Source organism: Quercus robur, chromosome 9 (assembly GCF_932294415.1).
Source record: "Quercus robur chromosome 9, dhQueRobu3.1, whole genome shotgun sequence".
Classification (NCBI taxonomy): domain Eukaryota; kingdom Viridiplantae; phylum Streptophyta; class Magnoliopsida; order Fagales; family Fagaceae; genus Quercus; species Quercus robur.
The window spans coordinates 26,056,993-26,166,161 of NC_065542.1; the positions used below are offsets into that span (position 1 = coordinate 26,056,993).

Here is a 109,169-nt window from a genome sequence, read left to right on the forward strand (position 1 = left end):
CGGTAATTAGTCAAGTGCTCTAAGAATCCTAGACACTCACACCAACAAAAAAAAAAGAAAAAAAAAAGCATTATTAAAAACAGGCAAATTGATGTAGAGGAAAATTGGGTGCTTCAAAGTAAAAAGTGAGGAACACCTTGATTAGGCAGAGAAGCATCTCAAATAGGGGTGGTAAACCATGTTGGCCAGTCATGTTCATGTTGGTGGGTCATGATCAGTAAGGAATTTGAACCTTAGTTTTTTTCCTAAATAATACAAAATAATGTCATTAAGTTATAAGATTCTTAGCAATTTTAGAATCATATTTCAATTTAATATCTCAAAACAAAGAACTACAAATCTCATAATATAACACATATTTGCTTAATCCAAATATTTTACCTAAGTTTAGGAATTCATTATAGCATTCACTTCAATTTAATTACTCAACGAAATTATTAAAGCTCAGTTTAGTATAACTTAAAAAAAATATAAAATAAAATAAAATAAAACCAACACTTGACAACATATAGGCTAATTTTAATGGTGCCTAAGTGCACCTAAGTAGAAATTAATAATAGTTTTATCTATTCTTTAATAATAAGGAGTCGACTCACCTTTAACTTAAAATTCAAATTTTTATTAACTTCTATTATTTGTCAATGGTAAAAGGCACCCATTTATAGAAGTCATCTTAAAAGTATTATTAGGTGTGCTAAATACTAAATTTTTAGTGTTTAGTAAACCAAACTTGAGATGCGTCAAATGTCAAATAACTCTTTATCAGGAAAAAAAAAAGGTCAAATAATTGATGCAATGTTCTAACAATAGAATTGTATAGATAGATGTGCTATTTGTTTTTATTATTTTCTATTCAAACTTTCTCTATCGTCCCTACAAAATATCATTATTAATAAAGAAGAATATTTAAATAAAATAGTAAAATAATAAAATATGTAATGTAGAATATATTGTAAAGTGATATATTAAAAAGTTTGACTTACTTCTAATACTTTTTAAAAATATATAATAACAAGTCGTAGTGTATTTTAATCCCTATTTTTTATTGAGTTAATAGATTATGTGTCAATCCCTCATTTAAATAAAAAGAAATTTATTTTTAAAAAGTAATAAACGTAACCAAACCTTATATTAAAATAGATAAAGAAACGGCTTAAAATAATAGTTTTTTTAAAAAGCTAAGTCAATACTTTAAAATAGATAAAATAACGGATTAAAAAAAAAAAGATAAAATAACGTCTTAAAATAATAGTTTTTTAAAAAAGCTAAGTCAGTGCTCTAAATATACTATCATATTAAAAGGGCAGAGGAATAGTAGATATTCTACGGTATGGATGTCACATACAAGCAAAACCAACAGCATATAAAAAAGAGAAAAAAGAAAAAGAAAAAAGATATCGATCGTGTCAGAAAAGTCGAAACACAACTCTAGAAACTGATAAGACAACGTACTTATCACACACCACACTACGCTACACTTTAAAGCCAGCTACCGCGCACTTAGAGAGTCGACAATGACAGAGCTTTGATCGGTGGGCTTTTACTTCATCAATATAAAAAAACCCACTTTTTTTTTTTCTTTTTCTTTTCAATAAAAAAATAATATTATATTCTCTATTTAAAGAAGTAGTGGAATAGTAAATGAGTACGAGGAAGGGTGACGTGGCGAACTGATAATAACTATATTAATGTCTGATTGATGATGAGAATGGGATTGACATATATACCCCTTATTCAATGTTTCCAAAAATTGATTTACTACTTCCAATTTTGGACCCAAATTGACACCCCTCCCCTACCATTATTATTATTATTTAAGTGTAACGCTACATCCAAGTAGGGTGGGTATCATGGCCAGAGGATCTATTAAAGTCAAAGTTGATGTTACACACTAGGCTAGGTGACAAAAAAATATATACAACAGTTTTATGATCATTATTAAGGTCCCAACTCTTTTAGTATGATTGTTTTTTGGTATTTGAAAACAGGAGGGATGTGAGGTCGGTCTACAGACCACAGATTTTGACATTTGTACTCATTTTTTTTTTCTTTCTTTTGTTTTTTTGTTTGAAACTAAGATAGAAAGACTGTACTTTCTCAAATAGAAAAAGATAGAAAGACATGTATACCTAACTGTGAGCTAGATTGGACACAACTCACAATTGCACTTAGTGTGTGTTTGGATAGAACTTATTTTGCTGAAACTGAAAACTGAAAACTGAAAACACTGTAGCAAAATAATTTTTAAATGTGTGAATAGTATCGTGGGACCCATTTTTAATGAAAAAATTGATAAAAAATGAAATTTGTGGGTCCGTGAACAGTGCACGAATGCACTGTTCACGTTAAACTGGTCAAATGTTGCGGCTACTGTTCATGTACCGTACATGAACAGTAGCCGCTTAACAGACACAAAACGCGTGAACCAAAAAAAAAAAAAAAAAAAAAAAGGAGAAAACGTAGAAAGTGAAACGCAACGCAGCAAACGCGAATACAAACAGAGCCTTAATAAAAGTTCAAATTGTCAAATCCGGTGGAGTTGATTATGAACTAATGTTTGTTGTACATGTGGAGGAAAGGAAGCAGACAGGGGAGAAGAAATGAAATGAAAGAGAAAGGAGAAAATTTATTACCTTCTTATCAAGTTTGGTTATAAGAAGAATGATGAATAAATTATTCATATGATTCGTTTATTATTAATAAAAAATTTAAACTTTACATTATTTTTGGTTGAATGAAAGTAGGGAGAAGAAAAAGGAAAAAGAGGAGGGGAGGAGGAGAGGGAAGGAAAACAAGTACATTTTTTTTTATCAATCTTTTTGGTTTGTAACTTGCGAGGAAGGGAAATAGGGACATTTTTCCCTTTATTTGTATACCCCTTTTGAGATAGGTAGATAGATAGCATATTTTTAAAAATCAGACCAGCCTATCGAATTGGTTCAATCAGGAACCAGATGCCAATCCGGTCCAATAAAAACTCCTATAACTAGTTAAAAATCGATAAATCATGGTAGAGAGTGAGTGAGGGGGATGTGGAATCAGGGAGAAAATAGTTTCCTCCCCTTTCCTTCCATCCACCCTAATTCATTCCAATCAAACAATAGAAGTCTCTTACTCTTTTTCTTTATTTCCCTCCTTTTATTTCCGTTCTTTCTTTCTTCCCTCAAACCAAATAGAGTGTTAAACTTTCTATCACTCTCTCTTAGTCTCCTCTTAATTTAGGAGGAAAGAGAACAATGAATTTAAGCATAATTAAAATATTTTTGTTTTGTTAAAGTTGTTGAGCGATTGAGAGATTAAAAGGGTAAGAGAAAAATGAAAGTAAAATTTTAACATGGTTCGACCTACTAAGCTAAATCTATAGGTAAAAGCTCCTGACGACTACATTTTTGATACTAAGCTCCTTTGTTACAATGAACCCAATGTAAATTTATATATCAGAGAATATTAGACTAACCTTAGGCTAACCAAGTTTAATTTTCTTTTTCTATAAGTACATGAGCCCATAATTTGTTTGTGCCTCTTAAGTCATTTCCTATTTATTTCTTTTAATTTCACCAACAAGTACTCTCAAATTAGGGAGAAAAGTGTCTTTCTATCCAAGATAATATATATATATATATATATATATAGTGATTCATAATACATATACTTCATTTGTTTGGCTTCTAAAGTGGAGGGAAAAGAAATTCATAGAGAGATGTCAAGATGTGAGGTGTGATAAATATTCATGACAAGGAATTTGGGGCATATTAATGAAATTTTGATTTTAAGAATTAAATCATTAAGGTGTTTCTCACCCAATTTGAATGGATAAAAACGGGGTCTGGGGAAAAAAGTTTCATTTTGCGTTCTCAATCTATTTCATGACATCTCATGTGTCATGTCAACCAAATACTAGAAAACATTAAATATTTCACCACCTTCTTTTATTGTCTTTCCCTTATCTCTTTTATTTTTTATGATCCAAATAAAGTGTTACTCTTAATTCCATTGAAAAAAGAGAAAAAGAAAAGGAAAGATATTAGAATGTAATACTTTATGAGAGTACTTGTTGGTGAAATTACAATATAAATAATATTTTGGTTATAACAAATTTGGAATTTAATCAGAAAATATCAAATTGAGACACATAAGTCTTGTTCTCTTTTGGTGCAACAAAAATTTTCTTTTGACTTGTTTACTTTAGCATACACAATATTTGCGGTTCAAACTCTATTTTTGTCCCCTTCTTTGATAATCAAGTTATCAAAATCGGGATTCTACGTAGGATTGCAAGAGGTAAGTAGGATTGTAGATTATAGGATCAGATCGTGGATCGTGGATCATGGATCATGAATCGTAAGATCCTATCTATTTTCAGATTTAAAGCAAAAAACACATTGATAGTGACTTTGTATATTAAATAATCATGTAAATTATGAATTCTTCCATAAAAAATAAAGATTTTGATCATATGATGTAATTTGCATGTTCTACATTACTACGTCTATACTAACGAAACAAATATATTTAAATTTTGATACAATATATTTAAAAAGTTCAGTGAATGTTTAATTAGAAACCAACCAAGTACCAAAATACTAGCACACTTATTCCTTCAGCAGCAGCTCTTGAACCCTCATCATCACCTAACATTGATAACCAAATGATACAATAGTGATCACACATTCACACTATACACATGTACCTTTTATTTTTATTTATTTTTAAATCTATAAAGGAAGACTTTAGAATTATTACTACATTATCTTCATCATAATCTATACCATCATCTTTTGGTCAACACCATTTGCTAACCACTCATCATCCAAGGACAAGTTCTTCAAACCAATTTATTCTTTTGCACTTGATGGTTTAGGTATTTTCTCTTTTATCTTCAAGTTTTACGTAACAAATACCAACTCATTCATTTTTTTATTTTTTATTTTTTTTTTGGGTTTAAACAATTTTCTCCTTTTTCAGTGTACTTAAAGTTGTACCAATTTTAATAGAGTCAACTGAGGGATAATATACCAAAGTCATTTGGTCTTATTATTCTAAATGTACTCCAATTACTTTCACAACCTGAAGAGTTATATGTTAAGCTCAATATTCTTATAACAAAAATTTTCAATTCAAGAGAGTCATCTCCATATGAATCCCACCACTTAGTTGATACATTTATGAAGTACAATGTCCTAATCTTGAGATTACAAACTACAACTTATAAAGATGAACTTAAAAAAAAATTATAATTTTTTTTTGTTGATTTGTACATTTTAGTAGAATCGGTGAGATCCCATACGATCCTACAATTTTTACGATCTTTGTGCAATTCTAAATGGTTTGGTGAGGTGAGATCATAAAATCGTGCTATCCCATGAATCAGATTGTGATTTTAACAACCATTATACCTATCCAAAAAAAAAAAAGTAAAAATCTATCAGGGAAAGTGCTTTTCACATAAACAAATGAGTGGGACCATCATATTAGTTCGTAATAACTCTCTTTGCTGAAAGTTTAATGGTTTGTTTGTTAAAAGTCCGTAAAAATATAATTATACATAAAAGAAAAGTTAGAATTTAAAAAATTATGCTAAAAGGTTTTAGCTAAATAAATAAATAAGCTGATCAACAATTACAGTGAGTGATTACGAATGTACAAAAGAGCAATGGTATTAGATTGGACCGATTGCTGAAGCAAGTGGGCTGGACTTCTGGAGCTCCAAGCCAAGTTTCATCATCAATCACAGGTAATGGGGACCGTGTGCTTTAGTACGATATTGAAAGAACTCCATACTAGACAATAGCTTTCTTCAAAATGCAACAAACTGTTATGCCATGATTTCTTTGAATCCCACCAAGAGAAAACACTATACTGTTTTGGAGTAAGCCACATGAGTAAGTATGTCCCAAGTGGCATGGAGTAGAACCCTTTTTTGTCATCAAAATAACAATCAAAGACAATATAGATAACGAAGGTTGTATTTTTGTTATTGGATACAATAGGATATAAATTGATGGTATCCTGTCCATGATAATTATTGTTTATCATTATGCTATGATACCAATTGATTTTGGTATAAGTAGGATTTGAATCCAAGTCTCTTATACGATTTCGAATACTTTATTACTTGATCCAACTGAAACTTATAATAAAAATCACATTTTGATTTATCTTAAAAAATGACTATAATGTGACTAATTCAGTTAGAAATTGGAATATTATGAATGATTTGGACAACAAATATAGTACTAGTACCCCTCCATGATTATCTAGACAAATAGTACCACCCACCTCCCCCAACCCCAACCCCCCCCCCCCCCCCCCCAAAAAAAAGAAGTTATTTACCTCCATTATTATCTATACTAATTGCATCAATATCAATAGGTACCAACTAAAAAGTTAGCTACTTTTAAATAAATAACTAAAAAGTTAGCTTGCATGTACATCAATTACCTATTTATATTATTATTTTTTGCTTGAATCCTAATTATAATTTTACATGATTCAAATAGCTATAAAAGCTAAAATATTTATATCCGTTACTCTACTAACAACACTATCATACAATTGTTTTGTTTTTTTAATGATGAATTCGTGTGTATAAGATATCAGTTCCTTGATACCAGAATTAACTGGTGAGGTGGGATGAATTATATATACTCCATTGTATTTAATAAGAAAATTGCTATGATAGGGAAATTCTTATCACAGGCTCTTGAGAGTTGAGAGTTCTCCTTATTTTCAACCTTTTTACAATCAATTAAGACAAACATGTTTAATAAAAAGAAGTGTGTATGAATCAATGCAACTTGCACAAACTTCATTTTTTAAATCTGTTGTGATTTTTATTTCATGACAAATTTATTTGTATTGTTTGATTTTAATACTATAATGGTAATAGTGGCAACGAAGGCTAAAGGTTGAAGATTTTGTTTACTATGCAAAGAATACACGCTTGGTTGTACGAAATTGAAGTCTCAATCGTACAAGGATCAGACTCGGTTATGTGAGATTAGGCAGAAACACTTGTTGGACTCTTACTCAACAAAACTCTATTACAAAAATCATGATATTTGCTTCTAGAGTCATTTGCTTCCATCTTGAGAGAAGGAAGGCGACTATTGAAAAACCAATTAAGAGCATTCTTTATCTTCCATAACTTTCTTATTGATCATCATTGAGAGGTTAAAAGTTCTAAACACAATATCTCCTCGAGTGTATTGGAATCAAGAGTGAGGAACTCAGATACAATGTTTTTTACATGTGTTGGAGGTATTGTAAGTTAGCTTGTATCGTATTTGACTAGCTGGGTTATGCCCTATAGGGTGTTTTTCCCAATTGAGGTTTTCACTTTGTCAACAATTATTTGTTTATTTTGTGTGATGTGTCTTTGTGTTAGAAGGTATTGTAAGTTAGCTTGTATTGTATTTGACTAGCTGGGTTATGCCCTACAGGGTGTTTTTCCCAATTGAGGTTTTCACTTTGTCAACAATTATTTGTTTCTTTTGTGTGATGTGTCTTTTTGTTAGAATCTTTTTCTCTTTTCCTTGCGTGTGTGTTTGTTTCTTAAATATATATAAATATATATATATATATATATATTTTTTTTATGCTTTATCTACATTGCATGTGTAATTGATTAATTAGCTAGTTGAGCTATTGATTATATGTATAAAAAAGTTCTTGAATTATTAATTAAAAAAATTAATAAAATTGGTAATAATTCGTGCATAAAAGGTCTAAAGTCAAAACATGTTTTTCAGAATCTATTTGTGTGAATGAATCTTGTTAATATTGACTATATCAAAATGTATTTTAAGGCAATTCTAACTAGATATAAAAAGTACAATGATCCAAATAGATATAGAATTGCCTTTATATTTTATTTACGAAAAATTTTCCTTTGTATTTATCAATATTCACAATATCTTGAACAAGTCGAACGAAATATTTTTAATTAATAATTTAAGTCGACATTATTAATTTTTGTAATCATTATATCATTCGTATTTAAAATCACAATTAAAAAGTAAAAGGAATTCATCTAGTATTTATCTTAGATTCTTAGTGTCATAATTGAATAATTAGGAGTTTAATTGACAATCCAACATTAATGACACTAGTGTATAATCCGTGCATATACACGGTACAATTAAAAACAACACAATTACACATATATGAATTCAAATTATACATTGTATAATTCATATATATATATATATATATATGAGTTTTTTACTCTTTCTTTCTTCTTTATTATTTTATTTTTTTTGATATATACATGAGTTTACTCTTTTTTTATTGCTTTTTTTTTAATTGTTTATTTATGTTAGACTTTTCGTCTTTTGCACAATATTAACTCACCTAGAAATTAAATCTAATTGGATTTTCTTTTAACTTTACCTATTAATATATATATATATATATAGAGAGAGAGAGAGAGAGAGAGAGAGAGAGATTATATGTCTACAACATTTTTACAACAAATTCTAAGTGGCAAGTTGTTACTGGTTATTATTGTTAGGGCAAAAAAGTAAGAGGGATGCTACGTTTACAACATTTTTACAACAAATCAAAGATGGTTAGTTGTTATTGATTGGTTCAAATTTGAACCTAACTCTAAGATTACTTTTTTGCCCCAATAATAACAACCAATAACAACCTGCCACTTAAAATTTATTGTAAAAATGTTGTAGACATATAATTTCTCAAAAAGTAATCTTAGTGTTAGTTTCAAAATTGAATTAATAACAACTAACCACCTGTGAATTGTTGTAAAAATGTTGTAAACGTAACATCTCTCATATATATATAAATTAGACTCTTTGTCTTTTGCACAACATTAACTCACCTAGAAATCAAAAAAACATATATATAGATAGGACACGTAATACAAAATTAGATTACAATTATAATCCAATTTGAAATTTAATTGAATTTTCTCTCAGTTTTATTTATAGTATATAGATTATTTGTTGTGTTTATATTTGTAATTTAAACACCAACTATCCTCGTATCTCAAAAAATAAAGAAAGGAGTTTTTGTTCTATTTTAAATACAATAGAATTTAATTTATGGTATTTACCTTATAATAATAATTGTTATTATTATTATCTAGATAAAATACATTCAATTATTCTTATTGATATTAAGTTAAAGGGTAACACTTAGGTACAATATTTAGGTGCTGTTTCTTAAGTTTCTCTCTTAAAATTCTATCATGTGAATTTTTTTTTTTTTATGGGATGGAAATATATTTTTCATTAAATAGTTACATGACTGAATTTAAAAAAAAAAAATTTAATGAATATATAAAATACTATACCTAAATTTGATAAAAAATACTAAATGTTTCTTATTTAATAATAAATAGATTTTAGAGCGCGGAGCCGATAAAAAATTAATGAAGAGTGTTGAAATAAATGAAAAGGGTAAAAGAGGGAGAAGGAATGGACCAGACGAGGACCAAAAACAGCCTGCCGACCTCACATTGGCTCTTTTATCTATAAGGTTTCTGTCTTTCCCGCAGTATAGACACGAGGGGGAGTTAAAGCATCTTCCCCCCTCTGAGCAGTGCTACAATAGAGGTGACCCCTACTGTAGTGTGCTATAGGCCACGTACAAAACTTCATTCCTTACACCAATAATTTATAAAGAGTGTGCATGTACATGGGAATCCTATATTTGCCAGTACTTCCTATGTCTAAATCTCTTCTCCCAAACCCCACCAAACCAAAAACAAAAACAACTATCTTTAGGTCAAACATTTTGGAAAGTGTAATTAATACTTTTACATTATTGTGGTTTTAGTTTCTAGAAAAAGGAAAACTTAACAAATGAAGCAAGCATAATCAAATACGTACACTATTCTCTTTATTTTTGTTAAGAATTTGACATTTATAGTAGTATTTATTAATTGACACAGTTTCTTTTACTATTTAAAGAAAGAGTTCAAATTTCGTTTTACATCACCATATTAGTATTTTACTTAAAATTTAATATACACTATCACACCTAATAACATCTTAATTTGGTTGAATTTATATATGGATATTAGAATTGATTGGGTGTAATCGTTCTTATTCTTAAATATGTGATAAGATAATGTAGCATATTAAGATTAGATAGGTAAAATATGAGTTTTACACCACATACTTACAGAATTTAATCTCTTAAAGAAAATATGGTGTGATAATATTTTAATAAATATTAAAAATATAATAAGTTTATATTAAAATAATGACATGAAAAAATATGGATTTTGAAAAGCATATTTGCCAACATTAGCTTTGGTTTATATATATATATATATGTGTGTGTATTATAAATCATATATTTTAGTTTATAGATTATAAATTATAGATGGAGTTTAAGTAATACCAAATGATAATGACATCTATTGTGGTGTTCCATGTTTGTGGTTTGAATTCAGCTTTTCACTCCCTACTATCTACCCCTCTTTCTTTTAATATGTGGGAATGACCCTAAAATGCTAATTAGGAGCCTTGAACCTAGAACACCTCATAGATCTTATGAGGTGCTAGGAACCGCTAAATCAATCCCTTAGAAATAAACAAATATATGAAAACGTTGTTCGTTTTGGTACCTCAATTTTTGGTTAGTTTATTTATTTGAAATCTACTTTTTGTCACCCTTTTATATAAAAAAAAAAAAAAAACTAACATTTTGAAAATAAGTTAGTTTATTTTATTTTGCCTCACTTTTTTAGCAATAAACTACAAGATGCCAATATTTTAGCATCCTGTAGATTTCGGTAGGTTATTGCCTTATTTTCTAAAAGTGAGATAAAAAAGATGATAAAAGTTGGAGTATGTTATTTTCAAAAAAACCAATTTTGTTTATTGGCTCAACTTTTGTTGCATTAATATCACAAATGCAACTATATTTATAATAACCAAGATAATATATTTTTACTGATTCTTATTTGAACTTATATTAACTTATTACCCATCATAAAAAACTTCATATTTATTTTGACAATTGGAATATATTTTACAGTAATTAATGTGATTTATTAGTTCTCTTTAGTATAATAAAATATTTTTTTTTTCTTTTCAAATACGTAAATAGTGGAAAAGGGGAAGGTGGGACAGAAACCACAAAGAATAGACACAGCAAAGGATGTCTAGCTTTAGAACAATTTGGATTTGGAGCGTAGTGCATTGTTGACCAATAATATAGAAAGAGCTTAAGCAATAGTACAAGGTAAGTGGGGAAAGGGCAGATAGGGATCACATTCACAGGCTCACACAGCATAGCTTTTTCCCCACTCCTAGGTACAGTATTTATTTGAAACGACATCAGCTAGTGTAGTCTTTCTTTTTTTTGTACTGTGTGTTTTTGTAATAGACTCGCGAGTAGAGAATAGAGAATAGAGAGAGACACATAGATAGATAGGAAAAATCAGGTAGAGGGAGAGAGAGAGAGAGAGAAAATAGTAGACTATTAATATGGGAGTAATATCTAATTGTAGAGAGAGAAGACAGCGACAAGGAAAGCTCAAAGCTATAAGAGAGAGAAAAAAAGTTACACAGAAAGAGAGAGAGAGAGATAGAAAAAGAGAGAGCACAACACAAAACAGCACAACCTTTGTCCTTGTCCTGGAGAGAGAAAAAAGTATAAACATATTCAAAGATGGAAAGATAGATAGAGAGAGAGAGAGAGAGAGAAACAAAAGTTGTGTAAAACCATTTCCAGAGCACAGTCCGAGAGAGAAAAAGAGGGTTGTTGCAGAGTTATAGCTGCGAAGCACATAGACACAGAGAGAGAGAGAGAGAGAGAGGAAAGAAAACCCATTTGAAAGAAGAAGAAGAAGAGGTTGCAAAACCCTAAACAAAAAAGTGGTTCTTTTTATCATTCTCTGAAGGACCAGTAAGGCTATATATGTATTTTTATTTTTCCCCTCTCTTGTTGTAGAAAATGAACAAATAAATATTCTTCCATGTACTATGAAATATGTTTTGGATAATCAAGCTTTAGAACTTGTTTCCATTTAGCTTACATATAAATCAAGTTCTTAAAGTGCTGGATCTTTGTGCTAGATGCTGAAAAATTTTAGGGTTTATTTGAGTTTTTGTTTGAGCAAGAGGCTCTTTTGGGTGTTATTTTTTTTGGGTTATTTTTTTTTTAAATTTATTTTAAAAAATTGTGCTTGTTCTGCTATTCTGAAATTAGGGTTTTGTGTTGTTTGGATGAAGGCATTACTTGGTACTGATTTTGGAGGAGTGTTTGTTTATGTTGGGACTTTAGACTGAGGTGAAATTTGGTTCCAAAAGAAAGCTGAAGAAGAAATTGCATCTGGGTATTATATTTTTCATCAAATTAATGATCTTTACTGCTTGAAAGAGGATTCTGCGACAGCCTGTGTTGATTGTGGGTGGAATTAAACTCTTTGGATTTAACATTAGATCTTTGCACTGGAGCGTTTAGGAGTACCGGGCACAATGTCTTCCTTAAGTAGGGAGTTGGTGTTTCTGATACTGCAGTTCCTGGATGAGGAAAAATTCAAGGAAACGGTTCATAAGTAAGTCCTGTATTCATTATGTAAGTTTTTGTTATTTCCTAGCCTCTATGTGGTTGCAGTGAAATTCTGGAAATGAGAAGGGTATACACATTTTAAGCATGGTTTAATATCTCAGCGTCTATTTAGCCAAAATGTGAAAAAAAAAGCCTATGTTTTTATGTTGTTTGTTTTAAAAATGAGCCAAATTTATGTGATTTCCGGACTTGCTTCTTCAGATATTATTAGTTCTTTGACCTTTATGTTAATGCCGAAACTGCATTGCGCTCGGTACAAATTACATAGCTTTTATTGTTATTCCTGCCTCTTCTAGGCAGCAAAATGGAGCATGAGACAATTGGGCTTTTCATTTTTAAGGATATGCTTGTAATGGGTTTCTGGACTTTTAGGTTAGAGCAAGAGTCTGGCTTCTTCTTCAATATGAAACATTTCGAGGATCAGGTCCTGGCGGGTGAGTGGGATGAAGTGGAGCGCTATTTATGTGGCTTCACAAAGGTAGAAGACAACCGATATTCAATGAAAATTTTCTTTGAAATTAGGAAGCAGAAGTACTTGGAAGCTCTTGATAGGTGAGTATTCAAAATGGTTGCTGTCAACATTTCCCCCTTATGAATTTCTTGGAACTCTTTCAAAGCTTGACTGTTTTTCAGTTTACAAAGCATTGCTCAGTTTAATATCTGTTTTTTACTCAGGCAGGATCGAGCAAAGGCTGTTGAGATTCTTGTCAAAGACCTTAAGGTTTTTGCATCCTTTAATGAAGAACTTTTCAAGGAGATTACTCAGTTGCTTACTCTTGATAACTTTAGGTATCTATCCTTTCTTCTTTGTTAATTTGAATGGACTTTAATATGGTTTTTCATAATTTATATCTCCTGTTTCTTTTGCATCTTCAGGCAAAATGAGCAGCTTTCAAAGTATGGAGACACAAAATCGGCTAGAAACATCATGCTTATAGAACTCAAAAAACTAATTGAAGCAAACCCACTGTTTCGTGATAAGCTTGTGTTCCCATCCTTCAAAAGTTCACGGCTAAGGACCTTAATTAATCAGAGGTCATCCCTAAATTTTCCCTAAGTTTTATATAACGTGCAAGTTTGTTGTCATGGATTCATTTTAAATTCTCAATGTTGACTGGAGTTTTCAGGAGTAGACTTAGTTGTCTCTATATTGGGTTTCCTCTTATATTTGTATGTATATACATATGCAAACTACATATTGTATATCTATATGTATATGAAGCTCTTTTTTTGTTATGTTTCCAACTTGGTAGTAATTAATTCAAATTGACTTTCCCTGACGATAGTTGGTTTCTCAGAGACTCATTTATTTATTTGAAAATTTCAGTCTAAATTGGCAGCATCAGCTTTGCAAGAATCCTCGTCCGAACCCTGATATTAAAACACTCTTCACAGATCATTCTTGCTCTCCAAATAGTAATGGAGGTCGTCCTCCCCCCACAAACAGTCCCCTTATGGGACCAATTCCTAAGGCTGGGGCATTTCCCCCTATTGGTGCACATGGTGTAAGTATTTTCCTTCCATTTACTTGCCAAAGGAAATTGGAAAGAAATAGCAGCATTCTAATATTTCTTGCAATGCCGCTTCTTGTGCAGCCATTTCAGCCTGTTGTCTCCCCAGCTCCGGGTGCTATTGCTGGGTGGATGTCAGGCACCAATCCTTCTTTACCTCATGCTGCCGTAGCAGCAGGGTCCCCTGGTCTTGTGCAGCCTTCTAGTGCGGGTCAGAATGTTCTTAATGATTCTTAGCACTTTTAGCTCTCCACTGAGATAATTGATGCAAGAATTACTTACTCTTACTGATTATTTTCGGATGCATACAGCTGCATTCTTAAAACACCCAAGGAACTCCACTGGTGTAACAAGCATGGATTATCAATCTGCTGATTCCGAGAACTTGATGAAGCGGATACGCACTGGCCCGTCTGAAGAGGTGTGGAAGAATTAGTTTCCTTTTCAAGTCCAATTTTCATGCTTTTAAGTGAAACAAGTTATGCTTGGCCTTCTTGTGATTGTCCTATTATTTTTGCTTATGAAAAGTCTGTGCTTACCTATGGTCTCTGTAGGTTTCCTTTTCCAGTGTAATGCACACTCCTAATGTCTGTTCACAAGATGACCTTCCTAAAGTTATCGTGCGGACCCTCAATCAAGGATCTAATGTCATGAGCATGGACTTTCATCCACAGCAACAAACCATTCTTCTAGGTTCATACTAGAATTTTTTTCCCTTCACGAAATATTTTTATATTTGTGTATCAAAGTTCTCAATTATTTGTTTGTAGTTGGGACAAATGTTGGTGACATTGGCCTTTGGGAAATTGGGTCCCGGGAAAGGTTGGTGCATAAGCCATTCAAGGTTTGGGATATCTCAGCTGCCTCTATGCCATTACAGGTATTCTTTCCTGCAACTTTGTTGGAGGTCTATAATTCTTTTGGTCAAAGTTGAAAATGAGGATAGCGTTCTGGGTTCCCTATGCTCGTAAACTCCATAATGCTAGTGAAATTGGGACTTAATTTTAACTCCTCTGGTGCAATAATGAATTTATTTTAGCACCTCCATATCTATAATTGAATTATATAAGAATTGGGTGTTAGAAATAACAAGTGATTTTCTTTGCAATTTAATCTTGTTTATGCTGCCAGACAGCATTGTTGAATGATGCTGCAATATCAGTGAATCGATGTGTTTGGGGGCCAGATGGACTTATGCTAGGTATATAGAGAACTCTTTTGCTCAAGACTAGTTTAAATCCTTATTTGTTGGATCCTTTTTTGTGCTAAATTTAAATGTTCTGCATCTTTTAGGTGTTGCCTTCTCAAAGCATATTGTTCAAATATACACATACAATCCAAATGGAGAACTAAGACAGCATTTGGAGGTAAGCTCTCTGCCCTGGATTTTTGTTCTCCCTTGGTAATGTCAAGTAACAGGTAATTGGTGGTCTCATCTTTTAGATTGATGCACATGCTGGTGGTGTTAATGACATTGCGTTTGCTCATCCCAACAAGCAACTGTGTATTGTCACATGTGGTGATGATAAGACAATTAAGGTATTGACTGGGATCTTGAGGTTTTCTGTAAATAGGAAAGTTGAGTTTCCTCATTGTAATATTCCTTATGACAGGTATGGGATGCTGTAACGGGACGTAGGCAGTACACTTTTGAAGGCCACGAAGCTCCTGTATATTCAGTCTGTCCTCATTACAAAGAAAATATCCAAGTAATTTTATTAGAATTTTATTATTAGCTTTCTACTGATTTAGTATTTTAGTGTGTTGACTTTTGATGATAGGGCACCATCTTTCCCTGTAAAACATGGGCAACTCGGAATGATCAGATAGCTTCCATTATCAACATATCTTACGGTTTCCAATTGGTCTTATCTTTGGCATGGTTTATTTTCAAACTCCTTTTGTCCTTATATGCAGTTTATTTTCTCTACTGCCATTGATGGGAAAATCAAAGCTTGGCTCTATGATTGCCCGAGATCTAGAGTGGATTATGATGCTCCTGGTCTTTGGTGCACCATGATGGCATATAGTGCGGATGGAACCAGGTAAAGCTTGCCTGTTAGAGAGATGATAAATAGGGCTCATATTTGTTTAACATCTTTCTTTATTTTTTGTGTATCTTGTGTTCTCTATATTTATGGATTGAGATATCTGAAATTTACTGTGCTGGAACCTCTTTAAGCTCATTTTTGTCCCCCTCTTTTACTTTATTTTATTTATATATTAATCATTTGAGTTGGTTATCATTCTCACTATACCTAGTGCCATCCATTAAATATTAGTTTTAACCACACTTGTAATTTTCTTACAGGCTCTTCTCATGTGGAACGAGTAAAGAAGGTGAATCACATCTAGTTGAGTGGAATGAGAGTGAAGGAGCTATAAAACGGACATATTCTGGTTTCAGGAAGCGCTCCTTAGGGGTTGTTCAGTTTGACACAACCAGGAACCGGTTCTTAGCTGCTGGTGATGACTTTCAGATTAAGTTCTGGGATATGGACGCTACCAATATGTTGATAGCTGTTGACGCAGATGGTGGACTGCCTGTTAGTTTACTGCTGCCTTTCACTTGACTACTGATATTCATGTTGAACGGTGGATAAGTCAGTTCATTCTATTCTTCTTGCAGGCTAGTCCTAGACTAAGATTCAACAAGGAAGGGTCATTGTTGGCAGTCACAACTAGTGACAATGGTATCAAGATTTTAGCTAACAATGATGGTGTGCGCTTGATAAGGATGCTGGAGAGCAGGGCTATTGATAAAAATCGAGGCCCTTCTGAACCCATTAACTCTAAGGTGGTCCTGTGCTTTGGATTTGTTGATTTATATTTATTATTGGAATAGTTTCATGTTATCAAGAAAACCCTAGAGCTTTCTATATGTTAGTCAGACCTGCTTAAAGATATAAGTATTTAAATGAGAAGCCTGTTCTAGAACATGAGTTTAGGTCATGGGTGGAATAGAAGATCATGTTGAGTTGCAACATAGGTGAACCCTGATATATTTGTTAGCTAATTGTACCTTGAAAAACTCGTGTGGTCACTTTCTTTTTTGGTTGAAATTCATATGGGGTATCTAAATTTCTGAGTTGTAGGATGACTTCTAATGAAAATATCATAATCACATATTTTTCCCACAATTTGAAATGTATTGATTTTCATTTCGCATGTTTCTTTGTAATTTTAGGCCTTTAGGAAGGCTTGATTTATACTATTTTAAATGAATTCATTTTTGTAGCTGGTATTTTGATAGATGCTGGTGTCCTCTCCTGTATCTTAAGATATTATACTCTTGCAAGATTTCTATAGAAATTAATTTCTTATTTTGCTATTGAAGTTTTTAAAATCAATCTCTTAATTTCTTATTTTGCTATCAACGTTTTTAAATTCAATCTCTTAAGCATGGCTGTTTAATTGCAGCCTCTGCTTGGTAACTCTTTGGGCCCATTGGCAAATGTTTCTCCTGCTGCTGCTCCAATAATGGAGCGTCCTGACAGAAATCCTGCTGCTGTATCCATCAGTAGTCTTGTAAGTTTATCTTTTTCAGTTGCTTACAATTTTTTGTGCTATGTAGTCTCGAAGATTTCATTGGGCATTATTGCAGGGTAACATGGATAGCAGCAGGCTTCTTGATGTCAAACCACGAATCTCGGATGATGTAGAAAAGATTATGAGCTGGAAATCATCTGATATTGTGGATACATCTCAACTCAAGGCTCTGCGATTGCCTGACTCTGTAACAGCAGTCAAGGTAGGTGGTTTAAGAATGTGACTGGTCACAAGCTGCCTGGTGCAACCTTGCTTTATATTAGGAAGGAATGCTTGTGCTTTTATGATAGTTTTCTTAGTATTCTTGTTATTTTATCAGTCATCATCCTGTAGGGATTTGGCACAGAGCATATTTTACCATATAGATTTTTATCTGATGACAGTTATGTACTTCATATGATAAACCAACAACAGTCATTAGTACATTGGACATTTCATAGCGGGAAACTCAGAATGTTGATGCTTGTCAAGCCACAAGTGTTGCATTGGTTGTTGAAAGGCTTCTATATGCGTCCGTGATACTGTGGACCTAATAAATACTTGTAGGGTCGATGGTTTGAAAACTATCAAACTGCACAGTGCCCAAAGATTGTCCATTGGCTACCTCCAGCCAAGAACCTCAGGTTATATGATGTGGGTATACCTAATAGCATATAACTGTTGTGATTGGTAAAATGCACTGGCTCATCATAAAAGAATTAATGAAGCCATAATGTATGAAGACATGGAAGGGAAACTTTCAAAGAAATAGATTACTTCAGAGTTTGGATCTTAATATGAATTTTTTTGATAGATTTATTTATTTATTTTTTGGGATAGATAATATGAATTATAAGCTTATTCCCTTCTTCCCATAATAATAGTCCACTTTATTTTTGGGCTGTCTTATCATTTTTGTCCATTCCCTAAAGACAAGTGTAAGTTTTCGAGCCTAAAAATGCTGTTGTTCATTTCATTATTTACATGTTAAAGAAACACAATTTTAATTTAAAATTTAGGGTAACTGGAAAAAAATATGGTAGATTTATATGAACAACTAATACCTTTGAAGCTTAAAAAAAAAAAAAACTAATGCCTTTGAAATGTGTGCCTTTTCAGAGTTGAAATATTTTAAGATGGGAGAGAGCGTATGTAGATAACTAAGGGACTACAATGAATGTAGAATAATTTGATCTTTGTTAAAAAAAACTTGTGGCACTATAGTTGGCACAAAAACATCTGTATTATATCGGAGGAATGCATTCTTCTACTTCACACTCCTTGCTTTGGGTTAAAAGGGAGAGGAAACTGTAATTTTCCACTGTTTGGTTGGAGTGAAGAGGGAGAGGAAAGAAAGTGGGGTGGATAGAGTTTTCCACCCGGGCCCACTATTTTTTTTCGTCCCAAATTTGGGAGAAAAGATGAGAGAAATTGCTCATGAGAAAGAAAGTACAAAATTGTCCCTGTTTTCCATCTTTCTACTTTTAAAAACAAGGACTTTATAGAATTTACTCTTATTCCCTCCATATTTTAATCCTCCCTACCAAAAACATGCATGGTAGAAAACACATATTTTCTATCCACGCAACCAAACAGAGCCTTAGGGAGGTGTCTTTTCTCTAAAGGCAATCCCTGCTGCCATGCTTTCATATTGAAAAAAGGTAAATGTTTCATGGCGGTTGCCTAGTTTAAGTTATCATGTGCTTAGGATTTTAGAATGAGGCTCCCATGTGTAGCCCGTAATCCATTTATTATAATTTAGTATTTTGAATCAACTCATGGTATACATGGTTGTAGGAATATATGGAAACACCTTACATGAATTGAGAGACATCTTTAAATTGTTCTATATATCGCCCAAATCCATTAATGGTCTTGATATCAAACAAGCTACAAATACAAATAGTAGGCTTTTCTTAGGCACCACATAGAGAAGACAACAAGTCCTAATTCAACTCATGGTACACATGGTTGTAGGAATATACGGAAACACCTTACATGGATTGAGAGACATCTTTAAATTGTTCTATATATCATCCAAATCCATTAATGGACTTGAAGGCAAACAAGCTAAAAATACGAAAAGTAGGCTTTTCTTAGGCACCACATAGAGAAGACAACAGGTCCTATAGAACTGGTTTTGATTTTAGGCATGATAGCTGTGTGCCTTAGTACAACCTTGTACTGGTTGATACATTGAAAATGATGTGTAGAGGGACCTTAAATGCTGAAGACATTAAATAACTGATGCTTTAATGAAGAATTAAGTTTATTATTATTATTGATAAATAGAGCTGCAACATGAGGACTTCCTAGGAGGTCATACATCTTAGTATTACTCTCATCCAAGCATGCTTAACTGTGGAGTTTCGATGGATTTGGTATTAAAATAAGTATATAATGAATATTAAAAAGTTTGCAGCATCTGCTACTGTGTTGATTGGATACACTACTGCATAAATGCTTGATATTTAGGTTACTTATAAAAAAAAAATTACTAAATATTTGATTCTATGCTAAGGATTTATTGCTAATTTAGAAAACTATTAAAATATATATATATATATATATATATCAAGAGTGTCCTTCAATTATTTATTCAACTAATTTGAAGTTAAGAATAGAAAGAAGAATTTACCATGGTGTCTAGACTCCCATTATCATTTTATTTAAGCCTCCACCCAGGGTGGATATGGTCTTCTTTGGATAGAAGTAATTAAGATGTTACTGCTTATAAATTTGTCATGGAATGTAATCATAGGCTGTTAGTCAAACAATTATTAATGTTGGTGATGCATAATGTAGATTCTATGCATGCAAATATGTCAACAATTCCAATTATTATAAATGAAGTTCTCTTAGTACCCAATCCAGATATAAATTCTGCACTTTTTGGAAAGACAGATGCATTGATGACACAACCTTGTGTCTTTACTTATTAAAAAAAAAACAACCTTGTGTCTTTTAAGTTTTTGTTCATTTCTTATGGCCTATAAGGGTACTTTTACTTATTTAGATTTCAAAAAAGGACAATATACAATATAATATTTCTGTGTAGACCTATAAATGAGCTTGTGCAACTGGGTTAACACTTTTGTAGGTTTTCTTCCACCTGTTCCAATATAGTTTTTATGTGCTTCAACTAATAATTGTAGAGCAAACTTCTTGTAACAATGATGGTTCTTTACCAAATCAAATGGCACCTTCTCTCCCTGTAAGAACCAGGTATAGGATGAAGTCATGGGATCAAAACCCATGACAGGAGTGTGTAACTACCAATAAAAAAAAATGACGATTCTTTACATTTGATCAGATCTCATCAATTTGGTTTCCAACCTTTTCTAAATATTGTCATTAATTGTTGAGAGATATTAATGAAATAGATTGATAGACTAATCTATTTAGGAAAATCATTAACCTTAGAAGGTGGGAAAATAGAGTGGGGTTCATGTCATTGTGCGCCTAATGACAATGTATTTTCTACATGTAATAAATGTAAACATGTTGAGGATCCATAGCTGACTCCAAAATTAGGGATAAGGCTTGTTGTTATTGTTGGTAGTAAATGTACATGTTCAATTTTTAGAGATTGTGTGTTAAAAAAGGAGCAAACTCAATCATGATGGATAACAATAATCTGAGAGGTATTAAGATTTCAGAATTGATTCCAGATTCAGTTTATAATATTTATAGTTATAGTGCATAAGTATATTTTTTTTGATAGGTATAGTGCATAAGTATTAGCTGTACAAAGGGATATACTTGTTCAGTTTATAGTTCCTATGCAGTTAGAATTAAGGAAATGAATCACAATTTCAGGTTGTGCGACTGATCTACACTAACAATGGCATGGCTCTACTGGCTCTTGCTTCCAATGCTGTTCACAAACTTTGGAAATGGCAACGTAGTGAAAGGAATCAACTGGGAAAGGTTCATTTTCTATCTAAGCAAATTACTTCTTATATGTTTATGGTATTTCTAATGGCTTATCTCCTTGAAATCCTTCAGGCTACTGCATATGTAGTGCCACAGTTGTGGCAACCTCCCAGTGGAACTCTTATGAGTAACGATGTAAATGAAAATAAACCATCTGATGAATCTTCTGCATGTATTGCTCTATCTAAAAATGATTCCTATGTCATGTCTGCTTCTGGTGGGAAGGTCTCTTTGTTCAACATGATGACATTTAAGGTTTGTTATTGCTGCTTTTGCTTGTTTTGCTTGTTTTCTAATTAAAACATTGGCTACTGCATATGTTGTGCCACTGTTGTGGTAACCTCGCCGATGAGCTATAGCTCAGTTGACACGTTCTTTTCCCATAATAATGGGATGGGGGGTGAGGTCATGGGTTCGAGACCCACTGAGTGTGCAACTTACCTATAAAAAAAAGACTAATTTTTTGTTCATCAATTTTAAGTTCAGCTAGCTACTGTGCAATTAAATTCTTATAAAAAGTCCACACTGACCACATTAACCTGGTGACGACTGTTCAGGTCATGACAACATTTATGTCCCCACCTCCTGCAGCCACTTTTTTGGCATTCCACCCTCAAGATAATAATATAATTGCAGTAGGAATGGAGGATTCTACTATTCAAATATATAATGTCAGAGTTGATGAGGTGAGGCATCTCTTTTGATATTATTCTTTCTTGTAAGCTTTAAAAAAATTTCATGTTTGATCAATGAAAAATTTATTGTTTCATTAGGTGAGTAATTGTATGATTTATTTGTTGCTAGTGTTAATGCATCACTATCCTTTCAAAGCCTAGCTATTTTACTTCAAGGTTTAGAAGTTGTGACCAACTGTATGTTACTTTATGTTAATGCCGAGCGGTCTATCTTGAAAGCGTATCACGTCATTGAGTTTATTGGATTGTTTATGCAAGTTAAGTTCATGAGAGACTTCAGAATCTTTATCTGTATAAGTGTATATAATTTGTGGTTGCTTGTCACTTTCTTTTTGGTCTTTATAATTATGTTCGTGGAGGAAGTGTGATCCTTAAAGGGAAAACATTAATATTAGAAAAAGGTAATTACTGCTGGGTTGTGGGTTTTTTATTTTTTATTTTATTTTTAAATTAATAAAATAATTATTATCATTATTATTTAATTTTTTATAATGTAATAAGAACGGTCGTAATCATGTAAGCATAATTTGTGGTTACTTTTCAGTTTTCATTTTCTTTTGGTTTTAAACTAATGTTCATGGAGGAAGTGTGATCATTGAAGGGAAAACATTGATTATTTAAAGTCTTATGGATTTTAGATTTTTTTTAATAAATAAATTAATGTATTGCATGAAACGCAATAATCATATAAGCTTCCACTTGATGACCTTCAGCATTTTTTGCATGGTGTCTGGTTTTGGAAATATAATCAAAATCCTTAATATCGATCACAGGTCAAAACCAAGCTCAAGGGTCACCAGAATCGGATTACAGGGCTTGCATTTTCCCAAACCTTAAATGTGCTGGTTTCTTCTGGAGCTGACGCACAGGTTAGTGGCTGTTGGTATCTATATTTGGTACTGTGATATATTCTGTAACATGATTTCTTGGTTGATTAAATCTAGCTTTTATAATTCTAATAGTAATAGAAAACTGTGGAGCCAACAATGGGTTATAGTCTCCTTGACTTCAAATATATTCTGTGAAACATGCTGTCAGTGGTCTTCATTTGCAAAATTGTTTTCTTTATTTGGTTAGATAATTACCGTTCAGATGGTCAGTCATAGAGGCAGATGCTGAATTTCCAAGACATTATATATCATGCATGTGTTAACAATTCTTTGTTAGAGACTGTGAAGGGGTTTCCCTGAAGCCAAAATCCTATCAAAATGAAGTTGTTTTTCAACCATCGAGTTCTGCTGGTACAAATCACATACTATTGTTTAAAGTGAATACCAAAAGTAGTGATGTGTATGTGGTTGCGTCCTTTTTCACCCTATTAGATTTGATTGGTCATTTTACTTTTGAGAGTTTGATTCTGATGTACACATGGTATACTCACTGTGTACTAGGGCTACTTTATTAAAAAGAAAAGTGATGAGTATGTGGTTCCTAGGTTGCGGATTCTGACCATTCTGATAAGAGCTTATCTGCCAAGAATAGACTTGTTACAGCGAGTCTTATGTCCTGTAGGAAAAATTTAAATCCAATGTGTATATAGTTTGTTCTAGCAAATGTGGCCTGACAGAAGAAGAAGCCAAAAGAAACACCACTCCCTCCCCATAATAAACAAAAAAAAAAAAAAAAAAAAAGGTGATTGTGTCCTGGGCCAAACTTAGCATTCTGTTTTGGATAACAGATCATTAGCTTAGTAACATGATTCTCTTGTGCCTGAGCCCTGAATCCAACTGCAAAATAATCACATACGACTTCTTTGTTCTATTAAAGACCATTTATTAGTCTCTTAGAAGTAAAATCTTGGGAGAGGAGATCTGAGCACGGTTTTAATTTCTGTACTTTCATATGAAGTGGCAGCTCTCAAGATTTTGTTATTGACAACGGAAGCTCTATTATTATGGCACTAGACAGTGGTTCCAAACATAATCAGTTAATTGCATTAGGATTAAAAATTATGCGGTTATATTAGCCAAAGAATATGAATGAGGGTAATTTTAACCCTCAATGAATATTTACTGCATGGCCATTACACCACTGGCTATTTAAAATTATGAAGACTGAGGATTTCCCATTAGAAGAAAGAATGTTGTAGGCTTCATGCTTCTGCCGCTACCTCAGAGGAGTCAGAAATTATCTGAAATTTCTCTTTCCAAAAAAATAAATAATAAAGAAGCATATGCAGTTTCTCATCCTTAATGTTGATACCAATGATTGAGTTCAAATTCACTTTTCTTTGTTTACACTCAAATTGTTACCAACTGTTTCTCAAAAAAAAAAAAAAAAAAAAAAAAAATTGTTACCTACTTAGAGCACCTCCTTTAACATTTCAATAGGAGCTTAAGTTCAATCTTATCTTTTTCCGCTGGGGATTACAATTTTTAACTCAAGCTTACCTTCAGTGAGGCTGCTTTTCTCCTGGCTGTGTCTTCCAAATTTGGGCTCCTTGTCTTTGTAGTTTCTAAATGTTTGGGTTGTTGGTGTGAGCAAGGTTCAAACCTTCTCTTATTTTAATTGTGCGCGTACACACACACAAATGCAGAACAATGAGCGCTGATAGACCCATGTGCCATTACGTTGCATGCAGCAACTATGTGGGAGACAGAAAAGGGAGGAAATGAAAAATTGCATTTCCTTATATGTCTTTCCCAATAGTCTGTAAGTACCTCATAGCATTCTTACTTACATATAAGACCATCAAAGTTAGTTGAGCATTGACATCCACCAGTTATCCACTATGAACCCCGAAACATTGTTAGGATAATCACCTATGGCCTGTCATACACATTTCACTTTCAAACAGTATTCTTATTGGAATTCTTGCATTTTGAGGTAGATACAATAGCCACTAATGCTATAATTCTGGTGGTTTGAACCTAAAGCAAACCCAGCCTAACTTTTAAATGGCTTTGGTTTAGTTTTGTGTTAGAAGTTAAGGTTGGGTAGTATCTCCCCGCCCTATATTTATGGGGTGAAGGGTAAGGTCCCAGGTTGGTGTATGAGTGCGTGCGTTGTCTTCACCTATGAAAAAAAAGAAAAGGAAAAAAAAAAAAAATCCAGCCACCCAGGGCTGTCAATCTTCTTGATAGATTTCATATCTCCTTAATCCTCCGTACTTCCTGGTGTTTCCAAAAGAGACATCTAGGGTTCAAATCCTCGTCCCCAACTACTGAGTTATCAAAAAAAATAAAAAATAAAAAATCCCCGTAATCCTACATATGCTTCTCTCTCTGCTTGTGGTATATTCTTGTTTTCCCAATCTTCTAGATTGAATTTATTCTCTTCGTTTTAGATTTATACTTAAATTGAATATAATAGACACGCAAAACCTTCTTTAAAATCAAAGTTCTTTTTTTCTTTGGACTTTCGTAGAAGTCTCATATTGTTCAATTTGATTTGGCCTGATCTCTTAAACCTAATCTTAACCCATCCATGACTTGCTTAAAGAAATCAAAGCAGGGTTTAGTGCAATTTGTGCTGCCGGGTTGGGTTGGGCTTTTGCGCAGGGTATCATGTTCTTTGTGTTGAGCTTGGATTGACCTTCAATGTATGTCAACTTGCTTGTGTTACAGGCATCACATCCATGCAAAGATTACTCCTGAAGTACCTCACCTTGAAAAAGAAAAATAAAAAGAACAGAATTGACTTTTTGTGATAATTTAAAGGCCACTAACAAAGATTAATTTGTTCAATAGGTGTTACTACATTCACTCTGTTTTATGTTTCTCCAGAACCGTTGAAGATCTTCATTTGGTCCTCAAGTCTTAATAAAAAAAAAAAAATTTAGTCTTCAAGTCTTCCTACTGGGAGAGCTAACATATAATATATTGCAATATAAAACCCATCTGAGCACAGTGTCTTTTCACTGACAAGGTTTCTTTTGTTTTGTTTACCAAAATACCAATGATATTGCTTTTGAGATAAGGCTCTAGTAACTCATTTAAGTTTTGGTCCAAGTATTCCAGTTGTAGAGAGAACACATCTTTCTGGAAATCTTACTATATCCTTTTAGATATCTAATTTTTTATGTGTAAAAGAGAAGAAAATATACAAATAGTATGAAAAAATAATAGTGGTGTTACGTTTTGAAATTTTTTAAGAAAAAAGTCAACTTTGTCAAATAAATGTGTAACTATGATAATTTTTATTCAATTCAGCAAAAAATGATAATTTTTATTTTTTAATAAATTATTTATGTTGAATTGTTGGTTGAAAGTTGAGTGATTTCTTTTGAATGTTTATTGGATTTGTGCTGTGGAATTGTCCTTATGTGCCAACCTACTTTCATTTCATATTGAATTCACTCCTTGAATTTTGTTTGTATGGTGTGCGTGCGCGCGCGCCCCTGTAATATATGGTATAATACACACATTTTACTAACTATGCTCTTGAGGTAGACCTTGCATCATTTTTGCCACAATAAATTCATATATATATATATATATATATTTTTTTTTTTTACATATTTATGTTTAATATATATATATATATATTTTTTATGTTTGTGTGTTTTATTTTTGGATAAGTAATAAACTTTGTTGGAAAAGAAATAAATACAAAAGGGGAAAACACTAAATTCCTTCAACAAAATACAACCAAATTTTGTAATTATGGTATTAAGGCTCTATTTGCCTAGAAAATCACGAGTGGAGTTTTGTTGCTTTTTAAAACTGAAATGGGGCTTCTTATGACTGAATAATATTAGATTTGAGTCATTAGGATGAGGCACTGTTATTACTCTCCTTTGCCTTAGAAATTATGTGATAATTGGTTCTTACTTTTGATCAATTGAGTTGCAGTTATGTGTGTGGAGCATTGATGGGTGGGAGAAGAAGAAAACAAGGTTCATTCCAGCACCAGCTGGTCGCCAAGCTCCACTGGTTGGGGAAACTAAAGTTCAGTTTCATAATGATCAAGCACATGTGTTGGTTGTACATGAAAGTCAAATTGCTATCTACGACAGCAAGCTGGAATGCTCACGCTCAGTAAGTTTTTCACCTTACTGGCCTTGGTTTGTATTGCCCTGTTAACCGTTTACCTTCTTATATTTCCTTATGAAGTATTTACCTTCTATTTTTTGGTAAGCCAACCAGATCACCAATTAACTAGACTAAAGATGGAAATATAGAAAAAAAGGGTAGGCATTTGAGTAATTAAGCCTACTAGCTTGAAGGACTATACTTTCTGTTCATTTAGAATTTTGGCAATGTGGCATTTGCGTCATCATTTACATATTTGTTATCAATTAGGATTGTTTTTGTTGGGAATAATTATTACAGCTTTCAATTCATTGAAGGCAGAACTCAAAATAGGCTTGTAATGAAGGGAGGGTTTCCTCTTACAGAGGCAGGCACAGAAAGGCTGTGTTAGTTAAGGCGTGGACGAAAGCAACCAAATAATGTCCTTGGTGGAACTGTGCAACAGCTCCCTTCTCTCAATTCTATCTCATTTTACTTCCTGACATATTCGCAGTTGCATTCACATAGGCTGATGTTCAGCTGGCATTATAGTTGAAATATCAGTGCTTTCCTTTATTCTAGACACTCTGCAAATTGAATTTAAAAGCTTTCGACATGGCCCTCTTGAAGGCGATTCAGAACAATGAGCTTGATAACAAGACTGACGCAGTACAAATTCTCTAAGGAATTGAGGATCAACATAATAAAAAAGATAAACAAACCTCAAAATCAACATCCAAGCTTACTTGGAATCAAGTAAGAAAGAGAAAACAAAATATAGGAATTAGCATGGTTGCATTGAACCAGCACCAAGTCATTGGAAAAATTCTTATTGAAATTTTATTCACCATAAACTTGTCTCCATTGGAGCACAATAGTGCACTTATATAAACTATAATAAGACTAAACCACAATCCTAGAAAGAACTTGTTAGTGTTGCAAATGAATCTTTATCTTGATCCATAGAAAGAACTATCATATCAAGTTTTTTCACTTCATGCACCACAGAGGGTTATTTAGTAACAGATGCATCAAACTCACTTTTCATAATGTGTACCCTCTTACTCTTTGCTCTCTTGTTGAAGACCTCAACTACTTGGTAAACCATCACCCCCAACCACTGCGTGCATGCTTGTGGCCACTTTTTTTAATACTCCCTTCCCCCTCACTGTCACCATTTCTTATGTAAGTTCTTTATATTTTTAAGGACTAGGTAGGGTTTTAATTTTATTCTTATAATAACATTTGCATGTTATGTCAAATATACATGGTTGCTTAATGATGGCCATTTGGAACCTGAAAACGTATCATGTTAAAAGGATCATCTTACTGTTCCGACTGATTGGTCTGATGCTGGTGATCCCTGTATCAAGTTCACATTAGGAAACTCATAAGTTTGCCCCCCCCCCCCCCCCCCCCAACCGCCTTCTTTGTTGGGTTAGAGCACTATCATAAGTGATGTTAATCAAATATATGAAGTGATACTTTTTCTTTTTGCAAAGCAACTCTCTCTCTCAAATTATTTTGGGACGGGGGATAAAATGGATTGTTGTGGACAGTAGATAAAAAATTGATTAACCTGTGCTGGATTTAGTGGATAGTGGATAAGATAATCTGTGCCTGAAAATTGGGCACCAAATGTGGTCCCAATGCTCAGCTATGGAAAACTTTATACCTTAATCATGAAAAGATGTAGGATTAGTATTTTCAATTTAGCATTTATATGGTAAAATGAATGAACACGCTTATAAAAAAAAAAAGGTAAAATGAATGATACACATGATTTTAGGTTATGACTGTAGGGGGACCAATAAATTGATAACCTTACAGAATTTTGAACAGATGACAAGCATTGGTAGCATATGTTTTTCCAATGAGCTCTAGAATGGTACTCCATATAACGGATACATTTAAGAATAAACACAATTGTATATATTAATGGTACTTCTTCCTGCCATAAGAATCGGCGAGTAAGTGGAGTGTGAGGTTGTGGGTTTAAAACCCATAGGATGTAAAACTTACCATTTAAAAAGAAATCAAAATATGTTAGCTTTGTGAATTTTGTAATCATATCATTGAGTTTGTTTTCTTGATTATCAAATTTTAATTGCAGTCACCATGGTATGTCTTTTAATGCTGTTTTGCCAATCCATGTTGCAGTGGTATCCAAAAGACACACTTCCAGCACCCATATCAAGTGCAATTTATTCATGTGATGGTCTACTGGTTTATGCTTCTTTTTATGATGGTGCTGTTGGAGTTTTTGATGCGGATAGCTTAAGGATCAGATGTCGAATAGCACCTTCTGCTTACATTCCATCATTTTCTGTTAGGTGAGAAAGTACTGTTCTTTTGTAGAGCTTGCGATTTATTGATTAGTGATTCAAGTAGAAACCAGTTTCTATTTTTCTCTATGAAAAATCAGTCTACTTGATGTACCCAAAGCCTCAATTATTGAAGTATTATTTCTTGACAAGAATCTGACAAAAATCTTCTGCAGCGGCAACTCGGCCTCTCCTTTGGTTATAGCTGCTCATCCATCTGAGCCTAACCAGATTGCTCTTGGCATGAGTGACGGTACAGTACATGTAGTAGAGCCAATTGATGTAGAGCAAAAGTGGGGTGGCCCGTCCTCTCATGATAACGGGTCAATGCCTTCTAATTCATCAAATCCTTCCCTGAGTGGTCAAGCATCAGAGCTTCCTGCTAGGTGATCGAGGGTGTAGATAAGTCTGCGCAACCACAAGGAGTATAGAGAGCGATCGTGAATTTTAATCATTACCATCTTCATATTTTGCCTAAGCCATTGATTTAGATCTTTACTTCTATATAATATTCATTGTAAATTCTTTTTGTTTTTGGTCATTTTGCTAATAGAAAGTTTGGAGTAATTTATCTTGCTGTTGGTCAGCAAAGTTGAAGACATCGTGGAAGACCAGTTGCCTTCTACCACACTACGTATTTAAAAAAGCATTCGAGGACAACCAGTGAGGGTCATTGGTTTTAGCAAAGTAGTTGGAAGGCATTCAGAGAAGCCATTTGTCTTTCATTGTATTAGTTTTGGAGGGTTTCTGATCATATGCCTAATTCTTGCCTAATGTTATAACTATGATATAGCTTCATGTACTGTGGTATTAGCATGAGTGTTTTTGAGGGTGTCATTTCCCTTCATTTATTTTAATCTCAATTTTTTTAACATACTTATGGTATCATGCCCCTTTGCTTTCAATTCTGTTACTCCTATTAAAACATCAGGTGCAAGGTGGTATTAATGAAATTTATTTCAAAAAAATGAGATTTAAATGAAACAATCATTTAAATAGTAAAGATTCGAAAGTTTATGAAATATTGTCCCCCTCCCAAAAAAGAAGAGTAATACAGGAAGATGTAAAATCAATAAATGCCTAGCCCCTCATTTCTATACATATAGTAGAGATGGATATATATAAGAAAGTAGAACAAGCTGATCTCTAAAACTACCAAATTCGGCGAGGCATAGCTTCCAACTCCTAAATTATCATGAATCTCAGTAGTAAAATAAAATAAAATTTGTCACGACTAGGTATATTTACTGATATGGGTGTCTTGTTATATGAAAGCGCTAGCATTAGAAAACATTAAAAAACTGCAGGAATGTGTAAGAAAAACTACAGAACAAAGTAGCTGAATATCTATGTTAGCATTGCACTTCGCACTTGCTGATGATATTCACTTGTTCAAGCTTTGCGTCCATGTTATTGCATGTTATGCTTCTAAGGTAGGATCTTTGTAATGAAATAGTGTTATGGGGGTATATAGCAACTCAATTCCTGATCAAAGCATCCAAAAGATTCGTTGACTTGCAAAGGTGCCCAGTACAAAGGTACTATGAAGGTGCCCAATAGTCACTACTCGGTAGTACATAATTGCTTGAGAAAATTGATTTTCCTCTTTCTGCTGCTCAAGTAAGGACGTATATCATTCCACATGCCATGGGAATCCAAAAAACATTAACAACTAAAATCTCCACCTCCAATTTAACCCCTTTTTTGTGTGTGTGTGTGTGTGTGTGTGTGTGGAGAAGAACCTCCAATTTAACTTTGATTGGAGGTTGGGACAATTATCATTTGCATACGTACATAATAAATAAATCAGGTTTTGTATTTTTTTTTTAATTGGTAAGCAAAACACTTATCCAATAGGTGTTGGACTCAAAATCTCGACATCCCCTTGCTTATAGGAGAAGAACTGATCGAATACCTAAATGTTAATATATTGTAGAAGGAAAGCGAATTGCAAAAAGTCAGTAGCTTAGCATTAGTGTCATCTTTCAATAAAGGCATGAGCGAGAAGGTTTTATTTAAAAATCCATATATGTTAAAATCAATATATAAGCAATATCCAGTATTGGACTCTTGGAGTAAAGTTTATATATAAGATACATGCATGCGCATTTGATATATATGGGTTAAGAATTTAGGATCAATTACATGCTGTTATTCTTAATAATTAAGAGAGAGAGAGACGTGTTGTAACTCTATGTGATATTACATTAAAACTTCTTATTAAATTAATATTTTGAAAATTTTATTGTTAGATTACATATTTTTGTCATTGTTAATATACAAACCAAATTTTATGTTAATAATATGTTTTTTACTATTTGATTCATAAACTAATGTTTTTATGTATAATTTTAAAGTTTTAAAAACCTTGATATTCAAACATTTTATGATAAGATGGTTATTGAGTTTCGATTGTCTTGATATTTTACAAGCATAAGAAGTATAGGGAGATAACATAATCCAATGGTTGATTTATGAACATACTATTTCAAAGAAAACTTAAAGTGGTGTAACTCACATTGAGTTACACTGGGTGTTAACTCTCTCTCTCTCTCTCTCTCATTTTTTAATTATAGCTTAACTTGGGAGGAGAGGAAGGGACTCAGAAGAGAAAATTATTGAGTGTTAGAACTTAGAGTACCTCCATAACTAATTGAATCTACTTCTTATAAAAATAGTTTGTTCTAACATATTATCTTTAATATTTTAGAGTCCAAATTATACATTATAATAAATGTGCCTCGTTTACATTTGCAATTAGTGTATACACGCATACACATATGAGAAAATTTATAAAATAAAAGCTAATCATGTGAATATTAAATGATATTTTAAGGCAAGAATTTTTTTTTTTTATTATATATATATGTAAGGACACAATTTGGTTCCCTAGCCCAAAGGATGAATGAACTTAGGCCCAAAAAGCTTAATACAATGAATTTGTAGAGAGTAGATTAGAAAACTGGGTTTTAATGAATCAGACAACAAGTAAAGTGGATTCAAATGACAAGAAAATGAAGATAAACTGGTTTAATCTAAAGAAATCATCCTCAACACAGTCCGAGAAGATCAGTTCTTATATATTTCTCTCAAGTTTGATTAAAAGTTCAATTCCTGATTACTACAGTGTTTTTTTCTTAATTGCCCGATTCCTTTCTTCAGGATCTTCTTTCTATTTTATACTATCCTCCTTCTTCATCCTTACCCTCCATGTATAGACTAGATTGCTAGTGTTGATTCTTGTCCCATTAGCACATTCTTGAAGTCTTTGGGGAGTAGCTGTAAGACTGAAAGATACTGTTTAGGTATCACCTCTTCATTAATGCGGCAAGAGAGTTAGTTGCAGAGCATTTAATGCGGTGGTAGCAATTTTCCCTTGAAATATTTCATGACCTCCTTTTGTCCTGTTCTTTTTGGATACTTATCCTCATCAGTGGAATCATTCGGAACGTTGTTCTTGGTGTTAGACCACACCTTTTGAACTCGACTTTGCTTAGCCAAGGAAGTATTCCTCCTCGGACTGCCTTCTTAGTTGATCGTGATTAGACTTCACCTCTTGACTTACTAACACGGATTCTTAGTAAGGTATTTACCCATCCTCGGACTACCTAATGTCCTTGGATTGGGCTCACGGCTCAATATATTCATAGATATGTACTCTTAGATCTATCACCCCAACAATATATATATATATATATATTTATTTATATTAAGTATATATGTTAGGGTTTTTTCAGATTGAATTAGCCATTCCCTAGTTTTTTAAATTCAAATTCCATTTATGATTCACACGGAAGAATTTTTAGTAGTTAGGTAGAATTCACTTGAAGGATTTCACAATTTGAAGGATTTCAAACCCGAATTCTTCAATGAATAAAATTAGACAATTATACTAAATTAGACAATTAGCATTTCAATTATATAATTGTTTTTATTTACTTTGCCTTGAGTCACATTAATTATATGATTGAATTTTTCATTTTCATTTTCTTTTTCATTTGTGGATTTCCTTTATGCATTTTATTGTTGGTATACTTCTTTTATAACATGACTAGTGAACTACTATACTTGTTTTACTTCAAACTTCACCGGGGAAAACAAATATAAAAACAACAAATATAAGACAAAATGAAAATACAAAAGCAAGAGTATTAATTAAAAAAGAACATTATTGTTTCCTTTTAAAGGTGATAAAAATTAATAATATGATCCTAAATTCTTTACGTATAATTAATTCTTCTTGATAAAATTTTGTGTAAACCAATAAATTTTAGGGATAATTACATAACAAACTCCATCTTTTGATATTATTTTTTAGATAACATGTTGAAGTTTCAAGTACATAAATGTTCATAACATAGTTTTAAAGGTATTACAGTTTGAACATTAATTTTATGAACATATATTAACAAAAATAACATTATTGTTCCTTGGAAAGAGAGAGACTAGCTAGTGTTTATTCAATTTTCAAAGAAAATAGAAAAAGTAGATATGCTAATTAATTTGAAGGAGGTTGTGAATGCTGAAGGAGTAATGTGGACATAAGAAGAAATTTTCGTGAAAGAGGTGACTAGGAAGTATGTCCCATTCCTATTTATAGCCAGCAGTAATATTAAAAAAAAAAAGTTAAAAAAAGAAAAGAAAAAAAAAGTAATATTAAAAAAGTTCCACTATAGACTCCGAATTTTGAAAAAAATCTAGCACTATAACTTTATGTGATGCGAATTTGCCATGCAAATTTTTTTTTAATTTTTTATTTTTAATACTAAGTATTTTAATACACACGAAAAGAAGGGAAAGTATCTTAAAGAAATTGATAGTGGTGTGTATTCAAAAGAGTTTGATTTTGCAATAATTCTAATGTAACAAATTGTGAGTAGTGGAGAAAAAAATGGTAGGTCCATGTAATCAATCACACTCTGTTATATAAAATAACTGTGGTAATTATTGTAGTCCTAAAATTACTCTAGAATTTTTTTGTCAAAATTTCGTATACTCTTTCACAAAGTTAACTCACCTCACTGAGACCCACTGAAACACAAAATATTGGGTTAAAATTTTGGTGTCACCAGACTTTTTCATATTAAAAATCACAAATATATATTGATTTGTGAAACAAGGTCTCCCCTCGCTTTTTGACCTTAACAGTTATGTCCCGAATGCTTGATGCCTTGTGCCATTGGCCATGGAAAAAAAAGCAAATGGGTTTTTTCCTGAAAAACGTGTTACAAGACTTTTTGCCCTTATTTTTCTATTATATTTTTATTCTTTTGTAAGGTAGTAGTATTGTTACCTAGGGCCACACTTATCTACTTACCTCTACACAGCAGCAAAAGATATAAATTACAAGAAATTCATTCTAATCCACACTCTGTTGGTCAGTCGTTATATTGTAATTTGTCTAATATTATTCTAGAAGTTTGTAATGGTTAGTCTTTATGGAATGAAGTTCATAAATGTTGGCTTTGGTTTGAATTTTAACAGCTGATGAAAGGACTTATTTTTGAAGGGTTTTCTGAGTAAACAAATTAAAATTGTGCTTGCAAATTGAAGCATGGGTAATTTGAAGAGTAATACTATGGACACAGTTAAGGGTTCATATATGATTTAACATCACTTTCATCTTAACTCCTCTTTAACACTACTTTCATTAGTTAAAAGATTGAAAAATTAATTGTTTCTTTAAAGTTATTGTAACCTGAATTTCCTGACTGTAACATAAAAACTGATTGGCGTCTTAGTTTGATGATAAAAAGCTATTATTAGGAGCGGATGCTATAGGTTGAAATTCTCTAAAAAAAAAAAAAAAAAAAAAAAATCCTATTATACCTAAAAAAAAATTCAATAATTTTTTAATATAAATATGATAGAATTTCAACATATACCATCCGCTTTATGATGATTGCTCACACCAATTGGTATTTACTGTAGGTGACGTTTAAATCTCAAATCTTTTGTTCTACGACGAGAAACTTTACCAATTAAGTTAACTAGAATCCATATTTTAATTCATTAGCCTTGATACTTTTACTAAATAATATAACACCCTTATTTTTAATTCGCTGGCCTTGCTTCCTATTTAAATGTTTCACATTCAAAGCTGTCATCTAATTTATCGTATACAAATCAATTGTCCTACTTTTTGTGTTTTATCAAGTATGGTATGTCATGTGTTTAATTTTTTTTTATTTTTTATTTTACTTTAGTTATTTTATAAAGAAAGTTAAATAAATATATGACAAGTTATAATTAATAGAGTATAAAGTGAAATAGAAAAAGTGAGATATATGATTTAATTTTATTTTAATTTGACGAAAGAATAACTTGTCAATCTTTTTCTTTCTTTCTATTTTATACAATCCTAATCCTGTGTTGATTTTATACAATCCTAATCCTCTGTTGTGGGCCTAAGAGCCACCCACTTGTCCTCAAACAGATTTAATTTGTAGGGACTTTTTTGAGTACTGCTAGGGCTACTAATATTGAATTATAATGATTCTTAAAAAAAAAAAAAATTGTATTCTTATAAATTAATGTATCATTTTCAAATATGTGAGAAAGAGAAGTAATTATAAATTATTTGATAAGTGATTGATATGATACTAATTATAATTTTGTAAACATTTTATAATAAAATTAAGAAGGTAAATCTCCTCTTTCTCTCTTTGACTCTCTCTTAACCCAAATTGATGCTTGGGTTTGAGTGACAGGCAAACCTCCGGCAATAATTAATCAAGTTGGATTCTTATGAATATGAACAAGGCCCATATAAAATATTTTAAATGAAAGTCAAATTTAATGAAAGAATTGAATTAGAATTGTGTTACCATTTGATTTTAAAATTGATGAGGAAGAACCATTGCACAAATCGTGTGACACACATGAGTGACGAAATATGATGTTGGAATGGAATAATCTTATATTATAATCTTTTGTCTACTGCTTATATTGCAACTCACTTATAAAACATAAATTGCACGTGTCACTACCAAAACGTGTTGGCAAATAGTATCCAAAGACATTCTGGACAAACCATATATAATATAGGAAGCAGAAAAACTGGGTACTACCGACTATCCAAGACTTTTGTGATCAGACATTTTCTTTTTGCAAGATATGGAAAACAGTTACACTAACAGCACTAGCAAAGGTGGTGCTAAAATAGTTTTTTAGCAGTACTACATATAAAAAAGAGTGTTGCAATAGTGGAGTTAAAAGTAAAATTTTTACCTTCATTGCTACAGTGCATAGCTATATATGACTGTGCATTGTAAGTGAGAGCTAAAAAAAAAAATTCATTTTTTATTTGCCATCCACTTAAAGTAATATTTGTTTGTTTGTTTTTCTCTATTCTTTTATTCTCCAACCGTGCAAGCCTTTGAAGACAAAACACTCAACTCCCTCAAACTCACTCTCTCAAACTCTCACCACTCTCTTTGACCACTACCGGCTCGACTTGATCCTCAACGTTACCGGCCCACTGAAGCTCGATGTCACTGACCCACCAATTGACCCACTTTGTTGAACTCCCAAGCCGACCCAAGCCCCAAGCCGCTGATCCACACCTTAGACCCACGCCTTCGATCAGCTACCGATCCACGCCTCCGACCCATCTCAGCCTTCTTTGATGCTCTCAACTCTCTCAAACTCACTCTCTCAAACTCTCACCTCTGAACTCTCACCTCTCTGTCTTGCCGCTGGTCCACGCTTTCGACCCAACTCGCCTTCAGGTGAGTTGTCTCTATCTTCTTCATCTACATGCTTGGGATTTTTGATTTGGGTAATTGGAATGATAAATTTATAATATTTGTTAAATCTAACGATAAATCGTCAAGGATTGGAATGTATTGGGAGTTTTCTGTTTGTAGGAATTTATGTTTTTGTTTTTAAATGTTAGTTTGGGAATTTTCTGTGTACAGGGAAGGCTACAATTTTTTTTTTTTTTTTTTTTTTTTTGTTGTTGTTGTTGTTGTTTCGGTGGAAGAGTTGGTGGCAGCGGCGGTAGTGGCAGCAGCAGTGGTTGCGATGGTTTTTTTTTTTTTTTTTTTTTTTTTTTGGAGAAATAATTACAACATGCTGCTAACCCTGCAGTTCGAACCATTTCTCCCCTAGACCCCCAAGCACTTTGTACATGGGGAGGTGCCAATTCAACTACAAGGCCTTTGACAAGTTGCGGTCGTTGTGATTGTTGTTTATTGTAGTGGATATATTATTTTATTGTGATGTTTACATTATTTTATTATGTTGAAAGCTAAAATAGATCTATTGTTGCTGGATGTTTTGTAAAGTGAGTAGGTAAAATAGATAAAGTAACTTTTTGTGGTGCCAAATAGCTAAATTTTTAGCTCCACTGCTGTGGATGCTCTAAGGTATTATTAGAATTAGACAGACTACAATCAGTTCAAAATACAAAATATGAGTTACAGATAATGTAGGAGAAGTTGTTGTGTTACGGTAGGTGATAGGTTACCTTGTGATTGTGAGCAAGATTACCGGAATTATTAATAACATCTTAAGAGAGCAGCATGCATTCTATATGTTTTTTATATTTTTTGGTCAGGCCAAATAACCCAGAACTAGCTTTTGTCATGAATATTTTGAAGGAAACTATAGGAGACGAAATGAACTGTTAAACATGTAAAGGTTGTTTTCACATAAATAAAAAAATAAAACGATCACACAAGACAAACTAACTCACAAATCCCAGAGGTAATATATGTAGTACAATTGATAAGCTTCAAATTTACATCCAGGGACGGACCTAGTAGGGGGCCCAAGGGGGTCCGAGCCCCCCTTGGCCCAATTTTTTTTTTACTAGGTATATTTTATGTTTTTAATAGTTGGGCCCCCTCTCTCCCAAAACCTTGGCCCCTGTTAGCCAGCCCCGCCCAGACAACCCAGACCCAGCCCAACCCAAAAAAAACTAAAAACCGATTAACCCACATTATATACAAACTGAATTCAGAAAAAAAAAAAAAATAAAGAAGTCGAGAGAGAGATCAAGAGACAGAAACTGGAGAGAATAAAGACAGCCTAGTTCAGCCAACTCATGTAAATTCTCAACCTAAAAAATAATAAATTTATTAAATATTTTATCTTGACTTCCTAAAATTTTTTTGAGCACCCTACTTTGAACATCTTGGGAAAAAAATTATCTTTAGCTTACTTTGGAGATGACTGTAGAAGGATATTACCAACCTTCAGCATATTAAAGATCTGCATTTGTGAGCCTTTGACTCTTCTAATTTTTTTTCTATCTGTTTGTCTCCCTTATGTCTTAATCTCTGGCGTCCAGAGTCTCCTAACTCGCTAAGTTTGGTCTGTTTGCTCTTGCTTGTTTTCTTCTTTACTTACTGATTAGATTGCTCCAGGAATTACAACCATAATCCATGTGTATGGATTAGATTTACAACCATGGTCCACATGTTTTAGTTTCAGTTGTTTGCTCTCTCTTTTTTCTTCTTTTGTTTCTCTTTTATTTTCCCACCACACACATGTATGGTATATTGGGATAGGTATGACTTTTCTTGATTTTTATTAAATTAATTATATTATTATATAACATATTAACAATATATATATATATATATATATATATATATATAAAATAAGCTACTTTTAAAATAGATAAAAATATATAATAAAAAAAAAACACTAAAATGTGTAAATCATTACTTGATTAGATTTTTTTTAATGCATTTAATTTCAAGAATTGTTGGTCTACTTTGCAACTTTAACTTATTAGTATTTTTTTTCATATATTAGTCATTAAGTACTTAATGGATAATAATTTAGTTTCGAATCTAATCCCATAAGCAAGTTAAAAACTATTTGATCTATTCATGATGATATTTTTAAAAATAATACTATACTTTTGGATTCTAATGTTGAGTTATAAAATAATTAACTTATATATTGAATGGTATTTACATTATACTTTAGACTATTATATAAATTATGAATATAACATATATATACAAATCTGGTTTTCATTTGGCGCCCCCAAAGACAAGTTCCAAGTTACGTCATTGCTATGATTTTATTCACATAACTTAAGTTTCTTAATGACCACCTTAAAAATATTTCTAGAATCGTCACTAGCTATATGAATGCTTATTTGGATTATTTTTTTTTTTTTGCTTATACTCCAGCCCCTCGGACTTGAAATCCTGGGTCCGTCCCTGCATCCTTATATATAAAAAATTCATCATGTTGATCTCTATATAGTGGAATGGAGTGAACAAATAATGATGATAAATGGTCCTTCGTTTCATGGTTTCCAACACCTTGCCCATCTCTATATTGGTACATGCATCATTCTAAGGTTGAATACAATTTCAATAAATGTTTCAAAGTAGGGAGAAGTTACTGTTCATTCTTTATTCATCTTCTTCTATGTTGCACTAATCAAACACCTTATGTATTTTAGTTTGTTCTAGCGTGTGTCCTGACAGAAGAAGAAACTAGAAGAAACACCCTAGTTCTCCCCCATTTTGTATATATAGGTATATTCATGGATAGGTTGTAATAATGTTGTTTGAGTTTGGAGAATATTGTTTCATAAAGTTGTTAAAGTGAAAATTCAAGTTCTAAAATTTTTTAAGTGAAAATTTGAAATTCAACATTTTCGATTAGTCGAAGTTTTGGCTCGATCGATTGAAATGGTAAGAAAATAATCTTGGAGCCTTTGGATGAATTGATCGCTATTCGATTCCTGTTCGATCGATTGAAAAGAGCACTCGATCGATTGAAAGAAACTTTCGACTGATCGAAAAACGTAAAACAGGATTTTTGTAGAATTTTCTAGTAACTGTTCTAAATGTTTGAAGAGGTATCAAGCTTTGTGAACGGTTTTATGAATCATTTTGACTCTCCATGTGTGCCTTTTGATGAAATATAACCCTATGGGTATAAATAGAGACTTATGTTCACTTGAAAAATAACCCAAGAAATCCTGTGAGTATTCTTTAAAATTGCTACTTGTAGAACCCAAAAACTTGGTTGTATCCTGAGAACAAGTTTGTAGAAATCCTTTAGCAACTTACATATGGGGACAAATAATATTGTCTAAGGATAACATTCAATTGTATCTCTAAGTCAATTATTAATTTCTATTTACTTGAAGTGTTCATTTTGTTCTTTCATTATTATTCTTTGATTTGATAAAATCTCCAACACCCCATAATATAATAACAATAATAATAATTAATAAAAAAAATTCTGTTTTGGATAACAGACCATTTGCTTAGTAACATGATCCTTTATTTGAACACTTTTCTTATAACAAAAAAAAAAAAAAAAAAAAAATAATAATAATCCTCTGTGAGTCTCTCAGAAGTAAATCTTGGGAGAGGAGATATGGGCACGGTTTTAACTTCTGTACTTCAATATGAAGTGGCAGCTCTCAAGATTGTTATTGACAGGCAACAGCGCAAACTCTTTTATTATTGCACCTGCAGAAACATACTCAATTAATTGCATTAGAATTAAAAACTACGTAGTTATATCAGCCCAAGAATATGAATGAGCGTAATTTTAACCCTCAACGAATAATTTACTGCATGGCCTAATCGCAACCCATCCATGACTTGCTTAAAGAAATCAAGTTGAGTGCAATTTGTGCTGCAGGGTTGGGCTTTTGGGCAGAGTATCATGTTCTTTGAGTTGAGCTTGGATTGGCCCTCAACTTATGTCAACTTGCTTGTGTTACACACATCGCATCCGTGCAAAGATTACTTTTTATTTATTTATTTATATATATATTTTCGATAAAGATTACTCTTGAAGTGCCTCACCATGAAAAAGAAAAATAAAAAGAACAGAATTGACTTTCTTGTGATAATTTAAAGGTCACTAACAGAGATTGGCTTGTTCAGTTGGGGTTACTCCATTCAATCTGTTTTATGTTTAAGTAGCACCTCCCTAACTATAACAAAGATGGCTCTCTCCCTCTAAACTCTCTCTCCCTTTCCTCAGAAGCTCCGATTCTATTGTCATCCTCTTTACCTCTCTTTCACTTGTCAACCCTTTTTATTTTTTGGTGTCCCCTTTGTTGAAGTAGGTGGGGTATTTATACTAGTGGATGGTGCAGCTCCCCACGAACGGGGGATGCATAGTGGGCTGTTTTCCCATCAGCTGTCCTTTTACCTATGTTTAGTAGTAGTAGTAGTAGGCTTGCTGAAGATTGCTTTATTGTTTAGACGGGTTATTTAGCATTTAATCCTGAATTAATGTTGGTTGGTGAGAGTAATTAATGCAGAAGTGATTATTATTCCTCTCATATGTCTCTTCCTAACCTAACCTAGCCTTTCTCCTTGACTACTTTTCAATCTCAATCTCCACCGTTCCCTATTCCAAAGGTCATGCCTAGAATTCTTCCTTCTTTGATAACAGTTTAGGGACGAACCAAGATTCAAAGAGGGTCGAAATTCTTTGTTCAAAGATTTTAAAAAATTGGAATATTAATACTAGAGGTTGAAAAAGTTGTATTATTAGCATTAATTTATTTATTATTATTTGTATTTTTTCTTTTGAAAAAAATTTAATAATAGGATTTTATAATTAAGAGTTTTGTAAGTTAATTGACACGTCTTAATATTTTCAAGGTCTAACTAATGTGTGGATGAAGTGATCAATACGTGACATAGGAGTTGTTTCTATGGCTATAAGGCTGGAGCCATTTGCGAGGGGCATAGAGCTTTCAAGTGAGAGAGAAAAATTGGGTAAAGATTATTGAGTTTTTGTGATTTTTTTTTTGCTAGGATTTGTAATTGATTTATTGTTATTGTTTTTGCTTAGATTGGATTTAAGATTTGTTTAAAGATTTTTCTTATTATCTGGATATGTGCATTTTTTTTAAATAAAATTTTCTTGTTATCTATTTGTTGAATTTCTTGGGTTAGTTTCGTAAATTTTTTGGGGGAGGGGGGCCAAGTATGGAAATTTAAGAGATAGAATTAAAATTTTTTTTTGTTAATATACATACTAGTATATATTTTTTCCAAACATTGGGAAGGGGCTCCCTGTTCCATCCCTGCAACTGTCAATGGCATTCCATGGTTGGTGTCCTCGTGTCGGGCCCATTCAGAAGAGGGCTCAAACTCATCCCTTCACACACTCCCGCACAATTAACAATTAATTTTGCTAATACCTTGTTGTGCAAAGTCACATGTTTCAAACCATTCCTCTCCTCTTTTTGTTGTTGTTGTGTGTGTGACTATTTTCCCTCGTTACTCCTCACCTTACAGTTACTTTATTCTCCAACTATTCTTCTCCATTTTGTGGTTCTTCTTCTCCCAATTATTCCTCCATCCATGGCTGGCCCAAGATTGTTTGAGGCCTAAGGCGAGAATTTTATAGGGGCATTTTTACATCTAAATATCACTTAAATAATATTTATTTAATTTTATTTAATTTCAAATCCATTATTAATTCTTAATTATTAATATGACTAATTCACTCAAAGTGAGCTAATGATAATTACTATATAGATTTTACAAATTGGCATATCACCAATAAAAGAAAAGTTGTGGGGCCCGGCCCAAAAATGATGGGCTATTCCAAGCTCAGGCCCGTCCGAGGAGAGTCCTGTCCAACGAAAAGCCTCATATGAAGCGCTATTCAACCCCAATAGCGTCAAGGAAACCTGTCCGAGGAGTAACTCCTCCTCGGACATCGCGAAGCCCAGACTAGAAACTTGCCCCAGCCATTTCAGCTCGTCTTCCCAACATATAAAACGAATTAAATTCAAAATATCTCACGGAAGGCTACCACCACATTAATTGCGCCCTAACCACCCTCTTGGCCGCATTAATGAGGAAAAGACTCCTGAACAGTACCGCCTTGGCCTCTGCAACTCACAAAGGGTCTGATGAGGGCGTCTGATGGGACAGGTGCTCGAGTGGATGCTTGGATGATTAACAGGTGTAAGGCTGGGATGAAAAGAAGAGAAATATATAATGTAGTGGAGTCCCTCAAAGAAGGGGACGAGAGAACTGTATCAGAAACAAAAAAAGAAATAAAATCAGACTTGAGAAAGATCCATTCTGGTGTTTTTCTATTTTCCTTTTGCAAACCATACTGCCCATGCATAAGACCGAACAAGTTCACTGAGGCCAAGTTCTTTGATCCATCCTCTACAAATAATTATTGTGGGTTGCGCTTTGGGCCAGGGCCTAATCAACACGAGTTGGGCTAGGAAAATCGTGTAACCACAATTGGCGCCGTCTGTGGGAAGAGTTAGGGCATCAGCTAGTGCAACAGTCGAGCATGGAAGAACTAGATCCACACCAGGACGATCCTCACCAAGCTAACTCCCAACGAACACGACCTGCCGAGTCCCAGAGGCAAAATAACCCAACCAACCCAGGCGGGAGGGGGAATCGTGAGGGGAGTGTGCATACCACCCGGACGAGCCAGAGTCACACTCAGATAGGAAGTCACGTGTCTCAGAGGCGAAATAGTCACCAGGCCATGCAGCGAGAGATAGATGACCTAAAAAGGAAGTTACGACGTGCGCAGCGAAGACGATCTCCCTCTGACTCAGGCGAGTCTTCTAATCCGGAAGACGTGAGTTACAGACGAAGGTCAAGGACCCCCCCAAGCGAAACCTTTTCTTACGAAAAGGAACCACGCCTTGTACGAAAGTATGAGCGCCCGTCCAGCAAAGGTTCGGGGAGCGACGCCATGAAGAAGGCGTTGGATCAGGTTTCAAGATCACCCTTCACGAATAGAATCGAAGGGGCTAAGATGCCAAGACGCTTCAACCAACCGGCGTTCGCCATTTATCACGGCAAAGCAGACCCGGTGGAGCACGTGAGTCAGTTTAATCAAAAGATGGCAATTTACTCGCAAAACGAGGCCTTGATGTGCAAAATCTTCCCCTCTAGCTTGGGATCGATGGCAATGAGATGGTTCAACAGCCTGAAGACAAACTCCGTAGGCTCCTACAAGCAGCTCACTCAAGCTTTTTGCTCCCGTTTCATTACAAACACCAGAGTCCCTCGACCTCTCAGTTCGCTGCTGTCCTTATCCATGCACGAAGGAGAAACCCTGAAAGCGTACTCGGATAGGTATTGGGAGGTGTATAACGATTTAGATGACAACCATGATAACGTTGCTATCAGCACGTTCACAAGCGGCCTCCCCACCGGGCATGGCTTAAGGAAATCCCTCACCAGGAAACCAGCTACTGACGTCCAACAGCTGATGGATAGGATCGACAAGTACAAAAGAGTGGAGGAGGATCAGCTGCAAGGGAAGGGCAAGGAGAAGGTCATCCCCTTTAAAGCAAATGATTTCAGAATGGAACGTCACAATCCTGGTCAGCCGAGGAGAGATTTTCCGCGACAGGCTGGGCAGAGCACCCCGCAAACAGTGAATGCCGTATTCAGAGAGCCAGTACAACAAGTACTGGAGAAAGTAAGGGATGAACCCTATTTCAGATGGCCGGGAAAGATGGCTGGAAACCCTGCCAATCGTAATCAGAACTTGTATTGCCAATATCATCAGGACCACGGGCATACTACTGAGGACTGCAGGAATTTGTGGAATCACCTGAATCAATTGGTCCGAGAAGGAAAGCTACGTCACCTGCTGCACCCATCGAGCGGCCATCCCGGCCAAGCGACACAAGAGCCTCGAAGGGACGTGTCTTTAAGACCCCCCATCGGGACGATACATGTCATCCTCGCTGCACCAGGAAGAACTGGGCCACCCATCCCCAGGGTATTGGCCGTGGACCACCTTCCCTCCGAGGGCAGACAAAGGGAACCCAAAAGGATAAAAAAGGGAAGCTCTTTGATACTGGGATTCTCGGATGAGGATAAGGGAGGAACAATTCAACCTCACGATGACGCCTTGGTGGTCACCTTGCGGATTGGGGGTTTCGATGTGAAAAGTGTATTAGTAGACTCTGGAAGTGCGGTGGAGATAATGTACCCCGACCTATACAAGGGGCTGAATCTGAAGCCAGAAGACTTGACAGCTTATGACTCCCCCCTCCTCAGCTTCGAGGGGAAGCTTGTAACGCCAAAGGGGCAAATCCGACTGCCCATACAGACTGGGGCGGAAGTGGTGGAGGTGAATTTCATCGTGGTCGACGCTTATTCACCCTACACCGCGATAGTCGCAAGGCCATGGATCCACAGCCTAGAGGCCGTGACCTCCACACTTCACCAGAAAGTGAAATACCCATCCAGAGGACGAGTGGAAGAGATCCGAGGAGATCAGGCCGTGGCCAGGAAGTGTGTGGTGGCCGCCATTTTACATCGGCCCTTGGTCGAGACCTCGGCCCCAAAGAGCTTATAGCAACCAACCTCCTCGGCAAAGCAAGACGAGGGGCTGGCCGAGGAGATAAGGTGTGAAGGTTTAGATAAGGTTGCTGTCAGCAATGACCCGGAGAAGTTCTTTCAGGTCGGCTCTGAATTGCCCCCTCAGGAAAAGGAGGAACTGGTCAGATTTCTCAGAGAAAATGTCGACGTATTCGCTTGGGACGCCTACGATGCCCCTGGAGTTGATCCCAGCCTCATCTGCCACCACCTGAACGTCAACCCCTCTTCCACTCCGAGGAAGCAACCACCCCGACGCCCTTCAAAGGAACACGCTGGTGCCGTGAGAGACGAAGTGGCCAAGTTGAAAAGAGCAGGAGCTATCAAAGAGGTCTTTTATCCTGAATGGTTGGCGAACACAGTGGTGGTAAGGAAAAAGACGGGGAAGTGGAGGGTCTGCGTGGACTTCACGGACCTGAACAAGGCGTGCCCCAAGGACCCATTCCCCCTACCCAAAATTGATCGATTGGTGGATGCAACCGTGGGACACCCTCGAATGAGCTTCCTGGACGCCTTCCAGGGCTATCATCAGATACCCCTTGCGCTAGAGGACCAAAAGAAAACGGCTTTCATGACGCCCATCGGAAATTATCATTATAAGGTGATGCCATTCGGGCTAAAGAACGCGGGCTCAACCTACCAAAGGATGATGACTCGGATGTTCGAGCCGCAACTGGGCAAGATCATTGAGGTGTATATAGACGATATGGTTGTGAAGAGTAAAAGGGTGTCCGAGCACGTGCAAGACCTTGGAACAGTCTTCGCTATCTTAAGGGAGCACCGGAAGAACATTATCACCCGCTTCGGAACTCCGAGAACACTCATTTCCGACAATGGTCTTCAGTTTGACAGCAAGAATTTTAGGGAGTATTGCCGTGAGTTTGGGATCATTAATCGATATTCCACCCCCGCATACCCCCAAGGAAATGGGCAAGTCGAGGCCGTAAACAAGGTCATAGTGAACGGATTGAAGAAAAGATTGGATGAGTCAAAGGGGAGATGGGTAGAAGAACTACCGCACGTCTTATGGACCTATCGGACAACGCCGCGGCGTTCCACCGGTGAGACCCCCTTCTCAATGACTTACGGGGCTGAGGTTGTGCTTCCGATCGAGAACAATTTCCCCACGTTGAGGTCTAGCTCGTTTACCCCAAGCGATAACGATGAGTTGCTAGGAAGAAGTCTGGACCTAGCCGAGGAAAGGAGGGAGAAGGCCACGATTCACATGGCCTATTATCACCAGAAGCTAAGACAAGGGTATGATGCTAACGTCAAACTGCGGCCTCTGGGTCCAGGTGATCTCGTGATGAGGAAGATTCTTGGCAGCGCAAAGAACCCCTCTTGGGGCAAGTTGGGGCCCAATTGGGAGGGACCATACCGTGTCACATCCATGGCCGGAATAGGCGCCTACTACCTAGAAGATTTGGATGAAAAAGCTGTACCTCGACCATGGAATGTAAATAACCTCAGGAGGTATTATTATTAATAAGAATGGCTTAGCATACGTTCTCTTTCATGACTATTTTCCGCTTGCCAGTTTACATTACAACTATTTATAAGTTTTAAACAGAACCCAAGTCCTGCATGGCTCCTCGGACCACAGACTTGGGGGAAATTAATACTTAAGCCGATTATTTATAAGTTTTAAACAGAACCCAAGTCCTGCATGGCTCCTCGGACCACAGACTTGGGGGAAATTGTTACTTAAGCCAACTATTTATAAGTTTTAAACAAAACCAAAGTCCTGCATGGCTCCTCGGACCACAGACTTTTGGGGAAGTTATTACTCATGACAGCTCATAGTTTTAAACAGAACCTAAGTCCTGCATGGCTCCTCGGACCACAGACTCTAGGGGAAATTATTACTCATGACAGGTCATAGTTTTAAGCAGAACCTAAGTCCTGCCTGGCTCCTCGGACCATAGACTTTTGGGGAGATTATTACTTGTGATAGATTGGGAGATTATTACTTAAAGGAAATCACTTTTAATACATGCGCACAGTCTAGCACCATCGCGACCCTCAAATGAGCAACCCAAAAACCCATTTTCATTTTGACTGATATCCTGTGTCTACATTGTTGCAAATGTTTAAAATGAAAAGAGCATTACTGACACGCATCCGTAGTAAGCAAAACGAACGTCTTATATTAATATTCCAAGTACATTAGCAAGAGAGGTCCTTGCAAAAAAAAAAAAAAAAAAAAAAAAAAAAAACTATTCACTAAGGTTGAAAACCTAGAAGGCTAAGCTTCAGCAGGAGGATCTTCTTTCTGCTCGGGCTGGGGAGGAGGAGCCTCGATGGTGGGATCTGCGGCGGGGTCCTCCGTCATATCAGACACAAGGGCGGCATCAGGCACCGTCAGATCCTGCTCAGGAGCCACTTGGGCGTCATTAGGATTCGCATGGATCTCCCGAGGATAGAAGATACTCTCGGGCAATCTTAGTGCCGAATCCGCAGGAACTCCTGCAGCATCAAGAGCATGAGCCCATGAAATACTGCAGTAATCCCTGCATACCTCGGGAATCTCCTCAGATAGCCTGGCCTCCGTCTCTTCGGCCCCAAGCTGTCGAGCGGCCTCCTTCTCGGCCTCTGTTGCCTCTCGGATCAGCTGAGCATCCTCCTTTACCCGCCTCAGCTCATCCTCTACTTTTTGCAGGGCAGTTTTGAGGTCCTGCACTGCCTGCCTCTCGGTGTTAAGGTTAAGCTGAGCCGTGTACAGTTGTTTGCGCTGGTCCTCCGCCACGTCCTCGGAACTCTTCAAGCCAGCCTCTGCACTTTTACGTCGGTTCTCCAAATCCTTGAACTCAGCCGTGAGTTTAATGTGATCATGCTTGAGGGACCCCAAGGCTTTCTCCACCTCTGTCCGAGCCTGGGTCTCAGCCTCAGCCAGATTGCGGCTATTACGGCAAAACTCCTCAGCCACGAAGACCTGCTGAGTAATCTGCAGACAAAACAAGAGTGTCCTTAAAAGAAAAATATATAATCTAACAGGAGCAAGTAAATGGACAAAACAGTAAAAGGATTACTTACCAGCGCGAGATCCCTTTTAAGGGATAGGAAGAGCTCGGACTGAGTGCACCGCCTGTAGGCCTCCATGTCCCGAGGAAGAAGTAGGGGCTGCTCTAAGGCCTCCGCCACGTACCCTGCTCGGCCACGATTATACTCTCGGACCGAAGTAGTGTAAGGAATGGCGAGCCCATCCAGCTCCAACTTTGGGTCCCATGGACGAGGGGAAGTGCGCACTTCAGCAAGGTTCCCCTCTTCCCTGCTGTCCGAGGAGGTGCCCCTTCTGCTCCTTGGCGCCCGTGTGGTTTTCTGCTGCTTGGTCGGCTGGACAGCCACCTCGCCTTCCTCAGGCGTGTCCACCGGTCTCTTCTTCTTCAGGTCCGGATTAACCTTAAGGTCAGGGTCCGAGACACCCTGGGGGACCACCGGGGGAAGGGTCTTGGCCTGTGATGGAGTTGGCCCCTTCGAAGATTGACCCTTTGGTGACTGACCTTTCCCCCTGGAGGACATCAGCTCCTTCAAGGACTTCCCTTTTCCTGCCATGGGCTCAGCCTCTTCGTCTGAGGTATCGTCCGAGCAGATAACGATTGAGGGAACACCAACTGCGGAATGTCGGTCCTGCTCGGCTTCAGGATTGGAAGACTCCCCTAAAGGATTTTGCTGAATTTCCTCCTCGAAGTAAAACTCGTCTATTTCTTCCTCAAGAGAAAGACGGGAAGATTCAGTTTCTTCTTCAATCAGAGTAGCCGCGCCAGGCTCATTTATCGGAGGAAGCTGCTCCGCTAAGTAAGGATTCCTGACCCCAGGCAGCACTACTGGTGGCAGATCTTGTGGAGCTAGGAACCCGTTTCGGGACACGTCAATCCTAGCCAACCTCGGACTGCCCGCCCTTATAGCGTGACCGATTGCCTGGAAAGCTTTGCTCAGAGGCTGATAGCCCAGAACCAGATGGGCCGCACGCAACTGTCCGTCCTCGGTGGCGTAAATCTCCGACCTGAGAAGATAATTCAGCGCTGGCACATTCGTAAGGTCTATCCGAGGAGCGACGTGAATTTTGTCTGCAAACAACCAAGAAAAGTGGGGTTAGCCCATGAAATTCTCCAATTACACAGAAAGCAAAAAAATATGTAATAATAACCCCTTAACAACAAATCCTTTTCCAAAAAGGATCGATCCTAAAGACGCCGCACCTGGGTTTCCTGCCCGAGTTGGACAATGAATACCGTCGAACCACTCCCTAGAAGCAATGAGGAAGTCATTCTTCACGGTCTTATTGGATACCGGGAGACAAGAGATCAACCTAACATCCTCGTTCCGGGATTTAAGATAATACCCATCATCCCCGAGGCGGTGACATTCGTACAGATAGGCCACATCATGCCAAGTGAGGCCTAGATTCATCTGCTCGTCTAAGATGTCTACACAGCCTAGTATCTTGAACATATTCGGGGCACACTGATACGGCGTCAACCTATGGTTGAACAGGTACTCCCTTGTAATCCTACGCATGGGAAGTGTCATCCCTCCCTCTATGAAAGCAATCATGGGGATAACAACTTCCCCCTCAACTCTATCTGTCAGTATTCCTTCAATAGGACAGTACCGCAGCCCAACCCTCGGGGGAATGCGGTATTTCTCCCTAAAGGCTTCCATAGCGGCTGGAGTTTTTACTAGTTTTTCGAATCTACCCATCTGAACTGAACTGGGGGAATGAAAGTAAAGACTAAAAAGAAAAGCAGAGTCCGAGGAGGAAATTGAAACGGTGAGAAAAGTGAAATGTACTGGTACCTTCACAAAACGCTCAAGGGGACGCCTGGAAATCTCTCTTGGAAGAAACGCCTCACAAAAACGGCTACGGCGGCGTAACGGACGCAAATGTTCGTATGTCTCTGGGATTTGGTGGAGTTCTCTGGAGTCTTTTGGGGTTTGAGAAATGCAGATGAAAGAAGAAACTGAACCCCGCTGACGTCTTATATAGCAGGGAGGAGAGAGAAAAGATCATCCCTGCCTAAAAATACGAGAAAAAAACGATGGCCGTTCGATCCACGCCAAGCCGTTGGATGAAGGGAACATAACGCCTCCAGAAGTTAATGGCCACGCCTCGTAAATTGTGGCGCGTCAAAAGTAACGGTCCGCACGCGCACCCCACGATCTCCTTATTTCCCTCCACTCACAAATATCAAAACCCCGCTTTTCTCCTCGGAGGGAGGTTAAAACCGCAGTTTTGAGGGGCTATTGTGGGGCCCGGCCCAAAAATGATGGGCTATTCCAAGCTCAGGCCCGTCCGAGGAGAGTCCTGTCCAACGAAAAGCCTCATATGAAGCGCTATTCAACCCCAATAGCGTCAAGGAAACCTGTCCGAGGAGTAACTCCTCCTCGGACATCGCGAAGCCTAGACTAGAAACTTGCCCCAGCCATTTCAGCTCGTCTTCCCAACATATAAAACGAATTAAATTCAAAATATCTCACGGAAGGCTACCACCACATTAATTGCGCCCCAACCACCCTCTTGGCCGCATTAATGAGGAAAAGACTCCTGAACAGTACCGCCTTGGCCTCTGCAACTCACAAAGGGTCTGATGAGGGCGTCTGATGGGACAGGTGCTCGAGTGGATGCTTGGATGATTAACAGGTGTAAGGCTGGGATGAAAAGAAGAGAAATATATAATGTAGTGGAGTCCCTCAAAGAAGGGGACGAGAGAACTGTATCAGAAACAAAAAAAGAAATAAAATCAGACTTGAGAAAGATCCATTCTGGTGTTTTTCTATTTTCCTTTTGCAAACCATACTGCCCATGCATAAGACCGAACAAGTTCACTGAGGCCAAGTTCTTTGACCCATCCTCTACAAATAATTATTGTGGGTTGCGCTTTGGGCCAGGGCCTAATCAACATGAGTTGGGCCAGGAAAATCGTGTAACCACAAAAGTTATTTAAACATTCATTTTATTATATTATTTAAGTAACACCAATCATATTCTGTTACATCAGTTTGTAAATTTGTTTTCCTAAAATTTGTATTAGCTTTAGCATTTTTCATACACTTAATGGTGACTGTGTTGTATTTTTATTATTATTATTATTATTATTTTTTGTTGTGGAGAAAATGCTAAATTTATTACAAATTTTACTACAAAAAGCTTACAAATTGACGTGTTAATGAGGTGGCACTTTAACAAAAGAGTAAATGAGTATTGAATTACTTCATTGGTGACATATCAATTTGTAAGACTTATATAATAGAATTTGTAATATACTAGTTGTGGGGTCAGAGAACTTGTGATCCCGGTCCACTTTACGTTAGGGCCCAAGGCCCAAGTCGAGGAGGGACATTGCCGAGGACATACAATGAAAGTCCAAATGGCCTAGAGATAAAGCCGAGAACGATTCTGTCCTCGGCATCCCAAAGCGCTCCTGAAAGAAAGGGCAAGTACGGTATAGGAACAGTTTGAGGAAAAGCTGAACACTTCCGCATTGATGGAGAAAAGACCCCTGAACAGTATGGCGACAAAGGACCAGAGAAAGGCTGCCATTATTGCAATTAAATACTCTGCGCCTGACAGAGCAATGCTTTTTCAGCTTTTACAACCACCCCCAACCACTTTGGGTATGGGCTGATAGGACAAGTATCAGCCCTAGAAAGCTGGACCTACACGTGGACGTTGGAGGGAGGGTAAAGGCTAGTATAAAAAGAGAAGTAAGCAATCCAGAAAAGGGGCTGGGAAAAAAGGCCAAGAACCAGAGCCTCCCAGGCCGTGCCGAGGAGAAAGACTCCTTGGGCAAACATGCTTCACCTCTGTGCGTCCACCATGAAAATCATGACTAACCACTGTCCGGTGACCAAGGCCTAAGCTTTCAGCCCACGTTCTACAAATTTTATTGTTTGGGCCTTTAACGTACGAACCCCATACCAGTTTGGGATTGTTACAAATTGAGTCCTTACAATTGACACTGTCTGTAGGAAAGGCTTGTGTGCTGGCACAGGCGGTGGATCGAGCTCCTGTCAAACAAGGGCCTGGGAAAGCCCCTCCGTCATTTCCAGCAACGCGCTATTGTTGTCCTAATATAAAGTTCCACTAGGGGCTACGCTTCGAAGCACCAGTGGCACGGGCAGTTCTAGGGGCTTCCAACATCAAGTCAATGCCCCACACCTTGGTCGAGGGGCTAGTCCTCGAAACTTAAAGAAAATTCTAAGTTTTGGACAGAACCAAGGTATTGCATGGTCCTCAGGCTCAAACCTATGGGAAAACCAACAACTTAAAGAAAATTCTAAATTTTGGACAGAACCAAGGTATTGCATGGTCCTCGGACTTAAACCTATGGGGAAACCAACTACTTAAAGAAAATCTAAGTTTTGGACAGAACCAAGGTATTGCATGGTCCTCGGACTCAAACCTATGGGGAAACCAACTACTTAAAGAAAATCTAAGTTTTGGACAGAATCAAGGTATTGCATGGTTCTCAGACTCAAACCTATGGGGAAACCAACTACTTAAAGAAAATTCTAAGTTTTGGACAGAACCAAGGTATTGCATGGTCCTCGGACTCAAACCTATGGGGAAACCAACTACTTAAAGAAAATCTAAGTTTTGGACAGAACCAAGGTATTCCATGGTCCTCGGACTCAAACCTATAGGGAAATCAACTACTTAAAGAAAATTCTAAGTTTTGGACAGAACCAAGGTATTGTATGGTCCTCGGACTCAAACCTATGGGGAAACCAACTACTTAAAGAAAATTCTAAGTTTTGGACAGAACCAAGGTATTGCATGGTCCTCGGACTCAAACCTATGGGGAAACCAACTACTTAAAGAAAATCTAAGTTTTGGACAGAACCAAGGTATTGCATGGTCCTCGGACTCAAGCCTATGGGGAAACCAACTACTTAAAGAAAATTTAAGTTTTGGACAAAACCAAGGTATTGCATGGTCCTCGAACTCAGACCTATGGGAAGATTAGTCATTAGAAAATGGATTAAGTCCTAGATAGAATGGAAATCCCGCGCTATCCTCGAATCCCCAGCTCTAAGGAAACTAATGCAAACGAGTGTTTAGGCCCGGTATAGCCATACCTCGGTCCTTGGACCGGATGCCAAAAATGGTTAAGGCTATGAATGTTGTCAAGAATGTGGCAAAGCACCCTAGTACTCGGCGACCGTCTCAGATAGTTCATTTTGGGTTACCCATCCTCGGATGATCACCTCATACACAATACAGAGCACTCAGCTGTTATCTCGGTTAGTCTTATATGTATAACCTTCTTCAGGTCGGCATTATCGTGCTTGTTAGTCTCAATAAGTTTAAAATAATAGCTTTTTGTTAATAAGGGTTTCGACCCTAAGTATCGTTCAAAAAAAAAAAAAAAAAAACAGCACATCCATTCACAAAATATCTGTTGCAGAAAAGAAAGAATACGTAGAATAAAATAAAGTCATATTTTATTAAGACAAAAAAATAGTACAGGGTACAATGAGGGGCTTAAGCAAGCCTATACCAGAAGCTAACTATAGAAGCTAACTATAGAAGCAAAAAGAAAAGCAAAAAGGAAAAAGATACAAGGGAACGATAAATCCTTCAAAATTATGCTCTAGTAGCAACTAAGCATGTCAGGATGGCCCCATTGATGGAAGGGGAGAAGAAGCAGAAGAAGAAGCAGAAGCACTAGGATATCCCTAGTGATGGAAGAGAAGAAGAAGCGGAGGCAAAAAGGGGCATCAGTGAAGGAAGAGAGGAGGAAGTGGGGATGCCTAGTCCCTATACCAGCTCTGACTCCCATCAAGCAAGTGCCATATTAGCAGTGCTCGAGAGAGAACAGATGGTACCGACGATGAGAAACCCCAGTGCTGTCGCACCAAAAATTTGATGCGACCAACACCTGCTTCGGGTTTTGGCTGAAGGAAGAAGAGGCTTCTTTCCTGCCTTATCAAGGGGGAGAAATGTCTTGAGTCTCTGTCTCCCTTGCCCTGACCGGGCCATCTTGAGTCTCCGGGAAACCCAATGCTTCTGGAGAGGGTGTGGTCTCTTTGCCCTCATCCCAGACTTGACCATATCACTCCCTAGGGCTCAGTCACACTGGTAACAGGGGCTATGCGCACAAATGGAAAGTTAGGGATTTGGAAGGCTTAAAGGGTCTGCGAATAAAGAAAATGACCTCCCATTGCACTTCTTATATGGGGAGCAAGCTTGGTGGCATTTACTCTGTACAAATCTCTAAGAAAAGCTACAAACAAGATAAGTCCCACCCAACTCCCAACGCAATCTTCAACTGTTGGATTTGCGTCGCCTCGTAAAGGGAACTTATTAAAGATCCCCCTCGTGTGCTGAAACGGCAAGAACGCGGCATGAGTAAAGCTAAGGGAATGTCTCATAACTAGGAGCATGTCCCAAGCAAATGAAGAGGCATCGGCATTGATGAATGACGAGGCTTGGCAAGCCGTGACATAAGCCCGACGTCACCAAAACCCTCCTTTCCGTTCGAGGGGCTGGACAACAGGATTTTGAGGGGCTATTGTTGGGCCAGAGAACTTGTGATCCCGGCCCACTTTACATTAGGGCCCAAGGCCCAAGCCGAGGAGGGACATTGTCGAGGACATACAATGAAAGTCCAAATGGCCTAGAGATATAGCCGATGACGATTCTATCCTCGGCATCCCAAAGAGCTCCTGAAAGAAAGGGCAAGTACGGTATAGGAACAGTTTGAGGAAAAGTTGAACACCTCCGCATTGATGGAGAAAAGACCCCTGAAAAGTATGGCGACAAAGGACCAGGGAAAGGCTGCCATTACTGCAATTAAATACTCTGCGCCTGACAGCGCAATGCTTTTCAGCTTTTACAACCACCCCCAACCACTTTGGGTATGGGCTGATAGGACAAGTATCAGCCCTAGAAAGCTGGACCTACATGTGGACGTTGGAGGGAGGGTAAATGCTAGTATAAAAAGAGAAGTAAGCAATCCAGAAAAGGGGCTGGGAAAAAAGGCCAAGAACCAGAGCCTCCCAGGCCATGCCGAGGAGAAAGACTCCTTGGGCAAACATGGTTCACCTCTGTGCGTCCACCATGAAAACCATGACTAACCACTGTCCGGTGACCAAGGCCTAGGCTTTCAGCCCACGCTTTACAAATTTTATTATTTGAGCCTTTAACGTACGAACCCTATACCAGTTTGGGATCGTTACAAATTGAGTCCTTACACTAGTATAACTCTAATATTTTAGGCTTTCTTAAGATTGGGATAAAATATACACTTAATTCACACTTTTTATTTTATTTAAAAAAAAAAAAAACTTACCCCCCATATTTGGGGGCCTTCTTTTGTCAGGAGGCCTTAGGCCTTGGCCTAAATGGCCTAGGCCCAGGGCCGGCCCTGCCTCCATCTTACGTTACTTTTCCTTTAACCTTTTCTCCTACTTTTTTCTTCCAGTTATTCTCCTCCCTATCTTCTTTTCAAACCATTCCTCCCCTTGCGCCTCTCTCTCTCTCTCTCTCTCTCTCTCTCTCTCTCTATATATATATATATATATATTCTTCTTTCTTTTGGTAGAATTTATTTATTCTCTTATAGCTCAACTTTGGGTTGATGACTTTTTGTGTGGTTGACCGCTTTGTTTGGGTTGATGCGGGTTGGTGTTTTGGTACTGTGTTTCTTAATTCCCCATCACAAGTCATCTTTCTCCCTTTTGTGACTTTGGTTTGATTTTAGTTTAAATTAATATTTAATTGTTTTGGAAGTGAGAGTTTGAGTTTATATCAAAAAACAATCTACCTGGCTATATATATGAATGTGCCTACCAAATTCATTTACATACGTAATTGAGTATTAAAAAGTTTATCTCTTATGCCTTTGATTTCGTTTTAATTTTAAGTTAGATAATTTTATGTATTTGTGATGGCTTTGATGATTATGATAATTTTCTTAAGAGAATGAGAAATTTAAAATGCATCAAAATAATAAATTTAAATCTAAGAAAGTTCAATTGTAAAGAATAAAATCTAGAAAAACATAGCCTACTTTGACACAAATTTGGAGAATATAGCCTGTTTAAAAAATAACAACATTAACCAAATGCTCCTAAAATATGCAAATAAAGAGTAATTGATATAGAAAGATTAAATAGAAATATACATTTGTAGAGACAAAGAGACACAAAAAAAAAAAAAAATCTTGAAAATATTGTTGCACTTGGAGAGAGAGAGAGAGAGAGTCAATGAACATAAATGGTGATGCTTAATTGCTTATATGCAATCAAGAAAGAGAAAAACGTTGAGTGTTGGGATACCTGTATAGGTAACTGAATCTACTTCTTTTAAAGACATCTAGTTTAAATCAAGGTTGTTAAATCCGGACCGGACCGGATGGTTCGACTCGGAAACCCATGACCCGAGTCCCAATCCGGTTCTTTAGCCAGAGAAAACGGGTCCTAAACTTAATTGGGAAAAACGCGTGCTCCAGTATTAGAACTAGTGACCTCGCAGGAGTTTTGGACTTTTGTCCAACACGCCAATCACTGAACCAGTAGGCTTCCTTGGGTGCTTCTTGACATTTATATTTTATTTATTTTAATTTTACAAGATTAATAGTTTTGGATTTAATTTTATCACTATTTACTTAATAGTATTTTCTATTTTTTTTTGTTCAAGAATTATTCTTTTACATCAATAAATATGAATATGAAAATTGTAAATTTATGTTAAAAATGATTTTATTTTAAATTAAAATGCATTTTTTATTCGAAAGATTAATAAATACAATTTTTTAAAGCTTGTTTATATTTATTATTTTCTATTCACTTTATAAAAATAACGAAAATACATTTGAAAGTTTTTTTAACTGCATAATATTTTTTAAGGGTAAATTTTCATATTTTTACACATTTAATAAATTTATTTGTATTTTAATTAATATTAAATTAATTTTGACGTCATCACGGTTCGATCTCGGTTGAACCTCAGTTCGACCTTAAAAACCTTGAACCTCTCCCTTCTCCGGTTCTTTGAACGGTCCAGGTCTAAAAACCTTGCTCACATTATCTTTCAAAAATTTCACAGCTCAAACTATACATTATATCAAATTAAAAAATAATCACATATTTACATGCCTTGCGCAGATCTGGACTAGTGTATAGTATACACACGCACAAGACAATTTGGAAAATAAAAGAGTCTAATCATATGAATTTATCATATTAAGTATATATGTTAGGGGTTTTTACGCAAGAATAAGGCATTTTCTTATCATTCTCTCACATGAATAAGACTACTTCATATGGATGACTTTTTTTTTTTTTTCTTGATCAAGGGAGAATGTATAACGTTTTAAAATAGTGATTTTTTTAATTACGACTATACTTTCATATTAATTATAAACTAATTATGGTAAGTAAGTTGATGAAAATAAATTAATCCAAAACGCACACTAATAATTATCGGGTAGCTAGATTCTAAAAATATCATGTTTAGTGGTTTAGTAATGAATAGAAAGGAAAAAGGAAGAGAGAGTAAAAAAGATTGCAAATATAAATCGAGAAACAAAATAGCAAGTTTTTTCCTTCATTAAAAAAAAAAGAAAAAAAAAAAGAAGGAAAGTTTTCCAAGAGTTAAAAAGACTTTTTTTTTTTTTTTTTGACAGAATAGATAGACGAGACTTTGTTTTTTTAATACATGAAAGCAATTGATGAATCCAAATTATAAATTCTCAACAATCTACGTGCATGCATAAGAACCAGTTTCTAGGATTGTGAAGATACCTTGGCTAGCTTTAATAACTGATCAAATTCTTCTGTTTTGCATGCAAGCATCATGGGACCTTCTATTTTTGCTTCAAGCTCATCTTCTTGTGACTGCACAAACAATTCTTGGAATGCTGGTAATGATAGATACTTCACTGGAACTTCGTATCTCTTCCTCTCTTCTCCCACGTACATACCTATATGACCTTTTAGAACTTTGCGGGTCTTGGAGCTTTCAGTAGAGTCAATTCGATTGTACGAGTTCTTTGAATGACTGAATAAACCTAGTTTTTTCATGAGCATGCTGATTTTCCTACGAGCAAAGGTTGTGAAATACATTATTGTTCCTTGGTTAAGAGATAGAGAAGACCAAGGAAGAATGTCCTATATATATAGCTAGCAGTGACATTAAAAATCACAAATATACATTAACTTGTTAAACAAGTTCTCCTCCCACGATTTGACCATAACAGTTATGCCACGAATGCTTAAGAATGCCTGGCATGATACATAGAAAAAAAAAAAAAAAAAAAAACAGCAGCCTAACTCATTCAAATGGTTTTATTTCTGAAAATGGGTTACAAGACTTTTTGCCCTTCTTTTTCAGTTTTTCTATTATTTTTGTACTATTTCCTAAGATATATAATGTTTGCCTTGGGCTACACTCATTTAATTACCTCTATGACTCTTCACAGCAGCAGAAGATATAAATGACAAGAAATCCATCTAAATCAACATTCAGTGGGTCAATTGTTAAATTTTATATTGTCAGAAATGCATGGTTTGAAACTTTGAATTTTAACATCTGATGAGTGGACTAATGTAAAAAAAAGGTTTCTAAGTGATAAAAATTGTGCTTGCAAATTAAAGCATGGGTAATATGACGAGTAATACTTTGAAACTAAAAAAGTTTACAATTTTGTTTACCTAAAATATAATAAGTTATAATTCAATTAACATTACTTTCATCTCTACCACGTCATTGGCACACTACTACCATTAATAAAAAAAAAAAAATTGTGGCTTTAACGTTTAAACCTATTGTCCTGAATTACCTGAAGGTAACTTCATCAAATCGTATTATACCTAACTCTTACTAAACAATCCAACTAATCTATCCTCTGTTGTAGGCCAAAGAGCCATCCACCTGTCCTCACTCCTCATCACATTTTCAGAGTTTGAGTGTTGCTAGGGCTACTAATAATTGTATTATATTAGTCTTATAAATTAATATATCAATTTTTAAATATATAAAAAAAGTAATTAAAAAACTTGTTTAACATATGATTGATGTGATACTAATTATAATAGCTGTCATGTTATTTGTAAGAAAATGCAAGAAGTATTATAAGTTTTATTGCACGAAGCTTACAAACTAATATGGTAATAAATGTAATTGGTAGATTTCAACTACCTTATAATTGTGATTTTGAATAATTCACTTTTCTAATTGGTGACATATCAAGTTGTAGCGCTACTCTTTTTTGTGAGTATCATATATTATATAATAAAAGTTGAACTTAAAAGTTGTGATACGGCAAGTAAATATTCTGTTTAATTATCTAGTGGTTGCACAAAATTTTAACATTTTTTTTTAGTTAGAAACAGTAGCCTAATTCCTTATCAATTCTTTGAATAAACATAATTTAAAAAAAAAAATGTTATCTCATATTTCCTGCAAGATAATGGTTTAAAAAATTATAAACATTTTCTTATTAAAGGTAATGATTATGGTAACTTAATTCATTTTCTTCTTCTGTTACTTCATTTTTCTTATGAAATATATTCATTGTTATTCATGATAGTACAGTTGAGGATTGAAAAAAAAAAAAAAAATTGGTCGGATTTATTTGAAGGATAATTTTGATGAATATTACGAAGAATAAAGATTTAAGATAAATCAACTCACAAACTTTTTTAAGTGAATGAAATCATCCCAGCAAAAGAAAACACTAATTAATTAGAGGCATAATTTGTTTGTCTAAAATCACATGCTTATACTATATAATGAAACTTGGGTTTTAAAATTTGTGATTGTGTTAAGAGGCTTTCTTCTCCATGTGAAAAATATCTACACTCATTAATTATTAAGATGCTTTATTTTTGTTGATAACATTAAGATGGGTAAAACTATAGTACCAATTGTTTACTCTAATTAAAACTATATTATCTAATTTCCAATAAATTAAAATTTCTACTTCCACTGAAGTTCTATTCCCAAAATTTTTCATATAATCTAAAATAAGATTCTAATATTTATAATTTTATATTTTAATATAGTAAACTTTACATATTATATTGTGTGGTTTTGTTATGTGACTTATTAATTATTAAGATATTAATTTACTTTTGGTAAAATTCTATTAAAATGTCAAGTGACTCACTAATAATTAATATGATTTCAATTTATTAACTTCAAATTTTAATTAAGCCGGGCATTGCACGGCGCCCGGTGGCATAACACTAGTTTTATAATAATAAAATTGAGTGTGTAAAACTCATCTTTCTCTCTTTGACTCTCTCTCTTAGCCCAATTGAAGACCTGGTTTGAGTGGCAGACAAACCTTCGGCAATAATTAATTCAGTCGGATTCTTATGAATATGAACAAGCTGGTCCATGCCAAATTATTTAAATGAAAGTTCAAATCTGGAGAGCGAGTTGAATTAGATTGCGTTACTATTGAATTTAAAATTAATGAGGAAGAACCATTCCACTCATCGTGTGAGAGACATGAGTGTGACGAAATATGATGTAGGAATGGAAAATCTTCTATTTTAATCTTTGTCTACAACCATGGTATTTCTTTCATAGCTACATCTCACTTGTCAAACATTGTACATGTCACTACCAAAACGCAAGACTTGGCAAGTAGTATCTAAGACTGGGAAAACTCATACTCATAGTCATACTTAGGAAGTAGAAAAAGGGGTACTACCGAGTCATCCACAAACAACACAACAATGTAGGGCCACAACCAAAACGTTCACTCCTAAGTGTTACATCTATCAATACTTATAATATCAGAATATTGTTTGAATGCGTTTTGGTTTCCACACTTGAATCTTGGGAAAATGATTTCATTAAATAGACAAAACAGTTACACTTGATAAGGTATTTAGACAGACTACAATGAGTTCAAAATATGAGTTATAGATGATGTGAGAATTTGTGAAAGAAAACTTTGATTATATAATTTTTTTTTTTGAGAATACTAAGTATTTTTTAACACATACACACGGAGAGAGGGGAGAAAGTTTTTTAAAGAAACTTACAGTGGTGTATATCTAAAAGAGCCTAAAACTCTGATTATATTAATTAGGAAATGATTGTACAAGAGTTTGTATTAATTAGGAAATGATTGTATAAGAGCTATTTTATACTAGTGTTGATACAAAAGCTGAAGCAAAAACTAACTCCTAACTCCACATTATACGGATCTAAGCAGCATAACCAACCAAATTATTACACATGTACATGTATAAATAACTACTAAACTACAGAAATGAACTGATCCTAAACTACAAGTCGCACAAGCTGTTCTGGACTGAAGGACTGTCGTATTGCTATAACTAATGCAATCCTTCCACTCCTCTGTTTTGGACCCTGAAGGTTTGTCTCTCTACATTTCAGTACTTGTAGCTTGCAACATTAGACTTGCCCTTCTGATAGATGAGGTGTGAGAAGTTCCTATTATTTTGCTAACTTTGAAGTTTGAACTGATCTAAATCTTCTTTGGTGTTGTATTTCATTCGGTTAGCTTGGGCTTATTTGATAGCTATGCTTCAATTACCCCCCTCCATTCTGGCGCAAGCTCAACAGGCTAGGGGTAGACAGATGTTGAAGTTGGACTATGTGGAGCCTAGTTTTTATTCGATGTAGTTTGTGATCTAACCCAACATGGAAGCGTTAGGGTTTTAAATGAGATTTTTTGTGAGGCTTTGTCCATAGAGCCAAAGGTTTGCTGTATTTATGTACTATATTACTGCTTCTATATTTCCTCTATGAAATAGTGAAACTGTTGCAACTCTGTGAATGTACGTACATTGTCAAATTACGTAATTGTGATTGTTTCTTTGCATAATTTTCTCTATTTTTTTATCTCACAAGTTTCTAGGAATTAGGTGAAATTCCAAACCGTTAAGTTTAAAAATCAGCCAATGAAAAAGTGATGAAACAAACTGAAAATCAATTAGGCATCCAAGGCCATAGTTGCAACTTTGTCCCAAACAAAGTGAAAATCAATTTAAACATGCTTCATGCGAGCATGAAAATAAGATTAGCAGTGAGGTACATGCACCAATATTGTCGGACTATATCTAGGGTGGACGAGGTTGGGGGATGCCAGGATCACGTTAAAGAGATTGAATAGATAATAATTCAGTAGCAGTGTTGACAATAGCTTTATACTTCACTTTGGTGACTGAACGAGCAATTGTAGGTTGATTTTGGAAGCTCTAAGAGAATAAGTTCTTACTGAGATAAACACAAAAGACACCCTATGTAATAGGCATCAAAGAATGCATTAATTAGAGGAGGTAATGACCGTGTAACTAACAGTGTTTGGGAAAAGGCAAAATTTTTTTTGCCATTTGCCTTTTGTCTAATCCTTTTTTTTTCCGAATAATCTAACTTTTTGCTTTATTTAGAAATAAGCTAGTTTTTAGCTTCTTTTCTCTCTCTCTCTCTCTCTCTCTCTCTCTCTCTCTCTATCTCTTCTTCTTTCTTTCTTTCTTTCTTTCTTTTTATTTATTATTTATTTATTTATTTATTTTTTAAGTTAGAAGTTTTTAGCTTTTTATCATACATTTGACATAAAAGTTACCAAAAAATTATATCTTTTGATTAGCTTAATATTATGCAATTAAGCTACTGAAAAAACTAAAAACCCATTAACCCACATTATATACAAACTGAATTCAGAAAAAAAAAAAAAAAATAGAGAAGTCGAGAGAGAGATCAAGAGACAGAAACTGGAGAGAATAAAGACAGCCTAGTTCAGCCAACTCATGTAAATTCTCAACCTAAAAAATAATAAATTTATTAAATATTTTATCATGACTTCCTAAAAATTTTTTGAGCACCCTACTTTGAACATCTTGGGAAAAAAATTATCTTTAGCTTACTTTGGAGATGACTGTAGAAGGATATTACCAACCTTCAGCATATTAAAGATCTGCATTTGTGAGCCTTTGACTCTTCTAATTTTTTTTCTATCTGTTTGTCTCCCTTATGTCTTAATCTCTGGCGTCCAGAGTCTCCTAACTCGCTAAGTTTGGTCTGTTTGCTCTAGCTTGTTTTCTTCTTTACTTACTGATTAGATTGCTCGAGGAATTACAACCATAATCCATGTGTATGGATTAGATTTACAACCATGGTCCACATGTTTTAGTTTCAGTTGTTTGCTCTCTCTTTTTTCTTCTTTTGTTTCTCTTTTATTTTCCCACCACACACATGTATGGTTGCATTGAACCAGCACCAAGTCATTGGAAAAATTCTTATTGAAATTTTATTCACCATAAACTTGTCTCCATTGGAGCACAATAGTGCACTTATATAAACTATAATAAGACTAAACCACAATCCTAGAAAGAACTTGTTAGTGTTGCAAATGAATCTTTATCTTGATCCATAGAAAGAACTATCATATCAAGTTTTTTCACTTCATGCACCACAGAGGGTTATTTAGTAACAGATGCATCAAACTCACTTTTCATAATGTGTACCCTCTTACTCTTTGCTCTCTTGTTGAAGACCTCAACTACTTGGTAAACCAACACCCCCAACCACTGCGTGCATGCTTGTGGCCACTTTTTTTAATACTCCCTTCCCCCTCACTGTCACCATTTCTTATGTAAGTTCTTTATATTTTTAAGGACTAGGTAGGGTTTTAATTTTATTCTTATAATAACATTTGCATGTTATGTCAATTATACATGGTTGCTTACTGATGGCCATTTGGAACCTGAAAATGTATCATGTTAAAAGGATCATCTTACTGTGCCGACTGATTGGTCTGATGCTGGTGATCCCTGTATCAAGTTCACATTAGGAAACTCATAAGTTTGCCCCCCCCCCCCCCCCCCCCCACAACCTCTTCTTTGTTGGGTTAGAGCACTATCATAAGTGATGTTAATCAAATATATGAAGTGATACTTTTTCTTTTTGCAAAGCAACTCTCTCTCTCAAATTATTTTGGGACGGGGGATAAAATGGATTGTTGTGGACAGTAGATAAAAAATTGATTAACCTGTGCTGGATTTAGTGGATAGTGGATAAGATAATCTGTGCCTGAAAATTGGGCGCCAAATGTGGTCCCAATGCTCAGCTATGGAAAACTTTATACCTTAATCATGAAAAGATGTAGGATTAGTATTTTCAATTTAGCATTTATATGGTAAAATGAATGAACATGCTTATAAAAAAAAAGAAGGTAAAATGAATGATACACATGATTTTAGGTTATAACTGTAGGGGGCACCAATAAATTGATAACCTTACAGAATTTTGAACAGATGACAAGCATTGGTAGCATATGTTTTGCCAATGAGCTCTAGAATGGTACTCCATATAACGGCTGCATTTAAGAATAAAATATTAATGGTACTTCTTCCTGCCATAAGAATCGGCGAGTAAGTGGAGTGTGAGGTTGTGGGTTCAAAACCCATAGGATGTAAAACTTGCCATTTAAAAAGAAATCAAAATATGTTAGCTTTGTGAATTTTGTAATCATATCATTGAGTTTGTTTTCTTGATTATCAAATTTTAATTGCAGTCACCATGGTATGTCTTTTAATGCTGTTTTGCCAATCCATGTTGCAGTGGTATCCAAAAGACACACTTCCAACACCCATATCAAGTGCAATTTATTCATGTGATGGTCTACTGGTTTATGCTTCTTTTTATGATGGTGCTGTTGGAGTTTTTGATGCGGATAGCTTAAGGATCAGATGTCGAATAGCACCTTCTGCTTACATTCCATCATTTTCTGTTAGGTGAGAAAATACTGTTCTTTTGTAGAGCTTGCGATTTATTGATTAGTGATTCAAGTAGAAACCAGTTCCTATTTTTCTCTATGAAAAATCAGTCTACTTGATGTACCCAAAGCCTCAACTATTGAAGTATTATTTCTTGACAAGAATCTGACAAAAATCTTCTGCAGCGGCAACTCAGCCTCTCCTTTGGTTATAGCTGCTCATCCATCTGAGCCTAACCAGATTGCTCTTGGCATGAGTGACGGTACAGTACACGTAGTAGAGCCAATTGATGTAGAGCAAAAGTGGGGTGGCCCATCCTCTCATGATAACGGGTCAATGCCTTCTAATTCATCAAATCCTTCCCTGAGTGGTCAAGCATCAGAGCTTCCTGCTAGGTGATCGAGGGTGTAGATAAGTCTGCGCAACCACAAGGAGTATAGAGAGCGATCGTGAATTTTAATCATTACCATCTTCATATTTTGCCTAAGCCATTGATTTAGATCTTTACTTCTATATAATATTCATTGTAAATTCTTTTTGTTTTTGGTCATTTTGCTAATAGAAAGTTTGGAGTAATTTATCTTGCTGTTGGTCAGCAAAGTTGAAGACATCGTGGAAGACCAGTTGCCTTCTACCACACTACGTATTTAAAAAAGCATTCGAGGACATCCAGTGAGGGTCATTGGTTTAGCAAAGTAGTTGAAGGCATTCAGAGAAGCCATTTGTCTTTCATTATATTAGTTTTGGAGGGTTTCTGATCATATGCCTAATTCTTGCCTAATGTTATAACTATGATATAGCTTCATGTACCGTGGTATTAGCATGAGTGTTTTTGAGGGTGTCATTTCCCTTCATTTATTTTAATCTCAATTTTTTAACATACTTATGGTATCATGCCCCTTTGCTTTCAATTCTGTTACTCCTATTAAAACATAAGGTGCAAGGTGGTATTTTAATGAAATTTATTTCAAAAAAATGAGATTTAAATGAAACAATCATTTAAATAGTAAAGATTCGAAAGTTTATGAAATATTGTCCCCCTCCCAAAAAAGAAGAGTAATACAGGAAGATGTAAAATCAATAAATGCCTAGCCCCTCATTTCTATACATATAGTAGAGATGGATATATATAAGAAAGTAGAACAAGCTGATCTCTAAAACTACCAAATTCGGCGAGGCATAGCTTCCAACTCCTAAATTGTCATGAATCTCAGTAGTAAAATAAAATAAAATTTGTCACGACTAGATATATTTACTGATATGGGTGTCTTGTTATATGAAAGCGCTAGCATTAGAAAACATTAAAAAACTGCAGGAATGTGTAAGAAAAACTACAGAACAAAGTAGCTGAATATCTATGTTAGCATTGCACTTCGCACTGGCTGATGATATTCACTTGTTCAAGCTTTGCGTCCATGTTATTGCATGTTATGCTTCTAAGGTAGGATCTTTGTAATGAAATAGTGTTATGGGGGTATATAGCAACTCAATTCCTGATCAAAGCATCCAAAAGATTCGTTGACTTGCAAAGGTGCCCAGTACAAAGGTACTATGAAGGTGCCCAATAGTCACTACTCGGTAGTACATAATTGCTTGAGAAAATTGATTTTCCTCTTTCTGCTGCACAAGTAAGGACGTATATCATTCCACATGCCATGGGAATCCAAAAAACATTAACAACTAAAATCTCCACCTCCAATTTAACCCCTTTTTTGTGTGTGTGTGTGTGTGTGGAGAAGAACCTCCAATTTAACTTTGATTGGAGGTTGGGACAATTATCATTTGCATACGTACATAATAAATAAATCAGGTTTTGTATTTTTTTTAATTGGTAAGCAAAACACTTATCCAATAGGTGTTGGACTCAAAATCTCGACATCCCCTTGCTTATAGGAGAAGAACTGATCGACTACCTAAATGTTAATATATTGTAGAAGGAAAGCGAATTGCAAAAAGTCAGTAGCTTAGCATTAGTGTCATCTTTCAATAAAGGCATGAGCGAGAAGGTTTTATTGAAAAATCCATATATGTTAAAATCAATATATAAGCAATATCCAGTATTGGACTCTTGGAGTAAAGTTTATATATAAGATACATGCATGCGCATTTGATATATATGGGTTAAGAATTTAGGATCAATTACATGCTGTTATTCTTAATAATTAAGAGAGAGAGAGAGAGAGAGAGAGAGAGAGAGAGAGAGAGAGAGAGAGAGAGAGAGAGAGAGAGAGAGAGGTGTTGTAACTCTATGTGATATTACATTAAAACTTCTTATTAAATTAATATTTTGAAAATTTTATTGTTAGATTACATATTTTTGTCATTGTTAATATACAAACCAAATTTCATGTTAATAATATGTTTTTTACTATTTGATTCATAAACTAATGTTTTTATGTATAATTTTAAAGTTTTAAAAACCTTGATATTCAAACATTTTATGATAAGATGGTTATTGAGTTTCGATTGTCTTGATATTTTACAAGCATGAGAAGTATAGGGAGATAACATAATCCAATGGTTGATTTATGAACATACTATTTCAAAGAAAACTTAAAGTGGTGTAACTCACATTGAGTTACACTGGGTGTTAACTCTCTCTCTCTCTCTCTCTCTCTCATTTTTTAATTATAGCTTAACTTGGGAGGAGAGGAAGGGACTCAGAAGAGAAAATTATTGAGTGTTAGAACTTAGAGTACCTCCATAACTAATTGAATCTACTTCTTATAAAAATAGTTTGTTCTAACATATTATCTTTAATATTTTAGAGTCCAAATTATACATTATAATAAATGTGCCTCGTTTACATTTGCAATTAGTGTATACACGCATACACATATGAGAAAATTTATAAAATAAAAGCCAATCATGTGAATATTAAATGATATTTTAAGGCAAGAATTTTTTTTTTTTTTTTTAATATATGTAAGGACACAATTTGGTTCCCTAGCCCAAAGGATGAATGAACTTAGGCCCAAAAAGCTTAATACAATGAATTTGTAGAGAGTAGGTTAGAAAACTGGGTTTTAATGAATCAGACAACAAGTAAAGTGGATTCAAATGACAAGAAAATGAAGATAAACTGGTTTAATCTAAAGAAATCATCCTCAGCACAGTCCGAGGAGATTAGTTCTTATATATTTCTCTCAAGTTTGATTAAAAGTTCAATTCCTGATTGCTACAGTGTTTTTTTCTTAATTGCCCGATCCCTCTCTTCAGGATCTTCTTTCTATTTTATACTATCCTCCTTCTTCATCCTTACCCTCCATGTGTAGACTAGATTGCTAGTGTTGATTCTTGTCCCATTAGCACATTTTTGAAGTCTTTGGGGAGTAGCTGTAAGACTGAAAGATACTGTTTAGGTATCACCTCTTCATTAATGTGGCAAGAGAGTTAGTTGCAGAGCATTTAATGCGGTGGTAGCAATTTTCCCTTGAAATATTTCATGACCTCCTTTTGTCCTGTTCTTTTTGGATACTTATCCTCATCAGTGGAATCATTCGGAACGTTGTTCTTGGTGTTAGACCACACCTTTTGAACTCGACTTTGCTTAGCCAAGGAAGTATTCCTCCTCGGACTACCTTCTTAGTTGATCGTGATTAGACTTCACCTCTTGACTTACTAACACGGATTCTTAGTAAGGTATTTACCCATCCTCGGACTACCTAATGTCCTTGGATTAGGCTCACGGCTCAATATATTCATAGATATGTACTCTTAGACCTATCACCCCTACAATATATATATTTATATATTTATATTAAGTATATATGTTAGGGTTTTTTCAGACTGAATTAGCCATTCCCTAGTTTTTTAAATTCAAATTCCATTTATGATTCACATGGAAGAATTTTTAGTAGCTAGGTAGAATTCACATGAAGGATTTCACAATTTGAAGGATTTCAAACCCGAATTCTTCAATGAATAAAATTAGACAATTATACTAAATTAGACAATTAGCATTTCAATTATATAATTGTTTTTATTTACTTTGCCTTGAGTCACATTAATTATATGATTGAATTTTTCATTTTCTTTTTCTTTTTCATTTGTGGATTTCCTTTATGCATTTTATTGTTGGTATACTTCTTTTATAACATGACTAGTGAACTACTATACTTGTTTTACTTCAAACTTCACCGGGGAAAACAAATATAAAAACAACAAATATAAGACAAAATGAAAATACAAAAGCAAGAGTATTAATTAAAAAAAGAACATTATTGTTTCCTTTTAAAGGTGATAAAAATTAATAATATGATCCTAAATTCTTTACGTATAATTAATTCTTCTTGATAAAATTTTGTGTAAACCAATAAATTTTAGGGATAATTACATAACAAACTCCATCTTTTGATATTATTTTTTAGATAACATGTTGAAGTTTCAAGTACATAAATGTTCATAACATAGTTTTAAAGGTATTACAGTTTGAACATTAATTTTATGAACATATATTAACAAAAATAACATTATTGTTCCTTGGAAAGAGAGAGACTAGCTAGTGTTTATTCAATTTTCAAAGAAAATAGAAAAAGTAGATATGCTAATTAATTTGAAGGAGGTTGTGAATGCTGAAGGAGTAATGTGGACATAAGAAGAAATTTTCGTGAAAGAGGTGACTAGGAAGTATGTCCCATTCCTATTTATAGCTAGCAGTAATATTAAAAAAGTTCCACTATAGACTCCGAATTTTGAAAAAAATCTAGCACTATAACTTTATGTGATGCGAATTTGCCATGCAAATTTTTTTTTTTTAATTTTTTATTTTTAATACTAAGTATTTTAATACACACGGAAAGAAGGGAAAGTATCTTAAAGAAATTGATAGTGGTGTATATTCAAAAGAGTTTGATTTTGCAATAATTCTAATGTAACAAATTGTGAGTAGTGGAGAAAAAAATGGTAGGTCCATATAATCAATCACACTCTGTTATATAAAATAACTGTGGTAATTATTGTAGTCCTAAAATTACTCGAGAATTTTTTTGTCAAAATTTCGTATACTCTTTCACAAAGTTAACTCACCTCACTGAGACCCACTGAAACACAAAATATTGGGTTAAAATTTTGGTGTCACCAGACTTTTTCATATTAAAAATCACAAATATATATTGATTTGTGAAACAAGGTCTCCCCTCGCTTTTTGACCTTAACAGTTATGTCCCGAATGCTTGATGCCTTGTGCCATTGGCCATGGAAAAAAAAGCAAATGGGTTTTTTCCTGAAAAACGTGTTACAAGACTTTTTGCCCTTATTTTTCTATTATATTTTTATTCTTTTGTAAGGTAGTAGTATTGTTACCTAGGGCCACACTTATCTACTTACCTCTACACAGCAGCAAGATATAAATTACAAGAAATTCATTCTAATCCACACTCTGTTGGTCAGTCGTTATATTGTAATTTGTCTAATATTATTCTAGAAGTTTGTAATGGTTAGTCTTTATGGAATGAAGTTCATAAATGTTGGCTTTGGTTTGAATTTTAACAGCTGATGAAAGGACTTATTTTTGAAGGGTTTTCTGAGTAAACAAATTAAAATTGTGCTTGCAAATTGAAGCATGGGTAATTTGAAGAGTAATACTACGGACACAGTTAAGGGTTCATATATGATTTAACATCACTTTCATCTTAACTCCTCTTTAACACTACTTTCATTAGTTAAAAGATTGAAAAATTAATTGTTTCTTTAAAGTTATTGTAACCTGAATTTCCTGATTGTAACATAAAAACTGATTGGTGTCTTAGTTTGATGATAAAAAGCTATTATTAGGAGCGGATGCTATAGGTTGAAATTCTCTAAAAAAAAAAAAAAAAAAAAAAAAATCCTATTATACCTAAAAAAAAAATTCAATAATTTTTTAATATAAGTATGATAGAATTTCAACATATACCATCTGCTTTATGATGATTGCTTACACCAATTGGTATTTATTGTAGGTGACGTTTAAATCTCAAATCTTTTGTTCTACGACGAGAAACTTTACCAATTAAGTTAACTAGAATCCATATTTTTAATTCATTAGCCTTGATACTTTTACTAAATAATATAACACCCTTATTTTTAATTCACTGGCCTTGCTTCTTATTTAAATGTTTCACATTCAAAGCTGTCATCTAATTTATCGTATACAAATCAATTGTCCTACTTTTTGTGTTTTATCAAGTATGGTATGTCATGTGTTTAATTTTTTTTTATTTTTTATTTTACTTTAGTTATTTTATAAAGAAAGTTAAATAAATATATGACAAGTTATAATTAATAAAGTATAAAGTGAAATAGAAAAAGTGAGATATATGATTTAATTTTATTTTAATTTGACGAAAGAATAACTTGTCAATCTTTTTCTTTCTTTCTATTTTATACAATCCTAATCCTGTGTTGATTTTATACAATCCTAATCCTCTGTTGTGGGCCTAAGAGCCACCCACTTGTCCTCAAACAGATTTAATTTGTAGGGACTTTTTTGAGTACTGCTAGGGCTACTAATATTGAATTATAATGATTCTTAAAAAAAAAAAATTGTATTCTTATAAATTAATGTATCATTTTCAAATATGTGAGAAAGAGAAGTAATTATAAATTATTTGATAAGTGATTGATATGATACTAATTATAATTTTGTAAACATTTTATAATAAAATTGAGAAGGTAAATCTCCTCTTTCTCTCTTTGACTCTCTCTTAACCCAAATTGATGCTTGGGTTTGAGTGACAGGCAAACCTCCGGCAATAATTAATCAAGTTGGATTCTTATGAATATGAACAAGGCCCATATAAAATATTTTAAATGAAAGTCAAATTTAAAGAAAGAATTGAATTAGAATTGTGTTACCATTTGATTTTAAAATTGATGAGGAAGAACCATTGCACAAATCGTGTGACACACATGAGTGACGAAATATGATGTTGGAATGGAATAATCTTATATTATAATCTTTTGTCTACTGCTTATATTGCAACTCACTTATAAAACATAAATTGCACGTGTCACTACCAAAACGTGTTGGCAAATAGTATACAAAGACATTCTGGACAAACCATATATAATATAGGAAGCAGAAAAACTGGGTACTACCGACTATCCAAGACTTTTGTGATCAGACATTTTCTTTTTGCAAGATATGGAAAACAGTTACACTAACAGCACTAGCAAAGGTGGTGCTAAAATAGTTTTTTAGCAGTACTACATATAAAAAAGAGTGTTGCAATAGTGGAGTTAAAAGTAAAATTTTTACCTTCATTGCTACAGTGCATAGCTATATATGACTGTGCATTGTAAGTGAGAGCTAAAAAAAAAAAATTCATTTTTTATTTGCCATCCGCTTGTTTGTTTGTTTTTCTCTATTCTTTTATTCTCCAACCGTGCAAGCCTTTGAAGACAAAACACTCAACTCCCTCAAACTCACTCTCTCAAACTCTCACCTCTCTCTTTGACCACCGCCGGCTCAACTTGATCCTCAACGTTACCGGCCCACCGAAGCTCGATGTCACTGACCCACCAATTGACCCACTTCGTTGAACTCCCAAGCCGACCCAAGCCCCAAGCCGCTGATCCACACCTTAGACCCACGCCTTCGATCAGCTACCGATCCACGCCTCTGACCCATCTCAGCCTTCTTTGATGCTCTCAACTCTCTCAAACTCACTCTCTCAAACTCTCACCTTTGAACTCTCACCTCTCTGTCTTGCCGCTGGTCCACGCTTTCGATCCAACTCGCCTTCAGGCGAGTTGTCTCTGTCTTCTTCATCTACATGCTTGGGATTTTTAATTTGGGTAATTGGAATGATAAATTTATAATATTTGTTAAATCTAACGATAAATCGTCGAGGATTGGAATGTATTGGGAATTTTCTGTTTGTAGGAATTTATGTTTTTGTTTTTAAATGTTAGTTTGGGAATTTTCTGTGTACAGGGAAGGCTACAATTTTTATTTTTTATTTTTATTTTTTTTTGTTGTTGTTGTTGTTGTTGTTGTTGTTGTTGTTGTTTTGGTGGAAGAGTTGCGGCGGTAGTGGCAGCAGCAGTGGTTGTGATGGTTGTTTTTTTTTTTTTTTGAGAAATAATTACAACATGCTGCTAACCCTGTAGTTCGAACCATTTCCCCCCTAGACCCCCAAGCACTTTGTACATGGGGAGGTGCCAATTCAACTACAAGGCCTTTGACAAGTTGCGGTGGTTGTGATTGTTGTTTATTGTAGTGGATATATTATTTTATTGTGATGTTTACATTATTTTATTATGTTGAAAGCTAAAATAGATCTATTGTTGCTGGATGTTTTGTAAAGTGAGTAGGTAAAATAGATAAAGTAACTTTTTGTGGTGCCAAATAGCTAAATTTTTAGCTCCACTGCTGTGGATGCTCTAAGGTATTATTAGAATTAGACAGACTACAATCAGTTCAAAATACAAAATATGAGTTACAGATAATGTAGGAGAAGTTGTTGTGTTATGGTAGGTGATAGGTTACCTTGTGATTGTGAGCAAGATTACCGGAATTATTAATAACATCTTAAGAGAGAAGCATGCCATCTATATGTTTTTTATATTTTTTGGTCAGGCCAAATAACCCAGAACTAGCTTTTGTCATGAATATTTTGAAGGAAACTATAGGAGACGAAATGAACTGTTAAACATGTAAAGGTTGTTTTCACATAAATAAAAAAATAAAACGATCACACAAGACAAACTAACTTACAAATCCCAGAGGTAATATATGTAGTACAATTGATAAGCTTCAAATTTACATCCAAGGACGGACCCCCCTTGGGCCCCCTACTGCTGTGGATGCTCTAAGGTATTATTAGAATTAGACAGACTACAATCAGTTCAAAATACAAAATATGAGTTACAGATAATGTAGGAAAAGTTGTTGTGTAGGTGATAGGTTACCTTGTGATTGTGAGCAAGATTACCGGAATTATTAATAACATCTTAAGAGAGAAGCATGCCATCTATATGTTTTTTATATTTTTTGGTCAGGCCAAATAACCCAGAACTAGCTTTTGTCATGAATATTTTGAAGGAAACTATAGGAGACGAAATGAACTGTTAAACATGTAAAGGTTGTTTTCACATAAATAAAAAAATAAAACGATCACACAAGACAAACTAACTCACAAATCCCAGAGGTAATATATGTAGTACAATTGATAAGCTTCAAACTTACATCCAAGGACGGACCTAGTAGGGGGCCCAAGAGGGTCCGACCCCCCTTGGCCCAATTTTTTTTTTACTAGGTATATTTTATGTTTTTAATAGTTGGGCCCCCTCTCTCCCAAAACCTTGGCCCCTGTTAGCCAGCCCCGCCCAGACAACCCAGACCCAGCCCAACCCAAAAAAAACTAAAAACCCATTAACCCACATTATATACAAACTGAATTCAGAAAAAAAAAAAAAAAATAGAGAAGTCGAGAGAGAGATCAAGAGACAGAAACTGGAGAGAATAAAGACAGCCTAGTTCAGCCAACTCATGTAAATTCTCAACCTAAAAAATAATAAATTTATTAAATATTTTATCTTGACTTCCTAAAATTTTTTTGAGCACCCTACTTTGAATATCTTGGGAAAAAAATTATCTTTAGCTTACTTTGGAGATGACTGTAGAAGGATATTACCAACCTTCAGCATATTAAAGATCTGCATTTGTGAGCCTTTGACTCTTCTAATTTTTTTTCTATCTGTTTGTCTCCCTTATGTCTTAATCTCTGGCGTCCAGAGTCTCCTAACTCGCTAAGTTTGGTCTGTTTGCTCTTGCTTGTTTTCTTCTTTACTTACTGATTAGATTGCTCCAGGAATTACAACCATAATCCATGTGTATGGATTAGATTTACAACCATGGTCCACATGTTTTAGTTTCAGTTGTTTGCTCTCTCTTTTTTCTTCTTTTGTTTCTCTTTTATTTTCCCACCACACACATGTATGGTATATTGGGATAGGTATGACTTTTCTTGATTTTTATTAAATTAATTATATTATTATATAACATATTAACAATATATATATATATATATATATATATAAATATATATAAAATAAGCTACTTTTAAAATAGATAAAAATATATAATAAAAAAAAACACTAAAATGTGCAAATCATTACTTGATTAGATTTTTTTTAATGCATTTAATTTCAAGAATTGTTTGTCTACTTTGCAACTTTAACTTATTAGTATTTTTTTTCATATATTAGTCATTAAGTACTTAATGGATAATAATCTAGTTTCGAATCTAATCCCATAAGCAAGTTAAAAACTATTTGATCTATTCATGATGATATTTTTAAAAAGAATACTATACTTTTGGATTCTAATGTTGAGTTATAAAATAATTAACTTATATATTGAATGGTATTTACATTATACTTTAGACTATTATATAAATTATGAAAATAACATATATATACAAATCTCATTTTCATTTGGCGCCCCCAAAGACAAGTTCCAAGTTATGTCATTGCTATGATTTTATTCACATAACTTAAGTTTCTTAATGACCACCTTAAAAATATTTCTAGAATCGTCACTAGCTATATGAATGCTTATTTGGATTAATTTTTTTTTTACTTATACTCCAGCCCCTCGGACTTGAAATCCTGGGTTCATCCCTGCATCCTTATATATAAAAAATTCATCATGTTGATCTCTATATAGTGGAATGGAGTGAACAAATAATGATGATAAATGGTCCTTCGTTTCATGGTTTCCAACACCTTGCCCATCTCTATATTGGTACATGCATCATTCTAAGGTTGAATACAATTTCAATAAATGTTTTAAAGTAGGGAGAAGTTACTGTTCATTCTTTATTCATCTTCTTCTATGTTGCACTAATCAAACACATTATGTATTTTAGTTTGTTCTAGCGTGTGTCCTGACAGAAGAAGAAACTAGAAGAAACACCCTAGTTCTCCCCCATTTTGTATATATAGGTATATTCATGGATAGGTTGTAATAATGTTTTTTGAGTTTGGAGAATATTGTTTCATAAAGTTGTTAAAGTGAAAATTCAAGTTCTAAAATTTTTTAAGTGAAAATTTGAAATTCAACATTTTCGATTAGTCGAAGTTTTGGCTCGATCGATTGAAATGGTAAGAAAATAATCTTGGAGCCTTTGGATGAATTGATCGCTATTTGATTCCTGTTCGATCGATTGAAAAGAGCACTTGATCGATTGAAAGAAACTTTCGACTGATCGAGAAACGTAAAACAGGATTTTTGCAGAATTTTCTAGTAACTGTTCTGAATGTTTGAAGAGGTATCAAGCTTTGTGAACGGTTTTATGAATCATTTTGACTCTCCATGCGTGCCTTTTGATGAAATATAGCCTTATGGGTATAAATAGAGGCTTATGTTCACTTGAAAAATAACCCAAGAAATCCTGTGAGTATTCTTTAAAATTGCTACTTGTAGAACCCAAAAACTTGGTTGTATCCTGAGAACAAGTTTGTAGAAATCCTTTAGCAACTTGCATATGGGGACAAATAATATTGTCTAAGGATAACATTCAATTGTACCTCCAAGTCAATCATTAATTTCTATTTACTTGAAGTGTTCATTTTGTTCTTTCATTATTATTCTTTGATTTGATAAAATCTCCAACACCCCATAATATAATAACAATAATAATAATTAATAAAAAAAATTCTGTTTTGGATAACAGACCATTTGCTTAGTAACATGATCCTTTATTTGAACACTTTTCTTATAACAAAAAAAAAAGAAAAAAAAAAGATCCTCTGTTAGTCTCTCAGAAGTAAATCTTGGGAGAGGAGATATGGGCACGGTTTTAACTTCTGTACTTCAATATGAAGTGGCAGCTCTCAAGATTGTTATTGACAGGCAACAGCGCAAACTCTTTTATTATTGCACCTGCAGAAACATACTCAATTAATTGCATTAGAATTAAAAACTACGTAGTTATATCAGCCAAAGAATATGAATGAGCGTAATTTTAACCCTCAACGAATAATTTACTGCATGGCCTAATCGCAACCCATCCATGACTTGCTTAAAGAAATCAAGTTGAGTGCAATTTGTGCTGCAGGGTTGGGCTTTTGGGCAGAGTATCATGTTCTTTGAGTTGAGCTTGGATTGGCCCTCAACTTATGTCAACTTGCTTGTGTTACACACATCGCATCCGTGCAAAGATTACTTTTTATTTATTTATTTATATATATATTTTCGATAAAGATTACTCTTGAAGTGCCTCACCATGAAAAAGAAAAATAAAAAGAACAGAATTGACTTTCTTGTGATAATTTAAAGGTCACTAACAGAGATTGGCTTGTTCAGTGGGGGTTACTCCATTCAATCTGTTTTATGTTTAAGTAGCACCTCCCTAACCATAACAAAGATGGCTCTCTCCCTCTAAACTCTCTCTCCCTTTCCTCAGAAGCTCCGATTCTATTGTAATCCTCTTTACCTCTCTTCCACTTGTCAACCCTTTTTATTTTTTGGTGTCCCCTTTGTTGAAGTAGGTGGGGTATTTATACTAGTGGATGGTGCAGCTCCCCACGAACGGGGGATGCATAGTGGGCTGTTTTCCTATCAGCTGTCCTTTTACCTATTTTTAGTAGTAGTAGTAGTAGTAGTAATAGGCTTGCTGAAGATTGCTTTATTGTTTAGACGGGTTATTTAGCATTTAATCCTGAGTGACTGTTGGTTGGTGAGAGTAATTAATGCAGAAGTGATTATTATTTCTCTCATATGTCTCTTCCTAACCTAACCTAGCCTTTCTCCTTGACTACTTTTCAATCTCAATCTCCACCGTTCCCTATTCCAAAGGCCATGCCTAGAATTCTTCCTTCTTTGATCAACAGTTTAGGGACGAACCAAGATTCAAAGAGGGTAGAAATTCTTTGTTCAAAGATTTTAAAAAATTGGAATATTAATATTAGAGGTTGAAAAAGTTGTATTATTAGCATTAATTTATTTATTATTATTTGTATTTTTTCTTTTGAAAAAAATTTAATAATAGGATTTTATAATTAAGAGTTTTGTAAGTTAATTGACACGTCTTAATATTTTCAAGGTCTAACTAATGTGTGGATGAAGTGATCAATACGTGGCATAGGAGTTGTTTCTATGGCTATAAGGCTGGAGCCATTTGCGAGGGGCATAGAGCTCTCAAGTGAGAGAGAAAAATTGGGTAAAAGTTATTGAGTTTATGTAATTTTTTTTTACTAGGATTTGTAATTGATTTATTGTTATTGTTTTTGCTTAGACTGGATTTAAGATTTGTCCAAAGATTTTTCTTATTATCTGGATATGTGCATTTTTTTTAAATAAAATTTTCTTGTTATCTATTTGTTGAATTTCTTGGGTTAGTTTGTAAATTTTTTGGGGAGGGGGCCAAGTATGGAAATTTAAGAGCTAGAATTAAAATTCTTTTTGTTAATATACATACTAGTATATATTTTTTCCAAACATTTGGGGGGGGGGGGGGTGGCCGGCCTTAGCCCTTTAGTAGTTCCATCCCTGCAACTGTCAATGGCATTCCTAGGTTGGTGTCCTCGTGTCGGGCCCATTCAGAAGAGGGCTCAAACTCATCCCTTCACACACTCCCGCACAATTAACAATTAATTTTGCTAATACCTTGTTGTGCTAAGTCACATGTTTCAAACCATTCCTCTCCTCTTTTTGTTGTTGTTGTGCGTGTGTGTGACTATTTTCCCTCATTACTCCTCACCTTACAGTTACTTTATTCTCCAACTATTCTTCTCCATTTTGTGGCTGGCCCAAGATTGTTTATTCTCCAACTATTCTTCATTTTGTGGCTGGCCCAAGATTGTTTGAGGCCTAAGGTGAGAATTTTATAGGGGCCTTTTTACATCTAAATATCACTTAAATAATATTTATTTAATTTTATTTAATTTCAAATCCATTATTAATTCTTACTTATTAATATGACTAATTCACTCAAAGTGAGCTAATGATAATTACAATATAAATTTTACAAATTGGCATATCACCAATAAAAGAAAAGTTATTTAAACATTCATTTTATTATATTATTTAAGTAACACCAATCATATTCTGTTACATCAGTTTGTAAATTTGTTTTCCTAAAATTTGTACTAGCTTTAGCATTTTTCATACACTTAATGGTGACTGTGTTGTATTTTTATTATTATTATTTATTTATTTATTTATTTTTTTTTTGTGGAGAAAATGCTAAATTTATTACAAATTTTACTACAAAAAGCTTACAAATTGACGTGTCAATGAGGTGGCACTTCAACAAAAGAATAAATGAGTATTGAATTACTTCATTGGTGACATATCAATTTGTAAGACCTATATAATAGAATTTGTAATATACTAACATAACTCTAATATTTTAGGCCTTCTTAAGATTGGGATAAATTATACACTTAATTCACACTTTTTATTTTATTTCAAAAAAAAAAAAAAAAAAACTTACCCCCCATATTTGGGGGCCTTCTTTTGTCAGGAGGCCTTAGGCCATAGCCTAAATGGCCTAGGCTCAGGGCCGGCCCTGCCTCCATCTTACGTTACTTTTCCTTTAACCTTTTCTCCTACTTTTTTCTTCCAGTTATTCTCCTCCCTATCTTCTTTTCAAACCATTCCTCCCCTTGCGCCTCTCTCTCTCTCTCTCTCTCTCTATATATTCTTCTTTCTTTTGGTAGAATTTATTTATTCTCTTATAGCTCAACTTTGGGTTGATGGCTTTTTGTGTGGTTGACCGCTTTGTTTGGGTTGATGCGGGTTGGTGTTTTGGTACTGTGTTTCTTAATTCCCCATCACAAGTCATCTTTCTCCCTTTTGTGACTTTGGTTTGATTTTAGTTTAAATTAATATTTAATTGTTTTGGAAGTGAGAGTTTGAGTTTATATAAAAAAAAAACAATCTACCTGGCTATATATATGAATGTGCCTACCAAATTCATTTACATACTAATTGAGTATTAAAAAGTTTATCTCTTATGCCTTTGATTTTGTTTTAATTTTAAGTTAGATAATTTTATGTATTTGTGATGGCTTTGATGATTATGATAATTTTCTTAAGAGAATGAGAAATTTAAAATGCATCAAAATAATAAATTTAAATCTAAGAAAGTTCAATTGTAAAGAATAAAATCTAGAAAAACATAGCCTACTTTGACACAAATTTGGAGAATATAGCCTGTTTAAAAAATAACAACATTAACGAAATGCTCCTAAAATATGCAAATAAAGAGTAATTGATATAGAAAGATTAAATAGAAATGTACATTTGTAGATAAAAAGATAAACAAAAAAAAAAAAAAAAAAAATCTTGAAAAAATTGTTGCACTTGGAGAGAGAGTCAATGAACATAAATGGTGATGCTTAATTGCTTATATGCAATCAAGAAAGAGAAAAACGTGTTTTTTTTTTTTTTTTTTTGAGAATCAGAAAGAGAAAAACGTTGAGTATTGGGATACCTGTGTAGGTAACTGAATCTACTTCTTTTAAAGACATATAGTTTAAATACATTATATTTCAAAAATTTCAGAGCTCAAACTATACATTATATCACATTAAAAAATAATCACATATTTACGTGCCTCACGCAGATCTGGACTAGTGTATAGTATACACACGCACAAGACAATTTGGAAAATAAAAAAGTCTAATCATATGAATTTATCATATTAAGTATATATGTTAGGGGTTTTTACGCAAGAATAAGGCATTTTCTTATCATTCTCTCACATGAATAAGACTAAGACATCATATGGATGAGCTTTTTTTTTTTTTTTTTTCTTGATCAAGGGAGAATGTATAACGTTTTAAAGTAGTGATTTTTTTAATTACGATTATACTTTCATATTAATTATAAACTAATTATGTTAAGTAAGTTGATGAAAATAAATTAATCCAAAACGCACACTAATAATTATCGGGTAGCTAGATTCTAAAAATATCATGTTTAGTGGTTTAGTAATGAATAGAAAGGAAAAAGGAAGAGAGAGTAAAAAAGATTGCAAAGATAAATCGAGAAACAAAATAGCAAGTTTTTTCCTTCATTAAAAAAAAAAAAAAGAAAAAAAAAAAGAAGGAAAGTTTTCCAAGAGTTAAAAGACTTTTTTTTTTTTTGACAGAATAGGTAGACGAGACTTTGTTTTTTTAATACATGAAAGCAATTGATGAATCCAAATTATAAATTCTCAACAATCTACGTGCATGCATAAGAACCAGTTTCTAGGATTGTGAAGATACCTTGGCTAGCTTTAATAACTGATCAAATTCTTCTGTTTTGCATGCAAGCATCATGGGACCTTCTATTTTTGCTTCAAGCTCATCTTCTTGTGACTGCACAAACAATTCTTGGAATGCTGGTAATGATAGATACTTCACTGGAACTTCGTATCTCTTCCTCTCTTCTCCCACGTACATACCTATATGACCTTTTAGAACTTTGCGGGTCTTGGAGCTTTCAGTAGAGTCAATTCGATTGTACGAGTTCTTTGAATGACTGAATAAACCTAGTTTTTTCATGAGCATGTTGATTTTCCTACGAGCAAAGGTTGTGAAATACATTATAGTTCCTTGGTTAAGAGATAGAGAAGACCAAGGAAGAATGTCCTATATATATAGCTAGCAGTGACATTAAAAATCACAAATATACATTAACTTGTTAAACAAGTTCTCCTCCCACGATTTGACCATAACAGTTATGCCTCGAATGCTTAAGAATGCCTGGCATGATACATAGAAAAAAAAAAAAAAAAAACAGCAGCCTAACTCATTCAAATGGTTTTATTTCTGAAAATGGGTTACAAGACTTTTTGCCCTTCTTTTTCAGTTTTTCTATTATTTTTGTACTATTTCCTAAGATATATAATGTTTGCCATGGGCTACACTCATTTAATTACCTCTATGACTCTTCACAGCAGCAGAAGATATAAATGACAAGAAATCCATCTAAATCAGCATTCAGTGGGTCAATTGTTAAATTTTATATTGTCAGAAATGCATGGTTTGAAACTTTGAATTTTAACATCTGATGAGTGGACTAATGTAAAATAAGATTCTAATATTTATAATTTTATATTCTATTCCCAAAATTTTTCATATAATCTAAAATAAGATTCTAATATCTATAATTTTATATTTTAATATAGTAAACTTTACATATTATATTGTGTGGTTTTGTTATGTGACTTATTAATTATTAAGATATTAATTTACTTTTGGTAAAATTCTATGAAAATGTCAAGTGACTCACTAATAATTAATATGATTTCAATTTATTTACTTCAAATTTTAATTAAGCCGGGCATTGCACGGCGCCCGGTGGCGTAACACTAGTTTTATAATAATAAAATTGAGTGTGTAAAACTCATCTTTCTCTCTTTGACTCTCTCTCTTAGCCCAATTGAAGACCTGGTTTGAGTGGCAGACAAACCTTCGGCAATAATTAATTTAGTCGGATTCTTATGAATATGAACAAGCTGGTCCATGCCAAATTATTTAAATGAAAGTTCAAATCTGGAGAGCGAGTTGAATTAGATTGCGTTACTATTGAATTTAAAATTAATGAGGAAGAACCATTCCACTCATCGTGTGAGAGACATGAGTGTGACGAAATATGATGTAGGAATGGAAAATCTTCTATTTTAATCTTTGTCTACAACCATGGTATTTCTTTCATAGCAACATCTCACTTGTCAAACATTGTACATGTCACTACCAAAACGCAAGACTTGGCAAGTAGTATCTAAGACTGGGAAAACTCATACTCATAGTCATACTTAGGAAGTAGAAAAAGGGGCACTACCGAGTCATCCACAAACAACACAACAATGTAGGGCCACAACCAAAACGTTCACTCCTAAGTGTTACATCTATCAATACTTATAATATCAGAATATTGTTTGAATGCGTTTTGGTTTCCACACTTGAATCTTGGGAAAATGATTTCATTAAATAGACAAAACAGTTACACTTGATAAGGTATTTAGACAGACTACAATGAGTTCAAAATATGAGTTATAGATGATGTGAGAATTTGTCAAAGTAAACTTTGATTATATAATTTTTTTTTTTGAGAATACTAAGTATTTTTTAACACATACACACGGAGAGAGGGGAGAAAGTTTTTTAAAGAAACTTACAGTGGTGTATATCTAAAAGAGCCTAAAACTCTGATTATATTAATTAGGAAATGATTGTACAAGAGTTTGTATTAATTAGGAAATGATTGTATAAGAGCTATTTTATACTAGTGTTGATACAAAAGCTGAAGCAAAAACTAACTCCTAACTCCACATTATACGGATCTAAGCAGCATAACCAACCAAATTATTACACATGTACATGTATAAATAACTACTAAACTACAGAAATGAACTGATCCTAAACTACAAGTCGCACAAGCTGTTCTGGACTGAAGGACTGTCATATTGCTATAACTAATGCAATCCTTCCACTCCTCTGTTTTGGACCCTGAAGGTTTGTCTCTCTACATTTCAGTACTTGTTCATCTTAGCTTGCAACATTAGACTTGCCCTTCGGATAGATGAGGTGTGAGAAGTTCCTATTATTTTGCTAACTTTGAAGTTTGAACTGATCTAAATCTTCTTTGGTGTTGTATTTCATTCGGTTAGCTTGGGCTTATTTGATAGCTATGCTTCAATTACCCCCCTCCATTCTGGCGCAAGCTCAATAGGCTAGGGGTAGACAGATGTTGAAGTTGGACTATGTGGAGCCTAGTTTTTATTCGATGTAGTTTGTGATCTAACCCAACATGGAAGCGTTAGGGTTTTAAATGAGATTTTTTGTGAGGCTTTGTCCATAGAGCCAAAGGTTTGCTGTATTTATGTACTATATTACTGCTTCTATATTTCCTCTATGAAATAGTGAAACTGTTGCAACTCTGTGAATGTACGTACATTGTCAAATTACGTAATTGTGATTGTTTCTTTGCATAATTTTCTCTATTTTTTCATCTCACAGGTTTCTAGGAATTAGGTGAAATTCCAAACCGTTAAGTTTAAAAATCAGCCAATGAAAAAGTGATGAAACAAACTGAAAATCAATTAGGCATCCAAGGCCATAGTTGCAACTTTGTCCCAAACAAAGTGAAAATCAATTTAAACATGCTTCATGCGAGCATGAAAATAAGATTAGCAGTGAGGTACATGCACCAATATTGTCGGACTATAACTAGGGTGGACGAGGTTGGGGGATGCCAGGATCACGTTAAAGAGATTGAATAGATAATAATTCAGTAGCGGTGTTGACAATAGCTTTATACTTCACTTTGGTGATTGAACGAGCAACTGTAGGTTGATTTTGGAAGCTCTAAGAGAATAAGTTCTTACTGAGATAAACACAAAAGACTCCCTATGTAATAGGCATCAAAGAATGCATTAAGTAGAGGAGGTAATGACCGTGTAACTAACAGTGTTTGGGAAAAGGCAAAAAACTTTTTGCCATTTGCCTTTTGTCTAATCCTTTTTTTTACGAATAATCTAACTTTTTGCTTCATTTAGAAATAAGCTAGTTTTTAGCTTCTTTTCTCTCTCTCTCTCTCTCTCTCTCTCTCTCTTCTTCTTTCTTTCTTTCTTTCTTTCTTTCTTTCTTTCTTTTTATTTATTTTATTTTTTTTTAAGTTAGAAGTTTATAGCTTTTTATCATACATTTGACATAAAAGTTACCAAAAAATTATATGTTTTGATTAGCTTAATATTATGCAATTAAGCTACTGAAAATACACTAACATAAAATTTTTTTTGAACTTTACCAAGACCAAACTTTGAGATTTGATACTAATTTGTTGTGATTTAGGGCTAGCAAAAACACTTTTGCACAAATAAGAAAATAAAACAATTAGACAAGAGAACAATATTTAACATGGTTTGCCCAACTCCAAGCCTACATCTCCATATAATTCCAACTGAAGTTCACAATGAATGACATGGTCTACAGGGGTTAGAATTACATTCAATCAAACATGGCAAACTAAATTCACAAACTCTCACATACACAAACAACTTCCCCAAAACTCATCGACATAAGTAAAACACTCACAAACACAAACTAACTCACTCATAAATCTCAAAGGTAATATGTAATACAATTGATGAAATAAAACTTCAAATCTGCATCCTTATATATCAATAATTCATCATGTCAATCTCTATGTAGTGGAATGGGCTGAAAAAATAATGATAATAAACAATCCTTAGTTTCGTGATTTCCAACACCATGTCCATCTCCATACTGGTACGTGCAATGGGCCACCCTTACAATGTTGAATATAATTTCAATAAATGTGTTAGAGAAGGGAGAATTCTTAGCTTGTTCTTTATTTATCTTCTTCCATATTGCACTAATCAAACACCTAATGTATTCATAGGCATCTTCTTCACTAGCACCAGTTTCATTCATGTAACATTGAATTGATTTAGGGACATCACCTCTTTCTAACTCAAACTGATTCAAAAAAAAAAAAAAATGAAAAGATTGTAAGGGTTTAAATTAATAACTGTGTGAAATTTTGGTTGATGATACTCTTAGGATAGTGTGTTCTACATACCTTAGATGTTCCAAGATCATCTATAAGTCGTATAATCATTGATGACCAACGTATTATGTTGGGGCATTCTTCGAAGAAATCTATGGCTTCCTTTGTTATTGGATTTGTGGCTGAAAAATAAGTATTCAATAGTATAGTTGGCACTGACACTGATACCCATGCATTATCAAGGTATTCTTGAAGGCTAGGGGTATATCCATTATAGTACCACTTTGCTTCCAACAAATAAGCTCTACATAAATTTGCCCACTGAAATAATTATGAAGGAACAATGAATTAGAGCTAGTATAACATATCTTGTGTTCAAGAAGAAGATATTAAAAGATTAGTATAGATGAATTTATAAGTCAAGGTCATACTGATTTTTTAAAATATTGAAAGATGTGGAATCCTTGTTCCTTAAGTGTATCAAAAGCCATTTCATTAACTAAATTTTGTAGAGCAAGGAAACACATCTTCATATAATCTGGGAGCCCATCCATTGTATTGATATTCCAACTGAAATCACAAAAGGTTCACTTAAGTTATTATGTCAAAGATAGCTTTGAAGCATTCAAGGCCTATTTCTATTAATGCTAACCTCTCAACAGCATCCGTGAAGAGCTCAAGTTCATCCAAAGTGCCATACACATCATAAACATCATCTATTACTGTAATGATTAGATTGGCCTTTGTTGAGATTCTTCGAGAATAACCAAACTGAGGATGAAATGTACACCCCACTGTCCAGAAGAAATTCTCTGTCAGCCTATTTCTCACAAAGCTTAGCTTTTCTCCTAGGCCAATGCTCCTCCACCACCTTTATTTGAAAGAAACAAGAGAATGTCAATTTTCTTTTTATTTCAATGCATTTTCTTATGTTTCGAATCAGGTAAGTTAAATACTAGCTTTAATTTTAATATTTTGGCTATAACTAATTTTATTATTTGTTATTTTTGCCATGAGTTTTGATTTTAATTTTAGTATTTATCATTTTATGCTTCAATTTCTATATAGTCATCCTTCTAACTTGGAAGATCCCAGGGCTGTCAATAAATATGATACCAATCAAGAATTATATATCAAATGCAGCTGAATTTATAGAATGAGTATTAACAAGCTTTTGACCTTGACACTTGTTTGAGATCTTCCTGGTGGGTTGCTTGCACCATGTTGAAATCCAGTTTTGCAAGCTCAAGCAAGATAGGATTCATGTCTTCTTTGCTCCTATATACATCAATGAACCATCTCGCTTCCACTCTTAATATCCTCCAATGTAGTGGAAGCTCCAAGGCATGGCTCACCATGGTAGAAAGATATTGATCATTATTATGGTTGACAAATTCTTGGAGATGTTTTTTTGAGAATTCTCTTGCTTCATCCAAGCTATTCTCACCGTCTATTGAAAGGAATGACGCTTCATACAAGGATAGGATTCCCTTGGTATCATCACAAAGATATCTCTTAAAACTCCCTCCCTCCATGTAACTATTGGAAACTTCTGCACTCAGCAACCCAACAATCATTAAAGGGTGTTCTAAGGGCTCAAGAAGAATGTTATCAAGTATTGAATGTGTAATTATGATGTGTAATGCACTTTTGAGTAATGTTATAGTGACAAATTATTTTACAATTTTTTTTTTACTAATTGTTGATGCGATGGGTGATTATTGGTATGTATAAAATGATGTTAGTGGTAAGCTCATGTAAGAATTTGTTACATCAACAATTTGTAGAAATGTTTTAAAATAATTTGTGCTTGTAGCATTATTCACACTTTTTTATCCCATCGAGGTGTATAGTCATCGAAGATTCATTGATGCACAAAACCAAATTCAAGTAAGTTGTATCTATTTTTATTGTTTTTTGTGTTGTAGATGTCATTAGTCAAAATAATAAAAAATATTTATCAAATAAGGAAGTGACAATAGAATGTTTTGTATAGAATAAAATGACAGAAAATAATATATATTGTCAATCATGACTGATTTATTAAGGATCACCCCAAAAAACTTGGGACTAGCTTGTTATTTTTGTTTAGTTTCTAACAAAAAATTATTAAATTTACCCTAATTTGTGAACTTTTGAGGTCTAGCCACATCTGTGCTTAATTACACCCTAAAAGGACTACTCAAGTTGCAATTGAAACTTCTCATAATTAGTTATATATATACAAGTTCCTTCTGTGCACATGCTGTGCACATGCCTGCACAACATACACTCAAACAATCCAATCCAATCATATTTGCACAATTTAGAGTATCAAAACTCAACAGTCATATTGCTAATAGAAATGAATATGTTCAATTTAAAAATGAAACAAAATTTGCAAAACAAAAAATGGAAATTTTGAAACGTAAAATCTCAAAATGAAAACAATTCAAAAAATAAGGGGGCAAAAGTGCATTACAGGTTAAAAACACTGGTAAGTAATAAATATCCAATCTATGAAATCAAAATTTTTCTTAATTACCTTCAGACACCTTATATCCATGTTGTCTAAGCAGTCGAAATTTAAGAGTTGTGATATATAAATTCTCCTCCTTCCATGTATCATCACAATGATCATTGTTGTATAGACCTTCCAAGATTCTCTTCATTTCACTCTCAAAGTGATAAGACAATCCTAGTCTTTGCAAAGTATCTATCAACTCCAATTGTTCTAAAGGACCCACCACTTTGTGAAGCATCATCCTCACTTGTTGCTTCAACTTGTTAACTTGCCCTGTGTACTCTTTTCCCTACATCACAATATTATAATTAACATGACCCCATTGATCAGTTTCCAGTAATAATTAAAGTACTAGTAAATCTAACAATGAAAACAATACTATATATTCTGTACGTACTAGATATTCACTTCTCAATGACTGAATGTAATCATAGTCCCAAATGGGAGGTGGGTAATTAGCTGATCGCCGAACAATATCATTACTACTTGAAATTTTGTTGGAGACCTTGCACTGGACAGAACTAGGAACAATGTCACTTCTGCTTGTTACAAGTGATTTGAAATGGGTGGGACCTCTAGATGGGAGAGCTGCTCTTGGGAAATTGCAGATAGGGAGTGAAGCAAGTAGGTTGAGAGCCATTGATAAAGATTATTATGGTTTTTTGGGTACGTAATTATTACTTTGAAACTTGTACGTTAGATATGTGCCTTAATATAGGCTTGGGAGATTCTCGATCATCGATCCGTATATCTATCCGTTATTATTAACATTTGTAATAAAAGTTTTGTCTTGGTGTGGCTAGTTGGACGTGGGTACCTCTGGTCGGCTCCTCATGTACCGTCGGCAAGGAAAAAAAAAAATTATATATATATAAAATATTTTTTTATTAATTTAATTTACTTTTAAAAATGTTTTTATACACCTGGAGCCTAAAATCAAACAACAATACAAATTCGTTCATTCCAAAACTAAACAACAATACAAATCACAAATATATATATATATATATATATATATTTTCTCTCTCTCTCATGAGTTTTGTCTCATCTCTCTTTTCTGTCTGACTATTTCTACATCTTTGAATTTCAAAGTAAATTAAGAATGAGTATTTGTGAGTTATGAGTACCTCTCCTTTTATTATAAAAACTTACATTAGATATATGCCTTTATATATTGTTTGGGAGATTCTCACCCGTATATCTATCCATTATTATAATTTACAATTTTACATCATGTTTAACATGTGCAGTAAAAGTTTTATCTTAGTGTTGGTTTCAATTAAGCTTCTGGGGAGATTTTCACTTGTAAAATAAATGGGTATTTTGAGTCTGATAATAAAAAGCAATCATCTTACCATAAATTTAAATTGTATTGTATGTAGAAATAAAGAGAACAAAATAAGCTATGTAACCTCAACGCTATATCTTGTACAGGCATAGATGTGCCATGACATTCTTTAGTCAAGTGTTTCAAAAAGTTCATTTTAGAGGAACTCTATTATTCAAACTTGAAAAGTTTACAAAATTTGAAATTGTGAATTAATGTTTAAAGAAATTTAATAGAATTATATTACTTATAATAAATTATTTTAATTGTCTAATTAACATAATCATCTTTGTTTTAATAAATATATTTTGATTTTTAGAGTTATAAAGCAACCCAACACCAAACATATTTGAATTAAATTAGGTTTGATTTTTTCTAATTAAATTTCGCAGGTGTCTTTTCTCTAATTTGATTTTATTTATTTACTAATTCTTCTTAAAATATCTAATAAATATTTTATTTATTTACTAATTTGATTTTTTTTGGTACCAAGTATATGAAAGCTAGGGTTTTTACTTTAGTTAGAGAATGCTAATATACTGTATAATAACTCCATTTAAAAAAAAAAAAAAAACAACTCTAGCTATCATATTTCCTTATAGATTACAGCCATCAATCACGTACGTTTTTTTTTTTTTTTTTTTTTTTTTTTTTTTTTTTTTTTTTAAATTCATGTGATTAGCTATATTTTTACATCACAACTACACATTTTAATAATTTATGCTTTAGAATTTTTTTTCTTTCTTTCTATCCTATTATTTTAGGCTTTGTTGATAATATTTAGATAGACACACTTGTAGGTTATAGTTGTATGGAACCAACCAACTAAATTTACCTCTCAAAGAAAAAAAAAAAAAAACCCAACTAAATACATGTAGTGTAGTAATAAAAAATAAGAAAGTTGCTACTTTTATTTATTTTTTATTTTTTTATAATACACCATACGTAAAAAAAGAAAAAAGAAAAAAGAAAAAAAAAAGGATTAAATGGATTAGATGAAGAATTTTGATTATAATACACTACACTTAAAAAGAAAAGGATTAGATGGATTAGATGAATAATTTTGATTATAATCAAATTAAGATTTCTATCAACTTAGAAATTATAGGAAAAGAAAAAATTATATATATATTTTAAAAATATAAAAAAAAAAAAAAATTTGCAATTTGGTGAAGCCACTTGGTATAATTATAGCTTCTAAGCCTAACTTTTGCAGTAATTTTTAGATAAAAAAAATTATTTTGTTTATTTGTTCTTATCAATTTCTTTGGATAAAATAATAATAAGCGTTTTAACAAAACATGCAACCTATAATAAGTGTTTTCTAAAAATTTCAAAAAGAGATTAAATTTAGTTGGGTGGTGCCATACAACTACAACCTACAATTATGTCTATCTAAAATATTATCAACAAAGCCTTAGGATAGAATTACCTCTCTCTCTCTCTCTCTATATATATAAAGGATAGAAGTTAAATATATATATATATATATATATTTATATATATTGTAGGGACACGATTTTTGACGACCCAAGGTTGACGTTGGGCTTGTGTGTAAAGGGCCCAAACAATATGATTTGTAGAGAGTGGGTTTGGAAAGGCCTGCCTTTGGGCGTTGGGTTTCGGTCTGGTCCCGGTTTCATGAGCGATCATACAAAGATGAGTTTGGACTGCATAGCTGAGCCTTGTATCAGTGTAGTTTGGAAGGTTTGACTCCTCGGGATTAGTCTGAGGAGCATCACATTCTCACCATTCTTCCTCCTCCTTTCTTCTTTTTCCGGGGCCTCCTTTTGTCCCCCCCCCCCCTTTTTCTCCTTTTATACTAGTATTTGATTTCCCTTCTTCATCTACGTGTCAGTTTCTCCTTGTTTGGGACAGTTACTCGTCCTATCAGTCTTCACGTCAGAGTGGTTGGGAAAAGCTGGATAGTATGGTATGGGGTATGGGTTTGTCAGGTGCTGGGCTCCACGTTATGGTGCTGGCAGCTTTCTAGCTTGTACTGCTCTTGTACTGAGTTTGTCATTTTCTTCAGGCGTTTTGTGAGGCGTTGAGCGTGAGGTTGTCCTCGGCTGTATTATTGGGCCATCAAGGGGTTCTCCTCATACCTCCTCGGCAGTAGGGCTCCTCGGCTTGGGCTTTGGGCTATTAATGTGAAGTGGGCCGGGATTCCAAATTTCAGGCCCCACATATATATATATATATATATTTATATATAAAATAAAGAGATTAAAATTACACCTAAAAGTAAATAAGATAGAATTAAAAAAAAAAAAGAAATAAGATCGAATTGAATACTATTGACTATTGTGATCAACCTACGTTTTTGTTAATTTTTTTCCACTACAATCCTTCTTTTCTTTTTTTTTCTTTTTTTGGATAAATATGCATTGTATGTCATCTTTTTCCTAATAATAAAGTAATAAAAGAAAGTATTCGATTTTCACCAAAACTCCTTCTTTTTGTTCATATTAACTTCTTCACAACTTAAAATTCTCTTTATATATATACACACACACACACAATTTTTTGGTGTATTCTTCTTTCTACTACCTACCTTACAATTGTTTGCTATATTTTCCCCTTCTTCTCTCTTCCTTACCTACAATCTTGCAAGTATTTTTTTTTCATCAAATTAAATAGATTTTGTGTATTTGTTGCCTTTTTATTATATACTATATGATCTTTATCAACAAGTTTTATAGTTACTACTTTGATAAAGCAAATAGGGAGTGAAGTAAGTAGGTTGAGAGCCATTGCCAAAGGCCTTTGATAAAGCTTATTATATGGTTTTTTGGGTACGTAGTTACTACTTTGAAACATATACGTTAGATATGGGTGTGAGAGACTGTGCCCCCGGCCTCGTTTTTATGGAATGTTGGGTCAAATCCATGTGAATGGGTGGAATCGTGTTATTGCCTCTCAAAATGGAGGTTCGACTATTTAAATTTTTCCCTTTAGATTAAAGGTTTTATAATGGAGTCGCCACTTATTTAATTATTGGAAAAATAAGAAAACCATAATTGAAAAATTCATCATTTTATTAATTTGAAATTGAATTTACATTGATCATAGGAAAATTACATGGTTTTGGTCCTAGATATAATCTAAGATAAAGTATATGACTTTGTTTCCTAGTTACAATCTAAAAATAAAAAATTACATGGATAAGCATTTGATCTACTAACCCTTGATCTAAACTTGGAGGCTATATTACAAGGTGGTAAGGTATTAGGCACCCACCTTGCCCGGTGAAACCGGTCTTCTAGACTATGGTGACCAACATTCATATCACATCATTCAATATATTATCAATCAATTTGCATATTGAATTTAATGTGTGTACATGTGATAAACCCTAATTCAATTTATTAAACATGACATTTGATTGAAAAATAAATTCTAGTGAATGTGTGTGGATGATGATATCTTAAATTTAAGAATTTAAAAGAATTATTAAACAAACATCTTTTTCGTGTTTTTTGATGTGGATTTAAGATCGAAACTAGTGTTATGCATGAACATGTAGTGAACAACCAAGAACATATGAAGAATACATAAGAACATTTAAGAACATTCAAACATATTCAAGAGAATTTAAATAGTTACTATCATGCTTTAATCCTATATTCTCATCATGGCAACACAAAAAACAAGTTAGGGAAAAAGATTATACCTTCATGCAAGATCCATATGGTGGAAAAGGAGACTCTTGGTAGAAGTCCTAAGGGTGGAGGAAAAGAAGAGTTCGGAGAGGAAGAGTGAGTCTCATTCAATACCTTGAGTCTCAGGAAGACCAAGATATGACAAGACTACTCAACTTCACTAGAACTTAAGAGAGGGGAAGAGATGGGGTTTTTTTGTGTGCTTTGAAATGAAGGAAATGAGGAGTTTAGTGGTGGAGGAAATATGAATGGAAGACCATTTAATGAGGGTTGACAAAGAATCATGAATCTAGACCTCATTTTAGCATTTGGGGAAATTTGGTGCATTAAATGTGGAGATTGATGAGAGTGAGGAGCAAGCAAAGTTCGTTTTTCCCGTAGCTACTGTAACAGTCTGTAGAGCCAACTTCAAAAAATCATATCTGACTCAATTCTGATCGGAATTGTCTCATTCTTATGCTCAAATTGAAGCACCAGATGTCTAGTTTCTGGGAAAATTAACCTCATTCATAGATTCAAAATATTCTGAGAGATATTGATGAAATAGTGAGCAGAGGTCATTTGTTAGAAAATGGTTTCAGCACAATTAACATTCATAGGTCCCAAATTAGCTTCCAATTAACATTAAATGGCTCCAATCACTCCCATTTCAGACCTAATTGGTTCCAAATTTACTCTAATTAAAAAATAATTGCACAAATTACTCATTGAATAATTAATGTTTAACTATCTAGTTAATTAGGTGTGTGCAACCCTACCATATAATGTAGTCCTAACCAATCAAATTATGACACATTATTGATTTCAAATTGATTATACTTATAACTAATTGAAATCAATTGTTCATAATCACATATAGTCGGACTCAATTTGTGATGGTGCATCTCAGTCATTAGAACTTGATTTGATGATAACTTTCAATTTGGTGGTTCGATTCGGGCTTATGACTAGTCGATTTAATCGTTACAACATCAAGATCATTTTGGTGAAATGAGATTAAGGATCGAATGACCAGAATCAAGATGTATATTTCAAAGGTGAAATTACCCTTTTACCTTCCATGTGAGGTTAAATGCAGGTTGCAAAATAGGGTGTCAACAATGGGCTTTTATATACGTTAGGTATCCGCTTCTGATGATAGTTTTTTATTATCAGACCTATTATCAGATCAAAATACTAATCAGTTTTTGGTGTAGGTGGGGATTGAACCCCAGATTTCTTATTCAATCATAAAAAACTTTACCAGTTGAGCTAACTGGAACCCACATTTTTTTTACTACTTTAATTTACCTTTAAAAATATTTTTATATACCTAATCACATATTAGTCAAGCCCAAAATCAAATAACAATACAAATCTGTTTATTCCAAAAACCAAACAACAACACAAATTACAAATATTTTCTCACTCACTCTCTCTCTCTCTCTCTCATAAGTTTCATCTCATCTCTCTTTTTTATCTGACTATCTCTATGTTTCTCTGAATATATCTAAGAATAAATTAAGAGTGAGTATTTGTGAGTTATGAGTGTCTCTCCTTTTATTATAAAAATTTAAGTTAGATATATGCCTTTATATATTGTTTGGGAGATTCTCACCCCACTACAAAAAAATCGTTCTGTCCCAGCGTTTTTTTCCCAGCGTTTTTACAAACCGCCGTAATAGTTAAGTCTGTACCAGCGCTTTTTGAAAACGCTGGTATAGGAAATCCTATTACGGCGGCTCAAAACCAGCGCTTTATAAAGCGCTACAATAGGAGGCCTATAGCGGCATTTTTTCAAAAACGCTGTTATAGGAAGCCCAAAAACGCTGGGATAAGGTTATTGATTTCCCTTAGGGGGAAAGACCTATCCCAGCGCTTTTAAAAGTGCTGGAATAAGGTTGACCCTATTCCAGCGCTTCAAAAAGCGCTGGGATAGGTCTTTCCCCATAAGGGAATGAGGGAACTGTTCCTGCGCTTTTGAAAGCGCTGGGATAGGTGACCCTATTCCAGCGCTTTCAAAAGCGCTGGGACAAGTCCCTACGTTCCCTTATGGAGAAAGACCTATCCCAGCGCTTCTAAAAGCGCTGGAATAGGGTCGACCCTATTCCAGCGCTTCAAAAAGCGCTGGGATAGGTCTTTCCCCATAAGGGAATGAGGGACCTGTCCCTACGCTTTTGAAAGCGCTGGAATAGGGTCACCTATCCCAGCGCTTTCAAAAGCGCAGGAACAGGTCCTTCAAAAGCGCTGGAATAGGATCCACCTATTCCAGCGCTTTAAAAAGCGCTGGGATAGGCCTCTCTCCATAAGGGAATGGAGAGACCTGTCCCAGCGCTTTTGAAAGCGCTGGAATAGGTGGACCTTATTCCAGCGCTTCAAAAAGCGCTGAGATAGGCCTGTCTCCATGAGGGAATGGAGGGACCTGTCCTAGCGCTTTTGGAAGCGCTGGAATAGGTGGACCTTATTCCAGCGCTTTCAAAAGCGCCGGGATAGGATCACTTATTCCTTTATGGGGATAGACCTGTCCCAGTGCTTTCGAAAGCGCTGGAATAGGTGGACCCTATTCCAGCGCTTCCAAAAGTGCTGGGATAGGTCTCCAAAAACGCTGGGATAGGTCCCTCGTACCACTTAAAAATTTTCAGACTTCCCACTTATTTTTTTCACCTTCCCACCACTTTGGTCTCTCATTTTTGGTCTCCCACTTCTTTAGTTCAACTGTTTTCCTCTCACCCACATTTTTTCTCCCTCTCCCTCTTCCTTAACCCACTTCCCCTCCTCCTCTCTTCTTCTTTACTCAAAACCCACCATTTCTTTTCCAAAATTTTAAGCACAAAAATACTACCCTAAACCACAGACCCTATCCAAAGCAAGGTAAGTCTCTCTAGCTCTCATTTATATTTCGTAGCAATATTTGTATATATATTTGTTGTTAAATTTCTAGTTTTTTAGTTTTGATTTTGGTTGAAGTTTGGTTTGGGTTATGTGTATATTTTTGTGTAACTATTGGTTGATTGTGTGGGTTTTAGTTTTGGATTTGGTTTTGGTTAAAGTTTACCCAAAGCAAGGTAAGTCTCTCTAGCTCTCATTTCTATTTTGTAGCAATATTTGTATATATATTTGTTGTTAAATTTCTGGTTTTTTAGTTTTGATTTTGGTTGAAGTTTGGTTTGGGTTATGTGTATTTTTTTGGGTAACTATTGGTTGATTGTGTGGGTTTTGATTTTGATTGAAGTTTGGTTTGGGTTATGTGTATATTTTTGTGTAACTATTGGTTGATTGTGTGGGTTTCAGTTTTGGATTTGGTTTTGATTAAAGTTTACCCAAAGCAAGGTAAGTCTCTCTAGCTCTCATTTCTATTTTGTAGCAATATTTGTATATATATTTGATGTTAAATTTCTGGTTTTTTAGTAATTAGAAAACTTTTTCAAATGTTAGTGAGATTCTAAAACTATCAATTGCCTGCATATATTTCCTTATTAAACGATTCATTGTTAAATGTTTTTAAATCATTAATAGGAATTGATATTTGTATTGATTATATATTGCCAAGATTAACAAATCTTACTAACTTTACTAGGCCATTTCTTGTTGATTTGATTAGTCAAAGCACATTTTTAAATCGTTAATATGGGAATTGATATTTGTATTGATTATATATTACCAAGATCAACAATCATATTAATGTTACCGGGCTATTTACTATTGATTTCATTAATCAAAGCAATAAAAAGAGTGGGGACGGCTTGCAAAACTTTCTTATTTCCTAAATATATAGTTAGATAGCTGAGTTAGTTGTATCTAGGGAGTGGGAACTGCTTGCAAATCTTTTTGGTCTGTTACATGGAGGCAAGACTTTTGAGCAATAATTTCGTCAAAATTGATATATTTTAAAATCTTAAAATTTAAGTAACTAGAACTTTGGACACAAGATTTAGCAAGGGTGTACATAGAATTATAAACTAGAGCTTTCTTCTTCTCTCTTGCATCCTAGCTCCTGCTCCCTTTTTTATCTTCATAGAATTATTACACTTCCAATGGAATTTTTCTTAAAACTGCAAAAGAATGGGTATAAGTTATGGTGCAACAAACCTTCTGGTGCTTGCTTTCAAATTTCTTGGGAATGAAAATTGAATTGTCTTTTTGGGTTTGACTATAATCATATGTTTGGCTTAGCTATAGATGCTTGTCACTTAAGGCTATTAGCTTGATGCTTAAGAAGAGCTTGACAATCTTATTAAGTGAGAAGGAATTTTGATTTTTAATAGAAATGGAATCAATTTGACCAACTTCGATCTCCATTCTGCTCTCACAAAGGTATACCCTTTTTCCTTTTCTATTTTTTTTTTTTAAAATTTTATTTGGAAACTATGTTCGAAATGTTATATTTTCACCATATGCGAATCAGATTGTAACCATGTAATTTTTTTATTTTGAGTTTACGATTCTAATAAAGCCATTTAAAGGCATTTGTATTTTTTTTTTCCTAATAATGAATTTGGGTTAGTATTTAGTGAGAAGTTAAACCTTAAGTGCGTAAAATTTAGTTGTATTTGATTTTTTAACAATGCAGAGAAAATGTGAGTTACTTTGAATTTTATAGTAGTGAATTTGGGATATTTATAGGTATTGGAACAAGTGGGGTTTGAGGTAATTGATGGTGGAGAATGGAAGTTCTAGAAGTATGTGGAGGAAGCTGAGTTTGGACTAGGGCTGCCGGTTCATACTATTTTCATTATGGGAAAACTGCTGGTAGGGGATCGAAATTTACTAGGTTTGTGTGTATATATATATGCTTTATTAATTTTTTTTAATTATCATATACAAGTTTAATTTTTTTTTTTTTTTGCAATGCTAAATATGAGGGATGTCTTCATTGGGTCTTACATTAAACACATTTGAGAAACAAACTATTTTTTTTTTTAGTGCTTGCTTTAAGAGCTTGTCTATTCATGCAGCGGTCTTTGACACTTTTATACCTTGATTTAATTGTGAGAATTTCTTAATCACATGAAAAATTTCTAAGTGATGTCCACTTTAGTTATGCCTACAAATTTTGTTTCTTTACCTCTATAGTTTTACTTGTGTTTAGGATCAACAAAGTAGGAAGCTTTCTCAATGTCATGTATCTAAGCTAGCCAAGAAACTGAGGGTGAAGGTATGAGTGATGAGTTGGTACTTTTCACCCTTATTTATGATATTACTAAGTTCATTTGTATTATTGCTATTGTTGTATTTCTTTTGCAAGTTTAGTGTGAAGTTTTTTTTAACCCTTAACTACAATCTTGTTTTAGTCATTTAATTTTACCAATTATTTAGTTTTTATTTGTTGATTGTTTTTCAGGAAGAAGAGGTAAAATTGAAGCCTGTTATTGCATTCGATTATGGTATGGTCTTCTTATAAGAGTTCATTCAATGATTTTTAGTTACATCTTGATGTAATTGAGATGTGAAAAGGCTAATGCATTCAGTACTAATAACTGAACGGTTTTCTGATTTTGGTCCTTTCATTTCATGGCCTAAAATGTGGCCGTTTCTTTTATTAGTAGATTTTTAGGTTATGGGTCAAAGGTCCTTGTCTCACCATCCTTATTGAGTATCTAGACTTGGCTATGTTATATATATATATATATATATATATATTCCCCCCCCCCCCCTCTTTTTTGCCAACATGGTACTTTGCAGGGCATTTTTGTCAAACTGAAGGCTTTCATTCATCTATGTCAATTCATGTCTGGTTTCTTAGCCAACCATTTCGTCTGAAGTGGACCCAACTCATTGAATTTTATTTTTTGAGTGCTTAATGTAGCATTGACCAAGTATACTAGTACTAAAAATATAGCTAACATTTGCAAACAGCTAGTTCCAAATAACAATCTAAATTGACCTGAATGACAATAATGTATAAATACTATTATTTAATATGTAACATGCCTTTGCAATTTGACAATTAAATAATTTCTACCATTTTTATTCCTTTTGAATTGATGAGTGAGTTTTGCTCTTGACTTCTTGCAATCTTTTTTTTTTTTTAATTTTTTTTTATACTAAAAATACTTGCATAGTGTAAGAGAGTGCAAGATTTTAGATACATCATCTATCAATATATATCCCAAGAGAGAAAGAGAGAGAGAGCTACAACTACAACTAGAACTACAAGTCTGTTATGGCACGTCTAATTTATCAATATTTCAAACATGAATCAAGCAAGTGCCTTTAACAATGCTTCTATGCATTAATCTTTCCACTCAATTTAGTTGATAATTTTATTTTCTTTGTCATTGTATTTTTTATTAAAATAAAAAACAACTCAATTCTGATTGTTGGATTTGTTAAATTGCTAGATTAAACATTTGGTGGCTACTGCAATATCTTTAGCATCCCCTATGGAGCAAAGCAAGGTAGCAACTAGTAAGTTAACCTCTCATTCTCTGACTACGTATGATTAAATTATTAAATAGATCATGTTTACTGTGGAACAAATGCAAACTAGCAAAATATTGGAGCTTATCTTCTAGTTTGTATATCTTTGTACACCTCTCCCTATTTTAGTTTATAGTTTGTTCTCTCAATGTACTTAGTTTAGTAGTTTCTTCTCTTTTTACATGATTTTGGACGTGAAGTCACCTAATTTATGTCTTTTAAGTGATCTTAGTAGTCTATAATTTAGACTTAGATTTTGTAAGATTAGCAGCTCATTGTAAGTTTGAGTTCCTCTTTCTGGGAGCAAACCAATGAATTGCTCAACGGAGAGTAAAATCTACTTCAAAATACCCTATTAGTATATAATTATATGTCAAATTTTTTGTTGTGGTGAGTTGTTGATTTGGAGCAAGTGGGTGGCTTGCACGGTGATATAAGGTGGTTTACTTTTCATTATTGGGAGTGTTGATTGTCTTGTGAATATTGTGATATTATTGTTCAACTATGTGTGAATTTATTTTATCTCCTCTTAGTAAATTCAAATATTCTACTGTGGTAGGTTGTTGATTTGGAGCAAGCGGGTTGTTTGCACGAAGATATAAGATAGTGTATTTTATTTTGGGAGTGTTGATTGTGTTGTTCCTATTGTGCTATAATTATTGATAATGAACTTAGTCATTCTTGCTGGAATTTCCTTAATAATTCTACCTTTTATGTGATCATCTAAGTTTACTTTTTATCTATTGCTACTTGAGTAATACTCATGCATTGGTGTGTTCAGTGATTAGCCCTAGGCAGACCAAGTATGGATCTAACTTGACTTAGACTTATATTTTTTAGTTTCGTGAACACTAGGTTCCTAGGTGATTGGAGTGGTCTAGCATCTTAAAGCTTTTTCAACATAAGCTATGGAGTCAAATTCAAGGCATTCTTGATTATTACCCATGATTAAGTTCAGATTTTTCATCATCGATAAGTATATGTATGGCTCCTTTGGAAGAATGGGCATGGCAATTTATGGTACAAGGACAATTACTTAATGCCCTTGATGAGAGATTGAGGGCTAGAGGTGGGTTTGATGAGGGGAAGATTGAGTTGGATGAGTTAGAAAGTGAGGACATGGATATATATTTGCTCCAAAAAATGAAATCCAAGGATATGTGGTCTGAGTTTGAACAAAATTATGGCTCTTCATTATAGCCAACATTTGAAGATATTTTTGATTATTACCCATGATTAAGTTCAGATTTTTCAACATTTGAAGATTTTTCATCATTAATAAGTATTGCATTTGCTATTGTAAATAATTATAAGTAGATATATTTAATTTGTTGGTTTAATGTGGTATTGTATTTGCTATTGGAAAATATGAATTATGATTTATTACAGGTGTTATAAAATAAGTATTGAAAAATATGTATTTTAGGTACATTACAGGTGCTAAAATTTTTTTTTTTAAAAAAGGACCTATACCAGCGCTTTTGAAAGCGCTGGCATAGGTCCTTTCAAATTATACTGATTCACGTCCTATACCAACGCTTTTGTGAGCGCTGGAATAGGTATAGTCTATGCCAGCGCTTTCAAAAGCGCTGATATAGGCCTTTTAAATTATATTGATTTAAGACCTATACCAGCGCTTTTGAAAGCGCTGGAATAGGTACTACCTATGCCAGCGCTTTCAAAAGCGCTGGTATAGGGCATATGCCTTTCCCAGCGCTTTTGAAAAGTGCCGGGACAGGTTCTTCGACCCTATACCCACATTCACTGCGCGGCGGTTTGAAGCGCTGGGAAAACAAACACCGGGATAGGAATTTTGACCCTATCCCAGCGCTTTCTGGGGCTATCCCAGCGGTTTTGAAAACGCTGGGATAGCCCTGTTTTTTTGTAGTGCCCATTTATCTATCCATTATCATAATTTACAATTTTACATCATGTTTAACATGTGTAGTAAAAGTTTTATCTTAGTGTTGTTTTCAGTTAAGCTTTTTGGAAGATTCTACTTGTAAAATCAATTGATATTTTGAGTATGATAATAAAAAGTAATTATCTTACCATAAATTTAAATTATATTGTTCGTAAAAATAAAAAATAAAAAAAGAGAAGAAAAGAAGAAAAGAACCTATGTCTTATATGTTAGTACTTGCATATATAATGGTTATCACCGTCAACGCTATATGTTTTACAGGCATGGATGTGCCATGACATTCTTCAGTCAAGTGTATCAAAAAGTTCATTTTAGAGGAACTCTATTATTCAAACGTGAAAAGTTTACAAATTTGAAAATTATGATTAAAATTATGATTAAAATTATGATTAAAATTATGAATTAAAGTTAATTTAAAGAAATTTAAAAGAATTATATTATTTATAAGTGGGTTCTAGTTAGCTCAACTGATAAAATTTTTGATGGTTGAATAAGAGATCTTGAAACTCTCTTAAAAAAATATTAATTATAATAAATTATTTTTATTGTCTTATTAACATAATTATCTTAGTTTTAATAAATATACTTTAATTTTTTTTTTAAGAATTATAAAGCAACCCAACACCAAACAAATTTGAATAAAATTAGGTTTTATTTTTTTTTCTTAAATAAATTTTAAGTAAAATTTTCAGGTGTCTTTTCTCTAATTTGATTTTTTTATTTACTATATTTTTTAGAATACTAAATATTTTAACACACATACGGGAAGAGGGGAAAATGTCTTAAAGAAACTAATGGTGGTGTATATCCAAAAGGGCCTAACTATTGGATACACATCATAGATATTAAACTTTTTTTAACATACACTCATTTTCCAATGTGGGATTAACCTACATTTTTTTATTTTGAGAATACTACGTATTTTCTAATTCTTCTTAAAATATGTCTCATATATATATATACACACACACACACACACCTTTTCACAAGCTTTTTGATTTATTGCGTGGATTAATGACTAATAAAAATTATGGTTTTTTTTTTTTATTTGTTAAAAGACTAATAATAATATAATTGAAGTAGAAGCTCAATAAATGATTAAATTTCTTTTTTAAGTAAGCAAGTGAACCTTCTCTAATTTTTGTATGATGTCCCTCAATTTTAATAGAGTGTCCCTCAATTTTAAGAAATAGTTTGTAATTTTTTTTAAGGGAAAATTATATTTTACCATCCTAAACTATTTATTATATTACACCTTGCAACCTAAACTTCTTTTTGAGTGCACATTCTTCATCTTAAATTATAACTCTTGTTATACTTTGCACCCCAACGTTAAATTTGCTGTTAACGTGAATGGAAATTCAAAATTCATGATGCAAAGTATAATTAAGATCATAATTTAAGGTGGTAAACTTAATTTCTTCTTTATTTTTAAGGGATTGAGAAGATAAGTAATATGGTCTTTTCATATAGTGTCATATTTTTTTTATCTAAGTTGACAGTAAATTTGATATTGGGATGCCAAGTGTTATAAAGATCATAGTTTAGGATGTAAAACGTGTATTTGAAAAATTTAGGGTGTAAAGTATAATCGAGGTATAATTTAGAGTGGTAAAATGTAAATTTTTTTTAAGCTAACGAGTACGCAATTTTTTTTAACCCAATTGCATTGTCACATAGATAATGACTAATGAGTACGCAACAATCACGTTTTAATTTGGTTTTTACTTCTCTGTCAATTGTTAATATTTCAATTCCTCATTCAAAGCTCATGGGTCCACTATAGTAATTAGCAAGAACAAAGATTTTGTTATGATTAGGTAGATATTTCTTCTAAAAAAAAAAGATTAGGTACAAATATTTCTATCTAACACTAAGCTTAGAAATTCAACTGGGTTACCTACTGCCTCAGCAATAACAATCTATAGATTGAATCTAGAGTCCCACTAGGAACTGTGTAAAATGGATGAGGTGGGGAGCTTAGCATATTAGCAAGGTGCAGGAGTAGACACCAACAGAAAAGGATTGGTGATAGGAACACTTAAATACAATGGGAATGACTTAACTATTTGCACATGAGATAAGTAGCACTGTTTGATTTGTTTGTGGATTAGTGAACCTAAGAGAATACAGTGATTGAGATGTAATAAACTATCTGACAATGTTTATTTATCAAAAAAAAAAAAAAAAAAAACTATCTGACAATGCAAATTCTCTTCTAACAACTTGGTCTAGGGTTGAATCTAAAGGAAATCCAAGATGGTTGAATAGGCCCTTCCCCCTGATGTTCTTTGAATCACTATACTCTTTTGTCATCTTATGGCATGCCAACTTTACCTTAATGAATGTCCCAGTTATGAAAGCCATTCAATATTCTTTTTTTTTTTGGGTGAAAATTCATAGCTGCAGATATAAGAATAATAAAGCCAAATGTTATTAACTTCATAGTTAGGTGAAGAAGTTTAGTGGCTCAAATTGATACTTTAGTAGAATATATTTTATTATACCACAAATAACTAGGTTTTGTGTGTGTGTGTGTGTGTGTGTGTGTGTGTGGAAGTATATTCAATTGGAAGAAATTAGATCTTCCGTGTTTAATTCAAGTAGCGTCATGTGGATACTTTGATTTTTCTGAATCAAGAAGAATAAAAAAGATGGAAATACAAAGAAATTTCCATTACTCTATCTTATTTGTTTGGTGCTAAATTATAAGTTGCTTAATGTTGGAAATTTTACCCCTTGAGCATCTTATTTATATAAGAAAGGATTTGACCTTTGATCTAATGTAGTTCAAGAAAGACTGGATTTGTTTGGATACAACAAACTTGAGAAGGAAAAGGTTTGAAAAGCAATGTTAGATTTTCATATTCATCTATTCTTTTTTATTTTTTCATTATTGTTGGCTCAATCTCCCTTATTGATTGGTTCTTCTACTCTTCTATCTTGCTTTAGAAAACAAAATACTAATTTTTGGTTTTATGTGGATTCCTTTATCACGAGTCATGGAAGTTGCAACTATCATGGCCATGCTTTTGCACATGGAGGGGTAAGTCCATATGACTTCGGTTTTATTAATTTTTTCTTTTTTATCTATCTTCTATAGTAAGGTTAGCAATATGATCATCAAACCAAGTGACCTAAAACAATGAAATAAATATGACTCTAGGCTTACTTTTTCTTGAAGATTTTCAGTTTTTTTTTTTTTTTTTTTTTTTTTTTTTTTCAATAGTCATTATGTAGATGAAGTTGAAATGACATTTTGAAATTTCCTAATAAATCAAATTCAATTCTTCAATCAAATTATTTGGGGAAAATTTTGAATATACCTTATCTGAAAGGAATAAAAGTTTAGATTATCATTATTTTTTTGGCATCTTGATATTTTTAATAATGAGAATAATGCTGCCAATGCAGCAGCTGTTCTTGTGGGCACGGTTGGCCCCAAAAGCCAAATTCTGCTTTGGAGATGTAATGGTACTTTTATTTACACTGTTGATGATTATATAGTTTGTTTTTGGTGGTGAAAGTTCTATATTTAATTCAATTGCAAAATTTTAGGCATGTTTAGTTTTACTTTATGATTTTTAGTACATGGGTTGAATGCCATATAATTTGTTGTTTTGAATATCACATAGGTAATAAAGGAAGGGTCATGCTAACAAGTGCCCTTAGAGCATTGGTTAAGAATCCAGTTAAAGAAAGTTTTTATGGGAAAAAAAAAAAAAAGCAATTAATGTTTTGACAGCTTTTTTCATTTCTCATAAAAATGATGTCAAAACTTTTCTAAAATAGATTATTAACCAATGCCCTAAGGGCATTCGTTAGCATTTCCCATAAAGGAAAAGTAAATATTGAGGCTTTATTACATGCTTGTAGCATTTGCATGCATATTTTGCAGTGGGATTTTTGAGTCTTAGATCCATATTTGATATCGGTAAAATCTTAGAATCATATTATATAGTTTGAATATATATACATGTATGGGTGCGTGTGTGTGTCTTAGACCAAATTTGCATGGATACTTTGGAGACGGATGTTTGTGTCTTAGATCCTAAATTGATATTGCTAAGATCTTAAAAGTATATCATTTAGTATGAATATTTATGTATGTATTTATGTGTATGTTTGTGAGTCTTGGTGCTAGACCCAAAGAAAGTGTATGTAGGAATTTCCATCTTGGGTAGAGGATCAATTGGAGTTTTTGATTTGGATGATGAGCAATCAAAGAGGAAAGTGAATGGTTCAAATAGAAGCAACAAAACCCCAGGGGAGAATTCAAAGGGAAATCACCTCAGCAAGTTGCAATATACTACACACGAGGATTCAGATGTGAGAAAGTTTCAAGTTATTTGCTCAGCAAAGGATTTTTTTTTTCTAATTATTTGTTTTGTGTTATTTTACAAGGTGAACATGTATTATCAGCTTATGTTCAAAATGTAATACCAACTTTCTAATTATTTGTTCATGAGTAAGTTACAAACACAAATGTTCTAACTTTGTATTAGCTTGAACCACATAACATGTCTAAGTGTTTCAACTAGCAACTTTATGGATGCTATTGTACCAAAAAAAAAAAAAAAAAACCCTTAATGGACACTAAAACATGTTCTATAAGCTTGAGCTCACATAATTCATAGCAAAAACTACTCAAATAAATCATTAACCCGTGCATCGCATGGGTTGGCAACTTGTTATATATATGGGTTTTACTAACGTATGCTCTCAGGGCATACATTTATCAACCAAATTTAAAAAAAAAAAATTATGAAAAAAAAAAATTATTAACTTTTTTTTTAACAGTTTTTTCTATTTCCCATAACATATTTTCAAAAATGAATGATTAATATATATCATAACCGGACTCTATATTTACAATTATAAAAAGGATACTAAAAACGAGATCCCAACCCCAACAACAACAATGTGGTCTTTCCCAAGACATAGGATAACTTATGATTGTGAGTGAGATTGAAGAAATTATGGGAACATCTTAAGAGAAGCATGCTGTGCTGTCCATGTGTTTTTGCTTCTTTGGGTAAGGCCAAACAACCAATTATTAGCTTGAAGAAACTTGAGTACTCTAGTGCAGTATAGGAGATATAATAAACAGTTAACAAGAAAGCGAAAGGGAAAAAATGGAAATGGCTCCAATTTCGGATATGTTAGCACAAACTACATGAGCCTCAGTTTTTTCTAATTTTATTTTTTATTTATTTATTAATATTTATTAATTACATATATATTATATATCAATTTTTTTATGAGCCTTTTCAGATATTCATTGACTAAGAACAAATAATAATAATATGTTTAGTTAAGAGCCTTGTAATCCAAATAGTCCACACCTTCTAATCAATTTAAAGAAATATTTAAAGTTCAAAATTCTTCCACCTCAATTACTAAATTATCAAAAATAATAATAATATAATTAAAGTAGAAGCTCATAAACTATTAAAGTTTTTTATTTAAAGCTTAAGTTTGTAATTAAGGTACTATTTGGGTTTTGTGTTTCCATCACCCATAACTCAAAATATGTGGATCCCATTGCTAAGAAGTCTGTTTGGCATTGTTTCCAATTTTTGTTCCATCATTAAATTCTCTGATTTTTGAGTGATGAGTTATAAAAACTGAAAACACATTTTAGGTGTTTTCAGTTTCCAAAACTCAGTTTTCATGGCATTTTTGTAATTAAACCCACAACTTTTGAAATTTCAACCGCCATGTTTGACTTTTTGGGTTTTTTTTTTTTTTTTTTTTGAAACAAAGTCACTGAGGGATGAGTGCCAAACGGGTGGGGCTAGGGAAGTTTGGGCATTTTAAGTGATGAGTGACGAAAATTGAGTGAAGAGTGATGAGTGATAACCAAAAAAGAAAACAAAAACCCAAACAGCCCGTAAGTATTCAACTACTTCGTTTTTTTTTGGATGAGAGAGTACTCAATTACTCGCTTTCCTATTACGGTATCGACCCCGACCCAAAGTATCTGGATGAGAGAGTACTCAAATACTTGCTTTCCTATTATGGTATCGACCCCGACCCCAAAGTATCTGTAGTGCCTGTCCTTCTCCAATGTCCTACCATGTGAAAATATCTAGCTACTGTAGCTAGCGATAGCTGCCAATTGCAATGGAATATCACTTTGATAAATGAGAACAGAACAATCATTCAGCAAAATGGATAAGATTATCCTTTTCATCATTTTTTGTTGTTGCGTAATCTTATCCTTTTTTTTTCCTATCAAAAAAAGGATAAGATTACGCAACAAGCAACACTTCTATTAAATATAATTTTTAACAAATATCCACTTCCGCTTAACTTTCCGCATTGTTTCATTCAACAATTTCATCATTGTTTCCATGTTTAAAGCAATCTTGTTACATCCAACCAATCTTGCAAAGTGCAAGAAAATCTTTCTAGGGCCAAGCTAAATGCTATAACAAATTTTTATAAAAAAGGAGTATTACTATTATATAATTAACTTTAACTTAACAATGTTGGTTCTTATTTTCTTTCAGGTCTGTAATGATTTTGAACTTAATTTTTTAGCCAATTTTTTCTATACTTATAGGTTTAAGCAATCGCTCAAAACTCATTCTCATATCTATAATTGTAATCTATGATCATGTTCAAAGAAATAATATCTATTAAGTTTGTATTTTTGTACAGTTTTAGTAATTTGGATAGAGAATTGAGCAATGGCCTCCAAATTTTAAACAATTTTTCTTTTAAAATATGCATCAATTGTGAATGATTTCCTTCATTAAATTACTAACACCATTTCTCTCTCTCTCCTTTTTTTTTTTTTTTTTTTTTTTTTTTTTTTTTTGTGGTCACGTGTACTACTTTATCAAATATAACTATGTAATAAAAAAAAAATGGCAATAACAAACTTTAATTACTCAAACCATTTTCAATCAAAGAGATGAAAAGTGGGAAACTACTTTTATTAAATTTTCTTTCTAAAAAAAAAAAAACTTTTATTAAATTTAAATATGACATGAGGAAGAGCATGTCAACAGGAAGCCTTGGATATAAACTACATAAATAGTAGAACATTAAAAAGGGCAAGATGTGAACCACTAATTTATAAAAATATGGGTTTTTTTAATGTATGCCTTTAAGGCATACATTAAGTAAACCATTTTAGAAAACATTTTATAAAAAAATGAAAAAATTACTAACTTTTTTTTTTTTTTTTTTTTTTTTTTTTTTTTTTTTTTCTAGTTTTTTCAATTCTCTATAAAATGTTTTCAAAAATGGATGATTAATGTATGCCCTAAGGGCTTACATTAACCAGACCCTAAAAATATATATAATAAACAAAATCTGGGTCTATGATACACTATGTGGCATTGTCTACCTAACTAAT

General features: G+C 33.9%; 4 protein-coding genes across 7 annotated transcripts; 1 reads left to right on the plus strand and 3 right to left on the minus strand.

Annotated features, from left to right (window-relative positions):
• The first annotated feature begins 11,533 nt into the window (after positions 1-11,533).
• On the plus strand, positions 11,534-66,409 carry LOC126700090 (protein TOPLESS-RELATED PROTEIN 2-like). Of its 4 annotated transcripts, none has more exons than XM_050398078.1 (26): positions 11,534-11,880; positions 12,207-12,532; positions 12,919-13,098; positions 13,222-13,335; positions 13,423-13,581; positions 13,874-14,051; positions 14,142-14,268; positions 14,369-14,478; positions 14,612-14,750; positions 14,828-14,937; positions 15,189-15,258; positions 15,351-15,424; positions 15,501-15,596; positions 15,671-15,766; positions 15,975-16,102; positions 16,369-16,603; positions 16,687-16,854; positions 17,478-17,585; positions 17,662-17,808; positions 21,405-21,515; positions 21,594-21,776; positions 22,079-22,207; positions 22,990-23,085; positions 27,010-27,195; positions 65,373-65,545; positions 65,713-66,409. In XM_050398078.1, exons 2-26 carry the CDS (start codon positions 12,453-12,455, stop codon positions 65,924-65,926), a joined length of 3,411 nt encoding a protein of 1,136 aa, XP_050254035.1. In that variant the 5' UTR covers positions 11,534-11,880; positions 12,207-12,452; the 3' UTR covers positions 65,927-66,409. The 4 variants fall into 4 exon arrangements, with proteins under 4 accessions (XP_050254035.1, XP_050254034.1, XP_050254033.1 ...); XM_050398077.1 differs by lacking the exons at positions 65,373-65,545; positions 65,713-66,409 and adding exons at positions 29,329-29,501; positions 29,669-30,368 and having other exon boundaries at positions 11,540-11,894; XM_050398076.1 differs by lacking the exons at positions 65,373-65,545; positions 65,713-66,409 and adding exons at positions 29,329-29,501; positions 29,669-30,368 and having other exon boundaries at positions 11,540-11,880; positions 12,184-12,532.
• On the minus strand, positions 40,843-58,896 carry LOC126700092 (auxin-induced protein 15A-like). The gene is made up of 2 exons (XM_050398080.1): positions 58,571-58,896; positions 40,843-40,945 (listed from the first exon to the last, which is right to left on the minus strand). Exons 1-2 carry the CDS (start codon positions 58,889-58,891, stop codon positions 40,937-40,939), a joined length of 330 nt encoding a protein of 109 aa, XP_050254037.1. The 5' UTR covers positions 58,892-58,896; the 3' UTR covers positions 40,843-40,936.
• Positions 66,410-77,269: 10,860 nt separating the features above from the next.
• LOC126700091 (auxin-induced protein 15A-like) lies at positions 77,270-82,164 on the minus strand. Its single transcript, XM_050398079.1, has 2 exons — positions 81,734-82,164; positions 77,270-77,399 (listed from the first exon to the last, which is right to left on the minus strand). The coding sequence occupies exons 1-2, from the start codon at positions 82,052-82,054 to the stop codon at positions 77,391-77,393; spliced, it is 330 nt and encodes a 109-aa protein (XP_050254036.1). The 5' UTR covers positions 82,055-82,164; the 3' UTR covers positions 77,270-77,390.
• A 3,222-nt stretch (positions 82,165-85,386) lies between these two features.
• On the minus strand, positions 85,387-89,178 carry LOC126700093 (myrcene synthase, chloroplastic-like). Its single transcript, XM_050398081.1, has 7 exons — positions 88,886-89,178; positions 88,510-88,777; positions 87,165-87,537; positions 86,638-86,856; positions 86,417-86,555; positions 86,058-86,306; positions 85,387-85,954 (listed from the first exon to the last, which is right to left on the minus strand). The coding sequence occupies exons 1-7, from the start codon at positions 89,126-89,128 to the stop codon at positions 85,652-85,654; spliced, it is 1,794 nt and encodes a 597-aa protein (XP_050254038.1). The 5' UTR covers positions 89,129-89,178; the 3' UTR covers positions 85,387-85,651.
• Positions 89,179-109,169: the final 19,991 nt, after the last annotated feature.

Bases quoted from the DNA above. Each gene is read 5' to 3' on its own strand.
- LOC126700090 (XM_050398078.1), top strand. From the start codon at position 12,453: ATGTCTTCCTTAAGTAGGGAGTTGGTGTTTCTGATACTGCAGTTCCTG. The intron at 14,479-14,611 runs GTGTGGAAGAAT...TGGTCTCTGTAG, and splicing joins GCACTGGCCCGTCTGAAGAG to GTTTCCTTTTCCAGTGTAAT. The intron at 65,546-65,712 runs GTGAGAAAATAC...AATCTTCTGCAG, and splicing joins ATTCCATCATTTTCTGTTAG to CGGCAACTCAGCCTCTCCTT.
- LOC126700092 (XM_050398080.1), bottom strand. From the start codon at position 58,891: ATGTATTTCACAACCTTTGCTCGTAGGAAAATCAGCATGCTCATGAAA.
- LOC126700091 (XM_050398079.1), bottom strand. From the start codon at position 82,054: ATGTATTTCACAACCTTTGCTCGTAGGAAAATCAACATGCTCATGAAA.
- LOC126700093 (XM_050398081.1), bottom strand. From the start codon at position 89,128: ATGGCTCTCAACCTACTTGCTTCACTCCCTATCTGCAATTTCCCAAGA. The intron at 86,857-87,164 runs GTCAAAAGCTTG...TTTCAAATAAAG, and splicing joins GATCTCAAACAAGTGTCAAG to GTGGTGGAGGAGCATTGGCC. The intron at 86,307-86,416 runs GTATGACCTTGA...TAATTATTTCAG, and splicing joins TTCAATATTTTAAAAAATCA to TGGGCAAATTTATGTAGAGC.